General features: G+C 39.8%; 1 long non-coding RNA gene across 2 annotated transcripts; it reads left to right on the forward strand.

Moving 5' to 3' along the window:
- The first annotated feature begins 248 nt into the window (after nt 1-248).
- Nucleotides 249-94430, forward strand: LOC138762659 (uncharacterized). Of its 2 annotated transcripts, XR_011357027.1 has the most exons (6): nt 249-342; nt 47687-47946; nt 55260-55333; nt 80642-80723; nt 88786-88955; nt 94007-94430. It is a non-coding gene; the product is annotated as an uncharacterized lncRNA (long non-coding RNA). The 2 variants fall into 2 exon arrangements; XR_011357028.1 differs by lacking the exon at nt 80642-80723.
- The last annotated feature ends 49749 nt before the right edge of the window (nt 94431-144179 follow it).

A 144179-nucleotide genomic window follows, 5' to 3' on the forward strand; every position in this document is an offset into this window, starting at 1 on the left:
ATCCTAGTGCAAAAAACTGACTTTGTAATGGTGCAGATCATCTTTTTATAGTGACAGAGGAGTATAATGGGAGTTCAAGAGCCTGTTGGAAAGAAGCTGTTCTTGAAGCTAGAGGTGCTGGACTTCAGGCTTCTGCTTGAAGGTAGCAGTGGGAAAAGGCTGTGACCAGGGTGATGGGATGCTTTTATGATGTTGGCTGCATTCTCAAGGCAGCGTACCTGGATGCAAGGTCAAAAGCTGCGATGGATGGCAGTGGCATCACTAGGGCTGATGTTATGCGGTGCAGTAACTCATGATGTCACCACCCCCATGGACTGAATGTACCAAGCAAAGAAGAAACAGGTATGTGTTTCTTGTATGTCTGGGGTGCCAGCAGCAGCTCTAAGTGAAGGGGGAGTGGGGGGAGAGGGATTGGCGGCAGCGCTGAGTGGGGGGAGGTGGTGGAGAGTGCTCTGACTGCAGCGCATAAGAAGGTTCAAAAAGTAAATTAGCATGGAGTAGGTATATTGATGGGCTTATGAAAAATGTTTTTGTTGTTATAACGAACTCAGGGAATTTTTATAAAATGTAATCAATTTCTGCTGAAACACTGCACAAAAATTTTATAGACAGTCATTTTGATGTCACCCCCTCTGACCCCCCCCCCACCCCTTTAGTGACATCAGTAATGGATGGGAGGTCAAAGGTTGTGATGGATGTGCTCTGTTTGCTAGCTCTTGAAAACTTCTGTGTTTCTGGGCGGTTGAATTAACAAGCTAGGCTCTGATACCAGTCGGTATACTTTCCACAGTGCACCTGTAGAAGTTTGATAAAAGTATTCGACGACATGCCATACCTTCTCAGAACTATGGACTCCCAGGAACTTGAAGGTTCCAACTCTCTCCATCTCCTTCCCATCAATGCAGATAGGTCTATGCTCCCTCAGTGTCTTCTTCTTAAAATCCACAATAAGCTCCTTGGACTTGGTGACATTGAGAGCAAGATTGTTGTTCTGGCACCCAACCAGATTCTCAATCTCCATTCTGCATTCTAAGTCAACATTTCCAGTTATTTGTCCAACATTTTTGTGTTCCAATCACTTTTGTGTTCTTTATTTCCTGTTTATGGGGTCTATTTGGCTCCAGACATAACAAAAGTGACTGCAGCACCAAAGAGATTCACTCACTTATAAATACTTTGAGATAAAAACTATCTTCTTGCTTTTTAATTTATTTTTCTTTTAATCTCATGCTCCGTAAATTAGATTATCCCACTTTAAAAGGCCATCAATACAATTGTTTTCTTGGTTAACCATACCAAATTCCAATCAATACAACACAAGATTCGATAACCTGCTCAATATATATATATATATATATATCTATATATATATATAGATATATATAGATATATAATATGTATATATATTAAAAAAACATGCAATTTCCTCTCTTTTAACATTTGCCATTGGAAAAACAGTTTCATTTGCTGGGCTGAGTACTGTTTCAGAGTCAAACAGACACACAGAAATATCTTAGTGGTAACAACCTTTCATTTTATGTTTAATTATGTGAATTTAAGTTAACAAACTGTGTTCATAGATTCAAAATCAAGCGTACAAATCAAATGTCTGGGTCTGTGGATCCTAGTCCAGTAACTTGACCCTGAGGGTATTTTATTACCCTATCAATTTTGGTTCTAACACTACCTGGTGAGTTTCAATTTCAAGCTGGTAAAATTTCAATGGAGTCAGGAAATTAATAAAACATACAAATTTTTAAAAATATTGGTTCATTTTTGAGGATGACAGTTTTGTGAATGAGGCCTCTTCCTTTGATGGCATGCTGGTGAGTTACCATCTTCTGGTGAACGTATACCTCTCCCAATGTCGTTACGGAAGGAGTTCCAGGACAATAATGTGGCAGTGAAGCAATGGTGAGATGTTATCAAAGCAGGATGGTGTGAATACGTGTAGGTGGTGGTGTTTGAAAATGTTTACTGCCCTATCCTACTTTGTGGTAGAAATTATAATATGGGAGATGCTGTTTGAATAGGCAAGAAGAATACCTGCAACGCAGGTAGATGGCGCACTCCACTGATATAGTGGACCATGGTTGGAAGGAATGAATTTTAGGTCTGCTGGGAGGAGTGTCTGTTAAGTAGGTTGTTTTCTCCCATATGGTGTTGAAAAGTTTGAATGCTACTGGGGTTGCACTCATCCAGGTAAGCTGAGAGTATTTCATCATTTTATTTAAAAAGAAATTAAACTTGTTTAAATTGGACCTACAGTACAGTAACAGGAACTCTGACCCACGAGCCCGAGCCACCCAATTACACCCAATATACCTACAAATTCTTGTATGTTTTGAAAAGTTATTACATCCTCAATGATTCAGGAATCACTGCTGCACATGATTGCTTAAAATGGAGAAAAAGCATCTGGGAATGTGTTTCGCACCCAGTATGGAAGAAACAGGAGGGCTTGCATAAACAGTGGAGGGAGTGCATAATGTTCCAAACAATCCTAACCATCAGATTCTTCAAAGTCCAGGGGCAAGATTTCTAATCGGAGGCATTAAATGTCCATAGTTTTGCCTCCAGTACTTTTGCAGCTGCACAGTCTCCTGTTCTAACCATTGGCAGCCCAAACTCCAGGTCTAAACATCTAATACAATCAGGAAGCCTTCAGTGCCTGAATCACTTTGGGAGCCTTTCTTGTCTTCAGCACTCTCTGTGGCAGAGCTTAAATCCTAATCGGGACTCTTTGTCACTTCAAAATACACATAATCATAAAGCAGGGCAGCTGGACAGTGAACTCACTAGATTTTCAAAGAGACTAAAGAGGTTACACTTCATGGATTTGAAGACACATGTTCCAGTTATTATGATTGGCGTGGCAAACCCTTGATAGATATTAGCTATAGATAACATGAAAACAAATGGTTAATTCTGCAGTGGTCTACAATGTCTAACCAGATAGTCAAGCACACAGGTGGAGCTCTGTTGTAGTAATACACAGAAATGGTGGAGGAACTCAACAGGTCCCTCAATGTCCATGGGAAGCAAAGATACATAACCAATGTTTCACATCTTTGCCCTTTGAGCTGGCACCTGGGGAGGAGGTCCGGCCAGCAGGCAAGAGGCCAGCAGATTTGGGGATAGTTTGATGTGCCCATCAATCTTTTATAAAAGAAGAGCTGAATTTCCATGGTGAAACCGATTGTTTCAATATTGCTATTATATACAAAGAATTGACATCAATGAAACTTAATCAGAGAGAAAATAGTACAAAAGTGGCATCAAAATACCATTATAAATCTTGCCGCTGGGCTTTTCTATTTAGTGTGTGTCTAAAAAAGATACTTTGGAAAATTTCAATTTCAAGGTTCCTTGTTGTGAAATAATACATAAAAGTGTAATATACATGATATTCTGCCAGAAGGCAAAAACAGAGTCACCATGAGCAGTGCCTGGTGCCCTAACAATAAGAGAATGAGAAACACATGGGAGTCCCTTCATAGGCAATGAGTGTCTGTGGATTCGCCTCTAGTGCTCCTGCAGCCGCACAGACTCCTGTTCAAACAGTTGATGGTCCAAACCTCCAATATGATTAGGAAGCCTTCAGTGTCCAAGGCCCTTTGGGAGCCCATTCTTGGCTTCAGCACTCTTTCGAATCCCAGTTCCGATACTTGGTTCCCAGGAACCTGTCTCCAGCAGCTTGCAGCTTGTGTAGGTCCTGCGAGTACAAATCCCCATCATTCCACCTCCTGTATAAGTCCCTCGGCTGCAAGTTACCAACAGCCTGCATCATGTGTTGGTCCTTCAGCCGCTGAGCCCTTGCTGTAGTCACCGTCCTATAGGGTCATCTCCCATGCTTCTCCTTTCCAGCAGAGTGGTGTGCTTCCCATTTCAGATACTCTGTACTGGTCCACTGCTCCCCTAAATCTTGTCCCCTCATGATATGCTGCCCAGTATAGGCACCACCATATTGACCATAGACATCCTTGATTGCAGGATTTTAAAATAGTACTCTTGGTTCCTTTAACAGGCCGTTTAAATCTTGTTGGCATCAGGACCGATCCTGCAGAGCAGTGCTGTGTCTCTGCTCCCACTCTCCAGGGTCCACACAAGCAGCAGAGCAGCATCTCTGGTAGTGCTGTCGCTCTTTTTAAAATGTGGCATATATTATATTTTGGTACCTTGAGGAGGTTATTTCAATTAAGTGCTGCACCAAAGCAGAAATATGGGTATCAGTTTTGGTTTCTACGATCCCAGTGGGATTTTGTTTTGCTAAAGAAACTAGCATAATTTCTATGTACCATTGTTGTAATTTTAAGGTTGCCTGTTACTGCTGCAAGCACAGGGATAGTAAACCTTTTGGTGTATTCCATTAGAAAAAAATTACCGACAAACATACTTTATTTGAACAAATTTGGGAACCATAGATAGAGTATATTAGAAACCGCCGATTTCAGACCCATATCTCTTAAAGTCATAAGATACAAATACAAAAATACTTAAATATGGAATTTTGGACGACATGATTTTTTTTATTTGTGTTCTTTTATTGTTTATTTATTTTTCTTCTTTCTTTCTATTTTTTCTTTACTGTTATAGGGGTGGGGAGTGTGTGGGGGGGAATGAAAATGTCACTGTATATTTTAATGATGAATGCTTGTATATATTGTTATTGACATGGTTCACGGTGAAGTATTAAATAAAAAACTATAAAAAAAGAGGCTAACATAATTTGGATCAAATGATAAATGGATGGAAATTAAACCCCTTTTATACCCATTAATCAAACATAATTGAAAGGATGGCATATCCTCTTGTATCATTGGGTTAGTTGCATGTTTCAAGTATAATCTTGTCTCCTGTTGTCATTCATGCAATCATTTGGGGGCAGCAGTGGACCAGTGCATTCCCAATTTCCAATCGTGCAAGGATTTGGCAATCACAACAAATTAACATCTTTGCTGTAGACCGTGACTTTACACCAGGCCTGCATTTGTCATTGCATCTCATGCACTGTGAAACTCAACCATGCAAAAGCATGGATACAACAATTTGCATCTCCAATTAATACTGAGTATGAGTTAATAATCTGCAAATGTTTGGTTCACTATATTTTTGGAATCTTTATTTCACTGTTTTTCTGCAGACAATTAACTATATGCGTTATTTAAGTCTATGATGGAGAGTTGATTGATGTGTTTGTGCCTTAGCTAAACAACTGTCAGAGCCCTCATTTCAAGTTAATATTAAAATTTAATTGAAGTTGTGTATTTGAATGATGCAAAACATCAATTAGTTATAATAAATATTGTTGGAAAATCCCATGACTACTCAGTTCAAGTTTGAATCATTTTAACATCTTGCATATTGCAGTATTTTGTTGATTTTTAAAATCTTTTTACAGCTATTAATCATGTAAAGAATCTCTGGAATTTGATTCTTCAGATCATCTGGTTCCTTACATGTGGTTGATCAATCACTCAAAAGACTTTTGTAGAGAAACCAATAGGCTTTTATTCACTTGAGAATTTAGCATATCCCTACTGTTTGGTTGCCCTGCACTGAGTAACAGTCTCCTTTATACAGGAGTTTGTGGGGAGGGCCCACAGGTTCAACCAGTCAATAGGAATGCTTGACCAGATAATTATACATGACAGTGGTTTACCACCTTGTTTTTAAAAAGAGTCGCGCGGGGTGTAAGTGGACCTTGAAAAGTTACAAATGTACAATTTAAAAATCATAAGTTCAGCCTATCAGGCGGTCTGTTCATTCGCTGGGACCATCGTAGAACTAGCTGCAGCTGCGATGTAGCAGTGGAGTCGTGGATGGTCTCTGGCACCTGTTCGTATTCATCAGTATTGTGCAGATAGGTAGGCACTGTGCCTGTGTATCCTCCCTCAGGGCAGAGGCAGGATACTGGAGATCCAGTGCATCATGTGCGTTCAACAGTGAGGAGGATGTGGGGTGGTCAGCAGCAGTCTCCAGGGCCCCCGAGGGAGCCAAATCCCTGACAGAGACGGTATCCTTCTGTTCGTCTGGATATGCCATACGGGCATATTGGGGGTTGGCATGGAGGAGGTGGACCCTTTTGACGAATGGGTCAGACTTATGGTTCCTCACATGCTTCCGGAGCACGATGAGCCCTAGGGACGTCAGCCATGCCGGTAGTGTGGTTCCTGTCGCAGATTTCCTGTGGAAGGAAAACATACATTCATGTGGTGTGGCATTAGTGGTGGTGCGCAGCAGGGACCTGATAGAGTGGAAGGCCTCTGTGAGAACCTCCTGCCAGTGGGAGATCAGGAGGCGTTTGGACTGCAAAGCCAGGAGGACTGTCTTCCAAACCGTAGCATTCTCCCTTTCCACTTGCCCATTGCCCTGGGAGATTGCAACTGGTGGTCCTGCTTGTGGCAATGCCTCTGGCCAACAGGTACTGGCGCAACTTGTCACTCATAAAAGAAGGCCCCTGGTCACTGTGGATACACTAGGGAAGCCAAATAGAGTGAAGATACTGCGCAGAGCCTTGATGACGGTGGCAGTGATCATATCCGAACAGGGGATGGCAGGTGAGTATTCGTCGAAGATGTTAAGAAAATATACATAGCAGTCAGAGGTCCTTTAAAGTCGATACTGAGTCACTCGATGGTGGCTTTAATTAATTGTGCCCTGTCTGGCCAGTAGAAGAATGGCTTGCACTCAGCACAGACCTGGCAGTTCTTTGTCATAGTCCGGATCTCATTAAATGAGTACGGCAGTTTGCATGCTTTGACAAAGTGAAAAAACCTGGTGACTCCGGGGTGACAGAAATCGTTATGGAGCTTTTGTAGATCATCGATCTGAGTACTGGCACAAGTCCAGTGGGACAGGACGTCTGGTGGTTTGTTAAGTTTCCCTAGCCAGTACAGGGTATCATAGTTGTAGACAGAGAATTCCATTCTCCACCGCAGTATTTTATTGTTTTTGATTTGACCCCACTGCTGATTATTGAACATGAGCGAGTTGATCAGTCAGCAGGGTGTATCCCTTACTGGCCAGGTAATGGTGCCAGTGCCACACTGCCTTGACAATGGCTTGGGCCTCCTTCTCGACCAAGGAGAGTTGAATCTCGTGGCCCTACGGGGTGCATGAAAAAATGCAATTGGCCTCCCAGCCTGATTGAGGGTGGCTGCCAGGGTGAAGTCTGATGCATTGCTTTTCACCTGAAAAGGGATGGATTTGTCCACAGCATGCATTGTGGTCTTGCCAATGTCTGATTTAATGCAAATGAAGGCTCTAAGAGCTTCTTCCACTAGGGGGAAGGATGTAGATTTGATGAGGGGGTGGACTTTGTCTGCATAGTTGGGGTCCTACTAGAAGAACCCAAGGTTTTAGTGCCTTGAGGCTATGTGGAAGGGGAAGCTCCAAGAGTGATAGCATGTGGTCTAGGTCCGGGCCAATGACACCATTCTCCACGACACAGCCAAGGATGGCCAGGTGGGTTGTGTGGAACGTGCACTTGGCCTTGTTGTATATCAGATTAATCTCTGGAGATTGGCATCATGGTGCTCCAGGTTGTGGCCTTAGATGGTGACATCATCAAGATATGGGAAAGTGGCCCACAACTCTCACTAATCCACCATATGGTCCATTTCCCACTGGAAGACTGAGACACCATTCGTGACGCCAAAGGAGAACCGCAGGAAGTGGTAGATGCGGCCATCTGCCTCGAATTCTGTATATTGGCAGTCCTCTAGGCAGATGGATAAACGATAATATGGCGACTTAAGGTCGATGGTCAAAAAGACCTGGTACTGTGTGATTTGGTTGACCATATCAGCAATTTGTAGAAGGGGGTATGCGTCCAATTGAGTGTATCTATTGATGGTCTGACTGTAGTCGATGACCATTCTATTCTTTTCCCCATTCCACACTACCACTACCTGCCCTCTCCAAGGGCTGTTGTTGGCTTCAATAATCCCTTCCTTAAGTAAATGCTGTAGCTCTGCCTTGTTGAAGGCCCTGTCCCTAGCTCTGTACCATCTGCTCTTGGTGGTGATGCATTTGCAATCAGGCGTGAGGTTGGCGGATGGAGAGGGGACTTTAAGTGTGGAGAGCCCACAAGTTGTACATGGTGAGTGGTTAGGTTGAGGGACGTGTATGGCGGTGGAGGGGGTGGGGGTTGGCTATCAAATTGCTAGTTATGAACTCCATCATCGCGCATTTAAGGTCACATTGAAAATCAAGCTCCAACAGTACAGCAGAGCACAACTGCAACATTACCATCAGTCTAAAGTTGTCATATACAGTACCCCGCACCATTAAAGTCACAATACAGAAACCCAGAACGTCCACTGTAAATGACTTGGATGCCAAGGAGACCTTCTGGTTCTCCAGCAGTACTGTGAGGGAGCGGCTTCACACTGTGTCCGGATGTATAAAACTCTTTATGCTCCTGCTATTGAACAAGCAACTCGTCAATGGCCATTTACCTTGATGTCCATCATCGACCTGGCGAATTGGTGAGGACTGTCTTGATTGAGGATAATGGAGGCCAGAGTCAGGTGGCTGCAAATCATTGCTGTAGAAGATGGTGGTGTCCAATATGGCTGCCCCCAGGACCCCCACGTGGTATGCCAGATCCAGAAGATGGCAGCTGGGCCCTGAAGGTGGCATAGCAGTTAGCATAACGTTATTACAGCACCAGCGATCGGGTTCAAATCCGGGGTTGTCTGTAAGGAGTTTCTACTTTCACCCCCGTGTCTGCATGAGTTTTTTCTGTGTATTCCAATTTCCTCCCACCCTCCAAAGTGTACAGGCTTGTCAATTAATTTGGTAATAGTTGTGTGGCAAAGGTCGAAATTGGCTTCTAGTTTGCTGTAAATGAAAAAAAAAATCATGGCACCAATGCTAAATAATCCTGTAAGGATTTTACCATGAGTGCCTATTTGCAGGCTCTTGATTTATCACTAGATAATTCTTCAGATGCAAAACGTTCATAAGGTAATGTGAAACAAAGAGGTCTTAGGATTTTCTTGTTACACAATCTTTAAATGCAAATAGTTGTTAGTTCTCTACATTGCCTTAATGGAATATTCTGTTTGTATCTTGTGATTCAAACTGAAACTAATCATGTGCAGTCTGACCAGAGCATGAGTTTAATAATGATAGCCTCTAGTTTACAACCACAATTTTAGCAATACAGTTTACCAAACCATTTATTTTGTTTTGACCTATTGTGACTCAATATAAAAGGCATCAACTTTTTATTATCTTCACATCAACCTTAACTTTTTTCATGAATATTATACAATTTATGCTGCATATTTAATGTCTGTATTCTCTAATATACATCTAACTCGTCAGACCTATCAGGATCTTAAATGCTACTGTGCTGGCTTTGGTTCATCACAATCTTTCAATAATGTGCAATTCATTCGCTGCTACACTCTAAATATTTTTTTTAAGACTATGAGCTGAGAGATTTGCTGTCAAATAAGATTTTATGGCTTTATTCTGTGCATATATACACATTCCAAAGAAAAAAAATCCAAACATAAATGATTCCATTTTTTGGAAGAACTATTCAATATCATTTGGTTTAATTCAAACCTTAGTCAAGTTCATCCATCTGTTCAAAAGTTGATGTGCATTTTACTTTGCAGCTTGAGATGATTTGAGACAGACTTGCTGGACCATCAATTTGGTTCTTTCATTCCACTGAGTAAAATAAGTTGTCCCATTGCTAAATCAAGAGCAGATGAAGAAAAGCTGCAATGGCAAGATGTCAGGGCTGTTAAGTAGTCTCCTATTTCCATTAACGCGCTGCTCGATTCGTAGTTTATGGAGTCTGATAACTGAACCAATTTAGGCACCTTCACAGTTTTTGCAACTCCACTTTTTATCACTAAGTAATCTTGTAATTGGCACTTAGATGGCTATTGATTCCTTCTGAGGCATGTTACAAAGTAATGCTTGGTAGATCCAGCAAAATGCCATCATGAGATTGTTACTGCAAAATAATTTTGTTGCTTTTTTCTGTTATTTAAAATAATTTAGAAAATCTACCTCTGGAAAAGTTAGACTTTTGAATAAGAGCGGCATATATTTTGTGCAAGAAACTGCCAAAATGTTTGGCCTGGAAGTCAGCCTGAAGAAAACTGAGGTCCTCCATCAGCCAGCTCCCCACCATGACTACCAGCCCCCCCACATCTCCATCGGGCACACAAAACTCAAAACGGTCAACTAGTTTACCTATCTCGGCTGCACCATTTCATCGGATGCAAGGATCGACAACGAGATAGACAACAGACTCGCCAAGGCAAATAGCGCCTTTGGAAGACTACACAAAAGAGTCTGGAAAAACAACCAACTGAAAAACCTCACAAAGATTAGTGTATACAGAGCCGTTGTCATACCCACACTCCTGTTGGGCTCTGAATCATGGGTCCTCTACCGGCATCACCTACGGCTCCTAGAACGCTTCCACCAGCATTGTCTCCGCTCCATCCTCAACATTCGTTGGAGCAACTTCATCCCTAACATCGAAGTACATGAGATGGCAGAGGCCGACAGCATCGAATCCACACTGCTGAAGATCCAACTGCGCTGGGTAGGTCACGTCTCCAGAATGGAGGACCATCGCCTTCCCAAGATCGTGTTATATGGCAAGCTCTCCACTGGCCACTGTGACAGAGGTGCACCAAAGAAGAGGTACAAGGACTGCCTAAAGAAATCTCTTGGTGCCTGCCACATTGACCACCGCCAATGGGCTGATATCGCCTCAAACTGTGCATCTTGGCGCCTCACAGTTCGGCGGGCAGCAACTTCCTTTGAAGAAGACCGCAGAGCGCACCTCACTGACAAAAGACAAAGGAGGAAAAACCCAACACCCAACCCCAACCAACCAATTTTCCCCTGCAACCGCTGCAACTGTGTCTGCCTGTCCCACATCAGACTTGTCAGCCACAAATGAGCCTGCAGCTGACGTGGACATTTACCCCTCCTAAATCTTCGTCTGCGAAGCCAAGCCAAAGAGTGATTATAGTGCCAACGACTCGGGTTTGAATTCTCAGCTGCCTGTAAGGATTTTGTATGTTCTTCACAAGTCCAAAGATCCACAGGGATTATAGGACAAGTGTGGCCTTGTAGGGTTGGAAGAGCCAGTTACTCTAAATTTAAATTAAACTTTAAAAATATTAATTAAATTGCATTTTCTGATCATTCTCTAATTTGGAATTTTATGAAATGAGAATGAAAAACAAAGTTTAAATTGTATTTTTAAGAATTGTAACAATATTTTGTAACAAAAGAAATGGGAATACTTGTGTGTGCTTTAAAAATCTTTTTTTCTGGAAGCATTTTATGTTGTCACTGGACTTTTGGTGAGATTAATTAGTATGATTTGCAAATATTTAGCAAAGGGTTATTGTACTAGAGAAATGGTTCTCAATCTTTTTCTTTCCACTCACATACCACTTTAAGTATCCCCTATGCCAGAGGTGCTCTGTGATTAGTAAGTGATTGCTTAAGGTGGTATGTGGGCGGGAAGAAAAAGTTTGAAAACCACTGTTTTAATCGTACCTAATTGAGTGCACAGTTTCATAACTCCAAAGGAAATTGGCCAATGACAATTTTTCTCAAGCAAAATATTTCAGTAACAATTGGGTCTAGATCAGTGATCCTCAACCTTCGTTTCCCACTCACATACCACCTTAAGCAATCCCTTACTAATCACAGAAAACCGATGGCATAGGGATTACTTAAAGTGTTATGTGAGTGGAAAGAAAAAGGTTGAGAACAACTGTTCTAGAGTAACTGTCCTTATTGCAGGGATATTGCATCTTACAAACAACAATTTTTTTTTCTTTTTAATGTCATGTTGAAGATAAATCAAATTCTATCTATATTGCTGTAAGAAATAGAGTTTAATTTTGAATTTCATGTTATGGTATTGTAGATTACGCTCAAAATGCCTGATATATTAAAATATCTTTTTGCTAGCCAACCAAATTTTCATTATGGCTTTTAAAGGTTGAGTGATGTAATCAAAATTAAGTGTATAGAAATTACTATTGTAAAGCTATCCGCGATAGCTTTCTTGAGCAACATGTTAAGGAACCCACAAGAGAAAATGCTCTCCTGGCTCTAGTGTTGTGCAATGAGATAGGTAGAGTAAATGATGTAATAGTCAGAGACCATCTGGGAAATAGTGATCATAGTATGATTGAATTTCTCATTCAGATGGAAGGGGAAATAGTTAGATCTAAAGCTAATATATTATGCTTAAACAGGGGTGACTATCATAGGATAAGGGAGGAATTGGGCAGAGTGGACTGGGAGCACAGGCTAATTGATGAAACAGTTGAGGAACAGTGGAAGATTTTCAAAGAAATATTTTGTAATGCTCAACAAAAATATATTCCGGTCAGGAAAAAGGGCAGCAAGGGAGGGAAAAATCAACCGTGGTTAACAAAGGAAATGAAGGAGAGTATAAAATTGAAGGCGCAGGTGTACAAAGCTGCAAAGAGCAGTGGGAAACTTGAAGATTGGGAAAACTTTAAGAGACAACAAGGGGTTACAAAGCGGGTAATAATAAATGGAAAAAAGGATTATGAAAGTAAATTGGCACAAAATATAACAACAGAAAGTAAAAAATTTTATAAATATATAAAACAGAAGAGGATGACCAGAGTTAACATGGGACCCTTGGAGGATGAGAAAGGAAAACTGGTAGCAAAAAATGAGGAAATGGCCGAGGCATTAAACAAATATTTTGTGTCAGTCTTCACGGTGGAAAACACATCCAGCATGCCCAAGTGCGGAGTTAAGGATGCGAATGTTGGGGAGGGCCTTGATAAAATAGTTGTTACAAAGGAAGTAGTGATGGAGAAACTGATGGGACTAAAGCCAGACAAATCACCTGGTCCTGATGATATGCATCCAAGGGTTCTGAAGGAAATGGCAGAAGTTATAGTTGATGCATTGGTGGTCATATACCAAAATTCCTTGGATTCTGGGCAGGTCCCGGGAGACTGGAAGACAGCAAATGTCACGCCACTTTTTAAGAAGGGATGTAGGCAGAAGACTGGAAATTATCGGCCAATTAGCTTGATGCCTGTAGTTGGAAAAATACTTGAAGCCGTCATTAAAGATGAAATAGTGAAACTTTTGGAATGTAAGGGTTCAATCAGGCAGACGCGGCATGGTTTTAGATTCTTTGAGGATATAATGGGTGCGGTGGATAGAGGGGAACAGGTTGATATTGTATATTTGGATTTCCAGAAAGCGTTTGATAAGGTGCCGCACAAGAGACTTCTCAGTAAGTTACAGGAAAGTGGAGTCCGGGAAAGTATATTGGCCTGGATTGAAAATTGGTTGTCTGACAGGAGGCAGAGAGTCAGGATAAATGGGAGTTTTTCAGGTTGGCAGAGAGTGGTAAGTGGTGTGCCGCAGGGGTCAGTGTTAGGCCCACAACTGTTCATCATTTACATTGATGACTTGGAAGAAGGGACAAAATGTGGTGTAGCCAAGTTGGCGGATGAAACCAAATTGAGTGCAAGAGCAAATTGTAATGAGGATGTGGAGAGTCTGCAGAGGGATACAGTTAAGCTGGATGAGTGGGCAAAGGTCTGGCAGATGGAGTACAATGTTAGTAAGTGTGAGGTTATCCACTTTGGCAAGAAAAATAAAAGAGCTGAATATTATTTAAAGGGTGAAAAACTACAGTATGCTGTTGTGCAGAGGGACTTGTGAGTGCTTATGCATGAATCACAAAAAGTTAGGTTGCAGGTGCAGCAGGTTATTAAGAAGGCAAATGGAATGGTGACCTTCATTGCTAGAGGAATTGAATTCAGGAGTAGGGAGGTAATGTTGCAACTGTATAAGGTACTGGTGAGACCGCACCTCGAGTACTGTGTCCAGTTCTGGTCTCCATATTTGAGGAAGGATATACCGGCTTTGGAGACGGTCCATAGGAGGTTTGCTAGGTTGATCCCTGGGATGAAAGGGTTGACTTATGATGAAAGATTAAATCGTCTAGGATTGTATTCGTTCGAGTTCAGAAGAATGAGAGGAGATCTTATAGAAACATATAGGATTATGAAGGGTATGGATAGGATAGATGTAGGAAGGTTTTTTGAGCTGGCCGGGGAAACTAAAACGAGAGGACACAGTCTCAAGATTCGGGGGAGTAGATTTAGGACAGAGATGAGGAAAAATAGTTTTTCCCAGAGAGTAGTGAATGTTTGGAATTCTCTAACCAGGGAAGTGGTTGAGGCTGCCTCATTAAAGATATTTAAAATTTGGTTAGATAAATTTTTACATGATAGAGGAATTAGGGGATATGGGGAGAAGGCAGATAGGTGGAGTTAGGACATAAATTAGATCAGCCATGATCGTATTGAATGGCGGAGCAGGCTCGATAGGCCATTTTTGGCCTACTCCTGTTCCGACTTTCTATGTTCCTATGTTACCATTTAAAGTTTATCTAGAAGCTATTTAGTTTAATATTTTTTCTGTCAATTATATTGTTGGTTGAAGATGTTTAGTGCTCATTTATTTGATGTTGGATTTACTTTCCTGTATACCTGTAAATATTTTCATATGGTTTCCAGAGCGCCAGTCGTGGCTACTGTATGAGCAGGGCTTAGATAGAAGATGGCAAAGTATGGAAACTAGCCAGCAGAACAAAGGATAAGTGAAGGGTCGAAGTGAAGGATTTTAGCAGAAGATGGGATGAGAGAAGATCAGTGACAAACAATGGATTTAATGAGTAATACTGATGATTGATATTTGGGTTTGGAAGTTCATGTAGTGGTAAAAAATGGAAACCCAAAGATGTGGAAGTCAATTTCAGCCTGACTGACCAAGGTTAAAAGAAAGTCTGCTTATTCTGGCATTGTTGAGTACACAAATATGCTGGAAAAACTCAGCAGGACATACAGCATTCAGAGGAAGTAAAGGGTAACCAACATTTCAGGCCTGGCCCTTTGTCGGGTACAGGTGCCTAGCCTTTATCCAGGATTCCAAACACAGGCAACCTTGAAAGAACGGCACTTTTGGGTAGATGACATTGGCTCATCTAATATGGTTTTTACACATAAATAATGTTAATTTCCTGTAATATTTAGCATACTTAGCTCCAGAATGGCCAGTCACACAGGTAGGGTATTTACGCTAAATAAGGTTGAGTTCCGGCGATTTTGGAGTTGCGGTGACTTCGGAGGCTAGGTGTTTGAGGTGAGACTAGGTTGAATGAAACATTACTGAGTTTTCAAAATATTGTGCAAATATTCTTCATTTTCAGAGGGAGAACCCCATCTCCCTCAGTTCCCCATCCCCGTGGGTGCCCTCTCTTACCTTCATTGGAAAGGTGACTCTTGGCCCCCAGCCCTCGGTGGGAGAGAAGCAGGTAGCAGCTGGCTCAGTGTGGGAGCAATGGTTATCATCCTTACCCATAATCCCCCCACACAGCTGGAACTGCTCTGGCACAAGCTGTTGCGATGATCTGGTGCAATGCTCGGGTGAACTCTGGGCTTGGCAGCTTTGCACCCCTGCTGCCACATTGGGAGTCAGATGAGGGGTGTGTGGCAGCAACGAATGGTGCTGCACTGCCAGGCTGTGCTCGAGGTTTGGCCTGAGGAGCTGGTGGAGTGCCTGAAAACTGCCGGTGCGCAGCTCCACCTCCCCCCCCCCGATAGCCCGATCCTCCTGCAGCTCTGCACCAAAGGGGTAGCTGCTCTGGCCAGAGCTGTGGCCTCTCATGCCAGATCCCACCTGACCCAGATGATCCATCTCATGTCCGGCCTTCTGCCCTGCTTGCCCACCAGCTCCAAGCACCCTACGCTGGCTGCCTTTTTGGCCGAACTCCCAAGTCACCCCATCACCTCCAAACTCCACCTGACTGACACACTGGTCGAGAGCCTCCTGTATGGTGCATGTCGAACACCGCTCATCTTGGTCAGCACCCCCCTCCCCACCCCATGCTCAGCCCAGCCTAGGATGCAAAATAATCTGGCCCAGTCCTGATGCAGTGGGGGGGGGGGGGGTGAGGGAGGTTGTGACAGACAGCCGGGGGGGGGGGGAGTGGTTGATGATGGATGGATGGTGGGGGCTAGGAGTGAGGCATTTGCTTAAAGGTACCACCTTTTAAAATAATTCAGAAATGTAGAAGATTCCGAACAATGGCAGGTGTCCAGTTCCAGATAAAAGATTAGGCACCTGTATAAGCAAAATAAACAGGTGCCTGAATAAAAAGATGTGGGAAGAGGAGCAGCACAGACTAACAGGTCATTGGTGGAAAGGCAGAAGAGAAAAACACCTGAGAAATGATTGGAGGAGAGGCCAGAGTGTCGATTTCTGATAGAAGGAATGGAAGGGGATGAAAGAGGACAGAGGGAAGGATAAAGACTAGGGTGAGGGGTTCATGGAAAATGGAGAAGTTTATGTTAATGTCGTTTGGGCATGGGCTCATCCAACCATATCTTCGCAACTTCCTTTCTCTGACACCCACCCAAAACCCTCTGATCTTCATTTCTGAACTCTTTCATTCTCTTACTTCCATATAATCCCTCTAGCGAGTCATGTTTTCAGCTTTCTCGGCCTTGAATTCCAAATTCATTCTCAAAATATGCCTCTCCTTCCCCCCACCCCCACCCCCCCTTCTCCGCCCTTAAGATGTTCCTGCAAATCTAACATTTTTTCCCATGCATTTAGTTACAGCTTCTAATCTGTCATTATGTGGTGTGGCATTGAGTTTTATCTAATAACATTCCTATACATGTTAACTCCTGTGAGATGCTTCAGGATTGTTTTGACATTAAACATCTTGTATGAAAAGAAGTTGTAAAAAAACAACCGACAACAAAAGTTGGCACAGCAACATATTGAAGTCATACCATGAGGCACTCTTGATTCTTAGCTTTACATTTTATACCTTACTTTCTCCAAAACTGGCACAAGATTATGTTTACATTTTCTGGAGGCTCAGTTCAAATATGAGATACGAGAAAGTCAAGCTCAATGCTGAGTATTTAACATGTTAATCCTAAATGCATTTAAAGTGCCCTGCCTTAATTTTTTTTCCATTATCTCAACCAAATCACATTCTTGTCCACCATGTTATTTTACATTGAAATGAGGATAATCTTTGGAGATGTCAAAGTGAGGATTTAAGTACTCCTAACATCTGCTCTCTTCAAATCTTGAACTGTTGACTAGGGGAGGTCTGAAGAAATATGCGCCTGTCATTGCTGACTGATATCCATTTAACATTCTATTGCAAGGTGATGTGAGGTTAACAGCTCATCTGCTGCTTTAGAGAAATGGAAGCACCATTTGAACTCAGCGTTACTTTTAACCTCTGTTACAGTTGTAGTATTGATGACTGCCAGTTGGCAGAGTGTGTCCTGCTAGTCTGAGATGAAGCAATAGAGAAAAACAAACAAGAGAATTGCTATAATATCTCTGATTTAGAGAGTTATTGCATTAGTTTCTATTACAATTTAATGGAACAATTTTGATACTTTCTCTCTATATTGTAGCTGATTAAATAAAGATGAACAAGAACAGTTCTAGGACAGGGATAGCAAGTCTTTGAATATTTTCTGTGATTAACATACGTTCTGAAAAAAATGCATTTTGTGTAAAGTGTTGAACATTTAGTAAAAAAAATAATCTCTTGCATTTCTTTAGTGAGTAATTTTAGGCACAATGATTTTTTTTGTTCAATGGTTAGACTTGCCTTACTTGCTCATTTAAGTCCCAAATGACTGTAAAATATTAAATATGGTGTTGGATTGCTGTGTAAACACGATGTGACTGGCATTTTGGTATTGTGTAAAAATGAAAGATAATATTCCATTTGATTTTGTTAGCACAGGAATTGTATTCCATCATTTGTGCTGAATCCACATATTTAACTCCAGGAAAAGAAGTAAAGAAAATATTATTCAAATATTATTCCCAGAGCAGGGCTAATGAGATGAGCATTGTGAGATGGGATTGCTTTTATTTTCAAATATTATTTCAATGTCCTTCTTTCTGAGGAGGCTTTAAAAACATTTGGAAATGTAGAATATTTAAAATCAGACTCCAAATGTTCTGTACTGCAATTGAGGGCTCCAGAAATTCTATGATTATAACAATTGTTCTGCATGTTGTTTTCAGGAAAGATGGTTTTGGCAGAATCCCTTAGTTGAAACTGTTTGCCAATATTGAAAGACAGAATAAGGGCAGATGTGTTATTGGGATGTCTATCAACAGATTGAGAGAAATCTGCATGGCTACTCACTGAGAACCTATTTCTAATGAACAATCAATCATGATTTATTTAAATCAGTGATTTTCTTTTCTCTCAGATAGCCAATGGTTAGAGCAATCTTTAAAATCTACATTGTGAGGTAAAATGGGTCAGTAACTAGAACAGATAATAGTGCCGATTTTTACTTGAGAATAAACTGTGGTATTAGAGTAAGGTCAAGGAAATGATGGAGTTGCCAAATGAAAGACAAAACAGCTGTTGTTGCATTGATTTTTCAATTAAAATGTATGCTTTATGTTCCTCATACAATACTACCTGAATGACTTTCAATTCAATTATACTTCAAAACATATTGCACAATAAAATGGTGACTACATTTTTATTAAAAAGAAGTTTCTAAAGTTTGTTCAAATGGTCCAAGTTCTGACTGACCTGTTCTTTAGTTTTATGTCTAAAACACAAAATCAGAACAGCTCAAAAGTGAAAATATCAAATAGGAATCAATAAACAAATTGACTAACCACTGTGTGAAAGTAATTAGTGAACTGTTTTTCTTTTTTAAGTGTATATTATTATAGCTGTTGTTGTATAAAGCTTCAAACATTAGCCATGCTGTCTTGCTACTTACACAGAATGGTTTATGGATACTGACTTCACAAGAATCTCCATTAAAATAGAAGCAAGCAAGAGTAGGTCAAGCAACATTCCTCATTAATGCAATAATACCATGGCTGATTTTATTTTAATCATATGTGATATCTAGCTTGTGATGGGGACTGATGGAATTTACTGATTGCAACCATTAACATTTATGATGAAAACAATATATATATATTAAATTATACTTTTATCATTAAAAATGGTTTCAGTAGACAAAAATTGCAGAAATTCAATTACATTTTGAGTTTTACTTTAATACTTCAAGGATACAAAGCAAAATATTTTGGGAACAGAATTTTTCAGCTCTGGTGGGGTTCATTCCTGTAAACTCACGTTTCTGTTGATACATAAATTATTGTTTCACTGTAAAGTTTTATTCTGTAGCATTCAACCCATTAAATAAAGATGGCGAGGGTAATTGTAAATTAAACCTAATTAGTAGTTGGTGTTCCCTTGAATATTGTGCACTATAAAATGACTATTGCCTCCTTTACATTTGTTCTTTCACCATCAATCTCTGCACGCAGCTTCTTTGTGCACATCTGTTTTGTCGAGCCACATTTCAATCCCTGGAGATTTCAGCCTTGTCTTTTAGCAGGATTCAGAGTATCTCATTATAAATGGAATAGACTGCATTGCCTTTTATACTGACTATATGTTACTGACCTCAGATAAGGTGCAAGGCCTGTGAAGGAGATTACTTTATCCACGTAATATTAGGTTAATTGTATTTTGTTCTCATTTGCCATGACTTTGAGCTCATTGTCAAGCCCATATATTACAGAATCTCATTTTGTGAGTACTGGGTGTATTTTGAAGCAGATGGTTGGTCTGCAGAGTAAAGGGCTGAAGTATTGGCTCAATGCGTCATTCTGCTGCAGGGCAAATACTGAAAAATGTCTTTGTTGCTGTTCTATCTATGGAAGTTAATTTGGTTAGGGAGCAAATGATTCTCCAAGCAGCTCTTTGCTTTGAGTCAACGTACATTGACATATCTTATGATTGACTGAATGGTCTCTGAGTGACTTCTTTTGTCTGTTTTATTTTTAAAGAAATCTGGCCATTAAAAGATGGCAAAGTTCCCCAATACCTCACAGCAACATTTTCCCTTACAGTATTTCCTTATAATCTAAAATCTTTGGTAAGTATATTCAGGAAACCAAAAAAAAGCAAACTTTCTATTAATACACATCAATGTCTTTTGAGTGACTAGCAAGGAAAACATTTAAAAGGTTGTTAACATTTCCACGTGCAATCACTGTTAGAATTTTAATTTTGTAAAGCGTGTTAGCTTATTAACCTGCTGACCTGATGACATTTTTTTCCCCTCTCTGGCTTTAAAACAATTGAGCTGGAAACAAGACTCTGGACGTGACTCTACAGCTATCTTTGGATAACCCATCATCATAAGGCTGCTTCATATTGTTGTAAATCTAATTACAAGAATGTTTGTGTGAACATGCACGTTTATGCAGACATAAACTGCACCCATTTAGTTTGTGAACTTTTTATGAAGTTGCCATTTGTTTCCCATCCCTAATTACCCTTGGAACCAATGGCTTACACAACCATATCGGAGAACAGTGTGTAATGCTGGAGACAACCTGTTAGCTTCTTCGCAGAGGAACCCTTCTCACTATGCTGGTTATTTTGTGACAAATTAGCATAATTAATGGTGCTGAAGTCAAAAGAGTAGACAGCTTCAGGTTCTTAGAAATAAATACCTCCAATGACTTGACCTAGGACAAAGACATAACAGTCAAGAAAGTGTACAATTGCCTCTTTTTTGAAGATGAAGTAAGTTTGGTCCCTCAACAACCTCTACAGGTGCACCATCGCATCACAGTGTGGTGTGGGTGCTGCTCTGCTCAAGTTTGGAAGAAGCAATAGAAAGAAGTGAATGCAGCTATGAAGAAAATGTAAATCTCTCCGGACCATGGACTCCATCTACATCTGCTCCCAAGGAATGCCAGTCAGCATATGAAAAGACCGATCAAGCCTAGACACACTCTCTTCTCTTTCTCCCATCGGGGAGAAGGCTTAAGAATGTGACAGTGCACACAAGCTTAAAGGTAGTTTCCATTTAGTAGCCATCAGGCTCCTGAAGGAACCCTATAGCATCATCATCATGACACCCTTGCTTGATGCTAATTACTTTTCCTTTTCATTGCAATCCCATACTCTGAAAATAATGTTCTTACAAGGCCTTATGAATGATTGAGGTAATCCGTTTGCAAAAGAACCCTCCTCATTGTAATAGACATTTTGAACAAACAAACTTGAAACATAACATCTGGAGTCACATTTAAACCTGACAAGGCAGGAATAATCCCTTACTCACCATAAAGCACCCGTGGCATAGGATGCCACGGGTGCTCTATAATGTGGTGTGTGAATGGGGGGGAAAAAATAAGTTTAGAACCAGCGGCCTAAAGTAATTGATAAGAGTAACTCCCTAGATGTTGTTGTGATTTCTGACAGATCATTGAAAAGTTTTTCATTAGGAGTCTGTTACCTAAATTTGAAGGAAATTGTTCAAATTGGTTTGGAAGCAGACTAAGTGGCAGGAGATGAAATAGAGATAAAGAGTTAGTTTTCAAATGACCTGAATGCGGCAAGTGCTCCCCCTCCCCCACTTTGTTGTATCCCACAGCTATTCCCTACATTTCTAAACAGTCTGGATAACTGGAAGGAGATTCATTTACCCAAGTTTGCTGATAAAAGCCAGGTTGTCATTATTACAAACAGTGTGGATTGAAATATAAAATTGTATGGTGATGCTAATAGATGAAGAAAATGTTCAAATTATGTCAAATAAATTATTTGCAGGTGAGTGTCAAACCATTAGACTGAAAAAAATAACAGGAAAATCATTTCCAAACAGGAAAAACTTAAGAATGCTAAAATTAAGATATAGTTCGACCAGGAATAATTGTGAGTATACCATGATCTTCCATAATGTGGACATGTGTACAATACACATGTGCCTGAAGCAAGTGTATCTCTGTGCTGATGCCTCGAGGTAAAACTGATGAATATTTGTGTAATTAAACCTAGTGTGGACTCTGTACAGGAAAGTACCTGTTCAATTTAATAGGAGAAACAATTTCCTGCAGATTTATTATTGACTCAAATGGAGTTGAGTGTCTGTGGTGTGTGGCAAAGAGAAGTTTGAAGCGCTAGAAATTTGGGTCCAACGTGATATTTACCTGCATGAAAATCCACTTGACTATTTCCTTAATCTACTAATATCACAGTGATTTCACTTGGAGGAGGTGAATTAAGTTGTTCTTAAAATAAAAAGGCTGGACTGATAATGGTGCCACGATGCATGGCCATTATGATCAGGGGAATGGAGAACAGCCCAAGAGTAAAGTCACCCTTGCAGAAGATGCAAAAAGAGAATGGAATAGAAGGGATTGTCTGCAAAGTTTCTTCCCAGAATCAGAATTTATCGTCATGAACAAGTCATGCAATTTGTTGTTTTGCGGCAGCGTCACAGTGTAAACACTCATATAAACCACCTTAAAACAAAAAATAAAAGTAGTGCCCGGAAATTCAAAGTAAAGCATTGTCTTTGGTACATTAATCCTTCAGGAATCTGATGGCAGTGGGGGAAGAAGTCCTTCTGCCTCTGAACGCTCATCTTTAAGCTCCTGTACCTTTTCCTCAATGGTGGCAGAGTGAAGAGGGATGGCCTGGGTGGTGGGTGTCCTTGACGATAGAGGCTGCTTTCTTAAGACACCGCCTCTTGAAGGTGACCTCGATGAAGTGAAGTCTGGTGCCCGTGATGTCGCAGGGCAAGTTAACAACCTTCTGGAGATTTTTCTTGTCCTGAGCATTTGCACCTCCATACCAGACAGTGATGCAACCAGCCAGGAAACTCTCCATGGTACCCCTGTAGAAGTTTTTGAGAGTCTTCTATGACATATCAAATCTCCTCAAATACCTTACAAAGTATAGCTGCTGGAGAGGCTTCTTCGTGATTGCATCAACATGAAGGCTCTAGGATAGATCCTCAGATATACTGACGTACAGGAATTTTATATTCCTGACCCTCTCCACTTCTGAGCCATCATGAGGACTAGATCATGTTCTCCTGACTTCTTCCTAAAGTCCACAATCGTCTCATTGATTTTACTAACGTTGAGTGCAAGGTTGTTGGTGTGACACCACTCACTGAGCTGATCTATCTCCGTCCTGTACACTTACTCGTTGTTATTTGTGATTCTGCTAATAACCGTGGTGTCATTGGCAAATTTGTAGATAGCATTGGAATTGCCCCTAGCCACTCAGTCAAGGTTGTATAGAGTGCATAGTCCTAAGCATGGTGTGCCTGTGTTGATAGTCATAAGGAGGAGACGTTTTTACCAATTCATACTGACTGTGGTCTTCCAATGAGGAAATCAAGGATCCAGTTGCAGGAGGGCGGTGGGTGGGGGGGGGGGGGGTGCGGGGGTGCAGAGGCACAGGGTTTGGAGCTTCTTGAACAGCACAGGGAATAATGGTGTTGAAGGCTGAGCTGTAGTCTATGAAGAGCAGTTGTATGAGTTGCTGTTTTCAAGGTGATCCAGAGCTGAGTGGAGAGCCAGTGAGATTGTGTCTGATGTGGAGCGATTGTGATGATGGGCAAATTGCAGTAGGTCCAGACCTTTGCTTAGGTATGTGTTAATTCTTGCTACAACAAACCTCTAAAGCATTTCATCACAATAGAAGCTAGTGCAACTGGTTAATAGTCATTGAGGCAGCTCACTCTACTCTTCTTGGGCACTGGGATGATTGATGCCCTTTTAAAGCAGGTGGGAACCTCTGCCTGCAGCAATGAGAGGTTGAAAATGTCCATGAACACTCTGGCTAGTTGGTTGGAGCAGATTCCCAGTACCCTGCCAGGTACACTGTCAAGGCCTGATGCCTTCTGGAATTATGTTCTGATATCACTGGGTGCTCAGCCTTTTCACCGATTGTAGTAGAGTCACTGTTAGGTTCTCCTTCTCAACGCGGACATAGAAAGTGTTCAGCTCATCATGTGTTCAGCCATCAAATGGTGTTCGCCCTCGCTTTTTTGGCTGCAATGCCCTGCATTGCCTGCCTTAGCTCTATAAGTGCCTTCTGGTATCTGTGTATCAACATCTATAATTTTAATTGGAAACTCACCATGAGATTTCTTTCAAATGCTGTGAATGATATTTAAACACTCTGGAGACCCTTTGAAGGGTCACCCATGTTTAGATTGATCTGCTTGCAGATTTGAAGATCACTGTGACCTTGAACATAGTCTTCAGGTAATTGTATCAAGCCATTGGCTAAGGAGATGAGTATTACAGTAGAATGGTTCTGATACAACAATAAGGAATGATGGGGAGACCAGACTTAGACTACCGAGTACAGCTGCTTCTTCCTTGGTTAAGAATTAATAAATTTAAATCAGAGGCTGGTCAGAAAAGATTCCTGAAGTTGACTCCTTGGTTGAAGGGTTAGTGCTTTGAGAAAAGGTTGAGCTGGTTCAGCCTATATTCATTAGAATTTTAAAAACAGAGGTGTGGATGTATTGAAACATATGTGTGAGCTTGACACAATATAAATGGTGAGGAGATATTTTCTCAACACAGGACATTGTTTCAGAATAAAGGATTTCCCTCTTAAAGAGATGAGAAATTTCTTCCTTCAAATGTTCATGATTTTTTGGATTTCTTTCTTCCAAAGAGTTGTGGAAGCTGAATTATTGATATATTCAAGGTTGAGATAGATCTTTGGACAAGATTTATTATGAACAACCAGAAGCTGAGGCCATGATCCAAATAAATGGCCTTCTCCTATTCTCCTATGTTCTTATCAACATGGATATTACATCACAAATACTCTTCACTCAGCAGACGGGATTCCTTTTCTCTGTGAGTGGAATGTAACTCATAGAGAAATGTTCCTTGATTTTGTGCTTGGTGAATTCTCAGATAAAATCAATTGTACCCACAGTATGAAATCCAAATTCTCTTTCAAGAAAATAGAAAGCAGAAAATGTCAATGTTAATTTGTAAATTATCAGATAATTGTCCTTAATTTATATTTACAATGGGTGTCAGCTTCCCAAAAGGCGGATGCAATTTGATAAAATACATTTTTATTTGTTGCTATATTCTGTGATGATCTACATTTACTTGAATTGAAAAATAACAAAAACAATGTGATGATTCACAACTTCACTGACCTTTTCTCTCTCATACTCAAGCTTAACCCTATAGACTCATGGCCATCTCGGTGGTCAATTCACTGATTGATTAGGCACCTCTTCCTGATTGCAGTGTCTTAGCTGAGAACAGATTCTTCACTCGTTACCACATTTTAACATTTCTTTAGCTTATCCCCATTATAGCTTCATTACCTCATCTTGGGCTGCAAACCTTACTTATTAGATCCAAGTCTCTGAAACATCAGGGAGTGAACTCACTTTGAAGACCAAGCAATTTACCTTACATTTGTAACAGTGCAATTCAATTGATAACCAATCAACAATTAAACCCTTCATGTAATAAGTACATCAGATGACCCTGCAAGTCTTGATCCACATTTGACTCTACCACCTTTGCCTTTTTGTTTATTGTAATTTTGTGATTTTTAACTAATCAGTCTATTGTCATAACGGAAATCACATTCAGTTTGATTTTCAAGTATTCTCGTATAAATATGCTTTGTTTGCTGGACATGAGGGTACTTAAAGATAAGAGCCTATGGTATAACTTGAAACACACTAGCATGGTTGATTGGCAAGAAGCAGAGAGTCAGAACACAAGTATCATATTTTTGTTGGTTACCAGTTGCTAGTGGTGTATCATGGGGGTCAGTGTTTGGGCTACTACTTTTGATTTTTTACATAATTGATTTAGATTATTGAATAAATGGCTTTGTAGCCAAGTTTTCAGATGATATGAAGATAATTGGAGAAGCAGGTAGTATTGTGCAAACAGGAAGGCTGCAAAAGGACTTTGACAGATTTGGTGAATGGGCAGAGAAGTGACAAATTAAATATAATGTTAGAAAGTGTATGGTCATAAATAGGGAGGCTATTTTCTAAATGGGGAGAAAATTGAAAGTTACCAGATGCAGAGGGACCTAAGAGTCATCGTGCAGGATATCCAACTTGCAGGTTGAGTCGGTGGTGAAGAAGGCAAAGGAAATGTTGACATTCATTTCAAGAGGTATAGAATATAAGATCAGGGATGTAATGTTGAGGCTTTGTAAGGCACTGATGAGATCTCACTTGGAATATTATGAACAGTTTTGTGCCCCTCATTTAAGAAGGGATGTGCTTACTTTAGAGAGGATTCGAATGAGGTTCACAGGATGATTCCAGGAAAGAGTTATCATCCTGAACTCTTTGGAATTTGGGAGGACAAGGAGGATCTCATTGAAACATTTTGAATATTGAAAGGCTTGGGCAGAGAAGATGTAGAAAGGTTATTTCCCTTGGTGGGAGAGTCTTGTACAAGAAGGCACAACCTCAAGATTGAAGGATCTCTACTTAGAACAGAGATGCAGAGGAATTTCTTTTAAACAGACTATTGTGGAACTTGTTGTCTCAGGTAGGCAGTTGTAAAGGCTGAGTTGTTAGGTATAGGTTAGTCAGGGCACCAAAGGTTATGGGGAGAAAGCCAGGGAGTAGGGCTGAGTGGGAAAATGGATCAACTCCTGATCGAATGGCAGGGTAGACTTGAAGGGCTGAAAAGCCTATTTCTGCTCTGATATCTTATGGCTCTATGAAAAAGGGTCTGAATGTTACAGCATGTTGAAGGGCAAAGCAATCTGACCATTGACTTTCAAAAATTTGGAAAATTAATCCAGACTTAAAGTGAAAAAAATTGCAAATTCCAAGTGCCGTGAGCAGGAAGAACACAAGGTTTCAGAGAAAAAAGTAGATTGCTCAGCTTCAAGAATTCATATTAGTTTCCTCCATCTCTTCTTCCTGATCACAGCCTGTTTTAAAAGTTCACTAAATAGCTCTTGTGGCATGTTAGGAATGAAGTTTCTTGGAGTTTTATGCAAGAAGGCAGCAAAACTGCCTCGAAAGCCCAGCTCTTTGAGCCTGTTAAACGTTAGTTCACTTCGAGTTAAATGCATTATTGTTGTAGATTACTCTCTATGTTTAATTAACTACTGTGGCACTAATTAGAAGACTTCTCAATTAAACTAGAACTCACTGAATGAGACTCCTTTTGTAAAGGAGGAACTTGGGACATTATTTCTCTTGTTTTCCAATTTATTTACATAGCACCCTGCAAGAAATTCATTGAAATACATTATATCACAGATGAGCTGAGATGCACCTTTTTCAAAAGACCATCAGTTCTAGCAAGACCTAAATGTCACACTGAGTCAAATGTAAAATGTCATCCAAAGAGAAAAATATGATAGGATATCGGAATCCAATGAAACTGAAGCCTATTATTTTGAGTGCAACCCTAATTCATAGCTTATGACATTTTCTGTCAAATTCCACCACTTCCAGTCCTAAATTTCCAAGATCTTTACATAATTAGTCCAGTCTGTGTCATTTCACAGCTGCTAAGCGCATATTCAGTATGCATTGTTGCAACTCTTCCAACACATACCATGAAATATTTATAAACAGAGAGAAGGTTCCTTAATTATTATTGTTGTTCAGTGTCCTAGCAGCTTCCAGTCTTTTTTTTGCAAGCTTGTCAATTTATCTGAACTATTTTCTGACTGTGTTCCCAATTTTTGAAAATGATTTGACTATCAAAGGAGATGGCATGAATATTAATTGCCCACCTGCTTGATTATTGCTTTACATAAGGTGATTATTTTCCAAGTTTCTCAGCTGGTTGTTAACCCCTTTTCTGGATCATTGTATTTCATGTAACAATACAAAACTTTGGCAGTGTTTGAATTCAAATTCACCTCCAGAGCTCTGCCTCATGGCCCTGTCTTCCAGTGCAAGCCCAAATAGATGGAACTGAGATTAAGGCCACAGCAGATCATTCCTATCACTGGAGCTGCTTCCAGCAGTGTACTGCATGAATGTAATAGGTTTGTTCTCCGCAAACAGCACGGCTCTGCAGCTGCATCCTTAACGATCCTGTGGAGTTTTTGCCGTGACTGTTGTTGTTAATGTATGGTGAAATCTGCAAAGAGCATTTTGCAAAGCAGTTAAAAGCTTGGACTATTTTCTTTCATTTAGTAATTTATTTCTGTCTTTTTTTTATATGCTAACACTGAAAACAATTTTAAAACTTTTTTTATGAGTGCATTGCTAATATAGCCCATATTAAATGTCCTTAGACATTTATGGTTAGCTGCAATCTTGAATTGTTGCATTCCACTTTTAGTAACAAGTTCCATGCTTTCAAACTCATGAGAAAATCAATGCGCTTCCCAGCCAGATGTCGTGGCGTTCTGGTGTGCCTACTGCCTTTGGCCTTGTTGGTGGAAGAATTGATAGATATGGGACTTATTTCAAAGAAGCTTTGACAAGATGACAGCAAGTGGAGGTGGGAAGAGAAGGAATGTTTGAGCTTATCAATGGGTTTTGATCAAGCCTGTTTCTTTGCTCTCAAAGGCATGAAACATGATTTTGGTGCTCCAATCATCAAGAGCAGTGCAGGATATTCCATACCATTCCCAATTTGTGATTAAAATGCTTTCTGGGGGTCAAGAGCTGTATCATTCATGAGCAATATATGGCCTAGAGTTGGTCCTTGCATCTAGTCCAGTTATGTTTCTAATTATCATTGATGTCCACAGTGATGCCTTGATGGATGATCATGCATGTGAATGTCAACCAGAGGTGGTCATATTCTCTCCCAAAGATCAATACCTGGCATTATGAGATACAAATGAAACTGGTCACTTCAGCTCATGCCTTAAAGTTGGTTCAGTCTTTTCAGTATTGATTGTTTCATTTTGTAATTAATTACAAATGAAACCTGATATGGTGCATTTATGACAAAATAATACAGGTAAAATCATTATGAAGAAGCTGAAGATGGTTAATCCTCAGGCACTGTAACATTAACATGTTTGTCAGAACATGAAGTAGTGAGGACATTGAACCTCATGGCTGTTGTGGTATCCCTGCGCTGGCTTCAGAAGCGCACCCATCTTCCTTTAAGTTGGGTATAACTCCAGTCAGTGACAAGTTCTGCTCCCAGTTCCTACTGACTTGAATAATGCTCGAGTTCCTTGGTACCATATTTGGTCATATATTTTATCAAGTGTAGTTGCTCTCACCTTGCTCTGGAATCCATCTAGGATGCAAGCTTGGAGCAAGACTGCAGTGATAGCTGGAGATGAGTGCTCCTGGCAGTTCCCAAACTAATCACCTGGGAACAGGTTACTGGTGAGAAAATACAACATGATGGCATTATACATGACAATTTCGATCACTTTGCTGAGGATTGATACATGATTAATGGGTTGCATTAGTCCTGCTTTTTGTTGTCAGAACATGGCATTTAGTTAGGAAGATGTTAGGGTTACAAATATATCAGAACAACTTGGTTAGATGGGTGGGAAGTCCAGGAGCATAAAGCTTCCACATCGCGGTCAAGAAATTATTTGGAACCATTTACTTATGCTATTTCTCGAGCACTTTTCCATTTCTTCACATGGCGCAGAGTTAATTGAAGAGATGTGTACATTGTGGTCCAGAGAAACACCATTCTGGTTGTGTACATACAGTCAGACACTAATAAACTTGAAAAATGGCTCAAGAGGAGGTTATGACACCTTTGGTATATGCTGGTCACTAATGCCTTTTCCTTGTTCTCTGCCCACTTGACGCGTTCCACCATCGTTAAGAGAGGGGTTTGCTTGGAGCTTCCTTCTGCTGATAGCATTGCTCATCACTACTAATGACAGGATGCTGGAGGAATACAGAAACTTGATCAGATCCATTGGATGTGAAATTACTTGGTTCTAATTATTGAATGCTGATATCTCTCAGGTTGCTTAATCAATTTTGGGAGCTTAACTTTATGTCCATCTGTTGCTGCTCCAGCCATATATTTCTTCATTCTATTTGATGTGATGGTAATTGTGGAGTAAGGGATATCCTGGATCAAGATAAACAAGTGACTGTCTCCATTTCAACTATGATGTATTTTCTTCTAACAGTTTTATCATGGATTATTGCACCTGCACAAGTTCTGTTGGTGAGAATTCATTGTACAGGTTCATCCATCACTTGCCATGTGTTCCCTGATTGGCTGCCATGTTTTTTTTTATATTTTATTTTTGGGTTTTTTTTTTCAAAAACTATACATTATAACATTTTAAATATGATATATTAAACTTTTTCCTCACAAACACAACAAACAAAAACAACAACAAAACAGTCCCTCCCTTCCCCCCCCCCCTTCCATACATACATATCTGTTCACCTACATACATTTTAAGTATATAGAGTACAGTTGGGGAAACTATGTTTTTGTATATATAATAGTTACTTTTATACCCTGTTGAGAGCACATTCATGATACATATCCTCCATAAATCCAGGAATAGTCCTACTAAGCATAGGTTACATGTCTTATTTTTCCCACCTAAGTGTGTTATGATTGTATAGAGGTACTCTCATCATGGCAGCAGCCCAGGGGAGCGTGGACAGTAACAACATTGGGCAACATTCCACTTCTTTGCCTTGGCTGTTTTTCACCAGTGAATTACTCCATTATCCAATTGGAACAGTAATGAACCTTATTATTGTCCTGCAGCTAAGCTGCTTTTCAAATGTAATTGCTTATAGGGTAATAAAGCTTCTCTTACCCCCTCCCCCCCCCCAACCCCTTTAGTACCAAGCAAAGCAAGTTAAAGTATACCCCTGTAAAGTTACTGAACTCTTCCTGATTACTGGAAAGAGTGACACAGTGAGGTGGAAGTAGTCAGAGCATAAGCCCTCCAACTCTACTTCTGTTTAATTCGATCAGCTGTTTACAGTCCAATGTGGACCAGACTTTGGGAGCTGTACATCTGGGTGATCTGTCAGAGAAACAGAATACCACATGACACAAAGTATGAAACAAGATCTAGTATCACCATCTAAACAAACGTCTGATTGTTAAATGGTGCAAGACTTCAGAAGACTGGAGATAGAGATAAGATCAACAAAATTCAATGAACTTGTCAGCCACAAACGAACCTGCAGCTGACGTGGACATTACCCCTCCATAAATCTTTGTCCGAGAAGCCAAGCCAAAGAAAGAGGTCCTTGGGAGACAGCCTCAGATGTTTCATAGATTAGCTATTGGTTCAATTTCTGCTTGTGGTACTAGTTCAGTAACACTACTACATCACAGTTTGAGACTTAGAGGAAAGGTAGAGCTTGTTGATGTTAATTTTTTTATTTATTGGATCACGCTGATTTGCTAATTTTTTTTATTGTATATGTTGATAGCTCTGATGTTTTGAACTGGGTGGATTGTATCAATGGACAGATGGCAAGCCATGAATATAATATATACAATCAGATCTAAAATATTTTTGAAAATGACCTTGAAATGTGCTCACTTTCCTCTCTTCAACATAAGTTTAAATTTGTAACTTAAACTGAAAACCTCTGTGGAAAAATTCTTAAAATATTTTTAGAAAGCATTTCTGACATTTAGATAGCATCCTTCATTAGCTTAGCTCTTTCAGAAAGCATTTTCCAGTCAAAAGGTTTTCCTCAACTGTAATTGGTGTTGTAATTTAGACAATTATAAATATACGGTGATGTGTCACTGAGAGATACAACATGGACACAGTTCTTTCAGTCCACTGAGACCATGTCACTTATCAAGCAACCATTTGATGTGAATTTTACAGTAATTGTTTTGTTTTAGTCTCCCCATATTCTCAAATCCCCTCCCTCAGATTTAGTTTCTACAACTGACCTACCAGCCCACACACATTTGGAATATGAGTAAAAACCCACATGGCTACAGGGAACATGTGCAAACTCCACACAGGGAGCAACCATAGCCAGAAATGAGCCTGGATTTCTGGTGCTGTGGAGCAGTAGTTCTACTTGCAGACCACTGTGGCAGTCCTAATGCACTGAGAGATAATGAGAGAAGAGCTGACTCATCTTCACTCTCTCGAAATCATGCCTTGGCATCAATTACATTCAGGTGAATGAGTATATAAGGTCTTAGCTTAAAATCTCTTCCGGCATCGAGCAATGCAACATTTCCATGGTACTTGGATTTTTGTACTTGGGCTTCTAGACTAGGTTGACCAAACCACTTTCTGTACAGATGCATGAGCAAGAGTTCAGGCTGACCGATGGTTTTTGAGAAAGGTAATAATAAATATGCCAATTATTATGTTGTAAATTAAAGTATGAAAATTTGGATTGACACAAGCTCTTTCTGTTCAATGCAAAATATAAATTTTAGGAGAAAAGCATGCTACAATTTACCAATGCATAACAATACTTGGCCCATCTTTGGTTCCGAGAAAGTGAAAGCAATCTCCAGCCTGAGTGGAGGAAACACATTCCAATTCATTTACTAAATATTTAAAAGGTGAACTGGGTTAACCTCTCATCATAAGATAGCTTCTGACAAGAAATCAATGATTAGTAACATGCCCAGAAACACTTCATTACTGCAGTTAAATACAGTAAAACCTCTGTTATTTGGAATTCAAGCAATTGTCAACCTCAAGTAACAGGCAAAAAAAATGCAGAAAATAAATAGGTAAAAAATACAGAAGTTTAAAATTGGGGTTCCTCACTGTTAGTTCCCCAATCATGCAACACGCAGTCACAAGCAACTGGAAATTTAACTTATCTGGCATCTACCAATCCTCATAGGTGCTGTATACCAGTGTTTTTTTTCTCTATCTTTCTATCTCAGTTAAAACATAGGAAATGTGGCAACAGATGAGTTGATTACAGAAAGTTTATAGGCAGCTAAAAAAATAACATTTATACAATTCAACAATTGATCATGGATGTAAAGGTATTACAAAATGAATATGCATTAATCATATTCATGTAATTTGCAGACATTTTTAATATTATGAATACCAAAATGTCCACAAAGTCTTTGATGGAGCTGAGTACTCAAGCAGTAATTCATTAATAGTTGAGTGTATGATAACTTGGAGGTCCATGAGATATTTGTCTTCAGCAGCTCTTCTCTTGGTTTTTTGAAAGTCCCTTTTACTCTGTTCACAAATGAACTGATGAGTTCTAATCATCCAACTTAGTTTGGAATTACTCATGCTCTCTGTATTAATCCAGGAATTATGATAAATACAAATTTGCACAAAAGTATTTTCAAATCTTGATCTGTGGCATTCAGAGGAGTGGGGCAAAGTGCTGAACCAAATTTCTGAAAACAGAAATTGTCTTTTTCACCTTTTAAGTCCATGAGACCATAAAACATAGGAACAGAAATAGGCTATTCAGCCCATCAAGGTTGGTCCACCATTCAATCAGATGCTGATCCATTTTCCCACTTTGCTCTACTCACCAGCCTCTCCCTATTACTTTTGATGCCCTGGCTAATCAAGAACCTATTAATCTTTGCCTTAAATAGACCCAATGACATGGCCTCCACAACTGCCTGTGTAAAAGATTTACTACTCTCTGGCTAAAGAAATTTCTCCGCATCTCTGTTCGAAGTGGATTACATTCATTCCTGAAGCTGAGACCTCTTGTCTAAAACTCTCCCACCATGGAAAATAATCTTTCTATAACTACCCTGCCCATGCCTTTTAATATTCAAAATGTTTCAATGAGATCACTCCCTCATTCTCCTAAATTCCAATGAGTGCAGGACAAGAGCCATCAAACATTGTTCTTATGGTAACCTTTAATTCCTGGAATCATCCTTGAGAACCTCTTCTGAGCTTTCTCTAATGTCAGCACATCCCTTTTTAAATGTGGAGGACAAAAGTGCTCACAATATTCCAAGTGAAGTCTCTCCAGTGCCTTATAAAGCTTCAACATTCCATCCCTCCTTTTATATTCTATTCCTTTTAAAATGAATGTCAGCATTGCATTTGCCTTCCTCACCATTGACTCAACCGGCAAGTTGGGTATCCTGCACAATAACTCCCAGGTCTCTTTGCATCTGGTAACTCAATTTTCTCCCCATTTAGAAAATAGTCTGCTCATTTATTTCTTCTACCAATGTGCATGACCTTACATTTTCCAACATTGTGTTTAATTTAAAACTTCTCTGCTCATTCTCCTAATAATTCTGTCCTGCAGTCTCTGTTTCATCAACATTACTGGCTCCTCCACCTATCTTCGTATTATCTGCAAACTTGACCACAGAGCCATTCATTCCATAATCAAAATAATTGATATGCAAGGTAAAAAGAAACAGCCCCAACACCAACCCCTGTGGAACACAACTAGCAACTGGTAGCCAACTCAAATATGATCCCTGTATTCTGACCATCTGCTTCCTGCCAATCAGCCAATGTTCAACCCACACTAATATGTTTCCTTTATACCATGGGCTGTTATCTTGTTAAGTAGCCTCGCGTGCAGCACCTTGTCAAAAGCCTTCTGAAAATCCAAATACTGGTACTGCATCCACTGAATCCCCATATTCAGCCTGCTTGACACATCTTCAAAGAACTCCAGTAGATTTGTCAGTCAAGATTTTCCCTGAAAGAAACTATACTGATTTTGTCCTATCTTGTCATGTGCCTCAAAGAACCCAGTAATCTCATCCTTGAGAATCGAATCCAACATCTTCCAAATGACTGATGTCAGGCTAACTGGTCTATAAATTCCTTTCTGCTGCCTCTTTCCCATCCTGAATAATGGAATAACATTTGTGATTTTCCATCCCTTTGGAAGCATGCCAGAATCTATTGATTCCAGAAAGATCATTTCCAGTTTGAGGTTAGTGCATTTAAAAAGGGTGCAGAGGCAGGGACTCAGGTTATAGTCATCTTGGGACTTTTTGCTGGAAGAGGAGTGAGGGACTCAGGAGAGCTGAGAGTGTCAGGAACAAGCTTGAGGTGAGTGTGCTTAAAAAGGGAGTGGCGGGCAAGTTAAGGGTTCAAGAGAAAGATGATTGGTGGGAGGAGTAATAAAATAAGGGGCAGTGATCAATAAAAAGAGGTAGCTCAAGCAGAGCGGCCAGTGGAGAGCGCCCAATGTGTAAGTGGCCGAACGTAGGAGTGGGACTTAAAGCCTTTGGCTCATGAAGTTTTGGTGAACAGAGGCTGATTTACAGCAAGGTAAGGCCAGGTAAGATCTTTGTATTTAAATTAGAAAGAGTTAACATAGACAGCAGCTAGGGCAGTGGGATTCTCTGAAGGTAACATGTGGGAAATCTGGGACAGCACAATAGTCCCTGATGACCACATCTGAAAGAGGTGCATCCAGCTGCAGCTTCTAAAAGACTGAGTTAAGGAACTGCAGCTGGATGAACTTCGAATCATTTGGGAGGCAGAGGAAGAGATAGAGAGGAACTTCAGGGAGACATTCACCCCAAATGTCAGGGGGCAGGTTGCTGGGTGACGGTTAAGAGAGCGAAGGGGAATAGGCAAACAGTGCAGAGCACTCCTGTGGCCAGGGACAAGTCGTGGTGGTCACTTCTCTGGTGCAGGCGCTGCCCCCTCAGCTCAGAGGGAAAGGGGAGAAGAGGAGAGCTATGATGATTGGGGATTCGTTGGTTCGGCGAGTGGATCAGAGTTTCCATGAAAGAGATCGAGATTCCAGGATGGTATGTTGCCTCCCAGGTGGCAGAGTCAGGGATGTCTCTGATCGAGTTCACATCATTCTAGAAGGGGAGGGTGAGCAGCCTGATATCGTGGACCACATGGGGACCAATGACATTGACTGGTGCAGTGATGAGGTCCAGAAGAGGGAGTATGGGAAGTTAAGAAGCAGGACCTCAAGGATGGTAATCTCATGATTGCTGCCTTTGCCATGCGTCAGAGAGGGTTAGGAATAGAAAAATGTGGCAGATAAATTCAAGGCTGATGAGTTGGTGCAGGGGGCAGGGGTTCAGATTTGTGGATCATTGGGATCACTTCTGGGGAAAGTCTGACCAATACAAAAATGACTGGCTGCACCTGAACTGGGAAGGGACCTATCCTGGTGGGCAGGTTTGCTAGAACTCTTGGGAAGAGTTTAAACTAGTTTGGTGGGGGGGGAGGGGGAGGGGGGGGTGGAAACCAGAATATGAGTGTGGAGAATAGCGCAGAAGGTCAAAAACACGATGCTATGTGTTCTGAATTTGTGAGGAAAGACAGGCATAAATGTTGCCAGTTAGAGGGGCTGAAATGTGTCTATTTCAATGCTAGGAATAAAGGGGTGAACTTAGAACATGGATCAATATGTGGAAGTACAGTGTTGTGGCTGTTACAGAGACTTGGCTGGAGGAAGGGCAGGATTGGCTGATCCAGGTACTAGGGTTTAGGTGTTTTCAAAGGAATAGGATGAGAGATAAGGTGGGAGGGGGAGGGGAGTAGCATTGCTGGTCAGGGATAATATCAAGGCTATAGAAAGGGAGGGCACTGCAGAGGGAATGTCCACTGAGACAGTGTGGATGGAAGTCAGAAATAGGAAGGGAACTATTACTGAACTAAGAGTAGTCTATAGGCCCCAAAATAGCCCTTGGAACACCAAGAAGAAGATAAGCAGGAGTGGCACGAATAAAAGATCTTGTGACTGGAGGGAGAACACATGGTTTTATTAGCTTATAACAAAGGGTAGGGCCTTACAATGGTCTTCATTAGGGCTCAGGGTTTAGGTGGGTAACCAGGGTTATATAGGGGTAGATGGGGGAAGAGCCTGGGGGAGGAGCCAGCCATCAGCACAACACATCATCAGTGAATCTCAGTTCACTACTTTCACTCCTTCCTGCAGAATTAGGGCCTGTGGATGAAGACAGAGAACAAATTCAGCAAGAAAAGTAAATCAAAATATGTAAAATTTTGTACAGATTAAAATGATCTGGGGTCTGGAAACCTTGGAAGGGCACTTCAGCACCACTGGGCCTTGGGCTCCTTGGGTCTCCTGGTCCCCTCATAGGGGAATGTTTTTTCCTCCTGAACCGAATTTCCTGAGGCCCTGATTGGAAGTGGTGAGTAAGGGTTCTGGAACTTGTGGTCACCTGAGGCCACAGATTCTCTATTCTGGTGGGTGCCAGGTCCCTGATAGAGATGGTGACTTCCCTGCCATCTGGTTACTCCACGTTGGCGTAAGTGGAGTTGGCGTGGAGTTGTCTCACCCTCTCCAACAGGGCATTGGTCTTGATTCTGCTCATGTGCTTTCTTAGGAGGACTGGACATGGTGTGATGAGTCAGGTTGGGAGTGTAGTTTCCGATACTGATCTTTTTCAAAATTGAATAAAAGCTCGTGAAGACTCGCATTGGCCGCTGTATAGAGTAGCGACCAAATTGAGTAGGCACCATGGGTAGGGCATCCTGCCAGCATGAGTCTGGGGGGCCTCTTGACTTGAGGGTCAATTTGACAGCTTTCTAGACTGTGGCATTTCTGTTTTCAACCTGCCTATTCCCCTGGGGGTTGTAGCTCGTAGTCCTGCTGGATGTAATGCCCCTCACCAGCAGGTACTAACGTAGATCCTCACTCATAAATGATGAGCCCCGGTTGCTATGGATATAGCTGGGATGCATGAACAAGGTCAAAATAGAATCTAGAGCCATGATTACTGATGAGGTGGAGATGTCTGGACATGCGATAGTGAGCAGGAATCGGGAGTACTCTTCAATGATGGAGAGAAAAAATGTATTCCTGTTCATGGAGGGGAGAGGTCCCTTAAAATTGACACTGAGTTGTTCAAAGGGCCTGGATGACTTGATCAGGTGCACCATAGTGGGGCAGTAGAAGTGCGTCTTGCGCTACATGCAGACCTGGCAAGACCTGGTCACTTCCCTGATAACTTCCATGGAGAAGGGCAGATTGCGCGCCTTGACAAAGTGAGTCATGTGGGTAATCCCTGGATAGCAGAGCTCATTATGTAGAGACTGCAATTTCACTTAGCAATTTTGTCATTTTTAATTTTGCCCCTCTTGAAGTTATTGAACATAAATGGACAGTGAGGAGCATAAATTTCCTACCAACCGGATAATGCCTCCAATGCCTGATGACCTCTACAATGGTTTGAGGCTCTTTCTCCACAGAGGGATTCTGGAGCTCATGGCCTTGCAGGGTTTGGGAGAAAAATGCAGCTGACCTACCTGCCCAGTTAAGGGTAATGGCCAGAGCCACATCTGAAGCTTCACTTTCCACTTGGAAAGGTACATTCTCATCCACTGCGTGCATGGTGACTTTAGCAATGTGGCTTTGGACATAATTAAAAGCTGTTTGTGCTTCAGCCGAGAGGACAGCAGGCAGATTTTGGAATGGTGCAGAAAATACAAGATTGTAGTTATGGGTGATTTCAACTTCCCTAATATTGACTGGCACTTATTGACTGCAACTGGGATAGATGGGGCTGAATTTGTCAGGTGTATTCAAGAAAGATTCCTGATAAAGTATGTGGACCAGCCAACAAGAGAAGAGGCCATACTGGTCAGGTGGTGGACCTCTCAGTGGGGGACCTCTCAGTGGGGGAGCATTTTGGTGAGAGTGGCCACAACTCTCTTAGCTTCATATAGCTATGGAAAAGGATAAAAGCAAACAAAATGTGAAAGTGTTTAATTGGAGAAGGACTAATTATGATGGGTTAAGGCAGGAATTAGCGAGCGTAAATTGGAAATGGATGTTCAAGTGTGAAAGCAAAGAACCAAGGTGGAGGAAGTTTAGGGACCACTTGTGTTGGGTTCAGGATAGGTTTGCCCCACTGGTACAGGGAAAAGATGGTAGGAAAACAGGTGAGGCAACTAGTCAAGAGGAAGAAGGAAGCATACATTAGATATAGGATGCAGGAAACATGAAAGGGTCATGAGAAGTATATGGCAGGAAGGAGCTTAAGAAAGGACATAGGAGAGCTGAAGTGGGCATGAGAAGACTTTGGCATGTAGGATTAAGGAGAACCACCAGGTGTTCTATGGGTACATGAAGAACAGAAGGATGAGAATGAAGGAGGGGCTCCTAAAGGAGGCAACATGTGCCTGGAGGCAGAGGAGATTGGGGAGGCCCTAAATGAATACTTTGTTTCAATATTCACAGAGAAAAGGTCCTTAATCAGCTTGATGTCAGAATAGAATACGCTTGTGTGCTGGAAATGTGGAGATTAAGGAAGAGGAATTGTTGGATCTTCTTAAAAATATCAAAATTAATGTCTGTGGGGCCAGATGCAATATACGCCAGGTTGCTGTGGGAAGTGAGGAAAGTGATAGCTGGAGCAGTAGCTGCGATCTTTGAGTCCTCTTTGGCCTCAGGGCAGGTGTTAGAGGATTGGAGAATGGCAAAAGTAGTCCCCTTGTTTAAAAAAAGAAATAGGGATAATGCTGGGAATTATAGACCAGTGAGTCTTACATCAGTGGTGAGCAAACTATTGGAGAGGATTCCTAAGGATAGGATCTATGAGCATTTGGAGAAGTACAGTCTACTCAACGATAATTAGCATGGCTTTGTGAAGTGAAGGTCATGCCTCACGAGCCTAATTGTTTTTGAGGCAGTAACAAAATAAATTGATGAGAGTAGGGCAGCAGATGTGATCTCCATGGATTTTAGCAAGGCATTTGACAAGGTCCTCCACGAGAGACTCGTTCAAAAAGTCATGAGGCATGGGATCCATGGAACTTTAGCTGTATGGATAAAAAAAGTGGCTTGCAGAGAGTAGTAGTGGAAGGAAAGTATTTTGCCTGGGATCGGTGACTAGTGGAGTGCACAAGGATTTGTTCTGGGACTCCTGCTTTTTGTAATTTTTATAAATGACCTGGATGAGAGGCAGAAGAATGGGTCAGTAAGTTTTCAAATGATACAAAGGTTGGAGGAATTTTGGATGGAGCTGAAGGTTGTCAAAGGTTACAAGATGATATAGGTAGGATGCAGAGATGGGTGAAGAAGTGGCAGATGGGTTCATAGCTGAGCATAGGGTTAAAGGTCTATTACTGAAGAGTGCAGATAAATGAGGGACCTTATGGTCCAAATCCATGCATCCCTCAAGGTCACTGAACAGGTTGATAGGATAGTTAAGAAGGCCAATGGGATGCTGGGCTTCATTCATAGGGGGATTGAATTCAAGAGTAGAGAGGTCATGTTGCAACTCTACAAATCTCTGGTGAGATCACACTTAAAGTATTGTGTTCAGTTCTGGTCACCTCATTATCAGAAGGATGTGGAAGCTATGGAGAGGGTGGAAAGGAGATTTACCAGGATGTTACCTGGATTGGAAAATAAGTCTTATGAGGCAATGTTAGCAGAGCTGGGTCTTTTCTCTTTGGAGCACAGAAGAATGAGAGGAGACCTAATAGAGGTCTACAAGATTATGAGAGGCACAGATGTGGTGGACAGACAGCACCTGTTTCCCAGAGCAGGAATAGCAACCACCAGAGGACATGTGTGCAAAGTGAAGGGAGGGAAGTTTAGGGGAGACATCAGGGGTAGGTTTTTATGCAAAACATTGTGGGTGCCTGGAATGCCTAACTAGGGATGGTGGTGGAGGCTGAAATATTAGGGGCATTTAAGAGACTCTTAGACAAGCATATTTGGAAAAAAATAGAGGTATAGGGTGGGGAAGGTTTAGTACTTTTGTTAAGGAATATATAGGTCGGCACAACATCGAGGGCTGAAATGTAGTGTTCTATGTATGTCTCTACAATCTGTACTGTTACTTAATTCAGAACCCAAGGGCACAATCCATTTGCTTTGCTAGACTCATCTAACCTTTAGACCATTCAGCTTTCTAAGTGATTTCCCAGTGTTCTTTATTTTAATTCTTTTCTGTGCTATTGATGTTCTAAAATCATTATGTAAAATTGTTAAGAGCAGCTTTCATGAGTCATCAAGATTTATGTGGCATTCAGTTCAGAAACAAGATGCAATTTCTTAACTCAACAATACATTCATTCATTCATTCAGGTGTCTTGCCATTCAGTGTGTGCGATCATGTCTCTCCATCCGCCATGATCTCTAACCCTCTTAATTGTTGTTGTTGCCTCCCCTGTTCTCCTTCAGTGAAGACTCCATCTTTGAGCTGAGACTGTAGTCGATGTTGAGTTCAGATTATAAAAATAAAAAATATTGAAGTGGTTTCCCATTGCCTTCTTTAGTTGTAGTGTCCATATTGGTTGAGTATCCCTGGCCATTAATCATCAGATTTAACTACCCAGCATTTTTAGTTTTACAACCATAAATTCCAATTTGTAAAATTGTAAAAAAAAAATCTGTAATCCATAGCTTCACGTGACCCTGATTAGAGGGCTAAACAGGTACTACACTTTGCCCAAGGATGACCTGTAGGCTATTGAATAGATCAAGAGCCTTAAACCTCCTTTTGCTGAGCAATTGCACAGCACTGACACCAAAAGTCAACGATGCATCTTAAACTCAAAGCAATTTGTGTCAGTCTCAAGGAACTCTGGGGGGTGGAATCAATAAAGGCCAAAATTCTCCATGAATTTAAATCCTTCACTGCACAATGGAAAGTACTAGTGAGCTTTGAATGTCATCCTGAATCAAGGGTATCACTGCTGGGGTTCTTCATAATAGCATTTTATGCCTGACTCTCTTCAGCTGCATCATTATCAATGAGCCTCAACCCATCATCAAAAAAATGAGCTCAGCATTATTCCTCAGTAAATGAAGCTGTCCATGCTTGTCAATGCAAAGACCTCCACAACATATGGCATGTAACATTTGCATTAAACAAGATAAAAGTAATCTCCTTCATGACACAGAATAACCAGTTATCTTTGATCTACTGTCACTAGGAATCCAGGTTTGTGCACTAATAACCAGAAACTTAAGCAGGTCAGAACATAAATATTGTGGCTGCAATGGCAATCCAAGCCCTGGATAAAACAAATCAGGAGTTTGATGGAATATTCTGCTTTTGGCTGCATGACTCCAGGTTCATAACAGACATAGATCCCTGCACTACGACAAAATGGTCCACTGGATTAACGTTCCAACCACAATCAGTGCAACACACCTGCAGTATGTTTGATCTTTAAAATACACTGCAAGGCTATCTTAATAGCACATCTCAAAATCACAATCTCTTTCACCAAGGAGGACAACTGCAGAAGGGTCATAGCAGCACCTTAAGGCCTCACTTCCCTAACGATAATCCTGGCCTTGTACTTTTCCATTTCTTCATCATCGGTGGGTCTGAATCATGGAACTTCTGCCCAACAAATCAGTAAAAGCATCTCCTCAAAAAAATCAAGATCAAGAGTGCTTCTAAAATGACAGAAGGAGAAGATAACGAAAAGAACTGACTCAGTAAAATTTCTTGTTTATTTTTATTAAGTGACAACATTGTTTAACGGGTTTAATGTATCTTATAGATTGAACTTTAAATAAATGGGGAAGGGAGTGAGGGAGGGAGGGAAGGGAGGGGGTAAAAGGGGGAGAAAACGACACTGTATATATTTAAGAAGAAAAATGTCTGTATGCATCTTGGTCAATATGGTTTATAGTGTGAAAAATAAAAAAAATTAAAAAAAAGAAAGTGGCTCACTACCATATTCTCAACAACTGTGGATGGGCAAAAGAATACTGATTACATCTTGCAGACGAATAACGAAAAGATTTAGTGCATAACCATATGGAACACACATCAACTCTGAGAATTGGGTCCAAATTGTTGTTTCTTTGCAATGTTTTGGCTAACTTATCAGACTAATCTTCTTCAAAGGAAAGATTATTAAACAATCATCGTTTCCATTCTCTTTCAAGCCTCCTTGTTCTGATTTTCTTCTGATAGGCACCATTCTACTGAATGCCATTACTACTTGGTGTTTGGGAATTAACTTACTTTGGTTAAGTGCAAATGCATATATTTCAATTAAGGCTTGACTTCCACTGAAGTGTAGCTTTATTTTTCCATAGAGAAATGTTGGGGTTTGGGCCATAAAATACTCTGCTTTTATTACCAGTCAAACTGTTTCTGCTCAGGTGCAACAGAATTCCTTTTAATGAGTAAAATGTCATGTAATGTACTCCAACTGTGTGCTTCAACATAACCTCTTGAATACAGTGGTAGCTTTTTCTTTGCTTGGTCAATTATCAAAAAAATTCTGCAGGTTGATTCCTAATTTGTTTCACAGTAAGGCTGCAAAGCAGGGCCCAGCAGGAACTGTGTTGAGACGACTCTTACATTTTTAAGATGTATGATAGCATGGTGTTTAGATTACTAGACTAACAGCAGGGGTCTGAACCATTGATTCCATAACATAAGTTTGAGTTCAACAATATCAGCTGGGAAATTCAAACTCAAATAATTCTGGGATTTAAAAAAAGTGAGGAACAGAGGTCAGTCAGACAGCGTGGTTAGTGTCGCGGTTAGCGCAATGCCTTTACAGCACCCAGCAATTGGGACTTGGGTTCAAATCCTATGCTGTCTGTTAGGACTTTGTTCATTCTTTCCATGTCTGAGTGGGTTTTCCCCAGGGGCTCTGGTTTTCTCCTACCATTCAAGAGTTACCGGGGGGGGGGGGGGTGTGGGGGGTGTAGGTTAATTGGGTGTAAATTAGGTGGATTTGACTCATGGTCTGAATTTTTTTTTTAATTAAAAACTGATTGTCATAATAACACATCAACTTCATGTGTGTTCTGCCAGCCTTATCTTCTCTGAGGTTTCTGTGTCTCCAGACACCAAAGTGATGACTCCTTTCTGGTCCAATCAGAGTGGCCAATAAATTCTGGCACTCTCAGTGACAGACATGCACTTTGCATGAACTAGACATTATCTGAGCAGCATTTACAATTACGCTCCTGATTTCAGAGTCATTTGGTGAGATTTCTTCCAATTGATCAGGATTTTCTGGCCACTTTTCCTGAAGAAGAAACTGAGCCCCGGACACCCATATTTCTTTCTTTGGGAAAGATTTGACTTTCAAACCTCGGGAAGTTACATCTGCTGGATTGATAGCTGTGTTAACATATCTCCACTATATTGCATGTGAGACTTTGTCAATTTCAACAATTTTGTTGGCCACGAAAGTTCAGAACCTTGTGGACATTGTTGATGTATTTAAGCACAGAGGTGCTATTGGTCCAAAATAGGGAGTCTGCTAGTTCCATCTGCAGCTCTTTTCTCTGTACTCTGTCCATTCTGCTTGCCATGGTGGGAGCAGTTAACTCCATTCGAGGGATAGTGGCTGGCTTTATTAGATCCACTATTGCTTTTCCCATCACAAACCCATAATGTGCCTGTCCATGGTTATTATGCAGAAACAGGTAACTAACAGTTCCATAACTATCCTGTGGTGCACTCTTAGCCAGAATTAGACACACACAAAGATAAAGACTGTACAAAAGGCTTTAATACACAAAGATTTCCACAGAGCCAGGCTGGCTGTGGCTACAGCAACTCTGAGTGAGGACTCGGGAGGCTGGCGCAGGCTTATATCCTGGAGGGTGATTGACACCCGACCGGGTGGGGCTTGATCCATTCAGGGTGACTGATTGACAGCCGGCCAGGTGCTGTCCTGTCCCCTTACGCTCTTGCAGGTACAAAGGTTTTCCCCTGCAGTAGACCGGTGGTGTACCACTACACATCCTTACACACATCAACAAAATGATGTAGTTGAGCAGATGTCACTGTTCCAGAGTTTGAGGGTTTGAAGCATCTGTCAATCTTGAAGTTTTCCATCTTATGAAGATCCTGAATCCAACACATCCATTCCTGTACAGTGGAGTCTGGTATCTTATCATCCAAACCAATCCTTTTCCTACACAAATCTTGTCGGATCTTCTTAGCAGTTAGCACTAATGGTGCCAATATTCATAGGGGATCATATATTGAACGGACTGTTGAAAGAATCTCCCTCTTTTGAGGTGTCAGTCTTTCAAGATGATATTGAACTTAAAAACATTGGACTGAACACACCATTATACACCTAACACCTTCTCCACAGGAATGTGGTCATGGTCCAAGTCCAGATTCCTCATTTCTTTTGCTTTCTTTGATTCAGGTATGGCAACCAACACATGACGACTATTACTTATCCACTTGGTAAATAGAAGCCTTCCTTGAATCAAATTGCTCATTGTTCATGAGGTACTTAGGCTTGTTTCCCCTTTCAGCTAGTTCCTTTATTTCTGTTGACTGAAATGTAGTAACTGCTATCCATAAAAAGGCCACTCAGAGGCTAAGTGGGCTCTTTACTGGGACGCGTTCAAATAAATTCATAACAAAGTCCAGATGTGTGCAAAACTGTTTATTAGTGAACACAAAAAGACGCTTAACCTGGTAATCATCATTAAAAAGTGGTAATGTCCATGAACCTGGTAATGATAACATCCTTGCTAACATGACTATTAGTCAACAGAAAATATTGGAGCCCTACTCACCCTCTGTCTATCCCACCACACCAGTCAAAGCTGGCTAACTACAATCTAACTATGCAAAACCCCCACACATGTGCCAACGATCCACAGTGAATAGCCAATGCGCACCGACAACGGCAGAATGTACGTAGCCTCTGGACCCCAGAATACTGCCAATGTCCGCAGCCAAACCATCAACCACAAACAATGCATTTTTGGCTCCTACAATACCAGCCCCTAATTGTTATATCTCAAATAACAATCAAACACAGTATATTCTAATATTATGTTGACCTTCATTCATCATAAGGTCAGAGGTTAGTAGCACATAGCACATACCACTACTGTGGACCAATAAAGTTTGTAGGGGCAAGTGGAAAGGTTAAAAACACAACAAAATAAAAATGTTTGGGCTTGTCAAAGTTCCTCTGTCTCCCGTAGAAGGCAGACTTTGTTGATGGGTCTATTCAGAATCCATTTTTGGTCTTGCTATGAACAAGACGTACAAGCCCCTTTTTCAGTCCAGAATAGTCTGACTAATTTTTCCAGTCAGTCAGGAGTTTTGAGGCACTGAGTTATCCATGGTGATCGCAATGTTTCCTGGTGTGAAGTTATGTCTGATGTAAGACCATTTCTGTCATTCGTGCAGTTAAGGAAGATATTCTTTAATCCATCTTTTCGAGAAAAAAATCTGATGTATACTGAACTTCTCTCCACCTGCGATGAGCATGTATGTCTTCCTTCTGAAACTGCCCTGATGGCATCGATGACATAGTCTTAAGGAACAGAAGGTGGTTCGGGGTAATTACTTCAAGGTCATTTGGATCTGTAGAAGCCTTGGTGATTGGACGACCGTTGAAGATAGCCTTAGCTTCACATAAAACCGTGTGGAAACCCTCCTCGTCAAGACTTTGCAAATTTAGGGTTGGAGTTGAGAACTTTTCACACTGATCTAATTAATCTTTCCCATTCACCTCCATGGTGTGAGCCGGCAGAGGAATGGAAGATCCAGTTGATACCTTTCTGGAGCAGTGTATTATGGATTTGACCCTGATTCAAGCTTTCAATTGCCTCCCTCAACTCGTGCTGAGCTCCCACAAAATTGGTGCCATTGTCATATCGTGGCTCTTTGATTGTGTTTTTTTCCTGGAATTCACAGACCACAGTTCTTGCTTTCCATGCTGTGTTCAAAGGATTTAATGACATCTATAGGTGCTGGATACTGGGGGTTTCACTGTACAGTTGACCTATGGAAATGACAGCAAGAAACGGAAAGATACCTGATTCTATATCCAGGTATGAAAGGATGGTAATTTGTTTATTCCTTTAGACACACTTGAGGTTAGTGCTAGAAAATAGGTTAGCAAGATCCAGGACAGTTGTCAAGTTGTGAGAGAAAGCTTGGTGGCCAAATATTAACCAATTTTAAGTTAATTCTGAATGAGTCTCATTGATTATGTCTCACATAACCTTGGTAGAAATTGCTATGTCAAAGTCATCTTTCAGAGTTTGCATTGATACCATAAGAGCTGCATTAACTAGCGTTTGATTGGTGTGTTTAATTAAATAGGCAGATTAATCTGGTGTTGGCTGATCATTTCCCCATGATCTCAATATTAACCTGGGTGATATGTGAATGCTATTGCCTGGAATACTGCAGGACACAATGGATTATATATTTCTGTTTATGTGATAGCAAGATTGTTCTTGTGATACATATTGTTTTTGTATCTCATGGATTTTCTTCTGGGGCAATTGATGCTCTGTCTTTATGGTCCAAGTTAAGGCATGTCCAATGTCATTAGTTAGGTTTTGAGAGTTTTGGGTGCAGGAATGTCATCTTAAATTTTAAGCATGAATAAAATATTTAATTGAATGCAGAAAGAGCAGAATATGATGGATGTACATCTCAGGTCAAGCAGCAACAATGGGGAGAAGCAGGATTTAACATTTCAGATCAGTGGTATTTTTAAACACAGTTTGAAAATCAGAAACAGAAAAAAAAAGTCCTGAGATATTGCCATACAGTACAGACCATTGGGCTTGGTTGAAGCTCCACACAGATATATCAGTGCTTCAGAAATGGCAAATATAGCTGTATTTCCCTCAAGCAGCAATACATTCAAGCTGCCAATCCATTTATCTGCACAGATTGGAATTACCTTTGCTTCAATGCCTCTTAGGCTTGTCTTGCAACATTACGTTTTTATCTTTGAATTTACACCTGTCTCTGGTTTTGCGTGTTATGTCATTTATTTTACACTCAGGCACATATTTGCTGCCAAACACCTAGCCCTAACTAAATTGCAGTTTAATGGAAATTCCAGGTTCCTCAATATTAGAGGTCTCTGGTCTACATGGTCACAGTGCCTCGTCACACATTGCTTGTTTTCTCACACGGTCTCTTTCTATTCCAGTGCAGAAGTGGGAGGCAAAAAGAGAGCACAGGGACAACAGCAGTGCCATGAGTTGAAAGTGTGCAAGAACTAGTGCTCAGAAGCCTGGGCCAGAGTCCAAGTTGGTGACCAGTGGAACTGCCTGAAGACATCTTGGGCATTTGCCTATTAGATCAGTGAATATTTTTTTTTTTGGCTCCCTGGAACTTGCTGAAAAATAAGGCTGGTAACTGAGGATTCAGCTAATTTTCAGCACATCTTAAAGCATCAAGATAAAACATGTATGTTGAAATATTTGTGATTTAAGCTGTTTTCTCCCCTCACAATATAACCTGCTTGCGGACTTCTGCAAATTACGGCTATTAATAAAAAGTCAACATTACTTTTCCACAATTTTGCTGGTCCCATACACAACCTAACCACAAAAGGTTTGGAAGCTCAACGATTAGATCAGGCTTTATTTATTCTCTTTGTATTTTGTGCCATGAATAAAACGTCGTCGCAATTGAGAGCAATTACTGAAAGAAAGCAGGCTCCATTCCTTCCTTTGTGTAAGACAAGGCCTATAATTTAAATCCTGACCTTTTTCAGCATGTGAGTCCAAAGAACAAATTAAACACAGCCTCAGCGTATGAATGCCGAGTTGGGCATGCTGATGCACCATGACATTAATCACCATTAGACCAAAAACTTTCAGTTTCACTGTCGGGTCAAACTCTGCACTCTCTTTAAATTGCTTTTTCTTGAAGAATATAAAGACCACTTCTGTTTGCACCACTGAAGGCCTTTGGCAAAAATATAAAACAAAATCTAATAAAATAATTTTAACTCTGAAAAGTGCAGTCCATGTGAGATGCTATTTTGATTTTTAAAATGAGCAAATTAGTTTGACTTTGTGGCTCAAATGGCAAAGTAACAGCAGGCAACTTTCTGATGAGATTTACTCTGATAACATTAGGCTAAGTTAGCTATTGGTGTCATTAAAACTACCTTTTTTTGTCTTTGCTATCACATTGCCATTAATTTGACATCCCATTTTATGATGCATTTTGCATTGAGGGTTGTTCAGAGCTTGAGACCCGCTGAGCTCATGATCAGTCTCAAAACTGATTTGTTCTTATTCAGTAGTTGAGGTCAAAGTCCATTAAATACCTGAAAAAGATTCCTAGCTTGGGTATGGTTCTATAACTATGGAATGGTTGCATACATTTGTAAACCATTTGTCATTTATGTTGGCATTTTGTTCTTAGTGTAGTCTGCTTAATTTGTATGGTCCACCTTCTGTGTGCGTTTATCTACCAATTTAACAGGATACGGTATTAGAAACATTAGGTGATCTTTACTTTCCTTGAAGCTTACATGTTGATGTTTTTGTGAAAATTGCATCAGTGATTACTATACAAGCAAAACATCAGGGCTCATCTTCAGTAAGCAAATAACAGCAAAACAATAAAACCTTGCGATATTTTACCAGTATGTTCTAGTATCTATTGATCAACTAATTACTACTGTATCTGACACAAAGGAATGAATAAGAATACAATGGCCTTCTACAAATCAGATTTGGTTTTAGGGTTTCTATTTGGAACAAAACCTTAATGTCTAAAATTGAAGTGTTTAAGAGGTAGAAAGCAGGTTTTTTTTTGCAGAAGGGTCCAAAAATAAAATGCTAAGTAAGCAGAGTATCTGCTCTCCCTTTACCTTCCGGCTGCCATGAAGTCTAAGCCAAGCAAAAGATGATCCTTGTTAATTTATCACTGGGGTGTCGAAGAAGGCACCTCCCAGAACAGAAATGTCATCATGAAGAAAGCACGTCAGCATCCCCTCAACTTAGGATTTTGCAAAGGTTAGGTATGACATCAAAAACTTTGGCAAACTTCTACAGATGTGTAGTGGAAAGTGGGCTGATCTGCTGCATCAAGCCCTGCTATGGGGACACTAATACCTCTGAGCCCTGCAAAAGGTAGAGGGCACAGCCTGGTACATCAAAGGAAAAACTCTCCCCAGCATTGAGAAAACATACATGCCATCAGAGAGCAGCAGCAATGATCAAGGATTGACACAACTCAGGACTTGCTCTGTTCTCGCTGCTGCTATCAGGAAAGAGGTACAGGTGCCATAAGACTCATCAAGTTCAGGAATAGCTGCTTCCCCTCCACCATCAGACTCCTCATCAACAAACTCAGAGACTCATTTAAGGACTCAATGGGTTTGCACTTATTATTGAATATTTATTTTCTGTATTGCACAGTTTGTTTTCACTTCTTTTTTTGTTTCCATTTATCTCTTTATATATGTATCTTGAGTGCAATTTTTTTTCACAGCCAAAATTCTACCTGGCCCGCTGGCAAAGAATCTTGGGGTTGTATGTGATATCATATATGTACTCTAATATTAAACTTTGAACTCTGGAAGTCAGGAAATCAACCAATTCAACAGTGAGCTGGATTGGCATGTAAGATCACATGGGACACAGTAGGTAAGGGAATGTTGTGGAGATTTCTTCTTTCTTTGGCTTGGCTTCGCGGACGAAGATTTATGGAGGGGGTAAAAAGTCCACGTCAGCTGCAGGCTCGTTTGTGGCTGACAAGTCCGATGTGGGACAGGCAGACACGGTTGCAGCGGTTGCAGGGGAAAATTGGTTGGTTGGGGTTGGGTGTTGGGTTTTTCCTCCTTTGCCTTTTGTCAGTGAGGTGGGCTCTGCGGTCTTCTTCAAAGGAGGTTGCTGCCCGCCAAACTGTGAGGCGCCAAGATGCACGGTTTGAGGCGTTATCAGCCCACTGGCGGTGGTCAATGTGGCAGGCACCAAGAGATTTCTTTAGGCAGTCCTTGTACCTTTTCTTTGGTGCACCTCTGTCACGGTGGCCAGTGGAGAGCTCGCCATATAACACGATCTTGGGAAGGCGATGGTCCTCCATTCTGGAGACGTGACCCATCCAGTGCAGCTGGATCTTCAGCAGCGTGGACTCGATGCTGTCGACCTCTGCCATCTCGAGTACTTCGACGTTAGGGGTGTAAGCGCTCCAATGGATGTTGAGGATGGAGCGGAGACAACGCTGGTGGAAGCGTTCTAGGAGCCGTAGGTGGTGCCGGTAGAGGACCCATGATTCGGAGCCGAACAGGAGTGTGGGTATGACAACGGCTCTGTATACGCTTATCTTTGTGAGGTTTTTCAGTTGGTTGTTTTTCCAGACTCTTTTGTGTAGTCTTCCAAAGGCGCTATTTGCCTTGGCGAGTCTGTTGTCTATTTCATTGTCGATCCTTGCATCTGATGAAATGGTGCAGCCGAGATAGGTAAACTGGTTGACCGTTTTGAGTTTTGTGTGCCCGATGGAGATGTGGGGGGGCTGGTAGTCATGATGGGGAGCTGGCTGATGGAGGACCTCAGTTTTCTTCAGGCTGACTTCCAGGCCAAACATTTTGGCAGTTTCCGCAAAGCAGGACGTCAAGCGCTGAAGAGCTCATTATGTACTCTTTGAAACAAAATGGCTCCTTTTAGCCATTTCTTAAGCAGCCCACAATAGGATAATGATGCAAGATGGCAAATGAGGTTTAGCATCCAAATTAAGACAATGAATTGCAAATTAAATAAGCCTGTTCTTATTTTATTGGGTAGATTGCTTCCTCCTTACCTTGCTGGCTGAAATTTGCATCATTAGGACTGATGGTTATTCGATTAGCCATGGTGCTCCTGTCTTCCCATTGTTATTCATTACAAGAGCCTTTTCAGTCATGAGTTTTTGAGTCATATGTATTTTCCGAGCAATAGCTTGTAAATCAAAATTTGACTGTGGAATCTGTCTCTACCCCCCCCCCACCACCACCACCTCACATAAGCTCCCTATTTATTAAGTGTGGAAGTTATTTCACTGCTAGGAATACAACAATTCTGAAGAGGGATTAAGGATGGGCATGAAATATTGCCTTCCCAGAAAAAGCACCGTCTCATGGATGAATAAGAAAACAAAACTATTCCTGTTTTCATCTGTTTGAATTCTTATTGTCCAGATTACAAATGTATATTTGTGGTGCTGAACATGATGCCAAAGTACAATCTCCCCACCTTTTCCCAAACCTGCATAGCAGCCTGTCTTCAGTTATTTTGTGAGAGCTTTAACATCCTCCCCAGTGATGAGCATAGATCGGGCTCTTTTCATATAGCTGCCCTCATGCTACTTTCTCAGGAACTGTGGCGGTCTCAGTGCACGATTTTGTGTGCAAAGTACCATTGCAGTGTTTTTAACGTACGGCCAATTGCACTACTTTTTGTCAGGGATATGATTTGGCATCTGTGCTTTCTGCAGCAATTGTTTAGAGCACCAAATAAAGGATGGAATTCACATTTTAAGAGTTTAATTTACAATCAATCTATATAAATTTTCTGAGAGGAATTTATATTTAAAAATTAAACATAATTTTCCAACCATTAACAGTAAAAATCACGCATTTCAAAATTTTAGGCTTCAAAGGTTCGCTGATATTTGACCAGTTGCATGCTAAAGTGATCCTTCAAAGGGGGTGAGAATAACCTAGTGAGAAATACAAATAAAAAATTAAACTGGTGTTTCAAGATCCTATGGTTGAACTTCTGATACACTGCAAATGGAGAATGGGAAGAGCTTGTTGATAATAATCTATTTTTATCTCCTTAAAAAAAAATTATTATTCCCTGTGGTGTTCCTTAAGAAGCTGTTGCTATTGTCTTTCCCCACACACTACAAAGTTTTATTTCTCTTTCTTTCCTTCAGTTGCAAAATATATCACAATTAATTTTTTTAAGCCAATAACAGGATCATATTTTTGACTCAATTCTCAAGTTTGCTGCTCCAGTTGCTTTTATAGCAGAACTTGCTGAGACATAAAATATTGTTAAGGGAATGAAATAAGGCTAATATGAGATCTCAAATGCCACGGTAAAAGAAAAAAGTATTTTCCTTCGGGTACATTTTCCTTGGGGAAGAAAGATGGACTATCATTTCTCAATCTTTAATATCAAAAGGTCATGGTTTCTTTTCAGTTGAGACAGATTCAGCAACAATTAAAAGCTGAAACTCTGTCAGAAATCCACATTTAGATTGAAGCTTCATGGATACAATGATCTGTGTAAATATTTCGAAACCAAGTCAAATTGTTGTTCCTTGTGTGATTTGGATGTGCTCATTTGGGGAATGGGGAGCAACATAAAAACTAAGTGGGCAGGTTGATAGAAGGGCTTGACTCAGGAAGTTAGGCTAAGTGGAAAGAGATGGAATTGATGGAACCATAGTGGAGTTATATAGGAGCTCCCTAAGCCTGCATGGGTTTTTCCCACACCCTCTAGTTTCCTCCCACCATTCAAAATGTGCTGGGGTGTAGGTTAATTGGCTGTAAATTGGGCAGCGTGGACACGTGGGCCAAAATGTCCTGTTACTGTGCTGTATGTTTAAATTTTAATCTAAAAGTATTACATTTGAAATTAAAAAAATAAATAAATTTAGAAAAGTGAAGGGAACAAGCCCCTACAACAATCAAGAGCTGAAGATGGCTGCAGGAGAGGCTTATTAGAGCATCAATGAAGAAGATGGTCAGTGCCTGGTGAAGTCTATGAATCACAGGCTTCAAGCAATTAATGCATGCAAGGGATATGCAACAATGTACTCAACATGTCTACCTTAATATGCATAATATTATGGGACATAATGGAGGGACCATGTATAAAATGTGCTGTAATTTTTCTATGGTCAAACCAAAATTTATAAAAATAATGCACTTTAATCACATGTGAATTGCTTGTTTACAAATTTAAAACTATGGAGCACAGGGGCAAATAAAGGGAAAAAAAATGTCTTTGTCCCAAATATTATGGAGGGCACTGTAGCAAAGATAAAGATACATAAAGATAAAGTTACATAACCAATGTTTTGGGCTTGACCCCTTCATCAAGGTATGAGCAAAATGTAGGCAAGCACCCAAATAAAATGACAAGGGTGGGGGTGGGCACAGGGCCTTGATGAAGGGGTCAAGCCCAAGATTGTTTTTGTATCTTTGGCTTTGCTATATAAAGTACACTGTTGACCCGCTGAAGTTCTCCAGCATTCTGTTTTTACAGTCCTCTCAAGAGAGACATCACATTCAGTCTATATTCATTGCAGTTAAAGAGAATGAAGGGTGATATTATTGAAAGATGCAAGATTCCAAGAGGACAAGACAGGGCCCACATCAAAATGATTTTACTTGTGGGAGAGTTTCAAATGAGGGGATATAGGTTCAAGATAAAGGGGTGGTCATTTAAAAGCAGATTACATAGGCATTTTTCTTCTCTCAGAAGGTAGTGAGCCTTGGGAATTCTGAAAGATTGTCAGTTGAGAGTGATGGGAATCTTGTGCAGTGGAGGAGTTGAGGCCTTGGGTAGATCAGCCATGATCATGTTGAATGGCAGAGGAGGCTTGAACGGTCAGATGGCTTACTCCTGCTCTGATTTTCCCTTGTTGTGCTGTGGAGCAATGAACTTAACCATGATGGTCCACTTGTCGGCAGGAGTTTGGAGCAACTTGAATAAGTTTCTCTAATTGAGTATTTCAGCCATTGTAATAGTCTCAAAGAAAGTATGAGGAATTAAAATGTCACTGGATACAATGGAGGAGCCAACTCCAGTAAGCCTGAGAAGTTATGTTATCAGAATGATGCAGATGGAATTTACAGAACTGACTTTGTTATTGTGTTGGATAAGTTTGAAAACTTGATCAAAACTCTGGCTTGGAAATTCCACTGGCTGGCACTCAACCTGATCTGATTTCAAACCTTCAGGGTTCATCACCTTCAAAAGTGTCAAGAAGCATTCACACATCCATTCAAAAGCCAGTGAGAGCACAATTTTAATTATTAAAAGATTTTAAGAGAGCAAAAAAAAGACTGAAATATTTAAAAAGGCCAGGAAACATTTATTAAATAATGATAAATCAACTGAATTGCACAAAGGCAGAAATTACTTTGTACTTCTTTTAAAAATCTGTAGTCATTTCATTGTTTTAATGAGAAGGATGCCTGTTGGCTTAAGGAGAGGTTACCCCAACACAGGATCAATGGGTGGACCTCAAGCCAAAATGCTGGGAGACTAATGGGATTGTGTTTCTCCATGAGCACCACAAGGGGTTCAATGGCAGAAGACAATCAACAATTGCCTTTACTCAAGGAAGCCAGTCTTGTATAAAATTACATTGGAAAAACCAACATCTTTGAGCAGAGCTGCCATCTTTTAGGCAGGAGGTCTGAGCCATCATTGAACTAAAATTGACAGGAAACAGCCCTTCTATTACATATATATATATATATATATATATATATATACTATATAATCATACAGTATAAGAAAATATTAGTTGAGCATATTTGAGATGATCAAGAATACAAATAGTTAATTGAACTGTTAGTTGAGAAGGGATAATGAGGAAAAATTGGACCTGCACTTTTCATTGAAGAAATATGCCATGTGAATATGGAGTATTGATGTGGTTTAGGGCTCTTGTGTAATGTGGTATCAGGGGATTACAATGAGTCCTGTCATGTTCTTTCCTCGATGAGAACCATTGATCTTTCTGTCATGTTATCATTTCAGATGATTCCAAATGTCACATCAGCAGTTCAGCAAGATTAAGCCAAATTCATCTGCTTGATGAAAGGAATCTAGCTGTAAGTAATCATAGTTTAAAAAAAACACATATTTAGAGCAATGGTTCATTTTAATTAGAGTGGTTATACAGGAAGACCAGCACTTCTGTCAAATAAATGTTTCACTAAATATATCCACAACAAATTAGGGGACTATTACCAATCTTGTATCTTTACTACACACAATTTCAACAAATAAAATATATGATTATGTTCTTGATAAAATTTTTTAAAATGTGGTTAAAGGGTTTAGGTGGCAGACAGGGTCAGAACTCAAAACCTCGATCTTGATCTATTGTTGTTGCAGGGGATGAATTGGTCCTCTTTTTGATTGTGATAAGGGATATCAGTAAATGACACAAATAGATATTCTCACTAAGAGAAATGTGGTTAGGCTATTCGTCTACCAGTGCTGCTTTGAGAAGTACCTTAGAGTTACAGAATAATAAGTATTCTTGAAAATGGTATAATTTTAATTCTGCAGTATGATACTTGGTCAGACTAACATTAGGGGAGATAAAATAACAATGTATCTGTTTCTGCACATTGATGAGCGCAGCGCATACCACAAATAATTATTCAAAACTGTAATCTCCCTTGTTTGAGCAGCTGTAGTTACTAATTGTTCCTGTGGTTAGATGGATACATTTGCTACTGTTAATGATGTGTTCAGAGTGATTGTGGCTCAGACACAATGAAAATTTCATCTTCAAATCTCCTTTGGAAATAGTTCTCTGCAATTAATATGAGTTACATTGATTTCCAGATTAGTACATCGACAGAGGTGGGTTATAATAATAGCACTTATAGTTTCTGGAATGCTGATCTCTCTACATAATTATCTGTGGCAACAACCTTTCCTTCTACTTCCATAACATTTGAATTGTATAAAGGAATTGTTACTAGTTCTGCAGCAATTATTCAGAGAATAGTGGCATCGTAAATTACCACACAGTTTACACACTTAAGGTCAACTCATATCAGTCTCTTGTCCCATTAAAGTTCCCTCACAAAGTTTGAGTTTAAACAGTTGTTTGTAATAGTCTGCTTATGAATGATCACAGTTTGGTTCTTATTCAGCTTCACTGTAGAAAGTGTCAATATGACAATGGAAAACTTGCCTTTTTTGCAGAAGCTTACTTTACCCCGAGTTGAGTAAGAAGCAATATTTGGGAAACATACCATTAGAAACACCTTGAAGAAGGGTTCAGGTCCAAAACATTAATGATATACCTTTACCTCCTCTCTACACTGTGTGACTGGCCAAACGACGTCCTGCTTTGCGGAAACTGCCAAAATGTTTGGCCTGGAAGTCAGCCTGAAGAAAACTGAGGTCCTTCATCAGCCAGCTCCCCACCATGACTACCAGCCCCCCCACATCTCCATCGGGCACACAAAACTCAAAACGGTCAACCAGTTCACCTATCTCGGCTGCACCATTTCATCAGATGCAAGGATCGACAATGAGATAGACAACAGACTCGCCAAGGCAAATAGCGCCTTTGGAAGACTACACAAAAGAGTCTGGAAAAACAACCAACTGAAAAACCTCACAAAGATAAGCGTATACAGAGCCGTTGTCATACCCACACTCCTGTTCGGCTCCGAATCATGGGTCCTCTACCGGCACCACCTACGGCTCCTAGAACGCTTCCACCAGCGTTGTCTCCGCTCCATCCTCAACATCCATTGGAGCGCTTACACCCCTAACGTCGAAGTACTCGAGATGGCAGAGGTCGACAGCATCGAGTCCACGCTGCTGAAGATCCAGCTGCGCTGGATGGGTCACGTCTCCAGAATGGAGGACCATCGCCTTCCCAAGATCGTGTTATATGGCGAGCTCTCCACTGGCCACCGTGACAGAGGTGCACCAAAGAAAAGGTACAAGGACTGCCTAAAGAAATCTCTTGGTGCCTGCCACAATGACCACCACCAGTGGGCTGATAACGCCTCAAACCGTGCATCTTGGCGCCTCACAGTTTGGCAGGCAGCAACCTCCTTTGAAGAAGACCGCAGAGCCCACCTCACTGACAAAAAGCAAAGGAGGAAAAACCCAACACCCAACCCCAACCAACAAATTTTCCCTTGCAACCGCTGCAATCGTGTCTGCCTGTCCCGCATCGGACTTGTCAGCCACAAACGAGCCTGCAGCTGACGTGGACTTTTTACCCCCTCCATAAATCTTCGTCCGCGAAGCCAAGCCAAAGAACACTGTGTGACCTCCAGCATTTTGTGTTATTTGGACTTGGGGATTGTTTGTTTGTGTCAGTCAGAAGTAATCTTTGGAGCCCCTGATGTATGACCAATTTGTAGTTTGTGCTCAGAGAATTGTAGATGATGAGCGTCCGTGTTTCTGATTTGCTGCAGTGACAGGCAAGGCTACTTGCATTGTGTGGATTTAGAGTAGAACTATCATTCTCCCAATGTAAATCACTAACCTGGCTGACATTCATCATCCAATCGTAATTCCCTCCCAAACTGAATAACTTTCTGGGTCATTTCAGACAGCCATTAAGAGTCAGCCATACTGTTGTTGCTCTTGAGTCACATTTAAAACAAACCACACTAAAATTCCAGTTATCTGGAATTCAAGCAACCAACAGCCTTGCTTGAAAAAGAAAAAAAAAATCACAGAAAATAAATAGGTGAAAAATGCCAAGCAACTGGCAAATTCACTTATCTGGCATTTACCAATCCCCATAGATGATGAATACCAGGGATTGTACTATAGGATGATGCATTTCCATTGTTGACAATGGAAGATGTAAACCAGATATGGTTTACCACACAGTTTACACACTTAAGGTCAACTCATATCAGTGGTATGACAATGGTAAACAAGGACAATGGTAAACAAATTTAAATCAAGCTAGTAGTTTGTAATCACTATTACCAGATTTTTATGCCTGATTAAAATAAAATAAATCCCATATGTTTTAAATAAGATGATTAAGGCATCAAATTAAGTCTATTGTACAGGCACATTGTGTGATTTTTCTAATAGGTGGACAGTAGTGGTCTGCGAATAAGTTCTAAATGTTTATATCCACCATATCCCATCAGCACTGAATGTGAAAGTGAAGGCCTTCATATTTGGATCTTCATGAGAGACATTGGAGAAAGAAAGTACATCTTAGCTTGATTACACTTAATGAATACTTGAAAGGAAATAGAGTTTATTTCAAACAAAGTGTTCATGGTGAAAATCTGGCATCAGGTTATAGATTGGTAAACGAGACACTAACTGCTTTGATAATAGATTTATAATTGAAAAGTCATATTACTGGAGAAATCGAGAGATAAAATTTGACAAGTACAAGAGTTCATAATTGTTGGCTGTGCTGCTGAGAATTGCAATTGTGCAACCTATCAATTTTGTCAGAAATCATCTAATTGGCCATCAAATGCAAAATAATGGCAAGTGTGTTTGTTTGAACTGATTAAAGTTTTCTCATGCTTAGATGATCAATTTTATCTTGATTGTGATGTTCCACATATAAAATGTCTGTTCATAGCTGCTTATCATTTTAACTCTTTTTTTAAATTTTTAAAAATTTTTCACACTATAAACCATATTGACCAAGATACATACAGACATTTTTCTTCTTAAATATATACAGTGTCGTTTTCTCCCCCTTTTTCCCCCCTCCCTTCCCTCCCTCCCTCACCCCCTTCCCCATTTATTTGAAGTTCAATCTATAAGATACATTAAACCCGTTAAACAATGTTGTCACTTAATAAAAATAAACAAGAAGTTTTACTGAGTCAGTTCTTTTCGTTATCTTCTCCTTCTGTCATTTTAGGTGGTGGAAGTCCATGGTAGGATTTCTCTATTGTATTTCATGTATGGCTCCAATATTTGTTTGAATATTGTAATGTTATTTCTTAAATTATATGTTATTTTTTCTAATGGAATACATTTATTCATTTCTATATACCATTGTTGTATTCTCAAGTTGTCTTCTAATTTCCAGGTTGACATAATACATTTTTTTGCTACAGCTAGGGCTATCATAACAAATCTTTTTTTGTGCTCCGTCCAAATCGAGTCCAAGTTCTTTGTTTCTTATATTACTTAGGAGGAAGATCTCTGGGTGTTTTGGTATATTGCTTTTTGTGATTTTATTTAATATCTGGTTTACATCTTCCCAAAATTTTTCCACTTTCTCACATGTCCAAATTGCATGAATTGTTGATCCCATTTCCTTTTTACAGCAAAAACATCTGTCTGATACTGTTGGGTCCCATTTATTTAACTTTTGAGATGTGATGTATAGCCTGTGTATCCAGTTATATTGTATCATGCATAACCTCGTGTTTATTGTATTTCTAGTGCTATCCTCGGTTTCCCCCCTTTCCATAAGAATTTCCTTATTATTTTCTTTAACTCCTTGAAGAATTTCTCTGTTAGGTGTATTGGTAATGACTGAAATAGGTATTGTATCCTTGGGAAAATGTTCATTTTAATACAGTTTATCCTTCCTATCAGTGTTAGTGGTAAGTCTTTCCAATGCTCTAAGTCGTCTTGTAATATTTTCATTAATGGATGGTAATTTAGTTTATATAGATGGCCGAGGTTTTTATTTAGTTGTATACCTAGGTATCGGATTGCTTGTGTTTGCCATCTAAATGGCGATTCTTTCTTAAACTTTGTGAAATCCGCATTATTCATTGGCATTGCTTCATTATTATTTGCGTTGATCTTGTACCCCGATACTTCTCCATATTCCTTCAATTTCCTATGTAATTCTTTTATTGATGTTTCTGGTTCTGTTAAGTATATTATAACGTCTGCAAATAGACTGATTTTATATTATTTTATTTTCTGTTCTTATCAGTTCTGCTAGTGGTTCTATAGCTAACGCGAACAGTGAGGGAGATAGTGGACATCCCTACCTTGTTGATCTGCATAAGTTAAATTGTTTTGATATATATCCATTTACTGTCACTTTCGCCAATGGCCCCTTATATAATGCTTTAATCCAATTAATATATTTCTCTGGTAGGCTGAATTTTTGTAGTACTTTGAATAAATAATTCCATTCTACTCTGTCAAAGGCCTTCTCTGTGTCTAAAGCAACCGCTACTGTTGGAGTTTTATTTCCTTCTACTGCATGAATTAAGTTAATAAATTTACAGATATTGTCTGTTGTTCGTCTTTTTTTAATAAATCCAGTTTGGTCTAGATTTACTATTTTTGGTACGTAGTCAGTCAATCTGTTTGCTAATAGTTTAGCTATTATCTTATAATCTGTATTAAGTAGAGATATTGGTCTATATGACGCTGGTGCAAGTGGATCTTTCCCTGTCTTTGGTATTACTGTAATTATTGCTGTTTTGCATGAATCTGGTATGCTTTGTGTTTTATCAATCTGGTTGATTACTTCCAGAAGGGGAGGAATTAATAAGTCTTTAAATGTTTTATAGAATTCTATTGGGAATCCATCCTCTCCTGGTGTTTTATTGTTTGGTAGTTTTTTTTAATATCTCCTGTAATTCTTCTATTTCAAATGGTTTTATTAATTTATTTCGCTCCTCTCTTTGTAATTTCAGTAGTTCAATTTTAGTTAGAAATTCATCTATTTTGTCTTCTTTCCCTTCATTTTCAGTTTGATATAGTTGCTTCTAGAATTCCCTGAAGTTTTCATTGATTTCCGTTGGATTATATGTAATTTGTTTGTCCTTTTTCCTTAATGCCAATACCATTCTTTTAGTTTGTTCTGTCTTAAGCTGCCATGCTAGAATTTTGTATGTTTTTTCTCCTAGCTCATAATATTTCTGTTTTGTCTTCATTATGTTCTTCTCCACCTTATATGTTTGTAGTGTTTCATATTTTACTTTTTTTATCTGCCAATTCTCTTCTTTTAGTTGTATCTTCCTTTATTGCTAATTCTTTTTCTATATTTGTTATTTCCCTTTCCAACTGTTCTGTTTCCCGATTGTAGTCCTTCTTCATCTTAGTTACATAACTTATTATTTGCCCTCTGATGAACGCTTTCATTGCGTCCCATAGTATAAACTTATCTTTCACTGATTCCGTATTTATTTCAAAGTACATTTTAATTTGTCATTCAATGAATTCTCTAAAATCCTGTCTTTTAAGTAGCATGGAGTTTAATCTCCATCTATACATTCTTGGTGGGATGTCCTCTAGCTCTATTGCCACGAACAGGGGTGAGTGGTCTGATAATAGTCTAGCTTTATATTCCGTTTTCTTAACTCTCCCTTGAATGTGGGCTGATAACAGGAATAGGTCTATCCTTGAGTATGTTTTATGTCTACCTGAATAATATGAATATTCCTTTTCCTTTGGGTGTTGTTTCCTCCATATATCCAAAAGTTGCATTTCTTGCATCGATTTAATTATAAATTTGGTTACTTTGTTCTTTCTGTTAGTTTTTTTTCCAGTTTTATCCATGTTTGAGTCCAAATTAAGGTTAAAATCGCCTCCTATTAGTATGTTCCCTTGCGTATCTGCTATCTTCAAAAAGATATCTTGCATAAATTTTGATCTTCTTCATTAGGTGAATATACATTGAGTAAATTCCAAAATTCTGAATATATCTGACATTTTATCATTACATATCTCCCTGCTGGATCTATTATTTCTTCTTCTATTTTGATTGTTACATTTTTATTGATTAATAAAGCTACTCCTCTGGCTTTTGAATTATATGATGCTGCTGTTACATGTCCTATCCAATCTCTCTTTAATTTCTTGTGTTCCACTTCAGTTAGATGTGTTTCTTGTACGAATGCTATATCATGTTTTTCTTTTTCAGTAAATTTAAGTTTCTTCCTTTTGATTTGGTTATGTATTCCATTAATATTTAAAGTCATATAGTTCAACATAGTCATTTCATACTTTGTTTATCTTTCCTTTCCGTTTCCTCATCACCACCTTCCCTTCTTATCAATTTCTGCTTTCTTTTTTTGAACACATTATAAGACAACATTTCTAAAGCATAAAATATTTCCACTATTCTCATATCTAAAATTCCTTTAACCCCAATAGTCCCTCCCCTTCCTGAGTTGCCCTTTGTCCCTTGTCGGGCAACCACATCTCCCCTCTCCATTTGGATTTGCGAATCCACTCGCAAGCATCAACTGATTTCGCAGTGACTGTTATTCTTCCCCACCCAGCCCCCCAGAAAAGATTTTAATCTTCATATATAACAAAGGTCATTCTCTTAATTCCCTCTTTACTTCCTTTCTTCCCTTTCTTTCCTTTCTTAGTTCTTACCTATACTCTATTTTATATAGATATATATATATATATATATATATATATATATAGTTTGTTGTAATTTTTGTTCTTGTTACATCTCTTCATCTCTCTGTCTGTTTTGTAGTTGTTCTGCAAATTTTAGTGCTTCTTCCGGATCCGAGAATAGTTTGCTTTGCTGCCCCGGAATAACTATTTTAAGTACCGCTGGGTATTTTAACATAAATTTATAACCTTTTTTCCATAGGGTTGTTTTTTGCTGCATTGAACTCCTTCCTCTTCTTCAGGAGTTCAAAACTTATATCTGGATAGAAAAAAAAAAATTGACCCTTGTATTCCTGTGGTTTTTTGTCTTCTCTTATTTTTTTCATTGCCTTCTCCAATATATTTTCTCTTGTTGTATATCTTAGGAATGTTCTGTGTGCCCTTTCTATTTCCATTTCTTCCTGTAATTCTGGTCTTCCTAGGACCCTGGGGATCCATTCTTTAATAAATTATTTCATATTTTTGCCTTCTTCATCTTCCTTAAGGCCCACTATCTTTATATTGTTTCTTCTATTATAATTTTCCATTATATCTATCTTCTGAGCTAACAGCTCCTGTGTTTCTTTAACTTTTTTATCAGATTCTTCTAATTTATTTTTTAAGTCATCTACTTCCATTTCTATGGCTGTTTCTCGTTCTTCCACCTTGACTTCTCTTTTTCCTATATCTGTCATGATCATCTCTAATCTATTCACTTTTTCTTCTGTATTTTTTATTCTACTTTTTATTTCACTGAATTCTTGTGACTGCTATTCTTTTACTCTTTCCATATATTCTTTTAAAAAAAATATATCCATGTACTTTCCCTTCCCTTCATCTTCCATTTCTCTGTGTTCTTCCTCCTCTTCTTCTGAGTTCACTCCAGGATCTGTGTCCTTTACCTCTGTCTCTTCTGGTTTTCTTGTTGGTTTGTTTGTTTTATTTTGTTGGGTATTTTTGTTCTTCTTACTTTTATTAAAAGTGTCTTGGTGTTGGTCTTCTTCCTCTGGGTTGGTCATCAGTTGTTTCTTTGATTTCTTATTTTTATTCTCTTCCTTCTTGTTCTCGTTATTTTCTATGTTTTCCTCTTGCTGTTGTGTTGTAGTTGTCTTTTTCAGCTGTGGAGATTTACTCCTTAGCTGGTCCCCCCTCCCGTCAGTGTTATTTTTGTCTTGCGTGGTTGTGCACTTTTGTTTGGCTCTGTGAGCCATTTTTGTAGTCCTGAGTTCGGGGTTTCCACTGACCTCAGGGAGCGGGCTTCTCTCTCCATGGCGGGCCTCCTCGTACCAGTAAGGCCTTCACCTTCTTCCTCCGACGTCCTTCCTTCTTCTTTTCTTCCCGTTGTTTTTGGTTTTTCTTTCTTTGCTGCCATTTTCTTCACACTTTCACTTTCACTTTGTTATGGTTTCTATGTTTGTGCCTTTGTTTTTTCTCTATCTTTTTTTTACTTTTCTGGAGAGGGCCGGAGTTCTCCTACCGGCCACTACTCCATCACGTGACTTTTCCATCATTCTAACTCATTGGCGCTATCTATTGTTCACAAAATAAAAAGATTTGAAAATTTTTAATTAGATGTTTGAAAAACCACGCTTTTTCTCCTCCCTTTCTCAAAGGAGCATAAGAAGTGAACCAAAAGAAGCTCAAAAGTCTGCAGACACTGTGATTGTAGTAAAAACACTAAAATGCTGGATGAACTTTGTAAGGAGGTTGGGAAGATTCAGTACATCACCAACAAATCCTGTAAACTTCTTCAGGCCATTCTGGCTGGTGGCATCACGCTCTGGTATGGAAGTGCCAATGCTCAGGGCAAGAAGAAAAACTCCAGAAGATTGTTAACGTAGTCTTCAAGAGATGGCATCTCAAGAAAGCAGCCTCTCTCCTCAAGGACCCCCATTTCCATGCCCTCTTCACTCTGCTACCATCAGGAAAAAGGTACAGGAGTCTGAAGTCAAGCACTCAGCAGCCAAGGACAGATTCTTCCCCTGTGGTATCAAATTTCTGAAAGAACAATGAATTAACCTTTCTTGGTCTTTTTTTTTCTTTTTCTTGCACTATTTTTACTTATTTTGTTGGCTGATTTATATAAATGCTTGCACTGTGATGTTGACACAAAACAAGTATTTTGTGACACGTTCATGACAGCACATTTTATAGCCACCATAGGAGGTAAAGAGATATAACCAAATTTGTGGCTCTGAGCCCTTAAGCAAAAAGCAGGAAGAAGCCTGAATATAAAGGCTTTATTTTGGCGGGGTGGGGGGAGGAGCACAGGCCAAAGGTGATAATTCGTCATGGATAGGGAGGGCAGGAGAGGAAAGGTGAGAATTGATCAGGGCGGGAGGTGGCTCTGTGAATGCGGAGCTGGAGGAAAGGGGACGGGGGGAAAGGATAAGGGAGAGGGACAGATCTATAGGCTAGGAGAAACAGGAATAGGAAAAGGGGAGAGATAGAGTGGGCAACGAAAGCCAGAGAAGTCTGCCTTTCCTTGTGACCATGTTGATTCATCCGGTTTTTTGTATTTTTAATAAAAAATAAAAAGGCACTTTGCATGAAGCAAATCTCAGTACTGCCCTTTGGTTTTCCAGATTTGCCTTGTTGTTGATAAGTATATATTGTCCATTCAGATCCATGGTGATAGGAAATAGGAGCTAAGCACCTACCAGGAGATATTGGTGGAGAAGGACTCCTATCATGTGGGTACATCTGGCCAGGTTGACCATATGACCATATGACCACTTACAGCATAGAACAGGCCAGTTCGGCCCTACTAGTCCATGCCGTAACAAATTCCCACCCTCCTAGTCCCAAGGAAATAGGGCACTTAGAAGTTCTATTCAATGAGCAATGCTCCACTTCTCTTTATTTTTTCTACCAAAGTACATGACCATTCACTTTCCGACATTGTATTCCATTTGCCACTTCTCTGCCCATTCTCCTCATCTAAGTCCTTCTACAGCCTCCCTCTTTCCTTAACATTACCTGCTCTTCCACTCATCTTTGAATCACCTGAAAATATGGCCACAACCCATTCTTTCCATAATCTAAATTATTAATAAACAAACTAATGACACCCAGCCCAATACTGACCCCTGTGGAACACCACTAGAAACTGGCAGTTAACCAGAATATGTTCATTGTATTCCAATTCTATCCGATGTTCTATCCATGCAGATATGTTTCCTGTTTTACTATGGGCTCTTGTGTTCAGTAGCCTCATGTATGGCATCTTGTCAAAGGCCTTCTGAAACTCCAAATATACAACATTTACTGTATCTCCTTTATCGAGCCTGCTTGTCACTTCAAAGAATTCTAATATGTTTGTCAAGAAAGATTTTCATAAAAGAAAACCCTGCTGACTTTGGCCTATCTTTGTCATATCTCTCCGAGTACTCTGTAATCTCATCCTCAAAATTAGACTCCAACAACTTCCCAACCACCGAGGTCAGATTAATCAATGTATAATTTCCTTTCAGCCGCCTCCCTCCCCTCTTGAACAATGGGGTGATATTTACGATTTTCCAGTCCTCTGGGACCTTAGCAGCATCTATTGATTCCTAAAAGAATTGCCTCCACTATCTCTACCACTACTTTCTTCAGAACCCAAGGGTGCAATCCATCTGGTCTGGGAGACCATTAGAGCTGAGCACTCTCTCACTTGAAATAGTAACTACATTTATCTCCCTTCCCTGATACCCATTTGACATCCGGTACACTGATAATGTGTTGTACAGTAAACACTGATGCAAAATATTCATTTAGTTCCTCTGCTCTCTCCTTATTATTTCTCCAGCATCATTTTCAAGTGGTCCTATATCTACTCTCACCTCTCTTTTACTCTTTACTTACTTGAAGAACCTTTTTGTATCCTCTTTGATATTATTTGCTAGTCAACTTTCATACTTCATATTTGTAGAGCTCGTCGAAAGAACCAAAGACGTTGATCCAAACCAAGGCTTTTATTAGCAAAAGACAGGAGCTCTTCACAGGTGGCCAACCAGTCCGGAATGATCCGACCTGGCTAGGGACACAACCCTTTAAGGCCCAGACAGCAGGTGTGGCTAAGCCTTCAGCCAATCGCTGTAAGCACAGTCATTACACTCTAGATACTGTAACTATATACATTGGTGATAGGTCTGTACTATCACAATATTTTCCTTCCTTATGAGTTTTTAGGTACCTTCTGAAAGTTTTTAAAAACTTCCCAATCTGTTATCTTCCCACAATTTTTCTTTCCATGTATACCCTCTCTTTTCCTTTTATGTGGCTTTTATTTCCCTTGTCAGCCACAGTTGTGGCATTTTTCCATTTGAATATTTTCCTCTTTTTGGTATGTATTTATCCTGCTCCTTACTCATTTCTTGCAGAAACCCCATTTCTGCTCCGCTGTCTCTCTTACTATGGCCCCCTTCTAATTCACTAGGGAAAGTTCCTCCCTCACGCCACTATAACTCCACTCACTCGTGATCAAGACTCCTTTATTGTCATGTAATAAAACAGGTGTGATATTACACAAAATTTTCTTTAGTCTGCAGGCACACAGACTCCCATCCAAACCTTTGGCAACCTGAGCTCCAAATCTGAACCTCTGACACGATCAGGAAGCCTTCAGTGCCCTCAGCAGCCTTTCACATCATATATAACAGTTTATGGCATGGAAACAGGCCATCTCGGCCCTTCAAATCCATGCTGGTTCATTCAAACATCTCCACTAGATCCCCTCACCTATTCTCCGCTCATAGCCCTCCAACCCCCTCCTATCCATATATATATCCAGCCTCCTATTAAATGAAGGAATCAACTCTGCCTCAACTATTTCCTCCGGAAGATTATTCCATTCAGACACCACTCTCTGAGTGAAGAAGCATCCTCTAATGTTTCTCCTAAAATTTTTCCCCCTTACCCTCAACTTGTGTCTTCTTGTTTCAACCTCCCCTGCTCTCAGGGGGAGTCTACTTGCATCTAGTCTATCTATTCCCTTCATAATTTTAAAAACCTCTATCAAATCCCCTCTCAACTGTCTATGTTCCAATGAATAAAGTCCTAACCACTTCAAATCTTTCTCTGTACTCTAGGTATTTTAAGCCAGGCAACATCCTGGTAAATTTTCTATGCACCCTCTCCACCTTATCTATCTTTCCTATAATTTGGAGACCAGAACTGAACACAATACTCCAAACCTGGCCTCACTAATGCCTTAAACAGTTGTAGCACCACTTCCTAGCTCCTATGCTATGATTTATAAAGGCTAACATATCAAATGCCTTCTTAACCACCTTGTCATCATGGGAATCCACCTTCAAGGAATAATGCACCATAACTCCAAGGTCTCTTTGTTCTTGCGCATTCCCCAATGTCCTCCCCTTTACTACATATGTCCTATTTTGATTATTTTTTCTGAAATGAAGTACCTCACACTTCTCTACATTAAATTCCATCTGCCATCTTTCAGCCCAATTTTCCATACAAACCAAATCCCTCTGTAATCCCTGAAAACCTTCCTCGCTATCCACCATTCCCCCTATTTTTGTATTGTCTGTGTATTTGCTTACCCAGTTAACCACCCCATCATCCAAATCATTAATATAAATTATGAACAACAGGGGACCCAGCACTGATCCTTGAGGCATGCCGCTCGTCACAGGCTTTCATCCTGACAGACAGTTGTCCACCTTGATCCGCTGCTCTCTCTCCTCCAGCCACCTCTGAACCCATCTTACTATTTCTCTATTAATCCCTAGTGACTGAACCTTCCTTACTCACCTTCCAATGTGGAACCTTATCAAAAGCTTTACTAAAATCCAGATAGACTACATCAACTGCTCTACTTTCATCCACCTTTCTTGTCACTTCACATAATGTGCCTGTACAATAGACTTAATTTGATGCTTCCAATACCTTGTATCCTTTCAGTCAATTGCAAGCTTGTCTCCAGCAATTTGCAGTCTAGTGTGACTGCAGTTGCCTGCAGCATGTGTGGGTTCCTCACCTTTCATCACCTAGAACTGCCTGTGTGTTCTGCAGCTGCAAAGCCCCTTATTGGTTTGCTACCACGGTCACTGTACCATGATCCATCTCCTCTGCTTCTCTTTCTCAAATGGGGGATGGTCTCTCTGATGTTGATACTCCACTTCCCTGGAATCTGCAACCCCTCAAGGTTGCTACCAAACACAGTCACTGGCATCATGGGCCCAGATTCCACAGTCTCAGGATTTAAAAGTAAACCATCGTTGTGATAGTACAGATCTATCACCAATGCATATAGTGTATATAGTTACAGTATCTAGACTGTGCTTAAAGCGATTGGCTGAGAGCTAAGCCACGCCTACTGTCTGGGCCTTAAAGGGTTGTGTCCCTAGCCAGGTCGGATCATTCTGGACTGGTCGGCCACCTGTGAAGAGCTCCTGTCTTTTGCTAATAAAAGCCTTGGTTTGGATCAACAAGTCTTTGATTCTTTCGATGAGCTCTACAATCGTCAGCTCCTTTAACAGGCTGTTTAAAGCATTTATGGAGCCATGGGTAGTTGGAATGGGCAGTAGAACTCTGTGGAATTCACTGAAATAATGGCATTTCTGATTTTAGTTTCTCCTTGTTAAATTTCAAATTGAACTCAATCATATTGTGACCATTCTCCCCTAATGATTCCTAAGCTCCATAATCACCTCAGATGTATTACACAACACCCAATCTAGTATAGCCGATTCCCTAGTGGGCTCATCAAAAACTGCTCTAAAACCCATCTCTTAGGCATTCTACACATTCTCACTGTTGAGATCTAGTCCCAAACTGGCTTTCCTAATAAACTTGCATGCTAAAGTCCCCCATGGTACCATAACATTGCCCTTCTGACACACCTTTTCTATTTGCTCACTACAAAGCTTTGATGAAAAATACAAGCTCAATCTGCATGTAATTCCTTTCAAAGGATAATTAATTGGTGTTCTGTCTGGCTCTTCTCTTGTAGGTTAGTGGTGCCATTAAATATTTCAAAGAGTAAAGAAATTCCTTTTCCAATACTGATCCCACAACTACTACCATCTAAAAGTTATTACACCAGATGGATGCTTGAGAGATGGTGTTGATACAGATTGAAACTATGTGGAAGTAGAAAAGTGAATCAATATGTAAACTAAGCTTTTTGCTTTAAGCATTGTATTAAATCACACAGAGGAGTAAACCGTTTGCGTGAACTTTCACTAATAGATCACAAATTCCTCATTCACAAGTACAATCTTTGCTTAACCATCTTATTTATGGGTAAATTATTTATTTTTTTGTTTGGCCAACAATAATAATTTTAGATTGAGTTCAAATTAGAAAACAGGGAATGAGAGAATGCAACCAGAAGGGTCATGTGATAAATCAAATTTCTTTCTTTTTCTTTTCTTTGGCTTGGCTTTGCGGATGAAGATTTATGGAGGGGTAATATCCATGTCATCTGCAGGCTCGTTTGTGGCTGACAAGTCCGATGCGGGACAGGCAGACATGGTTGCAGCGGTTGCAAGGGAAAATTGGTCAGTTGGGGTTGGGTGTTGGGTTTTTCCTCCTTTGTCTTTTGTCAGTGAGGTGGGCTCTGCGGTCTTCTTCAAAGGAGGTTGCTGCCCGCCGAACTGTGAGGTGGCAAGATGAACAGATTGAGGCGATATCAGCCCACTGGCGGTGGTCAATGTGGCAGGCACCAAGAGATTTTTTTAGGCAGTCCTTGTACCTCTTCCTTGGTGCACCTCTGTCTCAGTGGCCAGTGGAGAGCTCGCCATATAACACGATCTGGGAAGGCGATGGTCCTCCCCGAATCATGGGTCCTCTACTGGCATCACCTAAGGCTCCTAGAACGCTTCCACCAGCGTTGTCTCCGCTCCATCCTCAACATAAATCAAATTGTGCAGATGGTATAAAGCATGGGTTGTGAAAGAGAAGTTTCAGGCGATAGAGATGAGCAAAGTTTATAGTAGATGAAATATGCTGAAAAATATGTCTCTCTATGATGTTACCTTAAATGAAACTTTGAAAGATGCTAGTTTACAAATGAACCTAGGTGTCATACAAAAATCATAAAGATAGCCTACAAGTTCAGAAACAATTAGGAAGGAATATTATCCTTCACAGCAAGAGATTTTTAGAACAAAGGTAGATAACATAGTGGGGGATGCTGCATTTTATCAACAAAGTCTTTAATTTTCCTTTCCCATTAATCGCTCCCTCAGCACCTTCCCCTATCACTGCAAGAAATACTACACATCCACCCACACTTTCTCCCTCACCACCATTTGTGGCCCCAAACACTCCTTCCAAATGGAGCAACATTTCACTTGTGGATCTGCAGAGGTCATCTACTGCAGTTATGGTCACACAACATCTCCTCACTTGTCAGGAAGGCACAACAGTGACTTCACTTCATGAGAAAACAGATGCAGGCAAGGTTACTGACCACCATCATGTCAACTTTCCACAGAAACTCTATCAAGAGCGTTCTGGCCAGCTACATTACAGTGTTGTACAGTTGCTGCAGAGAAATGGATCAAAGGTCAATGCACAGGACCATAACAGTGGCAGAGAGGCTCACTGGAGTCTCCCTCACCTCTATCGACATTATCTACCAGGATCGTTGTCTGAAGAGGGTGTGCACACAAGGTCTTTTTGCTGCTCCCAGTGGGAAAGAGATACAGGAGTATCAGACGCAGCACCACCAGGCTGAGGAACAGCTTCTTCCCACAGCCAGTGAGAATGCTGAACGATCAAAGGAACTTCTCGCACTAACCATCCATGACTCCCATATTCATGAAACAATACTTATCTATTTATTTGAATATTTGTCCTGCATATGTAATGTTTCTACTTTTGACTTGGCTCCACATCGGTGAGTCTTGATCCAAACTTTGCTCAGTTTGGTGCAATAGTCGAGATCTCCCAGTGGCAACCCATTCCAATTTCCTGCCCCATTCCCATGGAGACATATCTATCCATAATCTCATGCACTGTCAGACTGAGACCATTTGCAAATTGGAGGAACAACACTTCATATTCTGTATGCACACATTCCAACCAGATGGTATTGATATCAACTTTTCCAGTTTCCATTAAACCCTCCCCCACCACCACCACCCTGATCCCTATTTCTTTCTTCTAGCTCTGTATCTCTCTCCATTTCCATTTTGCTCTGTCAACCTTTCCTCCTCAGAGCCACCTCCTCCCCAATCAATTCTCACCTTTCCGATCCCCTTTTTTTCTGTTGGCATGTGCTCCTCCTCCTCCACCCTTTCCTCACTTAGCCCTCAGCCATTTTATTCAGGCCCCTAGCTGCTTTTTGCTCATACCATGAAGAAGGGCTTAGGCCCAAAACAGTTATATATCTTTACCTTCTATGAACGCTGTGAGACCTGCTGAGTTCCTCCAGCATTTCTTTTTTTTTCTACAATCAAAGCGTCTGCAAACTTTTGTGTTTCACTCCTTGAATCTTTTACTCTGTCCCCTTGATAATCTGCTTCCGTGACTGATCTTTGAATGGAGTATATGTTTTGAGAACCTGGAGTCAGGCATGTAAAGGACCTAGTCTTTTCAACATTGTTAAATGAGTGTAGCCAGGGCCTCAGATGTTGGTCTGGGAAAAGACACTGAAGTTGATTCTCTTGTTCATTCAGAGAATTTGGAGGATTCAATTTACTGGTAAATGAGCTAGGCTGATGTCTTCAGTGAGTTTTGCTCATTTTTTTTAGCTGCACGTAATACAGAAGGTCACTTGAGCTCTCCAGCAGGAAACTGGTCAAAAGTCACCTCACCTACCAATCAAAGTTAGATCCACCCACAGATGAGGTTTCCATGCAATTGGTTCTCTATCACACATTAGATCACAAGGGCACACCTGACCCAGCCCCCATCCCTAGCTCCACGCAGTATAAAGCCTACCAGGTGCACCAGCTTGATCTCTTTTCTCCTTGGACTATCCCTGAGCTCCACTCCAGGTTGTGAGTTATGGGTATTGCTAGATAACCAATTGTAAGGTGTGTGTCGATAAAGGGTTGGGGATATTGTGGGAATACATCCAAGAGAGACTGCATGTCTCAGTGGTTGAAGATAATATTTAATTTGTGTTCTTTTGTTAATTGCTGTGCAGTGCCTGCTCATAGAGGAGATGGCGGGTATCATTTGTTTAACCCTTGCATCACAAATGGGAGTTGCATTGATCAGTGATTAACCAGCATCCGACGTGTATGATTTGTGCGTTATTGGTTTGTATGTGTGTGTGAGTGTGTTCCCTGTTGCAAATTCCTTCATGTGTTTTTAAAAAAAAGGGTAGTTTACTAATAACATGGGTCCAAAACTTGTTGCTTCTGGAATCCTTTGAACTTGTTCTCAACATCACAATACATCTGTTCAAATGTATCACAGTCTGGTATGGGAACTGTTCTGCACAAGATCACAAGAACACAGAACATTGGAGCACAGTACAGGCCCTTCAGCCCATGATGTTGTGCCAACCTATTGACACCTACTCCACATCATTCTAACTTTTCCCTACTTCACACCCATAACCTATTTTTCTTACATTCAAGTGCCTATCAAATATCCATTTTGAATGTCCCTATTGTACCAGCCTCCATCACCACTCCAGCAACACATTCCAATCACCTACCAATCTCTGAGTAAAAACACTTACCTCTGACATTTCTTGAACTTTCCTACACTCACCTTAAACAGATATCCTCTAGTATTGGCCATTGTCATCCTGGCTAAAGCTGCTGGCTGTCCACCCTATCTAAGCCTCTGATCAATAACTTAATTAACTCACCTCTCATCGTTCGTTGTTCCAAAGAGAAAAGCCCAAGCTCTGTCAATCTTGCTTCATATGACATGTTCTCCAATTCAGACAATATCCTGGCAAACCTCCTTTGCACCCTCTCCAAAGCATCTACACCCTTTATGTAATGAAGTAACCAGAACTGATTACAATACTCCATGTGGTGTAACCAGAGTTATATAGAGATGCAACATTAACTCATGGCCTTGGTGTGAGCTTGCAGGCGCCTCAGATTGAAGAGACTGCCATCCGTGCGGTACCGGATGTAAACAGCGTCTTCATTGTTGGGGTCTTTCATGGCTTGGTTCAGCATCATGCTGAAGAAGATTGAAAAGAGGGTTGGTGCGAGAACACAGCCTTGCTTCACGCCATTGTTAATGGAGAAGGGTTCAGAGAGCTCATTGCTGTATCTGACCCGACCTTGTTGGTTTTCGTGCAGTTGGATAATCATGTTGAGGAACTTTGGGGGACATCCGATGCGCTCTAGTATTTGCCAAAGCCCTTTCCTGCTCACGGTGTCGAAGGCTTTGGTGAGGTCAACAAAGGTGATGTAGAGTCCTTTGTTTTGTTCTCTGCACTTTTCTTGGAGCTGTCTGAGGGCAAAGACCATGTCAGTGGTTCCTCTGTTTGCGCGAAAGCTGCACTGTGATTCTGGGAGAATATTCTCGGCGACACTAGGTATTATTCTATTTAGTAGAATCCTAGCGAAGATTTAGCTAAACTTGTCCGTGAACTACTCTTTGCAGATGATGCCGCTTTAGTTGCCCATTCAGAGCCAGCTCTTCAGCGCTTGACGTCCTGCTTTGCGGAAACTGCCAAAATGTTTGGCCTGGAAGTCAGCCTGAAGAAAACTGAGGTCCTCCATCAGCCAGCTCCCCACCATGACTACCAGCCCCCCCACATCTCCATCGGGCACACAAAACTCAAAACGGTCAACCAGTTTACCTATCTCGGCTGCACCATTTCATCAGATGCAAGGATCGACAATGAGATAGACAACAGACTCGCCAAGGCAAATAGCGCCTTTGGAAGACTACACAAAAGAGTCTGGAAAAACAACCAACTGAAAAACCTCACAAAGATAAGCGTATACAGAGCCGTTGTCATACCCACACTCCTGTTCGGCTCCGAATCATGGGTCCTCTACCGGCACCACCTACGGCTCCTAGAACGCTTCCACCAGCGTTGTCTCCGCTCCATCCTCAACATCCATTGGAGCGCTCACACCCCTAACGTCGAGGTACTCGAGATGGCAGAGGTCGACAGCATCGAGTCCACGCTGCTGAAGATCCAGCTGCGCTGGATGGGTCACGTCTCCAGAATGGAGGACCATCGCCTTCCCAAGATCGTATTATATGGCGAGCTCTCCACTGGCCACCGTGACAGAGGTGCACCAAAGAAAAGGTACAAGGATTGCCTAAAGAAATCTCTTGGTGCCTGCCACATTGACCACCGCCAGTGGGCTGATAACGCCTCAAACCGTGCATCTTGGCGCCTCACAGTTTGGCGGGCAGCAGCCTCCTTTGAAGAAGACCGCAGAGCCCACCTCACTGACAAAAGGCAAAGGAGGAAAAACCCAACACCCAACCCCAACCAACCAATTTTCCCTTGCAACCGCTGCAATCGTGTCTGCCTGTCCCGCATCGGACTGGTCAGCCACAAACGAGCCTGCAGCTGACGTGGACTTTTTACCCCCTCCATAAATCTTCGTCCGCGAAGCCAAGCCAAAGAAGATTAACTCATGGCTCTTGAACTCATCTCCCAACTAATGAATGCTAATGCACTATATGCCTTCTTAGCTACCACATCAACTTCTGCAGCTCCCTTGGGGATCTATGGTCCTAGACACCAAGATCTTTCTGTTCCCCACACTGTTAAGAATCCTGCCATTAAGAATTTGCCTTCAAGTTCAACCTTCCAAAGAACACCTCTTCTATTACGAGCTCCAGTTTTATTAAAATAGGATTATCACTGTAAGGGATAGTATAGACAGGAGGCACTGAATGGTCACAGTTAACATTTCACACAAGCACAACACAAGTCACAGCCCAACGATAATTCAATACATTGGAAGAACTGAGGGAAGGTTTGTCACAGTTTGTTCCAGAATTCGATCCATCTGCAAACACATTGTGATTTTGCAGAGAGAGAACCATTCTGGCTACTGAAGAGAAAACATCTGTTTAAAGCATCTCCTGTGGCCAGTCATTGATTGAATTTAGAGCAAAGAATGCACGGTGAATGACTGGGCCTTTTTGGTGGATTGACCTGTGCCAGTAGGGTCTTTTTGAGAAGTAAAGTGCCTCATTTGAAGTGTGACTAACAGTGAAAGTGACTTGGAGAGACCAGTGCCAGGGTTTTGGAAGCTTTATGGAGGTCGCTCAGTTCAAGTCTTGCCTACAAAAGGAGCAGGAGTGTGGATGGACATTTCTTCAAAGGAAATGCAAAAATCTGTGAGTCTGAAGCAGCGACAACTCCCGTCTTCCCATCAGTTCAGCATTAATTCTGGGCATCAAATTTCAAAGGCCTACACTTCAACACTGAATTGGAAAGACTGAACTTTGAACTAACTTTCTTGATTTTGGCCTGGACTGTCATGGTTTGTGCATATCACACACAAATAAATTAGTACGCCTGTGCTTAGTTGGGGATAGATTTAGTGTTAAAGATAGTTTAAATATTAAGACAATAGTTTAAGAGTTAGAAATAAAATTAGTGTTTTAAAATTAAATACTGACTGCTTCATTGCCTATTGTTGCTTGCAACAAGCAGTTTGTAACAAAACTGCAATTGCAAAATGTTTCATTTGAACATCGTACTTTTATACTTGCACCATCTCCTGTTCTACGTCGAGCTTGACTTGACTGCAGAGCACACAAAACAAAGTTTTGTTTTGAGTCTTAGAACACAATAATAAACAATTCATTTCAATTCAGTTGAGGTCATCCTTTTGTGAATGATAAACTAAAACTGGCACAGCATTCCGTGTAGAAAATTTTAAGTACTTCTTAAAACTACTGGGTAGGGTCAACAATCATAGGTCACAATCTCAAAGTAAAGGAAAATCAAAAAACTGAAGTTGGTGAAATCCAAAATGAAAATTGAACATGTGGAAACTCTCAGCGTATCAGACAGCATTTGTGGAAATATACAGAGAGTTAATGTTTCGGGTTGAGTACACCTCATGGGAACAAAGGGACTGCCATTCAAGAGTGAGATGAGAAGAATCTCTTCAACCAGATGGCTGTGAATCATTGAGATTCTCTGTAGTAGAGAGCTACATGATGTCATTTATGAAATATATTTGAGACAGGGAATAAGAGTTTTTAGATGTTAAAGGAATTAAAGGGTATATGGTTTGTGCAGAAACAGTGTAGAGATAAAAGATCACGCATGATCTTGTTAAATGACAGAGTAGGCACTTTCTGCCAAACGGCCTATTCCTGTTCTGTATCTTTCCATTTTTATGTGGGAGCATTTGATATCCAAAGGACATGGGTTAATTAGGCAATTACAGCACCATCTAATTAATCCTCCATGGCCTCTTCTACACATTAAATAAAAAGTATTCAAAGATAGCAGTGAAATTATGGCCCAAAACATTATTAAATCACACATGTAACCAAAATCATTGGGAGTAAAACTGTCCACAAACAACATAATGTAATAGAAAATATAATTGAAAAGGGAATGACGTGCATCTAGATGCTCAGACATTTATGATGATTTGTTTCCATTATTTCTATGAACAACAGACTTCCTTGGCTTGAATGCATCCACATTGATAATTGAGTCCCAGAAATATAGGGGAAATGATGCAGGGTTCAGGAACAAAGCAACCTTGGAGCGCAGTGTATCCATCTTTAAGGGATGTGATTATGGTTAGTAAGACCATACGAAAGAGCAGCTTCCTGTAAAAGACAGATTTGACAAGTTACGCCAACTTCAAATTGAGTTGGATGTTAAATTTCCTAATTGTAATAAATGGGTGCAGAAAAGGATATAGAGGCATGGGGAGAATGGAAAAATAATTATTAGTACCTTGTTCTTCTTTGGCTTGGCTTCGCGGATGAAGATTTATGGAGGGGGTAAATGTCCACGTCAGCTGCAGGCTCGTTTGTGGCTGACAAGTCCGATGCGGGACACGGTTGCAGCGGTTGCAGGGGAAAATTGGTGGGTTGGGGTTGGGTGTTGGGTTTTTCCTCCTTTGTCTTTTGTACCTTGTACTTTGGAACTAATACCATGAAGAAGAGCTCAGGTCCAAAATGTCATTTATATGTCTTTACCTCCTATGGACGCTGCAAGACCTGCTCAGTTCCTTCAGATTTCAATATGGATTGAAAGCTCGGTTTCTTTCTCCTGGAAATGCAAAGCTGAAGGACATTCTGTTAAAAGAGTTTGAGAGATTTTGTTTTGAAGAAAGTTAAATTTTAGCATTGTAGCGGCAGCTGAATGGAGTCGGGAAGAATGAGACCAGTAGTCAGTGGGCTCATTTACACTCCAGTTGTTTATTGAAACTTCCCACGCTGCACCTTATAAGGCTATGGTTAAGTCACATCCTCGTGCCAGAAACAACATCATGACGTTGCCCCATGCGCATGCGGACCCAAACTGGCCAATGTAAAAGACGACCCTGGCAGCACCATCTTGATGAGGCTGCTTCGCTACCGCGACAGTAACATGCCGAGTCGGTTCGCCTGTCGTCAGTGATGTGCACCGCCACAGCATCATTAAAGTAAAACGGACATCAAAAATCAAGTAAAGAATTCAGACAATGTGAAAATGTAGAAATTAGTGTCAAAGGGTGAGGTTGGTAGGTTAATTGATTCTTGTATATTATCTATGGCAGAAAGGTGAGTTGGGAATTGATTGAAACGTGGGGAGAATAGATTACAGGACAATTGTCCACTATTGTTAGGCACAAAGCAGTGAAATGACCTCCTTCTTTGTTGTAATAACAAATGAATAGGTAGAAACAAAAAGTCAAATATTATTCTTGCCAGTCCTTCATTGTTCCTGGAGCTCTCTGCTCAATTGCATTGTGGGAGTACTTAGCAAACGTTTTATAATGTTTCAAACTTAATCCAAATACATATGGTATTTATTATACAAGAAAAAGAACCAAAGAAATTAAAAAAAAAATAAAAACCTCCTATTAATCCCCCACCCCATCCCACAACTCCCTACAAATTGAAATAAAGGAAAAAAAGGGACAAGAAAACTACAATAGGTGTACTTTGCTTTCCAATACCTTTGAATATATATAGAGACCTCTAAGAGAAAGGAATGTTCAAGATTCATTTAAATTTTAATACCAACAGTTTGTAAATATTGGCTCCATATTTTATTGATCTCTTAAATTATAAGTAACTTTCTCGTGGAAGACAACTTTGAACTTCTGCATGCCATTTGTCCATTCCCAAATTAATATCAGACTTTCAAGTTATAACAATACATTTTCTAGCTATTGCCAAAGCAATCAGTGGGAGGTTAATTTGATGAAATTTTGGGCACTTTGTTTACTGCAACTGTATCCTTCCTTGTTGGTGATGAAGTCATTCCAATGAATGTTGAGGATGGAGCGGAGACAGCGCTGATGGAAGCGTTCTAGGAGCCGTAGGTGATGCCAGTAGAGGACCCATGATTCGGAGCCGAATAGGAGTGTGGGTATGACAACGGCTCTGTACACACTGATCTTTGTGTGTTTCTTCAGGTGGTTGTTTTTCCAGACTCTTTTGCATAGTCTTCCAAAGGCGCTATTTGCCTTCGCGAGTTTTGTCTATCTCTTTGTCGATCCTTGCATCAAATGAAATGGTGCAGCCGAGGTGCATCGAAGTACTCAAGCTGGCAGAGTCCGCAAGCATCGAATCTATTCTGCTGAAGACCCAACACCGCTGGCTAGGTCACGTCTCCAGAATGGAGGACCATCGCCTCCCCAAGATCGTGTTATATGGCGAGCTCTCCACTGGCCACTGAGACAGAGGTGCACCAAAGAAGAGGTACAAGGACTGCTTAAAGAAATCTCGGTGCCTGCCACATTGACCACCGCCAGTGGGCTGATATCGCCTCCAACTGTGCATCTTGGTGCCTCACAGTTCGGCGGGCAGCAACCTCCTTTGAAGAAGACCGCAGAGCCCACCTCACTGACAAAAGACAAAGGAGGAAAAACCCAACACCCAACCCCAACCAACCAATTTTCCCTTGCAACTGCTGCAAGCGTGCCTGCCTGTCCCACATCAGACTGGTCAGTCACCAACAAGCCTGCAGCAGACGTGGACACAACCCTCCATAAATCTTCATCCGCGAAGCCAAGCCAAAGAAAAAGAAAAAGAATCCTTCCTTGTCCTCAATGCAGCAAGAACTATCATATCAGGGCATCATCTTGATTGTAATGTACAGATAACTCGAAGTATGCTCTTTATTTTATTAAACTTGTGCATAGAGCATGATACTCTGAGAGATTATTGCAATCCTGAAAAAAAATGAATGAATATCAAGAAAATATCACTGCTGCAAAGATTAGGGATATAGGAATTACTAGCCCTTGTTTCCAATGTTATTACTGAATTATTGCTGTTTCTACCAACTGCATGCATTTCAGCCTTTTCTACTGTACCCTTTTGTTGAATCTCTGTCAGAATTTGACCAGTTGATGACTTCTCCTGCTTGCCCTACTGAAATATGCAGGAGCAAAGAGTTTGGCATCAAGTTGTCTGCCTTCAGCAAGGGTTAGGTTCAGTCAGGGCATATCACAGAAATGCACCTTTCTCCATAGTTCCACTTTCAATCCCTGTGGTTTTAGATCTCCTCAGAAAACAAAAAAAAAACGTTTATCTAGGGCCTTTGGCAAGCTTGAGACACTAGTCATGTAGAAATGAACTTGTAGAAATGAACCTCATGGCAGAATTTACACAGTGGCTTTCCTTCAATTTACCAAGTATTGCAGCTGCTATCTTACTGACACCTCGTGTTGACTAGAGAAGTTATAACTCCCAGAACTGATCACTTCCACCTTCTCATTAAAGCCCATTGAACACTCCAATTGTGCTGAACTACAGTCACTCTACAACTTTTTTTGCCCCACATCCCTGAATTAAATTATGGTGTAAATATGCCATTATAGCTGTGGAATTTTGACTTATTGTGAAAGTTTTAAAACTACACCTTTTGTCCATTTAATGCATAATTTGTTTTCATTAATGATGTGTAATGGCTGCACATATGTTGCAAATTATATTTGCCTCAAGTTTTTTAGGTAGATATTCATACGTAGTTTTTTTTTCATCAGGTCAGCATTTATAGTCCATTCTTCACTACCTGCTGTACTTCAGGCCAGCTCAGAAACAACGAGAAGTCTGGAGTCAAGCCAGGTCAGATCAGCAGATTTCTTTCTCTGAAGAATGTTAGTGAACCAAATGGGTTTTATGACAACCCATTAGTCATGGGCGGACACAGAATCACACAGAAAGGAAACAAGGCCACCAATCGTCAAACATCCATTTACACTAATTCCATTTAACACTTCCCACATTGATCTGAAGCACACTCCCCCTGCTCACCCCCACCCCCCCCACCACCGTTTTAAATTCAAGAGGAATTAATAATAGTCAATTAACCTACCAAACTGCATGTGCTTGGAGTGTGGAAGCACATGCAGTTTGGTTGGTCGCACAGATGAAATCCACTCAGTCAAAGACAAAATGGTTAAACTCAGCTCAGACTTTATCACGTTAATAATGAGTTATGGTGACTGGGACTGTGAGGCAGCAACTTTACTAACAGAGCAGTGAGCTGCTCTTTAGTTCTATGTTCACTACAAAAGATTTATTATTTAAACCTAGATTCCCCAGCTGCCATGATGAGATTTGAACCCATCACCACAGACCAATTATCAAGGCCTTTGAACACTAATTTGATCACTGTGCCATCATATCACATTTAGTCTTGTCAATTGGAATTCAGTTGAGGAAGGAGAAACAATGGATATGCGTATTGACATTAGTACATTTAGCTTATTTCCCTTTTAATGAATCTCTGATATTCTGGATCACAAAATAACAAGGACCTCTATTGATAACAAACAGCTGTAAAGAAGTGACTCATGTGACAGATTATAGATATGTTTTTGGGAGATAAATTGGGGCAGGTTTTTTTGTGTAGGTCACATACAAACACTATAAATAAATCTTATTTAAAATATTGGAGCTCTGCTCATGCTAGAAGGGCCGGTGCCAAGAACCTTTGCAAAAGCTTCGGAGAGTACCCAAGAGACTTCACTAATGGATTGTTGTTTACAAAAAAGGTAACAAATGAAAAAATTCATTGGAGTCACAGGCTGTCTGGAATGGAACTTGCTGTTCTAAGAAGGTCATGTGGTTTTGGGAGCAGAGAGAATAGAACAGGCTTTCTCTCTGTGAGAGAGAGGGAGAGAGAGAATTCAGTTCTGCAGTCTTACAGTCAGCAGCAGGATCTGGGACTGGAACAGGACAAACTGGCAAGCTTGTGGAAAACCCCATTTGGAAGATGGGTCGTGAGTACTTAGTTCAGCCTGGTCAAAGCCCTTGTGGTTCATGCAAGAGGAGAGGACTGGCTGCCTAATGTTTCACTTGTAATAAGAGAAGCAAAAAGAAAATCTGTGGTGACCTGAAAGAAAGAAGCTATCATCTGGAGAACCCTGATGGGGCAATTTTCATCAGCAAGACACTCCAGTAGCTGATTAAAAACGAATTAGGTGTGGATGTCCTAGAACAACAAATCTCTCTCTAAACAGACTTTAGGCCATTTCATGCCAGGCTTCTGCCTGGAGGCTGGCTACAAGCATGGAGGGAAAACATAAAACTTATCTTTCATAGAGCAGCCATAAAAGGCTGCTCCAGTGTTACATTCATGTCGAATGGCACCTTTTATTGCCCCGCGGAGCCGATGGAGGCGGGGCGATTGGTGCCACCCGTCATAAATACATGGAGAGGAATGGCCATCTTCCCTGGCCATAATCCCCTACAAAGCGGAACCGCTCTGTGTTTCCCAGAACAGTTCCAGCTGCATGGGGGATTATAGGTAGGGAAGACAGTCATTGTTCTGCCATGTTTTGAGCTGCAGAGAGCAGCCCCAAAGGTCGAAGCAGCCTGGTGAGGCTGCAACATCCCACACTGGCCACCTCCGTATGGCTCCCGCCAGCCCCCACTGCGCTGATGGGTCCCACTGGCCCCCCCACTGCCCTAATGGCTCCCACCTGCCCCCGCTCCCCTGACAGCTCCTGCTTGCTGCCCCTGCCTTGAGGGGGTCATGGAGGGAGAGGGGTGAGTGGGGAGATGGGTCATGGGCTGACAGTGTCATCAGCCCACACCTAACCAGCCACTTGCAGCCGCTGTACATTCAAGCCATGTGTCGGAGTGCAGAACTCTGCCGATTATCTTTCCCTGAGAAAAGTTGGGTTCAGCGACTTGGAACTAGTCATGATGCATTCAGAAAGGTATGTCTTTAGGTGTTAGGGTGGAGAATCTCCACCTTTGCAATTGGACATTTTCCTTGCTTGAAAGGGCCTTTTGTCTGCTGCCCTGTACTCCAGACTCTGCTCGCACTCTTCCTTCCCTAGCCATTTTATTCAGGTACCTACCTGGTTTTTATTCATACCTTGAAGAAAGGCTCAGGCCTGAAATATTGGTTATATATCTTTACCTCCTACGGGTGCTTCAAGACCTACTGAATTCCGCCAGCATTCTTATTGTTTTCACTTTGGAATTAGCTGTCAGTCAAACTAGCACAGTAAAAAAATTAGGGAGTTTGCTTGATACACTACTATTGAAAAGGCTGTTTATAATGAAATATATATTCCTGGCAGATTATAGTTTAATAATTGAGTAAAATCCCAGGTATCTGGAATTCAAGCAACCAGCCAAAAAAAAATTGAGGAAAATTGGAGAGAGTGCAGAGAAGGTTTACCAGAATGTTGCCTGGGTTTAAGCATCTGGAGTATGGGGAGAGATTGGACAGATTGGGTCTTTATTCTTTGGAGCGTAGAAGGTTGAGAGGGGATTTGATAGAAGTATTTAAGATTATGAAAGGGATAGACAGAATGGATGTGGATAGACTATTTCCATTAAGAGGAGGAAAGTTTAAAACAAGAGGACATGAGTTAAGAATTAAGGGGCAGAGGTTTAGAGGTAACATGAGGGGGAACTTCTTTACTCAGAGAGTGGTAGCTGTGTGGAATGATCTTCCAGGAGAAATAGTGGCGGCGGAGTCAATTGTATTATTTAAGAAAAGGTTGGACAGGTATATGGATGAGAAGAAGATGGAGGGTTATGGGCATTGTGCAGGGAGGTGGGACTAGAAAGGGGTGTTTGGTTCGGTGCGGACTAGAAGGGCCTAATGGCCTGTTTCCGTGCTGTAATTGTTATGTTATGTTAATAATTAATAACATAAATAAGAGTGAATAAAAATTTAAATAAAAGTTTAAAATTATCAAAGTAAATTTTCTCCAATGCAACACACAACCCCTTGGTGAAGATGGGAGCAAACATTTAGCCAGTTGAATGCTCTACCCACAACAACTGTTTGAATACAGTTTCAATAAAGTTGTGTTTGAATAAAATGGTGGCACCCAGGATGAAGAGCCAACCCATACCAATCGCTGCTGGGGAGACTCTCCCAAAGTGTCCCTGCCTAGTAAGAGTCTTTATTATTAGAATATTATTATGTTTATTAGTAAGGCTTTTTCAAATTACTTTACAATTTGCACTTTTTTTTTGTCTTTTAAACTCTTTATTCATAATGTAGATGTGTTAGGCATTGTAAGAGTATGTTTCAGGCAAATGGAAAATTGCATACCCACCATCAGCAATCCCTGTAGGTGCTGGATACCAGGAACTTTACTGTACTGATATAAACATTGTTAGGTACAGAGGCTGAAGTTATTTATTATGTCCCAGTAAGGACATATCTTCTATCTCTGAAAATAAATTTAATTGAACTTATTGCTCCTCCCAAAATCCTGCAGGATTTCAAAAGCATTCTGAAGGAAATAATTGTATTTTTCAAAATATGGTCCCTTATGAAATTGCTCATTGCTAAAATTCATCTTGTTCTTTCAGCTATTCATTCTGTTGTCACACGCGATTATAATTCTGCATATCGTAAGATGAGTTCAACACTTGTTGCATTTCCACATGCTTGTTCCCATGTTCCACATGGGAAGAAATTAAACCACAATTGCCTTTCCTTCAATACAATAGGGTATGAAATTCCACTTTTGTCCAAAAGGATGATAACTATAGCTAGTGGCAAGGATTGGGAGGGCAGCAGAAATAGGAGAAAGGTTGATCTTTTCTTCAGAACCTGACGTGTGAACCAAATTCTGCACAAGTCTCCTCTGAATAGAAGCAATGAATTAGTGATGAATAAATGGGCTCCCTGATTCAAGTGAAGCTAATGCCTCAGAAACCAGCCAGCACATATATGGGATGGGATGGAGATGAAATCATGTCATGCTTATAGCTGAAGCTGGTTGCTTCTGATATTTCTCCTCTTTGTGATTAGGTAATTAGCAGTACATGGGTGTCAGAAATATTGCTGTTTCTTTGTCATTTTTACATTATGACCCTACAAATGATTTGATTTCATTTCTCAACTTGTTGCACCGATCACCGATAACACCTTGAGCATTGATGGGGTGACCACTTTATTTCCATCCTATTCCTGAAAAGGTACTGTTATCTCCATATTCAATGGATAAAGAATATTGGTTAGATTATTTTTCAGTCTGCATTTGCAGGTTTTTATTTCACAGGAGAAATTATAGCTGAAATGTATCCTTTCATAACTAATGTATTCATTAAACATCAGTGTCAGTGTTCAATTTCAACATGCATAGTTGATTGATTATTTTATTTAAATTTCAAGAGGCACCAATTTTTCACCAGTCTGTGCAGGAAAAGATAAAGCATGCACTTATATAGCGCCTTTATAGCTTGTCTCTAAGTGCTCCCCAGGCATGGAATTTTTCTTTAATAGAAGCACTAGGTTTCTGTTGGTTCCATATGAGGACATTTTTTTCTGGAATAATGTTAGAATATTTCAGTACCAGTGTCAATCTTGGTTTCTAATCCTGCTATTTGATGATGTCCACCTTCAATGCTTTGTTTGGTTTAGTTTACAAATGTTTAATCTTCCCGGCTATGCAGTATCACCATGGACCACTGATCACTTTTCTAAATATAATAGTGTATCCTAAATGTTCTAATTTTTCTTTTGTTTTTGTCTTGAGATTATACATTGAAATATTTTCCTCACTGTGCTTTCAGCTTTACTTTTTAAGGCCATGTGTAATTTTAATGTAGGCGTTGTTCTTTTGAGGATGCCTTCATCACTTTCCTCACGCTAATAAAATTTGACTTACACTTGGCCTCAGCCTGTTCCTCTGTTGACCTCTAATTCAATACAACTGTCCTCTCAGCACTGATTGACAGATTGGATATCGCTTGCAGTTTTTATGAACATTTTTTTTGGCAATGTCAGTCACAGCCCTGACCTAAAGTAATTCATTATAGTTTGAATTGAGTTAATGGTGTCGTGCTACAATGTAAAAATCTACTCAAACCATTCTAGTTCCCATTGTGTTCTGCCAGCACAATGTCTCTTTGTAAATGACACTCTGAAATAAAATATAAAATTTTTGACAGTTGAAAATTACTGCACTTCTCCAAAACAAATATACTAAATTGCACATTTCTGTTCCCTCTAGGAAATTTCCAAGCTGTGAAAGGCTTTCCATGTTGACCACATTGAAACATGTCTAAGATATCTTGAAAATGACTCTGTTTCTGAGAAACCATTTCTGTGACCTGCTATAGTCTTCTTGGGAATGAATGGAAGCTGAAACCTCCAGTTTCAATTTCCAGAAAAATGCTCCAGGATCAGAGTTTAGTAGATGGGAGCTAACAATATTGCATGCTTCAACTTAGAAAATATTGAGTGGAAAGCATTTAATATTTGGAGCCTTTTGAAGTGAGAATGGATGATGCTCTTGGGGCTTGGAGCATTCATGGATTTTTGGTCTGGGAGAGGCTAGAGTTGAGTTGCAACTTGATGACTGGAATATACAGTAAGGTAACAAGGTGTGTCTTTGGTTTGGCAATACAATAGAGTGTGTACTTTGGCTTCTGGTCACAAGGTCTCTGGGTTTTAAATGCTGAGGAGAAGATTGACATAAAAAAAACCGGCCTGGAACCAAGGTTGAGCTTGGGAAACAGGAGGTTGGAATGTTTTCATTTTTTCAAATGCTGTGGGATTCATAGGCCAAGTCAGAATTTAACTGTAGTGGTGAGTTGCCATCTTGAACCACTGTAGATGTGTGAGTACCACCCATAATACTGTTTACGGTAGGACCTTCAGGATTTTGACCCAATTAATGTGAGATAATGATCACTTAGGTGACTGTGAATCTGTGAATCACAGTTAACAGAGGTTGAAATCCAGGAAAGAGGAAAGGACATTTTCAGTTCCAGCAGGCAAAGCAAAGAATGGTGCTGGGGCAATTAATAACACTGGGCAACATTTCCTTTCAAAGGTTTGCTTTGGGGATTATGACAGACAGCTTCAAGTCCAACATAAAGGTAATTTCAGATTTACTGTATCACGTAGGGAGTTGGAGAAATATTAAATTAACTTTTATTGAATTTAGCATGTTTAATCGGATAATAATGCCAACACACTGCTGTGTTGCTGCTGATTTTCGTGTGTACTCAGCATCTGATGCCTCTCATGTCCGTCCAACAATAGTCCGCTAGCATTGATGGTTTCCAGTTGCCCTGATAATGTTTTCCTTTTTAAAATATTTTTATTTTTATTTAAAATATAAACAGTCGAATGATACAGTTATTCAATGTGCAATGCACTTAAAAATATAGAAAAATATTTCAAATATAAACACAATTCAAAGGTAATAATGTAGTTAAATATAACGTCAAACAAAAATAAAAAAAACAAAAGCAAGAGAAATAAAGGGAAGAAAGGAAAAGTAAAGTTAAAAAGTTCTTTTTTGAATAAATTAAAAATTTCTTTTTTGTAAAAAACTAAAGGTATATAATTGTCTTTCCTTCTCATTCTATAAGAATTTTTATCAAAAGTTATATTATTCACAGTTGAGCAAAGCCATTATCAGTTATATTATCCAGTTTAAAGAAGAAAAGAAAGAAATAAAGGAAACCTAAACTAAATTAAAAAAGGAAGAAAAAAAACTCTACCACTAAATAAAGGTAAAAAGTGAAACATGGAAATCGAGTGACATCAGCCTGGAACTCGATGGCACAGCACCAAGCACTTTGACTTCCCAACCTCTTTAGATTATGGTAATTGTCCATAAATGGGCCCCATGTCTTTTGAAAGTGAATCTTTGAATCTTTAATATCATATCTATTTTTTAAAATAAACTTAGATAAGACACAAATATCATTTAGTCATTATGTGTGTGAAGGTGGAGTAATGTCTTTTCATTTAATCAGTTACCACTTTTCCATAGTCGCAAAGTCCTGGTAAAACTTTTCACCATGTCCTTCACTGACTGCACCAAGATCAGAAGGGAAGAAATCCAAGTGTGAATCCAATAAATGCAATTGTTAAGTACACTTATTATGCTATTGTCTGAAGAACATGTGCATCAACATATGTTTAATCAAAATCAATGTAATGCACAGCATCTGTATGTGTTAGCTGTATATATAGCCTGTCTGCATCTATCCTGACTAAGCATGCCCAAGCCTAAGACATCATTTGCATAGCACCTGCACTGAGTTCATGCCCAGGCCTGCTTGGACTGACCAAAACAACTTGCTTTGTGGACAATCTACTGGTAGACTTAAAATATGACAGGGACTCACAACAATGCTATATCTAAAAAAAACTGTATATGATAGGAAAATATAAAGTGATTTTCACGATCAGCAGCTCAAAATCCATAAAATAAACCCAAAAGTGTTCAGGAAGAAAAATCTTTTCTGTCCAGTGTAATTAAAAGATGAAAGAATTAGTGTGTTCTTGACTTCAACTTCCTCCAAATGTCCTGTCTTCTTGAAACTCTATTACTTCTATCATTTCTTCTAATTTCACTATTTTTTTTTCTCTATAATCTTGAAAGCCTAACCTCACATGTACTTTCCAACGTGGTACTGAATTCAAAGAGTGATCAGACAGTGGTATTTTATTGACTGCGCATTCACTTCCTGTGACTTCTGCACTATACTTGGGTCTGCACAGTTTATCCTTTTGCTAGCTTTATTGACTGTAGCCCTGAAGCAGCTGAAGATACAAAGCATCAAATCTGTTAAAGTTTGCATTTTTATTTAAACTTCATCTGTTTTTATTTCATGCCACTTCAGGGTATCCCAACTCTTTTCCTTACCACACATAAAGCATGATTTTTGTTTGCTTTTGTAGTGATACACCACAAACCTACTGCAGGGGGCGACCTGTGTACCTGCAGGAAGAGCACTGGAGGACAAGGCAACATCTGGCCAACTATCAATCAGCCGACCTGAATGGTCCAAGCCCCACCCGGTTGCCTGCAAATCATCTGCTGGGATATAAGCCACATCTGGCCCTTTGAGGTCAGTCTCTCAGAGCTACAGCTAACTGCAGCAGGGATTTTAAGCTGAATAAAGCCTGTGATCAGTCTTTAAGTTTTGTGTCTGCTTTTCTGTATGGCAGCGCACCACAGCTTAAAATTTCAATTTCCATTCTTTTGCCCTTGGACATACTTTATATGACTCAAGGTGAATTATTTGAAAATTTTCTTCAGTCTTTCCTTATGATATCAAATATTTGTCAAGAAACGCATTTTTGATTCTTTGCTCCATGAATATTTTTGCCTTTTCTTTGTTTAACTGAGCCCACCTTTGGGTCTACAACATGTTACATCTTCATTTGTGCCAAGATATTATCAATACTTTAAAAGACTTTTGCTGCCCAGGTTCCAGATTCCTGGAGTTTTCATAAACCAACAATTAGTTAGAAGAAGTCATACAGTGTAAAAACAGGTCCTTTGGCTCACCAAATCCACACTGGCCATCAAGAACTTGTTCACATTCATCCTATTTTATTCTCCCAACATTGCCATCAATTCCCCCCAGATTCTACTACTTTCCTATATTCTAGTGTCAATTTACAGAGGTTATTAATGGACCAATCCACTCACCTTTTGCTACAGGGAGATTGATTTTCAAAAAAAAAACTCATTTAGAGATTACTGGGGCTGTGAGGCAGCAGGCTCTCGCAGAGGTGCCAATTTGCCAATTTCTTGCCTTTATCTCTCTGGCAGATTCAGATCAACTTATTCCTGGACTCAGATATTTTGTTCTCCTTTGGAGAAAACAGAGGCAAAGCATTAATAAAGTCATAGAGTCATGAAATTATAAATCAATGAAATGGGGCATTTAGCCAACATTTTTACCCATCTACAATAATCCTATTGGCTCACATTAGGTCATTATCCATTTATGTTTTGCCTACCTAGGAGGGGAGGCAGGCCCCTCCAGCCCGGGTAAGAAACCTGCATAGGAGAAGGCCACTCCGATATAAAACCTACGACCCAAGGACCTCGCTGCCACGTCCCAGCTTGCTTGGCCACGGCACACGAACCATGGGTGTAAAGGGTGGGGCCAGTACTGCGCGCACTGCACTCCACCTAAAAGCTCCTTTGCGCAGGCCCGAGGACAGGTCCACGTCCTCCCCCTCCACGTCCTCCCCCTCCACGTCCTCCCCCTCCACGTCCTCCCCCTCCACGTCCTCCCCCTCCACGTCCTCCCCCTCCACGTCCTCCCCCTCCACGTCCTCTCCCTCCACGCCTTCCCCCTCAAAAGATGCTCACAAACTCAAGCTAGCATGCTGGAACATCAGAACCATGCTAGACAAGGCTGACAGCCACCGACCTGAACGTCGGTCTGCCCTCATTGCACATGAACTCCTCAGACTTGACATCGACATAGCCGCTCTCAGTGAAGTCCGCCTGGCAGATGTAGGCAGCCTCCAAGAACGCGGTGCGGGCTACACACTCTACTGGTCTGGCAAGCCTTCGGATGAACGACGCCTATCTGGTGTAGGCTTCATGGTCAAGAGCTTCATTGCCTCCAAACTCGAAAACCTTCCAACAGGCCTCTCGGACCGAATCATGTCCATGCGACTCCCCCTTCAGAACAAGCGTCACATCACCCTCATCAGTGTCTATGCTCCAGCCCTCCAGGCGGAACCAGCAGAAAAGGACAAGTTCTACACCGACCTGCGCAACCTCATCCAACGCACCCCTACAGCCGACAAGGTTGTCATCCTGGGCGACTTCAACGCTCGTGTCGGCAAAGACTCAGAAACCTGGCCAGGAATCCTGGGCAAGCATGGCGTCGGCAAGTGCAACGACAATGGGCGCCTCCTGTTGGAGCTCTGCGCAGAACAGCGGCTTGTCATTACAAACACCCTTTTTCAGCAGAGGGACAGCCTTAAGACCACCTGGATGCATCCCCGATCCAAGCACTGGCACCTCCTGGACTACATCCTGGTGCGAGAAAGTGACAAACGAGATGTGCTCCACACCAGGGTCATGCCTAGCGCGGAATGCCACACTGACCACCGGCTGGTTCGCTGCAAGCTCAACCTTCACTTCAAACCAAAGCCCAGGAACAATAAAGCCCCCAGAAAGAGGTTCAATGTTGGAAACCTGCAGTCAGACGAAGCGAGAGGAAACTTCCAGGCAAACCTCAAAGCAAAGCTCGACGATGCAACCCACCTCACGGACCCGTCCCCTGAAACCCTCTGGGATCAGTTGAAGACTACCATACTGCAATCCACTGAAGAGGTACTGGGCTTCTCCTCCAGGAAAAACAAGGACTGGTTTGACGAAAACAGCCAGGAAATCCAGGAGCTGCTGGCAAAGAAGCGAGCTGCCCACCAGGCTCACCTTACAAAGCCGTCCTCTCCAGAGAAGAAACAAGCCTTCCGTCGCGCATGCAGCCATCTTCAGCGCAAACTCCGGGAGATCCAAAATGAGTGGTGGACTAGCCTCGCCAAACGAACCCAGCTCAGCGCGGACATTGGCGACTTCAGGGGTTTCTACGAGGCTCTAAAGGCTGTGTACGGCCCCTCACCCCAAGTCCAAAGCCCGCTGCGCAGCTCAGACGGCAAAGTCCTCCTCAGCGACAAGATCTCCATCCTCAACCGATGGTCAGAACACTTCCAATCTCTTTTCAGTGCCAACCGCTCAGTCCAAGTTTCCGCCCTGCTGCAGCTCCCTCAACAGCCCCTAAGGCTAGAGCTGGATGAGGTTCCCACCCTGGATGAGACATATAAGGCAATCGAACAACTGAAAAGTGGCAAAGCAGCAGGTATGGATGGAATCCCCCCAGAAGTCTGGAAGGCTGGCGGCAAAACTCTGCATGCCAAACTGCATGAGTTTTTCAAGCTTTGTTGGGACCAAGGTAAACTGCCTCAGGATCTTCGTGATGCCACCATCATCACCCTGTACAAAAACAAAGGTGAGAAATCAGACTGCTCAAACTACAGGGGAATCACGTTGCTCTCCATTGCAGGCAAAATCTTCGCTAGGATTCTACTAAATAGAATAATACCTAGTGTCGCCGAGAATATTCTCCCAGAATCACAGTGCGGCTTTCGCGCAAACAGAGGAACTACTGACATGGTCTTTGCCCTCAGACAGCTCCAAGAAAAATGCAGAGAACAAAACAAAGGACTCTACATCACCTTTGTTGACCTCACCAAAGCCTTCGACACCGTGAGCAGGAAAGGGCTTTGGCAAATACTAGAGCGCATCGGATGTCCCCCAAAGTTCCTCAACATGATTATCCAACTGCACGAAAACCAACAAGGTCGGGTCAGATACAGCAATGAGCTCTCTGAACCCTTCTCCATTAACAATGGCGTGAAGCAAGGCTGTGTTCTGGCACCAACCCTCTTTTCAATCTTCTTCAGCATGATGCTGAACCAAGCCATGAAAGACCCCAACAATGAAGACGCTGTTTACATCCGGTACCGCACGGATGGCAGTCTCTTCAATCTGAGGCGCCTGCAAGCTCACACCAAGACACAAGAGAAACTTGTCCGTGAACTACTCTTTGCAGACGATGCCGCTTTAGTTGCCCATTCAGAGCCAGCTCTTCAGCGCTTGACGTCCTGCTTTGCGGAAACTGCCAAAATGTTTGGCCTGGAAGTCAGCCTGAAGAAAACTGAGGTCCTCCATCAGCCAGCTCCCCACCATGATTACCAGCCCCCCCACATCTCCATCGGGCACACAAAACTCAAAACGGTCAACCAGTTTACCTATCTCGGCTGCACCATTTCATCAGATGCAAGGATTGACAATGAGATAGACAACAGACTCGCCAAGGCAAATAGCGCCTTTGGAAGACTACACAAAAGAGTCTGGAAAAACAACCAACTGAAAAACCTCACAAAGATAAGCGTATACAGAGCCGTTGTCATACCCACACTCCTGTTCGGCTCCGAATCATGGGTCCTCTACCGGCACCACCTACGGCTCCTAGAACGCTTCCACCAGCGTTGTCTCCGCTCCATCCTCAACATCCATTGGAGCGCTTACATCCCTAACGTCGAAGTACTCGAGATGGCAGAGGTCGACAGCATCGAGTCCACGCTGCTGAAAATCCAGCTGCGCTGGATGGGTCACGTCTCCAGAATGGAGGACCATCGCCTTCCCAAGATCGTGTTATATGGCGAGCTCTCCACTGGCCACCGTGACAGAGGTGCGCCAAAGAAAAGGTACAAGGACTGCCTAAAGAAATCTCTTGGTGCCTGCCACATTGACCACCGCCAGTGGGCTGATATCGCCTCAAACCGTGCATCTTGGCGCCTCACAGTTTGGCGGGCAGCAACCTCCTTTGAAGAAGACCGCAGAGCCTACCTCACTGACAAAAGGCAAAGGAGGAAAAACCCAACACCCATCCCCAACCAACCAATTTTCCCCTGCAACCGCTGCAATCGTGTCTGCCTGTCCCGCATCGGACTTGTCAGCCACAAACGAGTCTGCAGCTGACGTGGACTTTTTACCCCCTCCATAAATCTTCGTCCGCGAAGCCAAGCCAAAGAAGATTTAAATACCAGTCTAAATGTCTCTTAAATGTAGTGTTTTTAACAAACACCACACCATCTCTGTGCAAAAATCTTTCTCCTCAAATCCCCTTTCAAACACTTTATTCTCACCTTAAATCAATTTTCTGTTTCTAATGCCCCTACTATGGAAAATTATCTACCCTTCATTTCAGGGAAAACAAACTCAGCCTATCCCAACTCTCTGATAACTAAAGTCCTCCAAACCAATTAACATTTGGGTGAATCTCTATCAGAAAAACCATGACATCTAATTCAATAAAGTTATACTAGAAGTAGAGGCCATGTGAGACTTACATTGCTGAGGCCCAAATCTTTTTCAGACTCAGTTATTTCAGCAGGGGATGAGTGGAATGCACAAAGAAAGCACGTAAATGGGCATCTTTAGTACTTCACTCCTTGTCTGCAGAGGTTCTGCTGAATCCCTGTGGATATTCCAGGTTGTGTGCACATGGAACACTAGAGCACTTTTGATATGTAATAACCCTGCTTTAGATCCATAATTCATTTTCCTTCTCTTTATAAACAGGTCCAGAGGGTTGACTCCCATCACATTGGGCACACAAGGGGAAAGGAGAAAGGCAATGAAGAAGCAAAAATCGAGAAGAAATGACAGAAGCAAAGAATAAAAGATGAGCTAGAAAGATCAAAATGTGAACCACAGCATGTCATCTTGGTTCTACAGCAGAAAGCTCCCTTTAATGAAGCCTCTTTTCCACAGGCATCCCAATTAATTGGCTGTGCAATGCCCCAGGATAGGAAACCCTTTGTCCCATTGCCACTGGGCCACCCTTAACTGGGACTCTAATTGCTTTTCCACTGTACACAACTCATCCCTGGGGATTGGAGGGTTCTACCTTGTGGTAATCCATTGTTGTATGTATTTGTCTGGTCGGGCACACCCCTCCTACAGAGTCCTGTATAAAGGACAGCCCCCTGCTCAGTGCAGGACAGTCGAGCAGTATGGATGTGCCTTTGTTCTTTAGTGAATAAAAGACTATTGGTTTCTCAACCTCAGTCTTTGATGGTGCATTAGTTTTTATCACTAAAAGTTTTTTTTGCAATGCAGCAGATCCTGAAGCCAAAAACAGCTAGAAATCGACCCTCAGTCACCAGAGGCGTCTACCAACTTTGAACTCTTGCTACACTATTTTGAAGCATTCCTGCAGGCATATTCAGCCATCATGTGGTCAAAGACTGATTAATTGCAGGTACTGCACTCCCAAGATGGCATCCTGGTGTACTCCATGATCAGGGATGCCACATCGTACCAGGAGGCCATAGACATTTTTAAAGGCCAGTGCCTGTGGAAGAGTAACATTGTCTATGCCAGGCACCTTCTAGCGACCCGCAAACAGTGACCCAGTGAGTTGAACACAGAGTACCTTCGGGTCCTGCGAACCCTCGGAAGGGCCTGTGAATGTAAGGCTGTGACTTCTGCTGAGTATACTGAGGACTTAATCAGGGCCTATTGCACTGGGATCTGGCCTTTTGGAACAAGGGGAACTCAGTCTGCAGAGAGCAGTTGAGCAGGCAGGTGTGCTGGAGGTGGCCCTCCAGAATATGGAGGCCTACTCAACAGATAACATGGCCGCCCTGTGATTACCTTGGGAGCCACCATCTTGGGACGTGCCGCCACTGACCACAGCCACAGTACTCCAGGAGCACCTGAAGTGCTACTTCTGGGCAAGCAGCAGAGGAAACACTGCCCAGCAAAGGATTCGACCTGCTCCAGCTGCAGGAAGAAGGGACACTACACCAAAGGGTGTAAGTCTAAACCTCTTTCTAGCAGCGCCATGTGCAGATCATGGGGGCTGCCATCCTGGATGCTGCCATCTCCAGGAGCCAGCAGTGCCATGAGTGCATCATGGGGACCACCATCTTCAAGATCCAGCAGCGCCATGTGCGGGCCCTGGGGGCCACCATCTTTGACACTGCCAGGCTCCATTACAGTGATAAGCAGTGACTTGACATTGGTCTCCATAACACTAGACCAGGACAGCCCACATCATCGCACTAGGTCAATGATGGGCATTAAGATAAACAGCCACATGATGAGTTGCCTATTTGAGAGTGGGAGCCCAGAGAGTTTCAAACACCCTGATGTGGTGCAGTGCTTCTCCCTCACAGTAATGTCGGTGAACCAGAAGGTCTCCTTGGCCTCCAGATTGCATGTGGTAGTTGTCCGGGGCTACTGCATAGTGACTCTAACCATGAGGTGTACAGACGATAAAGACTTTAAACTTTTGGTAATGCCACAGCTCTGTGTTACTGTGCCATTGGGACTTGAATGTCGCCTTGAAAGTGTGATGATGGAGTTTGAAGGGCCCCCTCCACCCCTCATACAAAATGAATCTAGTGGTTTTCACAAACTATCATAATAATACTTAAATCTGTCATTTATGTGCAATTTTGTTAATTGTGAGCATACAATTAGCTAGGTTAACAAAGTGTGGATTTTGAAGGGAACTTTTGCGGCCACTTACTTACATGCATCAGGAGTAGTGCCGGTTGCCGCTGATGACATATCGAGGTGACATGCAGGAGTAATAGAACACATGCGCGGGTTAGTTGAGAAGGCTGCATAAGTGAGATGGATCTTGGACGCAGAAGGAGGAGAGTGAGAGCGTCAAGATCACCCGTGTGGCGGAAAGCGAATGAAAAGGTCAGAAAGGTTTGACTGGGTGGTGTTTGGGGGGCTGAACAATCCAGCGCTGTGTCTGAAAGGAATAGATTTCAGATTTATTGTCAGAGTACATACATGACATCACATATAACACTGAGATTCTTTTTCTGTAGACAAGGCAGTATTACCACTTATATGTAGTGCAAAAAAAACTGTACTCAACGTGTACATGTAAATAAATAAAGAACTGTAAGCAGATAATGAATGTAAACAAACTGACTGCAAAACAGAGAGAATATAAAAATCAATAAAGTGCACAAGTAAGAGTCTTAAATGAGTCACTGATTGAATTGAGGAGAGTAGCAGCGGTTCCTGAACCTGGTGGTGTGATCTTGTGGAAGCATCAAAAACAGAGCTTGTGCTGGGTGGTGTGGATCCTTGATGATTGCTGCTTCTCTCCAACAGTATTATTTCCTGTTGATGTTCTTGATAATGAGGAGGGTTTTTTTCTGTTATGTCCTAGTATGTGTCTACCACATTTTGCAGGGCCTTTATGCTTAGGAATATTGGTGTTCCCATAACAGTCTGTGATGCACACTTTCCACCACACCTCTAGAAATTTTCTAGTGTTTCTGGTGTCATACCAAACCTCTTCCTTAGGAAGTAAAGGTGCCTAAGTGCTTTCTTTATGATGCTATTCGTGTGTTGGGTCCAGGAAAGCTCTTTTGAGAGAATTACTCACAAGAACATAAATTTGCTCACCCTCTCCACCTCTGATCCCTCAATGATCACTGGATGGTAACCTCTGGTTTTCCCTTCCTGAAGTTATCAATCAGCTCCTTGGTTTTGGTGACATTGAGTGCAAGGTTGTTGTTTGTGCGCCATTTAATCTCCATCCTGAAAGATGACTCGTCCCCTTCCTTTTTACAACCTACTTCAGTGGTAACATTGGCAAATTTGTAGTCGGTGTTATTGTCAGACCGAGCTACACAGTCGTTGGTGTAAAACATGTAGAGCAGGGGGCTAAGAACACAGTCCTGTGGTTCTCTGGTCCTTGGGATTGTGGAGGAGGGAGAAGATTTTCTTACCAATCTTACATTGTTCTTACCAATGTATTTTACCTTTGCTACATAAAGGTCACTGTTTGACCTGCTGAGTTTCTCCAGCTTTGTGTTTTTACTTCAACCATATTTTCTACAGTTTTTCATGCTTTACTTCTTACCAATCCTCACTGATGGTGGTTTGGAAGTGAGGTAAAGAGAACTGACTCAATTTGAAAATACAACAATGGTATATAGAAATGAATAAATGTATTCCATTAGAAAAAATAACATATAGTTTAAGAAATAATATTGAAATATTCAAACAAGTATGGGAGCCTTACATTAAATACAATAGCGAAAACCTACCGGGGACAAACATTACCTAAGTTGATGGAAGGAGAAGGAAAGAAAAGAATGGACTCAGTAGAATTTCTGGTGTATTTTTGTTGAATGACAACATTGTCTGACTGGCTTAATGCAACCTAGATTGTATACCTAAAATGGATGAGAGGGGGGTATGGGGGGGTGGCTTGGGAGGAGGGAGGGGGGGGAGAAAAAGTCACTCTATATGTGTGAAACAGAAAAAGTGTATATCATGGCTAATGTGATTTAATGTGTGAAAAATAAAAAATTAAAAAAAAAAAGAACTGACTCTATTTTGTGCTGAAAGAAACTAGTGGATGCATTCTTTAATTGTGTGTAAACTGAATAAATAGTTGCTGCTACAAGTTGTGACCCCATCAGTTCACAGCACCTTCTAGATTAAAATAGATGGCAATGAGGATTAACCCCTTGCAGAGCAGTCGGAAAGGTCAAGCTGGAGGTTCCCCCTCTTTTTATTTATAATGCACCAGCGTGGTTCACAAACCTTGAGGCACATTTCTCCACCCTCAATGTGATGAGTCAGAAGATGAAATTCATTTGTTTTGTGGCTTGTCTGCCAGGGCAAATTGCCAGTGATACAGGGGATGTTTTAGTTCATCTGGACAATAACCTCCCATACGGCATCCTTAAGGCTGCTATTTTGCAGCATACTCAGCCATCTTGTAATTTGGCAATACGGCTCGTAATTTGGCATTTTAACTTGTGGGTGGATTTTAAAAATCACTATGTCATGGACCACAGCGCTTGTATGTTAGTGAGCTGCATTTGTTGTTCCTCCAGTGTCGTCACCCACCTGTCGAACCTTCAACCTGGCTCCTGCCCTTTCCTAACCTTGATCAAGTCCTTCCCTCACATAGTGACCCCATCGTATTGCTATACAGACATTAAACCTGTGTAATGCACCACATAGGAACTCGGGGTCCTCTGGTTGCAGCACGGGCTTGTAGATTACCCCCAGATCGCCTTAAAATCACGAAAGTGGAATTCGACCCCATGCAAGAGCTGGGCATAATCCGCAGATCTGACAGCTGCTGGGCTTCACTGTTGCATATGGTTCCAAAAAAAATCTCTTGGGGATTAGTAGCCTTGAGGTGACTATCGTACCGTGAACAATTCCACCGGGCCTGACCGATACAATATTCCCAATTTACAAGACTTCTCAGCAAACCTCCATGGCAAACGTGTTCATACTTACTGTCAAACTTCAATAGAACCTTCTGATGTCACCAAGACAGCATTAATTACCCCTTTTGTCACGTCTGTGTTTCTGCAGAATGCAGCATAGACATTCCAGCCGTTTATGAACCACATACTGTCTGGCCTCGATTTTATGTTTTTCTATTCTGGCCATGATCATAGATGAAGAGGAGCACAATCACCATCTTATCTCATTGGCCCAGAGGCTTGATGAATTTGGCATTGTGAGCAATCCAAATAAATGAATTTTTGGTGCTGCTGATCTTATATTTTGGGGATATAGAGTTATGCAACATAGTATTTTTCCCCATGAATTGAAAGTGCAAGAAATTTGTGATTTTCCTACACCCATTACATTTGGCCGGTTACTGCCTTTTTTAGGGATGATGAATTTTTACCGCCATTTCCTGCCAAATTCGCAGCATTTCTTACCACTTACAGAACAACTAAAAGGTTCCAACAAGTCCATTTCTAAAAGACCGTTGAGTTTGGAGACAATGCCTTTCATGCTTTCAATGATGTGAAGACTGCACTTGTGAATACCACAGTGCTTGTATATCAAAAGCCCAATGCCTTGTTCTCTCTTACCAGAGATGCGTATGTCAGTGTTGTGGGAACAGTGTTAGAACAATGAGTCTGTTGGGAATTGGAACCTCTGGCCTTTTTTTTCCTGCCAAATTGTCACCGGCTCAGGCAAATTGTAGTACGTTTGTTTGAGAACTCTTGGACTTCTATCTTGCAGTGAAACATTTCCGCTTTTTATTGGAAGGTCACCCTTTCACCATTTATATAAACCACCAGCCTCTTGCACATACCACGAGTACAAGCACACATCTCTACTCACCATGAAAAATTCGGCACTTGGACTTCATCAGACAATTTTACAGAGACACATCTGAGGAAGAATGAATGTCATGGCGGACACCCTGTCCAGGCGCGACATTGATACCTTCCATACAACTACTGCCATCAATTTCACTACCATGGCTTGGGCACTGCACACTGATTCCGATCTCATCCAGTATCGGCGGATTAACACAGGTCTCCATCTTTAAGATGTGACCATGGATGAATCAGGTGAAATATTAGTCTGCAATTTTTCCGCAGGAAGACCTAGGCCTTTTGTGCCAGCAGCTATGAGGCAGGAGATCTTTGAGTATCTTCATCCTGGTAGAAGGACATCAATCAAACTGATTATGGAATATTTTACCTGGCCTCATGTTAAACATGATGTTGGATTATGGGCAAGGACCTGCTTGCTGTGTCAACACTCTAAAGTCTCCAGACACACAAAATCCAGGCTGGGGGATTTTGTTGTTCCGGACTCCCATTTCCAGGACCAGACTACCAGGTGGCAAAAAGCCATTCCTGTCACTGACATCTCTGCGGAGACTATTGTTCAGGCTTTTGTGAATTGTTGGATTCCATCTTTTTGTGTTCTGGGCACTATTACAATGGATTAAGTGCCTCAGTTCGAGTTGGCATTGTTCTGAGCTCTCACTGATCTTTTAGCACTATCTGTATTCAGACTATGGCTTACCATCTGCAGGTCAATGGCCTCATTGAGTGTTTCCATCACCAATTGAAAACAGCATTGACATCAGGTGACGGTACATCTAGGTGGAGTGAACGTTTGCCCATGGTTTTCTTTGGTGTGCATACGACTGTTAAAGTGGATCTTGGATGTTCAGTGGCAGAAATGGTGCACAATGCTGACTTTGCTCAGCGAGTTTATGTATCTGAGTCCAGGGACAATGGTCTATGATGTGGCAATTTATTTCAATTGTCTTTGGGAAAACATAAGATTACTTATACCTACTCCTATGCAACATGCGTCACCTGCAATGTATGTACCAAATGATTTATAACACTGTACTCACGTGTTCCTTTGGCATGATGCTGTTTACAAACCACTTCAGCCCACTTACGATGGTCCTTTTGTGGTTTTATGATGCCATCTGAAGATTTTTGTGCTTGACAGGAATGAGAAAGCTAACATAGTTTCCATTGACAGGTTGAAGCTGGCATATATTGATGATCCGTGTTCGCGTCGGGTAGCCAGAGTCAGAGGACCAGTTGCACCCCTGCCAGTTGGAGCATACATTGCCTGTTTTGCATGATAGTACAAGGTCCGGCTGGACTGTCAGCCCTGAAGACCATTACATAGTGGGACAGTTCCATTCAGTCGCCTCCTTGCATGGTTCGGAAGCTGAGGAGGAGATAAAGCCATGTCCAGGTACTGACCAGCATCGGGAGCAGAGTTGGACGCCTCTGATGACATATCCGAAGTGAAGCACGGGACTAATAGTGCGCAACCATGGGTTAGTTAAGAAAGCTGCATACGTGGGATGAATCTTGGACACAGAAGAGGAGAGTGAGAGCATCATCATCACCTGTGTGGTGGAAAGCCAATGAAAAGGTCAGAGGGATTTGGCTGGGTGGTCTTTGGGAGATGAACAATTCAATGTTTTGTCCGAAGGGAATAAAGAAAGTCGACTCCATTTTGTGCTGAAAGAAACAAATGAGTGTATTATTTAATTCTTGGTAAACTGGGTAAATTATTGCTGCTACCAGAACTCAGTATTGCCATTAAATTTTCAGACTCGTAATCTGTAGCATTAGATTAGTGTTCCAGGAACATGAGTTCATATTTCACTGTGGCACAGAGGGAATTTATATTCAATAATATAGACTTGTAGAAAATTGTGGAAAATTTTTACATATATTCGGTCAAAAAGAAATTACTATTGCCTGAAGAATGTTGATAGATTACATTTGCAAATTGACTGGTTTGTGTTCTGTATCATTGCAATTCTGCTTACATTCAGTTCTCTGTGGGTTTGCAAAGAGTGACTAAAGATTCAAAGGGAAGTAATGCAAGGGCAGACTGTCCAAGTTTGATAAATGAAGCTGAATTGTAATGGTGCTGTGAGCTTTGCACTTGCCTCTCTCCAGCTGGGCTTGTCACGCAGGACTCCCTGACAGCATGCCTAATTAAATATGCGGGTAAATTCCTTATTCATACTTGTATTGGCCCTGGCAAAGAATAAAGGGGAAAATTGCTTGCTAGCAGCTGTCAAAAGTGCAGCTGGTATAATTGAAGGGCAGTCTTTAAACATGGGTAACTACACATGAGAACAAAAGTTGTTTTCATCTTGAAAGAGACAACAGGTTCATTAAATGGATTATTTCTGCCTTGCACTTTCAGTTTTTTCTAATAGAATGATGAATGAAACCTAGTGGCCAAGACAATAAATGCCAAGTATTCAATCATAAGGTCAAAAATAGACATAAAATGTTGATTCAGAGTTTCTTCTCACAGGTGCTGAGTGCTCCCAATATTTTTTATTTTGTTTTGTCACAATAAATGCAGACGCAGGAAGTGGATTCTATGGACAACAACACAGTGGTTTACAGCCACACCACCTCCTCCACCCCCATAAACTCACATTCTACCTGAAGCAATGGTTCTTGACCTTTTTCTTTCCACTCACATACCACTTTAAGTAATCCCTAGGCCATAAGTGCTCTGTGATTAGTAAAGGATTGCTTAAGGTGGTATGTGATTGGGAAGGGAAGGTTAAGAACCACTGCTGTAGATCCAATAGTTACTGAAAAATTTTGCTTTTTATTGTTTATTTATTTAATACTTCACTGTGAACTACTACAATAATAATATATTCATTCATCATTAAAATATACACACTGACATTTTCCCCCTTTTTCCTACCACCCTCCCCTATCTTCTTTGGCTTGGCTTCACGGACGAAGATTTATGGAGGGGTAAATGTCCACATCAGTTGCAGGCTCGTTTGTGGCTGACAAGTCCGATGCGGGACAGGCAGACACGGTTGCAGCGGTTGCAGGGGAAAATTGGTTGGTTGGAGTTGGGTGTTGGGTTTTTCCTCCTTTGTCTTTTGTCAGTGAGGTGGGTTCTGCGGTCTTCTTCAAAGGAGGTTGCTGCCCACCAAACTGTGAGGCGCCAAGATGCACGGTTGGAGGTGATATCAGCCCACTGGCAGTGGTCAATGTGGCAGGCACCAAGAGATTTCTTTAGGCAGTCCTTGTACCTCTTCTTTGGTGCACCTCTGTCTCGGTGGCCAGTGGAGAGCTCGCCATAGAACACGATCTTGGGGAGGCGATGGTCCTCCATTCTGGAGACGTGACCTACCCAGCGCAGTTGGATCTTCAACAGCGTGGATTCGATGCTGTCGGCCTCTGCCATCTTGAGTACTTCGATGTTAGGGATGAAGTCGCTCCTATAATATAAAGTAAAAGTAAAAGAAAAAAAGAAGAATAAGAAGAATAAATAAACAGTAAAAGAACACATAAGAAAAAGAGATTGTGTCATCTTAAATTTTATATTTAAGTATTTTTTATATTTGTTGTTTATTATTTTAAGAGGTGGAGGTTTGAAATTAGTTGTTTCTAGTATACTCTACGTCTGGTATCCAAATTTGCTCAAATAAACCACATTTGTCCCTTAGATTGTAGGCAATCTTTTCTAATGGAATACACTTATTCATTTCTCTGTACCATTGTTGCATTTTTAAGGTTGTTTCTGTTTTCCAAGTTGTCATTTTGCACTTTTTTGCTGCTGCGAGGGCAATCATAATAAATCTTTTTTGAGTTTTGTCTAATTTTAAGCCTAATTCTTTGTCTTTTATGTTGTTTAACAGGAAGATTTCTGGATCTTTTGGTATCTTATTTTTTGTAATTTTATTTAATATTAAGTTTAAATCTTCCCAAATGTTTTTTAAAAATTTTTGTACATGTCCAAATTGCGTGTAATATTGTTCCAAATTCTTGTCTACAATGGAAACATCTGTCTGACATTGTTGGATTCCATTTTTTTAAACTTTGGTGGTGTCACGTATAATCTATGTAGCCAATTATATTGTATCGTACAAAATCGGGTACTTATTGTGTTATTCATGGTTCCTGTGCATAGTTTCCCCCATGTTTCATTTTTATTTGTATATTTAAATATTTTTCCCAACCTTGTTTGGGTTTATATATTGATACATCATTTTCCTTGTATTGCAATTTTATGTATGCATTTGTAACACATTTCTTCACTATCGCTGTGTCTGTAATTAAGTATTCATAGCAGCTATCTTCAGGTAATCTTAAGCTTGTAACCAGTTTTTCTTTTAAATACGTTTTTAACTGATAGTATGGAAAATATTGTGCTAAGTGATATTCCGTATTTGCCTTTTAACTGTTCAAATGTTAATAAATTATTTCCCAAAAATAAATCTTTTATTCTTTTAATTCCTTTTCTTGCCCATTCTCTAAAAAGTAAATTAGCTATTGTAAAAGAATGAATGGGAATTGTATTAGTAGCATTTTTGGTATTTGTTAATTTATCATATTTCATTGTAGGTGTATTTTCTTCCATGTTTTTAGAATATGATGCACTATTGGTAAGTTGTGTTGTATCAGTTTTTCATCCCACTTATGAAGTATATGTTCAGGGACATTTTCTCCTAATTTATATAATTTTATCTTGAGCCAGTCTGTTTTTTCTCTGGTCTGATAAAATTCTGGTAGGTATCTTAGTTGTGCTGCTCTGTAATAATTTTTGAAATTTGGTAATTATAGTTCTCCTTGTTAATACCTTTAAGTTAATTTTTCTAAAGCTACTCTTGATTTTTTACCCATCCATAAAAAATTCTTATTAATTTGTTCAGTTTCTTTAAAAAAAATCTGTCAAGAGAATCAGTAATGTTTGAAATAGATATTATATCCATGGAAATATATTTATTTTGATCAAATTTGTTATTCCTATTAAAATTATTGGTAAATTTTTCCATTTTTCTAAATCTTCTTGTATTTTTTGAATAATGGTTGGTAGTTCAATTTATATAGATGATTTAAATTGTTGTCTATCTTGATATCAAGGTAGCATATAGCCTGTGATTGCCATTTAAAAGGAAATTCTTTTTTATATTTTGTATAATCAAGGTTGTTCATTGGTATCACTTTACTTTTATTTGTACTAATTTTGTATCCTGATATTCCTTCTTATTCTTTCAATTTTATATTTATCTTTTCTATTGGTTTATTTGGATCTGTTAAATATACTATAATGTCATCTGCAAATAAGCTAATTTAAATTCTTCATCTTTTACTTTTATTCCTTTTATCTTTGGTTCCTTTCTTAACAATTCTGCTAATAATTCTATGGTCAAAACAAACAGGAAAGGTGATAGTGAACATCCCTGTCTGGTTGACCTACTCAATTTGAAGTGATCTGAAACATACCCATTTGTATCAATTTTGCTTTAGGTCCATTATATAATGTTCTAATCCAATTAATAATTTTTGTGGGTAATTTGAACTTTTGTAGTATTTTTAAATAGATAATTCCATTCTACCCTATTGACTGCTTTCTCAGTGTCTAGAGTTCGGTGGTGTTTCATTTATTTGTGCTGTGTGGATTAAATAAATACATTTACAAACATTATCTCCCACTCTTCTATTTTTACGAATCCTGTCTGGTCTAATTTTACTAATTTCAGTATATAATCTGTAAATATATTTGCTAGTATTTTTGTAATTAATTTATAATCTGTATTTAGCAAGGATATTTGTTTGTATGACGCCAGAGATAATGGATCTTTTCCCGTTTTGGTGATTACTGTAATTATTGGTGTTTTACATGACTTTGGTAAATTCTGGGTTTTTTTATACCTGCTTCATTACTTCTAAAAAGGGAGGAATTAATAGATCACTAAATATTTTATAAAATTCTCTAGGGAATCCATCTTCGCCTAGTGTTTTATTAGTCGGTATTGTCATTAATGTATCTTGTATTTCTGCTATTGTCAGGGGTTCTAGTAGTTTATTTTGATCTTCCAATTGTAATTAGGGTAATTCAATGTTTGATAAAAATTCATCTATTTTGATATTTTTCCCTGAATTTTCAGTTTGATATAATTGTTTATGGAATTTTCTACAATTTTCATTAATCCTTATTGGGTTGTATGAAATCTGTTTGCCTTCTTTCCTTGTTGCCAAAATAGTTCTTTTTGCTTGTTCTGTTTTAAGTTGCTGAGCCAATATTTTGTGGGTTTTCTCTCCTAATTCATAATATCTTTGTTTTGTTTTCATAATATTTTCCCTTCTTTGTATGTTTGTAATGTGTTATATTTTAATTTTTTTTCTGTCAATTCTCTCTTTTTTCTCTGTATCTTCCCTTCTCATTAATTTTTTTCTTTAATTACTATTTCTTTTTCTTACCTGTTCTAATTTTTGATTATATTCCTTTTTTAATCTTGCTCATATTGTCCTCTAATAAAGGCTTTCATTGGGTCCCTTAATATAAATTTATCTGTTATTGAATTTGTATTTATTTCAAAATATATTTTGATTAGTTGTTCAATATATTCTCAGAAATCTTGCCTTTTTAACAAAATAGTTTTTAGTCACTGTTTTCAGTGGAATATTTTCCAAATCTATTGTCATCAATAATGGTGAGTGGTCAGATAATAATTTTGCTTAATGTTCAGTTTTTCAAACTCTTCCTTGTATCTGGGCTGACAACAAAAACATATCAATCCTAGAAAAGGTTTTGTGTCTATTTGAGTAATATGAATAATCTCTTCCTTTTGGATGATGTTTTCTCCCCATATGTCAATTATTTTCATATCATGCATTGAATTTAATGTAAATTTGGCTGCTTTATTGTTTATCTTTGTCTTCCTGGTTTTATCTATCAATGGATCTAAGTTAAAATTAAAATTTCCCCCTAATAATATGTGTCCCTGTGTGTCTGATATTTTAAAAAAATATGTTTTGCCTAAATTCCTGGTCATCTTTATTCAGTGCAGAAATATTCATCAAGTTCCAAAATTCTGAATAAATCTGGTATTTCATCATTACATATCTACCTGCTGGGTCTGTTATTACTTCATTTTTCTTAAATGGTAGATTTTTATTAATTAATATAGCAACTCTCCTGGCTTTTATGATGATGCCGCTACATGACCAACCCAGTCTTTCTTTAATTTATGGTGTTCTAATTCAGTTAATTCTGATTCTTGTATAAATGCTATATCTATTCTCTCTTTTTTAAAAGTAACGTCAGTAACTTTTTTCTCTTAATTTGATTGTGGTTCCATTAATATTAATAGTCATATAGTTTAACATACTCATCTTATTCATCTTTTTGAGTTCTCTTCCACTTCTTTAAACTCTCCATCTCTCTTTTAAAATCAGTTTTTAAATTGATCTTATTTTTTTACTAAATATGACAACACAAATAATAAGAAATTAATGAAAGCCATAATTAAATTAAATGATAGTACTAAAAAAACACATTGACTTCCCCTTAACTGAGTTGTCTTTGCTGCTTTGAAAGACAACCACAACTCCCTTTTCGATTTGCAGTGTTACCCACAAACGTCAACAGATTTTGCGGTAGATACATTTTTTCCCTTTCCTTTTCTTTTTCTCTCTCCCAACCCTCCCCCAGAGAAAAAAACATATATATATATAATTTTTAACTATAACAAAGATGGTTTTTTTTAACTTTAAACATGTGTATACAAATTATTAACTTTTAAACTTATTTATATACATGATCTTAATAGTCTTTTTAATATTTCTTTTATTCATCTGTTGTTTATTTGGTAGTCAGTTCACAAAGTGATAAGCTTCTTCTGGGTTGGAAAATAATCTGTTTTGTTTACCAGGGATAAATTTTCATAACACTGCTGGATGTCGCAATACAAATTTATAACCTTTTTTCCAAAGTATATATTTTGCTGAATGAAACTCTTTTTGTTTCTTTTTAAGATCAAAGCTAATGTCTGCATAAAAGAATATTTTTTCCCTTCATGTTCTAGTGGTTCTTTATTTTCTTTCACTTTTTTTTGCTAGTTCTGTTATTTTCGTCTCCATGTGTACTATATTAGTTTAATTAGTATGGGCCGTCGTTTTTGATTTGGTTGTGGTTTTGGTGCCAATGGTCTATGGGCTCTTTCAATTTTTATCTCTCCTTTAAATTCTTCCACTCCCAAGATCTGTGGGATCCATCTTTTGATTAAACGATACCTGTCTGGTCCCTCTTCGCCTTCCTTTACACCCACTATTTTTATGTCATTTCATCTGTTGAGGTTTTATAAAATATCAATTTTTGGCTAGCAAATCATGTGTTTTATTAATTTCTTTATCTCTATCTTCTAACTTTTCCTTTAGCTCAGTCACCTCCACTTCCATATCTCTCACTCTGTCTTCCAACTCATCAGCTCTTTTTCTCATATCTGTTATAGTTTTCTACTGCAAAATCTGTTTCTTGTATAGATTTTTTAATAATACTGAATTCATTCATTATTGTGTCCATTAGTATTTTCATTTGATTATCAAAATATTCTTTGTTTATCATCTGTTTCTGTTTTTTTTATTTTGTATTTCTTCTTGTAATCTTTTATCTTTATCTTAATTTTATTTCTCATTTTGTATTTCTAGGTTTAGTGTGGCTCTTTTTGGTGATATTTCTTTTATAATTTCTCTGCTTATCGATTCGGCACCTCGCCTTTGGCTTTTGTTATTATCATTTATTTCACTATTATTTTTATTATGTACATGTGGAGATGTCTTCTTCATGGTCTCTCCAACTGTCAGTGGAGCATCTCACCGTTGGTGGCCATCTTCATCAGTTTCTCTTTTGTTACGTGTATTGCGCATGTGCGCTAGAGTTTCTTTTTTGAATTTTGTCTGGTATCAAGGGATGTCGCTACTCCCAGGAATGTCACTGCTCACCGACTTCGCTGATCGACTGGTCTTCTTAGGGAGGGTCCCCTGCTTCTGGATGCTTCCGGTGAAATTTTTAAATCTTCTTTAGTCTTTATGGTTAACTTTTATTTATTTGGTGACATCTTTAAATTCTTCTTGTAGTTTTTATTTTATGATTTTTAAAAAGTTTTTTTTCCCCCTTTGCTTTGTTTTTCAATATTTAATTTTTTTTTTCTCTTGGGCAGGTCGGTTTTTCATGACCACCCATTACTCCATCCATGACATCACCTCTGAAATATTTTGTTTGAGAAAAATTGTCATTGGCCCGTTTCCTCTGGAGTTATGGAACTGTGCACATAATGAGTCAATTAGGTATGATTAAAACAGTGATTTTCAAACTTTTTCTTTCTACCCACGTACCACCTTAAGCAAACCCTTGCTAATCATAGAGCACCGATGACATAGGGAATACTTAAAGTGGTATGTGACTGTAGGGGAGCACTGAGCTAACACAATGAGTCAGGGCTGTTAGAGAATTACACATGCAGTGGCTGAGAAGGATTTTCCTAATTGCCACATAAGATGTGTTCGACAGAGGACTAAAGTGTTGCTTGAATGTCGGAAGGTACAGCTATGGAAAGACATGACCTCCGAGGGTCACTGACAGAATTGCCTGTACAGTCAGACTCCATTACTTCAAGTGTTACAGAAAACTGCCACCTTACTGACCTGAGTCTGCAGAACCATCTTGTCATGTTCATTTCTAGCAGATTGTTGAATAATGTCACAGACAGTATATTTCTGACACTTACGATCTCTCCCGTACACTTACACCATTGAATAATTGAAGCTGCACCTCACATGCAATTTGCTCTAAAGTGACCATTTCAGCCCAGCTGAACATGTGTTTGGGAGTAAGTGGAGTTTTTAGAGTGTGTGAGACTGTGACTGGTAAATTCCCTTGGAACAGGCAGTTGAGAACAAATTTGTCGTGATATCTGTATATTTTGAGCTTTATCTGAAGAGTCTTAAGTTTCCTGAGCATCATGACCAGTCAGTTAGATCAAGACGAGTGTGCAGTGGCTTTCAATGAGGAATGAGAGTGGACTGGCTAATCTGGCAATAACTACAGCTGTGTTCTTGGATAATGTCTGAATTGATTATTCGTTAGGCAAGTCTGAAATGCTTAGTTGGCTTTGTGGCAATGCTTTAAAGATTGCTCCAATCTTTACCTCCCATCCCTTGGATATCCCACTTGGTTGGTGCACTGCACAGCACCCCACTGTCACACTGTATGGTGTAGTTACTGCACATGTTTTGAGATCGTGAGACACTAATAGTGTGGATTGTGGAGTGTCATGTAATCTCTCCTTCTGGAATCTGGTAGGAATGTGGATTGCAGAGGGGCATATAGCCTTTCTGTCTGATCGAAAGTCACCTCACCTGCCAATCAAGGTCAAGCCTTGCCTACAGGTCAGCACACACCTGGTCATTGGCCCCTTTAATTGGCTCATCCATATCTGGGCCAAAATCTCCAGCTAATGACACTATAAAGCCCACCACATGAGAGCCATCCTTATCTTTCTCTTCTTGGATGACCCAAGCTCCACTCCAGATTAGGAATTGTGGGCAATGCTGGAGGATTGTTGGTAAGGTGTGTGCACACAAAGGGCTGGTAGTTGCAGTATTCTGTGTCTAGTACCCCTAGTTTAGTTACATAAGAGTTGTGCCTGCCAGAAATATCAAGGGGTGGCGGGTATTGAAAGTTGTAACTTGATTGTAAAGCCTTCAATTTCAAAAAAAATAAAACCATGAGAAATTCACCTTTGAGGAAGTCATCATGTTGTAAGTCTTGGTTAATGGTGAAAGCTCTGTTGGGAATTAATAACATGAATTAGAACTCTAAAGCAGCACATGATCATTCCCCATTTATTGTTAACATAAGGGACTGGAAGTAAAGGAACTCTATCACTAGATGGCTTTGAGGTGAACATCCCCCTCTCTTCAGTGGCCTTGCATTCTGCATGGCTGGTTAACTACAAACTCATCTCTTCTGCAAATGTATGGAAAGTCTAATTCCAATTTCATTTGTGGCTGAAAATATTGAATTGATGTGAGCGAGAGAAAATGACTTGCAGGGAAGTGAAAATAAAGGGGTTGGAAATGAAACTGATGGTACTGATTTGCTATCATAGGCTGAGTATGCTCTCATAAGTAAGTAACACGACATGAAAGTGGTGAGAGAACATTGGTCAAAATGCAACAAATGTGATATTTAAAAAAAAATTTGATAAAGACACTGCCTAAATTGGAATTGAACTTTGTACATTGGAAAGATTGCTGAATTCAGCCTCCACAGGTTGTATTGAACTGAAGTCTTTGCAAGAAAACAGTGTCAGTATTACTGCACCAGAAAGTGAACTAGTCAACTTCATAACTCGTGACTGCTCTCCAGTGATTCCTTCGGGCAAATGCAAGGACACAGTCGTCAGATAACAAAAGGCACGGATTCAATGACGGACTCCCCAGTAACCTGCCAAATGATTCATCTAAAATCAACACTTGAATCACAGACTGGGATGCATCTAGCCATTGAGGCTCTTAATTCAACTGTGGCTTTTGTCTTCAGAAAGTAACATTTCGGAAGAAAAAGAAACTAAATGACCTTTGCGCATCTGTTTCGTTTTTAATGCAGCATTTTATATATACAGCATACAGTATATGTGTGTACGATGCAATATTGCAAATCTATTCTTTGACTTATACATTGAATCAATTGAGCATTTGGGTTCTTTTTATCATGATACTTATTTTCATTTGGAGCTATGAAATACCTTTCGACAAAACCAATTGTCACACGCTCACCAAATCATCAGTTCGCAGAGAAAAACTGTATAGCACTGTACAAAACAGAGCATGATTCCTCTGGGGGACCATCAACTCCTTTCCTGTGAGCTCTGGTTTCCATGGCACTTGTCCAGGCTTATGTGTTTGACAGCTGTTCTGGTATATGTTTCTTCCAGCTTTAACCTAGCCACAGCCACGCTTCCAATTACAGTCTATGGCAATTACTGTCATCTTTTTTGTAGTGGTTTCAAAGCAGAAAGGAATAACTGCATAATGCAACACAGTAATATGGAAGTTGTGAGCCAGAGCTATAAACCCATTGTTCAGAGGGAAAAGGTGTTCAAACTAACCACTGGGTGAGCAAAAGAAAGAAAACAACATAACAATACATAGACAGCCACTGAATCTTTCAGTATTTCAGTATTCTGATTAGCATCTGATTAGTGCTATGAGCAAATCATCCTGCAATTCTAAGGTTTTTTAAAATTAATTGATATACATTTACATGACATTTAAAAATGAATAAACTAAAATCTATGGTCTTATTATGACTTGTTTTTATTGCAGGTTTTGCAATCTATTAAGAGGTTTTTTTCTCCTCAATTAAAAAAAATCCGTAAACTAGAAACCATTTGCTTCCAAGCCTAAGAGATATATTTAAATTTATTTAAAAATTCAAGTAATCTGTTTTTCTTGACATTTTAAGTTAATTTGTCCCAAATTGGACACTAACAGTATTTGAGATTCTTTGATTTAATTATTGAAAGTTTTTGATAAATTTATATGATGATGCATCTCGGTTTCATTAAAAGAGATGAAAATTTATGTTATTTTTATATTCTGTTTCATTATGGAAGATAAGGGCATCAGATTATTACTTTTGATGAATAATGCTTTTTGCTGTGTAACTGCAAGGGGGAAAAAATCCTGAAATTCATGTTTTTGACTTGATTGGAGAATAAATTTCCACTATATGGATGTCAATATAAATCTCTGGAAAGAAATGTGCAGAAATGATTGCATTCATATAAAGTGCTAATGTAAGATTGTTAGTTTGCTCGTAAAGTTAAGAAAACAATATATCAAAACTTGGTTCAAAATGCAAACTTGCACATTTTTCAGTACACTTAGCATAAAGTTGAATTGTTTCCTCTATGGCATTGTCTGCATTAAAATGTATTTGATCAAAAACACAGGGTAACACATGAATAATCCTGTACAAATGATTTAGTAGTTTGATTATTTAATTGTTCACATTTTCTTGTTTCTTCATGTGATCTATCTGTGGAGTATTTTCTGAAAAATAAACTAAATCAAATATTTATGTTATAGCCACATGCTGAAAGATTTCTGCTTATGACAGAATTTTGTTGTGACTTGGCTATATCATGTACACAAATTTTTTTACAGGAAGAGAGAGGATTCTCAGAGCCCAGAAGAAAAAAAGGAGAAATGTGGAAATTGTTGGCTACAGGAATTAAAATTTGGAAACTATTCTGGTAACAAAATTATGTCTATAGATCAGTAATATTTTGTTTTGGTATATTCCAATACATCAGTCTTCAAGGCAAATGGGAAGTCAATGCTGAACAGGTTTGGAATCACAGGAACTGGAAGAATGGAATAATAATTGAACATGTTTTGCCAGATATATATTTCACTTTGATTTCATTTTGCTTCTTTTTCTTTTGTTTCGGGTAGCTTTATACAAGGATGAATATCATGTGGTGTTTTTCTCAATTGGAATGGGAAGGTGATTATTCTGCATGTATTTATATTAAAGTATTGTAATCTATGATCACCATTCACTGTATGCTGGGATAATGGAAATTGGATAATTAATACTGATGTGAGAACATTAATCTTGTTCATATTCTTCATGTTGAAAATTCAGCCTTATTTTCACCGCTCATAAAATGCTATAAATGGATTGGTTTGAGTATATATCATTAAATGGATCACAACCTAATTGATGATGAAGCAGTCAAAACAACATTTATTAGCAGATCAAGGCAATATTTATTTTTTATTGAAACTGCACATAATTAGTTCAAATTTATTTGTCATCTTATACCAGTACAACCCAATGAAACAGCATTCTCTGGTCCATGGTACAGAACAGTGCAAAACTCATGTACAGACATAAAATACAGACAAATGATACTTAAATACAGCACATGTCTACATATATTAAAATAAATATTCTTAGTAAATAGTAGTCATGAAGAGTTACTTTAGGAGTCATTTATTAGTCTCACTGCCTGTGGGAAGAAGCTGTTTCTCAGCCTGGTGGTTCAGTCTCTGATACTTCTGTATCTTTTTTCCTGACAGGAGTAGGTGGAAGATGCTGCATGTCGGGGGTAGGGATCCTCCCTGATTTTGTGAGCCTTTTTTAAACAACGATCCCTGCAAATCACATCCATGGAGGTGGGGGAAGTGGGAAGGTGGGCTGACCACAGTGATCCTGTCTGCCACTTTTATAATCTTGTGGTTTGACCTCTGATCCAATGCTCTACAGCAGGGGTGTCAAACTTAAATTCACGGAGGGCCAAAATTAAAAACTTGGACTAAGTCGAGGGCCGAACTAAATATATATTGAAAATTTTCAACAACATCTGCATGTTTTCTCTTCTTTCAACATATGCAATGTTAAACTTTAGGATATAACTTTAGGAGGATAATGTTACAGGTCAGGAGTAGGTAGCTCAAGTTCACCCTTTGCTTGACCTGAGGGAAACATATTTGGTCCTTGTGGAGATGTAGTCAGCATTCACAGGCTGTGTCCATTTTGGCCTGCATCAGGACTCAGCATTTCCTGCTCACTCCTCAGGCTCTAGGCCTCTATTCACCCTCGACCCACCATCCTTCTACCTGACCAGTCCTTTACCCAACCTCTACTCACCCTTCACTCCACTCGCTCTGCCTCTACCCACCCCATCCTATACACGCCCCTCTACTGCCTCTCCCCTCAACGTGTTCCTCCCTCTACCCGTCTCTCACCCTCTAATCACCCCTCCCCTACTTGCCCTGCCCCTCCCCTTTTACCTCTTCTCTATCCACCCCTCCTTCTACGCATCCTCTAAATGCCCCTCGCACCACCATAACTTCCCCTGCCCATTACTCCTCACCTACACCCTCTGCCCACCCCTGCTTACCCACCCACTCAGGCCCAGCGCGCTGCCGATCAGCCTTTGCGGACAGCCACCATCTCTCTCTTCACGTGCAGGGCCGAATCAGCCATCCCTGGGGTCCGCGCGAGTGCAAGCGCTGAAGGCCGTGGCGACCGGGAGAAGTGCGCTCGCGCTGTGGAAGGGCCGTCCGGTGCCAGTCGCGCGGGGCTCGCGCTGCCCGGGGGCCGTGCGCAGCCTGCCATGCCCGTCGCGCCGACAGGAAATCACAGGCGCTCGCCCATCCACCGCACCGCTCGACAGGTGGGAGAAGTGACTGGTTGTGCGGGGAGCCTTCCAACTGGCTTGCCGGCTGATGACAGCGACAGACTTCTCATGTTACAATTTCTCGTGTTACAATGGGGAAGGATGTACAATGAAGGGGGAGGATGGTGGGGGTGACATTACCAAAAAACAGCATCGGCTCTCGCTGCAGGGCGGGCCACCTCTAATACATTTTTGAAATGATCTTGCGGGCCAAATATAATTATATCGCGGGCCAAATTTGGCCCGCAGGCCAGAGTTTGACATGTGTGCTCTACAGCAATGTACCACATTGTGATGCAGCAGGCCTGGACACTCTCAATAGATTTTCTGTAGAAAGTTGACAGGATAGTGTTCAGTTGCCTTGACTGCCTCATTTTTCTAAGAAAGTGTATTTGCTGTTGTGCCTTCCTGACAAGTGAGGAGATGCTATGTGCCCAGGATAGGTCACACCTAAGTGGACTCTAAGGACCTTGATACTCTCCACTACTGAGCTATTAATATGTAGTGGAGGGTAGTTGTCCCTGGTCCTCCTGAAGTCCACCATTATCTCTTTTGTCTTGTCTACATTGAAACTCAACTTGTTATTCTTGCACTCATTTACTCGTCGTTGTTTATGTAGCCATTGTAGGTGGCTGCCTCACTAAAACAGCTCCAATCCATGGTCTCAAAGAAGTCCTGTAGTGTTGCTGTGCTTCCCCCCCCCCCCCCACACACACATACACACACACACACACACACACACACACACACACACACACACACATACACACACACACACACACACACACACACACACACACACACACACACTCCACGTCCTGATCTCCTTGCAAACTAACTTCCTTGTTTTCCAGCACTCAGGATACCAGTGTTCAGAGGATGGATATATTGTCAGAGTATGTAAGATGGGGGGGGGGGGTGGGGTGGGGGTCAAGAGGTAGCCTTGTATGCACCAGAGATGTTGGTGTACACTTGATCTAGGGTGTTCTCTCCTATATTGACAAAGTTGACATGCTATTGAAACCATGATAGAACAGTTTTCAAGATGGCAGGATTGAAGTCACCCAGCTAAATATTCAGTAATATATAATGTGTAAACTAAGAGTGCTTAAGTGAGTCTCTGAATTAATCTGTTGTTCAGAAGACTGATGGTTAAGGGGTAGCAGCTATTCCTGAACATGGAAGTATGTCTTGTGACACTTATGCATCTTTCCAGATAGCAGCAGCCAGAACAGAACATGTCCTAGGAGATGTGGATCCTTGATGATTGCTGCTGCTCTCCAACTGCAGTTCCATGTAGATATTCTCAATGTTGGGGAGAGTTTTACCTGTGATGTACTGGGCTGTGTCCACAAACTTAGGCAGGGCTTTCTGCTCAGTGGTATTGGTGCCCTCATACAAGGCCATGATACAGCCAGTTAGCAAACTTTCCATTACATATCTGTAGAGTTTTGCCAATGTTCCCGATGACATGCCAAACCTCCACAAACTCCTGAGGATGTAGAGGCATTGATGTGCTTTCTTCACCATATTATTAGTGTGTTGGGTCCAGGAAAGGTTCTCCGAGATAGTTACCCCCAGGAATTTAAATTTTCTCAACCTCTCTACTCAAACTCCCCACTGATACTGAATCATAAACCTCTGGTTATCCTTTCCTAAAGATTATAATCAACTCCTCTCTCTTGGTGATATTAAGTGCGAGATTGTTTCAGTCTCCCTCCTGTGTGGTGACTTATGGCCCCTGTGATTGGCTGCTACTGATTGAACACGCCTCCTGAGACTGATCCTACCCAGAGCCCCTTGCATGCCATCCTTTTCCTTTTGATATAACATACAGCCCTGAGATTCCTTTTTCCTGCGGGCATGGCAGAATTACCACTATTGGTAGTGCAAAAAATAAACTGTACCCAGGATAAAGCATGTAAACAAACAAGAACTATAAACAACCTGACTGTGCAACACAGAGAGAACAAAAGGAAACTCAATAAAGTGCATAAGCTAGAATCCTTAGATGAGTCTCTGTTTGAGTTTGTCATTGAGGAGTCTGATGGTGGAGGGGTAGCAGCTATTCCAGATCCTGGTGGTGAGGTCATTTGGGTGTGAAGCTTTGCTGTCTGCTACGGCACCAGATTTGGTACATATCAAATATCAAAGTAAAATTGATACTCCTTTCAAGTATCTATAAAAAGAAACACATAGGTAACAAATATCAATCATTAGATCAATTTAAATCCTTACACAGTATAATACTCTTTATCTACTTACAATACTTTGACCTCACAATTATTATGATAAACTGAAATATTTTATATTTTACCTCTGTGAAGAATTGCATTGAGTTGTGGGGTCACCATTGGATCCATATTTTAATTTTAATTTATTATATAACATAACCTTGGTTAGAGGGAGGGGATAGATTAGATGTAGCTTTTAGGATTTTTTTCCCCTATTTTTCTTTATTTCACTTTTGTTTAATTTGGCTTAACTCAGCAATGGGTTTTACAGAAAAATTCAAAAGATTGTATCTTGTGTTTATTAAGGAATTCTCGACTTAGTTTCATTTTTTTTCTTTTTTGTGTGCTTATATGCATAGAAATGATTTGCTATGTGCTTTCTTTCTAAAACTCTGTACGTTAAACTCAATAAAAATATTTTAAAAAGAAAGAAAGAGTTGTAAATTTCCATATCATTTGTAGCATTACAAGATTTCAAGTTTCTGTTTATTATCATGTGTACTGAAGCACAGTGAATAGATTTGTTTGGCATGTTATCCATCAAATTTATTCATGCATGAGTTCAGCAGAATAAAACACTATACAGAGTAACATTACAGCAAGACATCAGCTCAAACAGATTAGGGGCTGCATTATGTTTCCGGTGTAAGTTTCTTTCACTAGTCCATTAGTAGTGGAAATTAAACTGTCCCTAAATCTGGCCATGTTTGATTTCACACCTTTGAATCTTTCTCAATGGGAGGAGAGCGAAGAGAGTAACCAGGGTGAGATGAGTCCTCTAGTATGCTGGCTGCTTTTCCTTGACATGTAGATGGAGCAGATGGAAAGAAGAGAGTTTTTTGGGATAGTCTGAGCTGTGTTCACAGTTCTCTGAAGTGTCTTGCAGTCTTGCATGGAACAGCTCCCATGCCAGATACTGATGCATCCTGACAGTTCACTCTCAATGGTGCATCTGTAGAAGTTGCTGAAGGACACATTAATCAATGGGAAATAATATATCTCAATTAGTTTTGGTTGGATGTAAGTTCTGGATGGTGATGTGATTTATGACTTTCTTGCTATCAATGCTGTTTTAACTAAATAAATGACTTAATTCAGGACTCACTGCATTGCCATTAACCACAACCTAGCATTTAAATTAAATGTTTTTTTTCCCAAATCTGCTGTCCTTTACATCTGCACCCCATCTGCAAACATGGCATATTCATTCCTTGTCCTAAAATTGTACTCCAAAAATAATGTTGAATTTCATTCTCCTCCTTGATTCACACATTACAGCTTTTCTTTCATACTAGAAAGTCCAATCTATGCCTTATTTTGACACAAGCCTTTGCTACTATTCTCAGAGGATCAGCCCTGTTTCCCTGCTCCTTATTCAGTCACGCAAAATAAACTCACTGATGTCTGAACAGTCATTCACCCACTTCTGTGCATTTCTTCTTCCATCACTACAGACAGGTAAAAGCTGCCAAGAAAATTTTTTTTTGAATGGGTGAGAAGTAAACTACAGGTACATGCGATATGTCTTGTGGCGATGGACTGTATATTCTTCTGGAGTACAATCAAAATAATTAGAAAATATTACTACAGTTGCTTTGTGCATGTGACCTAAGGTTTCAGGTTTAAATGTATAAATTGGACCTGCTAAAGGTTTCCTATAGTCAATACTTGAAGGATCTGTGGACAATTAAAAAAAAATAACTCACTGGTAGATTCATGTTTTGCTTTATATAAAACCTGCAAGATGTCAACATTTAAGTAAATTCTTTCTTTTACCAGTCATCTTGAACTCTTGGAAAGTTGCACATGTTGTTGCTTCCACACATAAAAAGAAAAATCGTTGAATTAAGAGATCTTATTCTTGGTCTTGGAAGACTCTGCTTCATCGTTCTTCCCAGCCAATACAGTAATCTTGGAAGTACAGTTACTCATCCAATAAAATGAAAAGGCAACCCAATTAGCTCCCACAGACAATATCATAATAATGGTCAGTTGATATAGCTTTTTGATGTTGATTGAGGGATAAATAATGGTTAGAAGATAGAGCAAAACTCATTCCACTTATTTTTGATCCAAAGCCTTGTGCCTTGCTTTTATGTCTGTTTTGATTTCAGTCTCACTCTTTTAGTTGATATCAATAAGCTATTGAAAGGCAGCAACTTTTCTATTAGAGGTCTATTGGATGTCTATGAGCGGCTTTGACCAGTTTGAGAAAGTATCAGTCAGGGTTCCTGCTTTTGATTTTTATTAATTAATTAGCTGAAAATTGAACTGCATTTGTCAAAGGATATTAGACTGAGTTAGTTGTTATGTTTAGGTGTGATTATTGATCAGTTTGTCATACTTGTTTTTTTACTCATGACAAAAAGGCACTTGGACAGGTTACCAAATATCTATTGAGAGCTTTCACTTTTGGTAATGGAAGAGTTCAGGAAGAAAACTTAATATACATCTCCAGAAACTGGATGTTTGTTGAATCCAATATATCGTAGAATAAAAAGAATTTTCAGAACAAACATGGAGACAGCAAGTGTTTATAAAAGAATAAAAGGAACTTTTCAACTAATAGTTTGAAATTCATATCAAAACATTCTCCAAAATATAATGTGTGCTGAGCATAAGCCAAATTCTTGGCACGTTGCTAAATCACTTATTATACTCAAGATGCCACCCACACTCCACCTGCAGTTGCTAGTTCAAAGATCAATGAAGAGTGGGATCTGCTGCCAGGCATTCAATTGGTTGCCAGCTGCTTGGTGCAGAACATCTGCTTATTTCTAGCTCTAGTTTTAGCATTTGCCATGAGGGGGTCCTCGTTGCTATGTCGTCTAATGAGCAGGATACTCCTACAGAAATATTCTGAAGCAATTATTAATGGACAATCTCAACAGAACAGATGGTAATGTGTCAAACAGGTGGAAACCTATTGTAATACATTCCTCCCATTTTTAACCAGAAATGAAAATATTATACTTCATTTTCTATGTAATATGTTTTTGCATATTGAAAATAAATTGAGGGGAAGTGTATTGCAATGTTTGTACATTTTTGTGCTCTCACTTAGAGGAAGGGATTGCCTTTATTAGAATTTTTTTTACAGATTTATCAAAATAAAGGCAATATGAGGTTCTTTTTGACAGCCATTCAAAGTGACAAGTAAAATAGGTTCTGACACCTTCATTAAGTTCCCATTGAGATCTGTCCACAATGTGAAGCCTTCCTTATGTTGATAGTGATTGGCATTAGAGTCCTTCTGTTATCCTTCCAGATATTATAGTTCAGAAAATAAGGAGGATGTGGGAGAATATTTGCCTTTGACGTGACCAGCTTTTGAGGCTGGCTTGGAAATGAGGCTGTGGCTCTCTAAGTTCATACAGAGCAACTTTGTGACCTGAGTCAAGTTATTAAGTTGTCATGGTAGTGTTCCACAATGAGAAATGGAGGTTGACTGTGTTGAGCGAGAAGTGTGAAAGAAACGAGCTTAGTCCAGCAATTACTCAAAACCAAAAACCTGTGATTCAAACACCCGCTCACTTTCCCTTGAAACCCCCCACGTCTGACAGGGCAGAAGCGATGTGGGATTCCTATGCGAGGCTCGCCCCACATCTAAAACCCCGTCAGATGCTGTTAGTTGCTTTCCCGTCTGCGACTGCTGGGGCCAGTTCGCTCGCTGTGTAGGTGAGCCACGCTATGTAGGAGCAATGCTACATTGTCATAATTTATAAGCACAATTGATATAAAGGGCACTTTATCTGAATGCCTGTAGCATTCAAAACAAGGTCAGTGAAACTGGCATAAATCAGTATAAAGAGGTATGATTTAGTGGCCATAACAGAAACATGGTTGCAGGTTGGAGAGGATTGGGAATTAAATATCCAAGAATATCGGGTAATAAGGAAGGCCAGGCAGGAAGGTAATGGAAGTTTCCAAGATGGCAGCACACTTCGGCTCCTCACAACAATGAAATTATTAACCCACTACATTGTCTATGATAGGAAAACATTCATCAAAATACAAAAGACAAATCAGATTTTAACATTAGCAGATTGGATCAGTAAGATTCTGAGCAGTTTAAACCTTCTGAAGCAGGGAACACAGTCCGCAGCAAACCACGGAGCAGATTACCAGAGATGTGTGGGAGGCCAGCAGAAACGCTGCTGGGAAAGGCAGAAGCATGGAAAAAGGGCCAGCATCAGGGTCAGACTGAGTGTTAACCCCTTCAGGCCTGACGTCCTGACAATCTTACTTTCTAATGTAAGATTACTGGAGAACCAGAGAGAACCGCAGGGCTTCTGTGCTCTGGTGATTACAGAAATATGGCTACAGGACATCATTCCAGACTCAGTAATCCATCTGGATAACCTTATCTCCTTTAAGGCAGACAAAGACACTTCTACTTCTGGCAAGACTCAAGGAGGGGGACTGTGCACTAACATCAATGAGAACCAATGCACCAATTTCTCTGTTGTGAAGACCTTTTGCTCAACAGAGATAGAGTATCTCCAGGTAAAATACAGACCCTTTTACTGCCCAGGGAATTCTCGGCTGTGCTGATTGCTGCAGTTGACATTCTGGCTTTGGTTAATGAGTGTGAAGCCATTAAGGAGCTTTCTGGTGCCACCTGAGAAGCCCAAATAAATAGATATTGGCATTTCAGATCAGCTTTGCTACCTGATAAGGATTTTTTTTTTGTTTTTGGAAGAATAAATTACTCTTCTTTCAAAAAAATACAGTGAAAGAGACTTATAGTCTTATTGTATGGGACATTTTTAAGGCTTTTATTGGAGGACAAATAATTTCTTCTATTACAAGCATTAGGAAAAAGGTTAAACAAGAGAAAACTAACTTAGATAACTAACTGGCAACATCAATCATGGCAACCTGAAAATGGTCTTGCCATGGTTTCAACAGCATGCCAAATTTGCCACGAGAGGAGAGAACACCTTAATTAGGTGGACACCAATGTCTTTGGTGCATACAAAGCTGCACTTCACGCCCACCTTGGTTACTTGAATCACATAGCCATCCTGCTAACACTAATGTACAGTCTGCTGCTGGCATAGCAAACTAGGTCAGTTTGCAGGGAGATCACAATGTGGCTGGGGTGACCACAGCAATGCTGAAAGATTGCTTTGTGACCACGGAATGGAGCTATTCCAGGGAGGAAACCACCTACAACAGTCATATAAACTTAGAAGAGTATATGAGCTCAGTGACTGGCTACATCAGCAAATGCATTGAAGATGTTGCTGAGAGCAAAAACTTTGCAATTAGGATTAACCAGAAACCATGGTTGGATGCAAAGGTCTGAGCCATTCCAGAGCTCTTGATGCTCCCTTTAGGGCAAGGGATGGGTTGGCACTAAGATCAACCAGGGCTGAACACTCCCAAGCAAAGCAAGATCCACAGACAGCTATGTGACACCGGTGACATGAAGCCATGTGGCAAGATAACAAGACTATAACGGATCACGTCAACCTTGACAATGATGTCTCCCTTCCAGACAGACTGAATATCTTCTATTCATGGTTTGAATAGAAAAATTAGAAAGCTGTTTTGGCTATGAAGAAACATATCTGTTTTTGGTTAGCTTATTTTCAACCTTTATTTGCTAGTTTTAAAATTTTTTAAGTATTTAAAATGAGTCAAGCAATTAATATAATTAGTTTGAACCACCCTGTAAAATGAAATAAGAATTTTGCTTACGTAAAAAAATTTAAGGTTCCAATCATATTTCTACAAGAAACACATATGCATAAAAGTGATAACACACGCCTTTTTAGACAGTGGAATGGGTTACAGTATCACTCTTCATTCCAGGCTAAATCTAGAGGGGTATTAATCTTTATAGATCATACAATTTGCTTTGTTCAACATAATTGTCTCAGACATAAATGGTTATTGTCGCAGGGAAATTACATAGTACGTTGATGATGTTGGCTAATGTATATGGTCTAAATATGGATGACTCTGGATTTTTTGAACTTTTTAAAATTCTTACCTGATTTAAGTCTTTATTCATTAGTGATGGTGGGAAACTTTAAATGCTGGTTAGACCCCGTTTTAGGTTGTTCTTCTCCTGAACTAGCCAATTTTAACAAATCGGCTTTATTCATTTAATCTTTTTTTTTAACGAAGATGTGGTATTATTGATGTCTGGCATTTTTTTTCATCTAGTAGACAGGGAATATTAGTTTTTTTCTTCTGTTCATCTTACCTATTCATGGATTGACTTTTTCTTATTGACAATCAAATGATCCCATTAACTTATTCTTGTGAATATAAAAATATAATTATTTCTGATCATGCTCCTGTGTTACTATCTTTAAATTTTCCTGGTTTTCCTCAAATAAATAGACATTGGCATTTCATTTCAGCTTTGCTATCTGGTAAGAAATTTTTAAAAAGTTTTTGGAGGAACAAATTACTCTATTATATTGAAAAAAATACTGTGAAAGAGACTTCTAGTCTTATTGTATGGACACTTTTAAGTCTTTTATTGGGGACAAATAATTTCTTATACTACAAGCATTAAGTAAAAGGCTAGTCAAGAGATAACTCACTGAAACAATTAGATCAAAGATATGCTCTGGCTCCAAATCCTGCTCTATATAAGTGACATATTGAAATTTAGCCAAATATGACTTTCTTTTATTGTATCCAATTGAAACCCAACTTTTAAAAGCTAAAAGTCAATTTTATATCCAGGGAGATAAAATAGGTAAACTATTGGCTAATCAATTAAAAACCTTAGCAGCAAAATGTCAAATGAAAGAAATTTGTAAAGCTAATGGTGATATGACAATTGATCATTTAAAAATAAATGGTACTTTAAAGAATTTTATTCTAAACTGTACAGTTCCATTTCTCCTAAGGATAATATTGTAATGAATAATTTTTTAGGTAAGTTGAATATTCCTGTATTATCTGCTGCTAATCAAAGGCAATTGGATTAACCTATAATCTCATGAAGAAATTGTCGAGGATCTACGCTTACTACACTCTTGTAAGTCACCAGGCCCTGATGGATTTCCTGGAGGATTTTAAAGGCTTTTTCCTCATTACTTACCCCTTATTTATGTTCTATTCTTTCTGATTCTTTTAAATTTGGTAAGTTTCCACAGTCATTTTATGAGGCTTCTATGTCTATAATTCTTAAAAAGAACAAAAATCCAGCCAAATGCTCTTCATATAGGCCAATTTCTTTACTCAATGTTGATACTAAAATTCTGTCGAAAGTTTTGGTTCTTGAAAATATTTTATCACTTATTATATCTGAAGATCAAACTGGATTTATTAAAAATCGGTACTCCCATTTCAATATACGCTGTCGATTAAATATTACATACTCGCCTTCTAAGGAGGTTTCAGGATGTGTGATATCTCTGGATGTGAAGAAGGCTTTTGATCAGGTAGAGTAGAATTATTTATTTAAGACTTTAGAAAAAAATGTTGGAGCTGGCTTTATTCAATGGATTAAGTTACAATATCTATCCCCTTCTGCCTGTGTTCTTATGTATTTTCAGATTTCTAAACCATTTAGACTTCAGCTTGGAACCATACAGGATGCCCTTTAAGTCCATGGCTTTTTGACCTGGCTTTAGAACCCTGAGCTATTGCTTTCTGAGAATCTAATGATATGATCTGTATTTTAAGGAAGGGCACAGCCCACAAAGTTTCGCTTTATGCTGATCATTTATTGCTTTATATTTCTAATCTTCAGTCTTCATCGTAAACTTCTACAGGTGTACCGTGGAGAGCATTCTGGCTGGTTGCATCCCCGCTCGGTATGGAGGCTCTAACTCTCAGGACAAGAATTAACTCCAGAGGGTTAACTCAGCCTGCGACATCACGGGCACCAGAATTCACTCCATTGAGGACATCTACATGAGGTGGTGTCTGAAAAAAGCAGCTGCTATCCTCAAAGACCCCCACCACCCAGACTATGTCCTCTTCACTCTGCTACCATGGGGAAAAAGGATCTGGAGCCTAAAGATGAGCACTCAGTGGCAAAAGGACAGCTTCTTCCCTGCTACCATCAGATACCTGAATAACCAAAGACACTGCCTTTCTTTTGGTGCACTATTATTCCTTTTTGTTTATATAGTAATGTCGTGAGATGGTTATTAAATGTATGTGTGCTCTACGATGCTGCCGCAAAGCATCAAATTTCATGACTTGTTCATGACAATAAATCCTGATTCTGATTCATTGCCTTGGAAACAAATAAACATAGAAAATAGGTGCAGGAGTAGGCCATTTGGCCCTTCAGTCCTACACTGCCATTCATTTTGATCATGGCTGATCATCTACTCAGTACCCTGTACCTGCCTTCTCTCCATACACCCTGATCCTCTTAGCCACAAGGGCCAAATCCAACTTCCTCTTCAATATAGATAATGAACCAGCTTCAACTACTTACTGCAGCAATGAATTCCACAGATTCACCACCCTCTAAGAGAATTTTTTTTCTCATCTCAGTCCTAAAAAACATCCCCCTTATCCTTAAATGTGTCCCCTGGTTCTAGTTTTCCCCAACATCGGGAACAACCTTCCTGCATCTAGCTTGACCAATCCCTTAAGAATTTTATATGTTTCTATAAGATCCACCCCTCAATCTTCTAAATTCCAATGAGTATTAGCCTAATTGATCCAGCCTTTCTTCATATGCAAGTCCTGCCATCCCTGGTATCAATTTAGTGAACCTTCTCTGTACTCACTCCATGGCAAGGATATCTTTCCTCAGAAAAGGAGACCAAAACTGCACACAATACTCTAGATGTGGTCTCACCAAGGTCCTGTAAAAACTGTAGAAACTCTTTACACTTCTATACTTTCTTTAATTTGTCATTTCAGTCAATTTTCAGTTCTATGAGTTAAATCTTCATAAGAGTGAGCTTTTTTCTCTGAATAATTTGGCACCAATAAATACTAACCTTCCTTTAAAAATTGTAAGAAATCAATTTACCTATTGAGGTGTAACAATTACTAAAAACCATAAAGACTTATTCTGAGAAAATTTTCTCACCTTAATCAAAGATGTGAAAGGGGCATTATCAAATGGATCAGCCCTTTCTTTATCATTGGTTGGTTGAATCAACTCTATTAAAATGGGGGTCTCCAGGTGGCGCTCATGGAGTGAACACGTTTTGGTTTTTGCTCCATAAAATATACTATTTTTAACCTGTATCCACCTTTGAACTAACTTCACAGAAGTCAGAAAGATCTTTATTATTTCTCTAATTATACTTGAGTCTGAAAATTTTGAAGAAATGACTGAAGGAAAAGCTACACGAGCTAAAACCCGGGCAGAAGAAGGTGACGGCCGAGAGAAGAAACAACCAGACATTAAACTAAGTGAGATGACCTTCACTGACTTTTTAAAATTCTTTCGTGATGAATTCAAAGATGTTTGTCGCAAAAAAGACCTAGCTGAACGTCGTACAGCTTTAATTGCCTCAGAAGCTGAAACCAAAAAACAACATACCTTAATTGCAGCTCTTCAAACTGAAGTTCAACAAAAAGAGATTAGACTGACTGAGGTCGAACAGAAACTTTCCAAAGCAATTAAACAGCTAGAAGCGCTCCAGCTGAAAAGCATTGATTCAGAGAACCGTTCCAGAAGACAAAATATTCGTTTGGTTGGAATTCCTGAAGGCATTGAGAAAGGAGATCTCCTGACGTTTTTTGCTGAGCTTTTAAAAGAAGCATACCTATCCGAATTCCCTGCTGATCCACCGCTACTCGATAGAGTACATCGTATCTGGAACCGAAATGCTGAAGCTTCCAAACCCAGAGTGGTGATGGTCCGTATGTATTACGTGAGTACAAAAGATAGATTGATTCGTACAGCCAGAAGACTTGGAAATGTGACTGTTCGTGGCTTTAGTCTAAGAGCCTATGAAGATTTTAGTCCGGAGGTAGTACGGGCTCGAAGACTGTTTAAAGATCTGATGTCCGAATGTTTTGAGAAGAAACTGAAACCTGCGCTCCTGTATCCTGCGAGGCTCAGGATTTCTCCGGAGAACCAAGCTCGTCAAATATTCGACTCCGTGTCTGCAGCACGGAACTACCTGTCGGCTAATTTCCCGTCTAGCGCGACCTCTCAGCCCGAGTGACCGATAAAAAATGCGGTAGATATCGGTCTTTTTCAGGTTAATGGTCAGATTCTGATTTCTGACCATTCGAAAAATAATAGATCATTATAGCTCTAATTATCCTGTTCATCTTTAACACATTTTTATATATTTTCTTTCTCCTCTGTGAGAATTTAAAAAAAAATATATAAGTGTATGTTTAATTTTATATTAATCTATACTAATAATATGATTATATTCTTTACTATTTTATTTCTGTTACTGAAAATGGCGATTTTTTATTTTTTGTTTATTAAAACTTTTCATGTTTTTTTTTTACATTCGCCATTTTCTCTTTGTCTTTCTTCATAAAGTAATTTTAAAATGATTTAACTCTTTATGACTTTGTTTTATCAGCAGGTACTACACAATTACGATTTTTCTTTTATTTCTTTTTAAATATTTTTCTTTCAATATTTAGCATTTGATTTTAGCTTGAGTTATCCTTTTTATAAGTTTAGGTGGTGGATCTTATCTTAATATTAGGAGCTGCCGTCTGAAGACATGGGGGTAGGTTTAGTATTATCTCTTCTTTTTTCTCTCTTCACTCTCTGGTCAGATGGGGGGCTTTGTGGGTGGGGGGTGGGTTTTGTTTTTCTTTCAGGGGTTTTTATGTTTCATTTTCTTTCGTTTTTTCTTGATTCTTCTTTTAGAACTACAGATATGGCTGACACGTCGTCATTTCCGGTCCTTCCTTATATCTTAATTCTTCTTCCGGGCGCATGGGTCCCTGCTTTGGTTAACCCTTTATATACTGGAGGGTTGACCTAAGTAATGGATCAAAACATTAATTTTGTCTCTTGGAATGCTAATGGTCTAAACAACATGTTTAAAAGGAGGAAGGTCTTTAAAGTATTCCAGAGACTGAAAGCACAGATTATTTTTTTACAGGAGACTCATGTGAGGAAGGAGGATAATCTGCGTTTTTTTAAATCTTGGAAAGGCCCACAATTTCATGCCAACTCACGCTCTAAGACTCGAGGTGTATCTATTTTTATTGATCCCTCTATTACATTTGTTCAACATGATATCACTGTAGACCCTAACGGCAGATTCTTATTGGTTACTGGGTTATTATTCAATATTAAGGTTGTCATGGTTAATGTTTATGCCCCGAATGTAGATCACCCTGAGTTTTTTAGATCTTTGTTTACTATTTTACCCAATCTAAATGAATATCATTTAATAATGGGTGGGGATTCTAACTGTTGTCTGAATCCCCTGCTAGATAGGTCGAAACCTTCACAGCTCCTACCAAGTAAATCGGCTACATATATTAACTCTTTCCTTACTAACTCTGGAGCTGTTGATATTTGGAGATTTCTTCACCCGACAGATAAAGAGTTTTCCTTTTTTTCTCATGAATACCATTCATACTCGAGAATTGATCACTTTTTTATTGATTCACGTTTTATTCCACTTGTAACTGCTTGTAAGTATGACATTATAGCCATTTCGGATCACTCTCCATTACAACTCTCTCTTAAATTCAAAGACTCTGTTTCTACTATTAAGCACTGGCGTTTTGATGTTACATTATTGCAAGATTTAGACTTTGTTAAATTTATGAAAGAACAAATTAACTTTTTCTTTTCAACAAATTACACTACGGAAATTTCTTATGGAATATTGTGGGATACATTCAAGGCTTATTTTCGTGGTCAAATTATTTCATACTCAGTAGCTTTGAAGAATTGCATCAAAAACAAGATTCATCTATTGGTTGAGAAGATTAAAGACATTGATAAGAAATATGTGACTGATCCTACTGAAGAACTTTACAAACAAAGAATTGAACTGCAGATGGAATATAATTTGTTACTTACATTTTCGATTGAAAACCAGTTAATTAGATCTAAATCTGATTTTTATGTGCATAGTGAGAAATCGGGTAAACTGTTGGCTAATCATCTGAAGAATATTTCAGCTAGATGCCAAATTGTGGAGATTCGCAAACAGAATGGAGAACTGACTGTTAACCAGGAAGAGATAAATCAATCTTTCCAAAATTTTTATACATCCTTATATAGTACAGAATCCCCTCAAGACCTTAGTAATATGTTTAATTTTTTAGAACATTTGAAACTCCCAAAAGTATTACCTCAAGATAACTTAGAATTAAGTAAACCCATTACAGATTCGGAGATCAATAACTCTATTAAAATGAATATATTACCTAATTTTTAAAAATATTTTTCAGTCTTTTTTTGATTCCCTTGACTCAATCTTATCTTATATATGGAAGAATAAACATCCTCACAAAAATAAAGTCCATTTACAAAAACTTAAAAAGAAATGGAGGTTTAGCCTTACCAACTGTTAGGTTTTATTATTGGGCAGTCAATATTCGAAACCTTACATTTTGGTTACATTATAATAAATGTGAAGACTGCCCAATATGCATATCTCTAAAATCTAATTCTGTTGTAAATTTTTCTCTCATTTCTCTTCTTGGATCATCACTTCCTATATCTTTAATTAAATTAAATAATAATTCAGTGGTTAAACATACTTTGTGGATATGGATACAATTTATAAAACATTTTAGTTTAATGAGATTTTCTCTCTCTCGTCCTATTTTTTTCTAATTATTTCTTTAAACCTTCTATAATTGATGTAACCTTTATAGAATTATATAGATTGGGCATTAAATGTTTTAATGATTTATTTGTCAAGGTGAATCTCAATTCCTTTGAACAACTTTCAGTTAAATATGGTCTACCAAAAACTCATTTTTTTTGTTATCTACAGATTAGAGATTTTTTTACAACCTCAATTCATCCATTTCCTCAGAGGACTGATAAGAATTTAATTGATGTATTTTTTAATTTACAACCTTACTATAATCATTCAATATCTAACATTTATGATATATATAACAATAACCATATAACAATTTACAGTATGGAAATAGGCCATATTGGCCCTTCTAGTCTACACAAATGTATGAGAAACTTACTAGTTCCACCTACCCACTCCCTTGCCCATAACCCTCCAACCCCATGTCCTCATCTCGCCTCCTCTTAAATGACAGAATTGGCCCTGCCACAACTACTTATTCCAGCAGATCATTCCACTCAGCCACCACTGTCTGAGTGAAGAAGCATACTACTCATATTACTCCTAACATTTTGCCTCCTAACCCTTAAATTAAGACACCGTGTACAAATCTCCCCTACCCTCAGGGGAAGGAATCTATTCACATCTACTCCATCTATTCCCTTCATAATTTTAAATACCTCTATCAAATCCCCTCTCAATCTTCTATGCTCCAACAAATAAAGTTCCAATCTACTCAATCTTTCTCCGTATTCAAGATATGTTGTTGGGAATAAGAGAGACTCTCTCAGATAAAATTATAAAAGCCAGGGAACATGACCTACAGCTTTTAATTCCTAATGAAACTTGGAATGTAATTTTCAAATTGGTTAATACCTCTTCTTTATGTGCCTGCCACTCCCTCCTACAATTTAAAGTAGTCCATAGAGCTCACATGTCAAAAGTCAAACTATCTTTTATGTGGATGTATCTCTTCATTGTGACAAATGCAACAATGGAGATGCTTCATTAATTCATATGTTCTGGACATGCCAGAGTCTTGAGAAATACTGGATCGAAGTATTTCAAACGTTCTCTGCACTTTTTAAAGTTAATTTTAAGACAAATTCCTTAACTATTTTATTTGGTATTGTTGGAGAGAGTGACATAACATTAATGACATCTGAGCTACATGTATTAGCTTTTATTTCTCTTATGTCTAAGTGGGCAGTGTTGTTCAGTTGGAGGGACATTACCCCACCAAATCATGCTCAATGAATGTGATGGGAGGAGAAGACTTGGATGTAAAATCTTTCACTAAAGAGGTAGCCTTCACAGAAAACTTGATAGATATGTACCCTAGTCCTGATGGAATGCATCTCAGAGTACTGAAAAAAAAAATGGCAGAAGTTATAGTTAAGGCTCTAATGATAATTTACCAAAGTTCTCTGGAATCTGGGCAGGTCTCAGTAGATTGGAAGTCAGCAAATGTCATGCCACAATTCAAAAAAGGATGCAGGGAATAGAAAGGGATCTATAGGCCTATTAATTTATTATCTGTAGTTGAGAAAATGCTTGAAGCTATCATTAAAGAAGAAATAACGAGGCATCTGGAGCAAAATGGATCCATCAGGCAGATGCAGCATGGATTCAGCAAAGGTAGGTCCTGTTGGACAAATATACTGAAGTTATTTGAGGATATAATGAGTGCTGTAGGTAGAGGGGAGCAGATGGACGTTATTTGCCTGGAATTCCAGGAGACATTCGATCAGGTGCCACATAAAAGACTAATGTACAGGATAAGGATGCAGAGTTGGGGGTGATGAATTAGCATGGATAAAGGATTGGTTAACCAATAGAAAGTAGAGAGTTGGGATACAGGGATGTTTTCCTGGTTGGAAATTGGTAGTAAATGGTGTGCTGAATGGGTCGGTGCTGGGTCCGCAACTGTTAACGATGTAAATAAATGACCTGAAAGAAGGGATAGAGTGTAGTGTATCTAAATTTCCTGATAGCACCAAATTGAGTGAAAAAGCAAATTCGGCAGAGGATGCTGAGAGTCTGCAGAGAGACATAGATTGGATAAGTGAGTGGAAAAGGATCTGGCAGATGGAGTAAAATCTCAGTAAATGTGAAGTCATCCACTTTGGAAGGAAAAATGGAAGATCAAAGCATTATTTAAATGGAAAGTGATTGCAGCATGCTGCCATTCAGAAGGACTTGGGAGTGCTCATGCGTGAATCGCAAAAGGTTGGTTTGTGGTGCAGCAGGCTATCAAGAAAGCCAAATAAAATGTTGGTCTTCCTTACTAAAGGGATTGAATTTAGGAGCAACAAGGTTTTGCTGCCAACTGTACAAGTTACTGGCGAGGACTGTGTGCAGTTCTGGTCATCTTACTTGAGGAAGAATGTATTGGCTTTGGAGGTGGTGCAGAGGAGGTTCACCAGGTTGATTTCGGAAATGAAAGGGTTGGTCTATGAGGAGTGATTAAGTCATCTGGGACTGTACTCACTGGAATTTAGAAGGATGAGAGGGTATCTTATAGAAACTTATAAAATTGTGAAGAGCATTGATAGGATACAGGTAGGTATGCTGTTTCCATTGTCAGGGAAGACCAGAATTAGGGGACCCCTGTGGTACATCACTCACTACTGATTCTCACTAGTCGATTTAGGACTGAGATGAAGAAGAAGTGCTTTTCCCAGAGGGTAGTGTATCTGTGGAATTCACTGCCATGTGGATCAGTGGAGGCTACCTCAGTAAATAGATTTAAGACAAGGTTGGATAGATGTTTACATAGTAGGAGAATTAAGGGATATGGCCAAAGGGCAGGTAAGTGGAGATGAGCCTATCTTCAGATCAGCCATGATTTCATTGAATGGTAGAACAGTATTTACAGGTCAGATGGCCTACTCCTGCTCTGATTTCTTATGTCAGATGCTTCATTCATAATATTGTAAACACTTTTATTAAAGTGATGGGAATTTTAATTCAATAGCTTTATATCACAAACAAAATCAGGAAAATTTGCAATCCTTAGTATATGTCAGAGTGTTAACTTGCATTTTTGATTTATTGTTCATAAATTCTCTTATAGCATTCTCCCACTGAGCAAGGTTAATGCCATTGAAGAATATTATTATTCTGTGGATGTGTGCATATTCATTAATTATGAAACAACACTGTTAAAAGATGTAGATAACTCAGGGCCATGGACCACTCCAGTGACATGGACTAATTTGTGGCCCAGGTTATTTCAGGAGCTGAGACTAAATAATGGCAACATACAAATTCTGAATCTGGTTGAGCGCAAAAACTAGTTCAAGGCTACAAATAAATTCAGGGATACATTCCAGCTGAAGGCAGCAGTTAGATATCAGCCTTGGCTTAGAGCAGGGTTTCCCAACCATGGGTGCGAGATAGCATTCTAGGGGGTGCGAGATAACATTTCAGTTTTTTAAAAATAAATCCATACTCCTTCAATTTGGATAATATATCGGATGATGAAGAGCTGAAGGAAGATCTTATTGAATTGTGCACAAATCGTGTTCTTGAAATGCAGTTTGAAAGCAAAACTTTGGAACAATATTGATGTTCGGCAATAGATAGGTTTCCAAGACTTTATGAAAAAGCACTAACTGTGCTCATCCCATTTGCAGCGACATACTTATGCGAGTCTGGATTTAGCGCCCTTTTGTCAATCAAGACAAAATCTAGAAATCGCTTGGGTTCATAGGCAGACGTGCGGATTGCCATCAGCAACAAAGCGCCACGTATTGAAAAACTCAAGCAATAAACAGGAACAAAAGAGTCATTAAATTTAAATTGGCTTATGAACATTTGAACATTAGTTCTTTAATTTTTTTAAAGAAATTTCATGCATGGATGAAAATTTAATTTTTTTGAAGGGTTTATGCAACTTTTAATTTGTTGTAATATTTTTTTCTTTTCCATATGTTTCATTTTTGTTTATATATTATTCAAAATTGATTATACATATTTGTTTTGGACACCTTCACCTTTATTCTTAAATAAATTATTACTTTAAGGGGTGCGAGAACATATTAAAATTTTTTTAGGGGTGCGGGGCATAAAAAAGTTTGGGAACCATTGGCTTTGAGGTAAGAAAACTATGGGATCACTTCAGGGTCTTGAATGTAGAGACTAGGATAGAATTAATTGAGCGTGTGCTGCATCAACTAAATTTCAGTTAGTTATTAATAATCAATTAACAGTATTCAAAAAAGATCAGGGAAATTTTCCTGGGATTCTGTCAATACATATTTCTGAAATAACACCTGAAATAATAATTTTAATCAGCAGTGTGAACAATGAGCAGTTAGAGGATCTCAGCAGGTCAGGCAACATCCAAGCATTTGAGTCAAGACCCTTTATTGAAGTTAAAATAAAAAGGGGACAATATTACACATATGAAGGGAGAAGCAAAGGGGTGATATGGTATTGGACAAAAGGGAGAGGTGGAGAGACAAGAAGAGGGGAAGGCCATGTGGTGGTGGTGGGGGGTTCTGGAGGAATAAGAGTAGGGATATCGACCCTCAAGGGTTGATGGGACCATCTAGGGGGCCAATAAATGCCAGGGGGTAGATAAAGGGTTGATAACCTTGGGGGGGATGTCGATAATGTGGGGTGGGGGGTGTTGATGTAAAATAGCGCCTCCCTTGCCTGTTTCAGCACAGCCGCCACCACCCCCTCACTCAGCATGGGGTGGGGAGGCTTACCTGCCATGAACTGTGCCCCACCATCATGCTTCTCCTTCATCATGCATGTGCCAGCTGGCAGCACACAGTCTGGAGACCCTGGGATGCCCTACACCTCCAAATAGAGGACAAATTAATGTATGGCTCGAGGTGGCACCGGACAGGGGATCGAGGGTTCAAAACCTGGACTGTCCGGCCTAAAACTGGATGTCTGGCCATCCTACCTGGTGCCCCCCTGTCCAGCCACCTCCCCATTCAGCACCCCCCTGCCCAGCCCTTCCCTATCCAACACCTCCAGTCCCCCTACCTATCCAGCCCCCACCCAAACATCCTCCCCCCATGTCCATGCACATTCCCCCCATGTCCAGCATCGGGATTTCATGACTGAGGGTTGATGAGGGACCAAGTGTTTGATGGCCTAAAAAGTTTGGGGACACCAAAATTAGAGAGAGAAGAAAGAAAAGCAGTCAGTAAAAAAGATGGAAACAGTAGAATCACCTAAAAATTTGAAAAAAAATGTTGATCATGCTGTTAGCTTTAAGGCGTCCAAGAGGAATACAATGTGGAGTTCCTCAAGTTTACATTTAGCTTCACCCTGACAATGGATAATGAGGTCAGAAACTGAAGAGTGTGGAAATGGGGAGGGGAATTGACATGGTTGGCCACAGGAAGATCAACCTGAGACCCATAGACAGAACCCAGGCATTCAGCTATTTCTGTGCATGACAGCTTGCTTAATGTGCTATCTCTAAATGACTGCAAAATCTTAACCAACATTTCAAAGAACTGAATGGGAAATTGTGTTACAGCTAAATAGTTTCCTCTGGATAAAACTGTACAGTTAAATGTTTCTCAATTTATTTTTGTGGTAGAGGAGTGTATATCATTCAAATTATTTTTTGGTAGTCACTCACCATGTGTACAACCTAGATTAGGTTTTGAGGATATATATTTGGACATTCTGACATACTGCACTGTAACAGGCCATTGTGGCCACAAATCTGTGCCACCCAATTTACAGCCCATTAACCTACACCCCAGATATGTTTTGAATGGTGGGATGAAACAGGAGCTCCCGAAGAAAACCCACGTAGACACGGAGAATGCACACATTCCTTACAGAAGGTGCCGGGATCCAATCCCTGTGGAGTTCCGATCACCGGCACTGTAAAGGTGATGCGCTAACCGATATGCCAACCATGTGGCCTTATTTGAAGCTGGATAACTTCAACCATGACTTGAAATTATAAAAAAAAATATTAAACAAGCTCTCAATCTAATTATATGGATATTTGTTGACAAACTCCTATATAGTGAAGGTTAATAAATACCTGGTTTTGAAGCAATTGTAAATCATAGGATTTACCAAGGGTATTATTAGTCAATTATCAAATGTACAGTGAAGCCCTGGCTTTATGGAGTTCAATTTTATTCAATTGTTATTGCTGGAGGTTTCCTATTTGATAGATTTTGGTTTTAAAGATAAATATCATTAATTTCCCTCTCAGTAAGTTCCATGTGATTACTCCGTTTACCTTTATCAGGATACTGAGTGGATTAAGGAAAGCCAATGTTAGTACAAATCACACAGGAGGTGTCAAAGGGAACACCAGATAATCTTTATTCCTGGAGTTAATAGCTTTTTGTATTGCACATTCTTTAATGCTGAACTGGATTTTTATCACAAAATTTAATCTTCAAAATATTATTTTTTCAAAACATGTCTTACAATATAATTGAAAGGTATAATGATATATTTCCTTCATGTTATAGCATGTGGATTACAATCACGAGAATAAGTAACCATGGAATGGTGGTGCAGAACACAATGGGGGGTGGGGGGAGGGGTATCAGATGAAAGAGCACAGAGAGCAAATTAACAATACCCATGTGGAAAGGCTCTCTGGGATGTAAACTGGTATAATCTCAAGGAAAATGTTAAAACTGCATTAACAACTTACAGCTATATATTTAACAATTTTGTTACAGATTGGAGATGATTTCCTCTAAAAATATTTTACCCATTTGCCATACATTTTTTTATCTAGAAATATTCATTTGATCTTAAAAAATTTCCAAACTTAGACAAAAAGAGCACAATTGTTTCAGGAAATAAAAAGTGGCACTATGGGAATAATATTTATGTAAAGAGATGTACTTAGGAACCTTAGCACAGTAGCATTATTCTGATGGCATGCAGACAGAAAATAACCTAGAATTAAAATAATTTCTTTAGATATCATGAAATCAACACTGTCCTGAATATTGATAGCAGGTGGTGCAGATAAACATAGAGAAGTCATGCTGACAAAGAAAAATCACAATGAAAAAAATTGAAACCTGCTCACATTCATTATACTTCAGGGAAACTCTTTATGATGACTTAAAATTAATAAACAATGAAAGTTTTTAGCTTACAAAATTAGCATATCAAATACAATTGCATATGTTTTGAATACTTAGATTACATTAAAATTAATGCAATGCAGGTCAACTGATGTCAATCTGTTTTGGAATTTATGGCAGAAACAAGCTGATGGAAGAACTGTGCTTTGAGCAGTAATTGTGGAGGGAAATGGAGAGTCAATAGTTTGGATTGAAACCTTACATCAAGACCATATATGGAGAGAGAAAGAAGCCAGTAGAAAGGGGACAGGGGCAGAGGTGAGACAAGAGGCTGCAGGTGATTGGTGGACTGAGGAGGGGTGAAGAATTATGGGCACAAAGGCTATCAGTGCTGCAATCTAATAAGTAAGGAAGGTAATAATGGGAACCAGGTGAATGACAGTGGGAGTCCGATGTGGGAATAACTGGTTGGAACTGGAAGGGAGATAAAAATGGCGGAATTGGGGGCTGGAGAGAGGATAATGTGAGGAGGTGGATGGGAAGATGAGAGATGGGAGGAAAGAGTGACCTACAATTGAAACATTCAATGAGTTGTAGATTACCTAGATAGAATATGAGGTGTTGCTCCACAAGTTTACATTGAGCCTCACCTTGGCCGTGGAGAAGGGAAAGTTGGATAGTTCAATGTAGGAATGGAAGGGAAGTTGAAAATTACATGCAACTGGGAGTTCAGGGTGGCCATTGTAGACAAAATGTAGGTACTCTGTGAATTGATTGCTGAGTTTGCTCTTGGTTTCACGAGGTAGAGATAGCAATCAAATGCAGCAGGTAAAGTTGAAGAAGATGCTTGTAAATCTTTGCCTCACTTGGACAGTCTAATTAGATCCCTGGGTGGTGGTGAGGGAGGGGGTGGTGGTGAGGGAGGAGGTATTGTGACAAATATTTTACCTCCTGATGGTGCAAGGGCAAAGAGCCAGGAGTCAGGGAGTGGAGATTGGAGAGGGGAAGATGTGGCAGGTGGTGGGATGCTGTTGTAGCTGGTGAAAGTGAGAAATGATGATGTGCTGGATGTGCAGGCCTGGAGAGTGAAAAGAGAGGACTACGGGAACTCTTATTTCTGTTCTATTTGTAGGAAGGAAGGGGTGAGAGGATTGAGAAACAGTAAGAGTGAAAGAGGGAAAGCCATGTTTGCAAAAAAAAGAGAACATTTCAGATGTTTGAATTTGGATGTGCAAGAAACTGAAGGTTTTAACTTCTGGTTAAATAAATACATGTTCATTGAAACTTTTATATTAACCAAAAATATTTCTGAAATAAATGCTCACTTGTTTACTGATAACAACATCATGAAAAAAGACCTTCCAAAATCTTCATCGGGGCGGCATGGTTAGTGAAGTCGTTAGGGCAATGCCTTTACAATGCCAGAAATCGGGACCAGGGTTCAAATCCTGCACTATCTGTAAGGAGTTTGTACATTCTCTTTGTGCCTGAGTGGGTTTTCCCTGGGGGCTCCAGCTTCCTCCTATCATTTGAAATGTACTGGGGGTGTAGTTTAATTGGGTATAAATTGGTGGCGTGGACTCATAGGCCAAAATGACCTGTTAGCGTGCTGTATGTTTACATTTTAAAAAAATTAATGGGAAAACCATTTAATTCATCAACAGATAAACACTCCAAAGATCAAGTACGTGAAGTGTGTACCTGCGAAAGATAATATATTTATTAATGGCTCTTTTCTCTTTTTGATGTTTTTAGAGCTTTTTAAATTAAAATAAAATTAAATTAAAATTCATTTTGAATCTATTTTTATATACAATAATCTTTAATAAATCACATTTGTTTTGAAAATCTGTAGTGTATCAATTTGTTCTGATTTAAAGTAGAACATTGTTGACCATTCATACATTTTGATCTACATATTTTCATTGTTAAGCTTCCGCAACTGCAGTCATCTTCTGTTTTGAATGGTGTGACTCCAACCATTTGAGTAGTTTTACATCGCAGTCTCTTTATCCAGGGATCCTTGATGCCACACTTGTCACGGGCTACCTTGATTTAAAAGACATAATACCTAAATTTTGGAATTCAGCTCTTCAGTCTCAATGAAATGACCCAACCCAAATCGTTGACTGACCATTTCCATCCATGTACCATGTGCAAGTTGCAGAGTTTTAGCTTAACATTTGGCATGGACACATGGGTCAAAGGGCCTGTTCCCGTGCTGAATTGTTCTATGTTCTGTGTAATTGAAACAAATGTTACCTCATGTACTAAACTGAAGAATATTTTTTGTGTTTCCTGGTGTTGCAATTTCCTCTTCCCATTTCTCCTCTGTCTAGTTTACTTTATAAAGAAACCCATCACTATTACTTCTTCAGAACAATGAATGTTCATATCAATGTTATTACCAATTATACCAATTATGTTGGTACAATGCCTATTTGACTTAACATTTCATGATGATGCATTCTGTTGTTAGTTGTTATCTTACCAGCTTTAATATGAAATAAAATGTGATTTAACAGTTGAGAAATTTTCATCCTTTGAAATTCTTAGGTTAGGTTATGTGCAATCTGGAGCTCCACCTACACAATCAAATTATGTACTCTATCATGTCTTACTGCACCACTGTGGCATTTCCATTTCCCATACCATTTATCCCCATCGTCTCTCCAAGTGATGCTCCCCAATTGCTGCTCATTTACATGCAGTTTTATGTTGCAGGATTTAAGTCTCCTCTCAAATTGATTGAAATAAATGTAAAAAGAGGAACTTTGCTTCCATCATTGTGGTGAGGAAGTCTAATACTCAAAGCAGGATAATGTTGACTCCTTTATACCCTCAGTAGTGTGGTTCCCAAAATGTATGAGTAATTGTTGCTTGCCTGGAATTAAATATGAATATATTTTTTCTATGATAATTAAAATGAAAGATCAATACTTGATATGTAAAATATTTAGTACACCTGCAAAAATAGTTCATCATTTGCATCAGTGCAGGACCTTCAGCCCTCAATGTTGTGATGGCCTATATATTCCTACCAAAAAAATACTAAACCCTTCCTACCTCATAATCTTCTATTTTTCTTTCTTCCATGTATCTAACTGTCTCTTCAATGCCCCAAATATTTCAGCCTCCACCATCACCCTCTGGCAAGGCATTCCAGGCTCCCACAACTCTTTGTGTTAAAACCCTATCCCTGTTGCTTCCCCTAAACTTTCTTCCTTTCTCTTTGTACAGATGTCCTTGATTTAGGAAAAAGGCACTTGCACTTGCATCTTATCAATGCCTCTTGGAATCTTGTAGACCTCTTTTAAGTGTTCCCTCATCCTTCTTCGCTCCAAAGAGAAAAAGTCATAGCTCTGCTAACCTTGCCTTAAAAGACTTATTTTCCAAACCAAGCAACATCCTGGTAAATCTCCTCTGCACCCTCTCCATTGCTTCACATCTTTCCTATAATGAGTTGACCAGAACTGAATGCAATACTCCAAGTGTGGTCTCACCAGAAATTTGTTGAGTTGCAACATGACCTCTTAACTCTGAACTAAATCTCCAGACTAATGAAGCCCAGCATCCCATAGGCCTTCTTAAATATCCTATCAACCTGTGTGACAACCTTGAGATATGTATGGATTTGGAGCCCAAGCTCTCTCTGTTCCTCCACACTGTTAACCCTGTACTCAGCCACTCAGCCTTCTGGTTTAAACTTCCAAAATGCATCACCTCACACTTATCTGGATTGAACTCCACCTGCCACTTTTATACCTAAATCTGCAACCTGTCTGTATCCTTTTGTAACCGATGACAACCTTCAGCACCATCCACAACTCCTTCAACCATCATATCAGCCATAAACCCAACCTTCCACTCTTTCATCTAGGTCATTTATAAAAAAATTAAATAGACCATGTGTCCAGGAACAGATCTCCACCAGTCACTGACATTCAGGCAGAATATTTCCTGTCCACTATTACACTCTGCTTTCTACATGCAAGCCCATTTTTAATCCACAAAGCCATGGTTCTATGGATCCCATGCCTCATGACTTTCTGAATAAGTCTCTTATGGGGGACCTTGTCAAATTCCTTAGTAAAATCCATATAGACCACATCCACCTACCTTCATCGATTTCTTTTGTTACATCCTCAATAATCTCAGTTAGGCTCACGAGACATGACCTTCTCTTCACAAAGCCATGCTGACTATCCTTGAGTAGACTGTACTTCTCCAAATGTTTATATATCCTACCCTTAAGAATTCTCTGCAATAATTTTTGTATCAATGATGTAAGTTTCATCAGTCTATGATTAACCATATAACCATATATAACCATATAACCACTTACAGCACAGAACAGGCCAGTTCGGCCCTACTAGTCCATGCCGTAGCAAATCCCCACCTTCCTAGTCCCACTGACCAGCACCTGGTCCATACCCCTCTAGTCCCCTCCTATCCATGTAACGATCCAGTCTTTCCTTAAATGTAACCAATGATCCCGCCTCGACCATGTCTACCGGAAGCTCATTCCACATCCCCACCACCCTCTGCGTAAAGAAATTTCCCCTCATGTTCCCCTTATAATTTTCCCCCTTCAATCTTAAACCATGTCCTCTAGTTTGAATCTCCCCCACTCTTAATTGAAAAAGCCTATCCACATTTACTCTGTCTGTCCCTTTTAAAATCTTAAACACCTCTATCTAGCTAAAGCATTTTCTGTCTCACATTTTGAATATATCAGAGCCATTTGTATAACACATTTAAACACATTTCATCATTGAATATGAGTGATAGCCTGGACCATATTTGGATGATTCAATGATTTGATACATTTATTTTGTCAATTAATATTCTGGTTCTGATTAAATAAAAGTAGGTCTAATTAAACACATATTAGGACTAACTGCAGTTATATTCACGTGGAATTATTTAATCCTATTTGTCACCATTGAGCAGTGCAACATTATTTCAAGTATCTGATGTGGGAATTCAAAATAATTATAATTTTAAAAGTGAAATGCTTTGATATATTGCTTTTATATTTGTAGTAAATGTAATATTGGTTGTGTAATATCATTGTTGATCCAAACTTGTTACTTCTTTAAGTACTTAGCACTCGATGTTCCAGATCTTTTAGAGCAGGGGTGTCAAACTCAAATTCACAGAGGGCCAAAATTAAAAACTTGGACTAAGTCGTGGGCCAAACTAAATATTTATTGAAAATTTTCAACAACATCTGCATGTTTTCTCTTCTTTCAATATATGTAATGTTAAACTTTTTCTTATTAAAATAAATGTTTAATAATAGTTTTGGTTAAACTCTTTCCAGAAGAAGCATTAACAAATGAGAAATAAAATATTCAATAAATAATATTTCTCTATAGCCTTTAAGGTCCTTTAAAATGTTTTTTTTTTCCCACAAGCCAACAAGTCAAAGAAAGAACAACTTGCTTCAATGAAAATCCAATCTTTCAACTATGAACAGTCCAAAGTTAACCAAAGAAAATATTAATCCAAGCTTAGCTTGCTACACTATGATTTACTCTGATGCACCTGGGTCTAAACCAGATACTTGGCATCTCTTCTTAGATGCAAGTTCATCAAACTCTGGGGTCAGAGTTTGCCTCCCACCTGTCTTGAAAGGTCCTGTTTTCTGTCTTTCGTTTGGCCATTTTTCGTAAGGGGTTTATTACATGTGAGTTGGGCGACAGGTCGCAGATGCTAATGAAAGTAAAGAGAGGAGGTGGGGGCGATTAGCGGGCTGACGGGCCGGCGCCAACGCATTTGCAAAGCATTCTGGGATTTGCATTATTAGCTGTGCATGCGCTATACTGGCGCGGCGGCCATCGAGCCAGCTCTAATAAATATTTGATATGATCTTGTGGGCCAAATATAATTATATCACGGGCCAAATTTGGCCCCCGGGCCTGAGTTTGACATGTGTGTTTTAGAGTCTGTGAGGAATCCTTAAATAGGACCCACCTTTTTTTAAACTCCTTGTATCTCATATGTATTTATCAGTACACTCACCAAATGGACTTCGTTGGATCTAGAGAGAACATAGTACTTGAGTGACAAGATACTCTCCTTAGACAGTGATTTCAAATGTTGAGATAATTCTTCAGGACAGTTAAACTACTATTTCGGAGTGTACAGTACACTGCCTCAAAACCTGATTTACCTTCTTGTGCCTAAAAATGCCATTGCAATTTTCATTTCCTTTTGCAGAATTCTTGATACTTTTGAAGTCATCAATTTTTGTTCATGGCAAAATACAGCACAAGTGTAGATTTTGAAAACTGTAAAGGAGTTTTAACAAAGGATTTACTAGGATATTAGACATTCCCTATTGGTATTTGGAACAAGACTGAAATATTTAGCGGGCATATCTACTGGAACATTTTCCTTTTTACATCTATCTATGCATTTTACACCCCAAGTGTCCTTATTCTGTGAACTTGCCACCAGTTCAATGATTAAATATCTTTGAAGTGGCAAAATATAGACCATCAGTTGCATCCCTTCTGAAGTGCAAAAAGGAAACTCTCATGAATTAAATGAAGCCTCAAAGTCAAAAATTAAAACAGAAGTACAAAAAGGAGAAAGGTTTTGTAGCCATTGACACTGGAGAATCAGGCGAGGGCAGATGTCATCCAAGAAGCATGTAACTTGGCAACACTATCAGAATTCTTTGAAATGTTAATGCAGTGCAACAGTCGTGCTTAAAAATTCATGTACCTGCCAGAATGAACTAATTTCATTCTTCACATCACCACGTATTTTATACAACCTAAAGGTAGTAGAGGACAAGTGAAAGTAACAACAGCAAAGATTATGTTTTATATGTATTTGTTTTCCATATAAAGGTCTGTGTAAATCTGGATTTGTGGGCGATTTAACTATCAATTTATGCTTTCCTCTCAATAAAGTGCTGGAAAAAAAAAGTTATTCAGCATAATGTTGAAGATTGTAAAGAGGTTGTGGATATATTATGCTTTTTTGTTCACTCTAGCAGAGATAGTCATAATTTTGAATGTCTTCACTTAAAAAGATACATGAAATGGTGTAAGATAAACAAACAGTTGAATCTACACATGGGACACATTATTACCTATTCTGAACCACGTTAATTTCAAAATAAAACCACTTCTGAATTATTATTTACATATAGTTATTAATCTAGAATGTTATTTATATACAATGTTTTTTTTAGGTTGGTAGACTGCTTCTGCTAAATTATTATAATTAACTGTGCTGGATACTAGCTATTTATAATCTGTATTAATTGCCAATCAATTGAAAACCAATAGAACTCACTTGGAACAAAGCCTCTGACAAAAAACAACCCTCAGTATCTAGGTTGTGAACATGTTCTCCTTTTCAAGTCCTTACACTCAGACATCAGGTCCTGGCATCTAATCTTTCTGATGTCTTCAAGTTAGCTGAATAAACCAGTCAGAT

The sequence above is a fragment of the Narcine bancroftii genome, chromosome 5, assembly GCF_036971445.1.
Source record: "Narcine bancroftii isolate sNarBan1 chromosome 5, sNarBan1.hap1, whole genome shotgun sequence".
Taxonomy (NCBI): domain Eukaryota; kingdom Metazoa; phylum Chordata; class Chondrichthyes; order Torpediniformes; family Narcinidae; genus Narcine; species Narcine bancroftii.